Below are 131,122 nucleotides of genomic sequence, written 5' to 3'. Positions count from 1 at the left end.
CTGTTTTTCATTAACAAAGTACCTGGTTAAAAGCAGGTACCTATGACAAATTTCAAACGGAAAGTGTGCATCTGCGTTCCCCTTGAGAACTGGTGCAAAGCCCATGATAATAAGCAGTGAAGGATTTAGGGGTTTGGCACCCCTAGGCACTGTTGGTGCTGTCGCTCTCTGTCATCCCCCTTCTTCCCTCCCTTCTCCCCAAGGTTGGACAACAGAGGGCAGAAGGTCTAAGGCACAGTCGTCCGTCCCCCCCCCCCCCCCGTCCCCCCCTAGTTTCCTGTGGTAGCTCAGGGGTAAATCCTGTGGCAAAAATGTAAAAATTCTGAAGCAAATTGGCAAACTTTTCCATTTTTATATTATGTTATGAAACTAAAGTAGTTTGACACTGTGTTTATTATTATAACTTCTATTATTTTTATTGGAAGGCAGCAAGTCTTCTGCTAACCTGCTGCCCCCTCCCCAGATTTCTGCTGCCCTAGGCACAGGCCTAGTGTGCCTATTGGCAAATCCAGGCCTGGTAATAAGCACCCAATGCCGGCAGTTTGAAAATCACCATGGGGAGGTTGGATGGAGTGAAGGGGCTGATAGGAAATGTGTGCATATGTTTTGGTTTATGTCACCCTTGCTATGGGTGTATAAGTGTTTGAACTTGTTTTCCAGTAACAATTTAAATTAAAAAAAATAAAAAGTTTACCCATGGTAGGGCAATGTTCAAAAGCCATTTATCTGAATAGAGGGGACTTATGCAACAATTGCCTACACTCCATGTGGCTAAAAGCACAATATGCATTGTTCCACAATGGGTGAGATGGCGAAATCATGTTAACTGGATCTCATTCTTAATTAACATACCTAAAGGACAAAGGTGGGTGGGATACTGTGAAGCTAACCTAAGGAAGCAAAACAAATCACCATATGTGCTCAAAGGTGATAGCAAAAAAACCCAAAACTTTCTCAAGCATGACACACACAGTAACCAAGGTATGCATCTAGCAATTACAAACAGAGCTTAGTGTAATAAATGGGTATCACCTACAACTTTTTCTTTCTAAGTGCAGTAAATGTAAACTATTACCTTTTATTCAATGCATTTTTAGAAAAGTTTCATCAACAATGTGCAGTTTGGTACGTCTTAATAAAATTTGGCCATTAGAGGGCACCATGGTCAAGGACACAGTCTCCAGTTCTGTCTCAAGCTTTTATTTGTAGCATCTTTACCTTGACTAGCAAATCAGAAATTGATTTTTTTTTTTTTTTTTTTGCAAACATTACTTTAAAACACTGATTGCAGCTAATGGCTTGGCTTAAAAAATGCACATGAGAGCTGAGAATTAGATTTTGAATTTGAATTGATTGCTGTGGCTGTGAATGATTTGATATGTATGGTGGGTTCATTTCTTTAGTCCAGGTATTATTGTTACTTAAAATGTACACGGCAACATGTGTTCACTGCATTATGGAAAAGAGACAAGGTAAACGTAGACCGAGCATATGAACCATGCAGAAACATAGGAGAATAAGGTAGCCAGTCTCTGCCCACCAGTGCTTTTAATTTAGGAAAAGAGTAATAGTTGCAAGCAAGATATGTTATACTGATAAAATACAAAAGTATGGTTTTACTAAGCATTTTCCAAAAATAAACAGAAACATAAAAGATGTCAGAAGATAAGGACCATTTAGTTCACCCACTCTATCCATTTCTGCCCACTTACAGGCCCTTACAGTAGAGTGCGCTCCAATGGATATGCTCCAACGGAGCGCACTGTTAGCCGGCATTTGGATGCGTGTTTTCGTCGCGCTAGCTTTACCCCTTATTCAGTAAGGGGTAATAGTGCATTCAAAATGCGTGTCCAACCCCCCCCCCCCCCCCCGAACCTAATAGCGCCCGCAACATGCAGATGCATGTTGATGGCCCTTTTAGGTATTCCCATGCGATTCAGTAAGTAAATTGTGCAGCCAAGCCGCACATTTTACTTTCAGAAATTAGCGCCTACCCAAAGGTAGGCGCTAATTTTTCCGGGCACTGGGAAAGTGCACAGAAAAGCAGTAAAAACTGCTTTTCTGTGCACCCTCCGACTTAATATCATGGCGATATTAAGTCGGAGGTCCCGAAAGTTTAAAAAAGTAAAAAAAAAAAAATTTGAAATAGGCCCGCGGCTCGCAGGTTGAAAACCGGACGCTCAATTTTGCCGGCGTCCGGTTTCCGAACCCGTGGCTGTCAGTGGGCTCGAGAACTGACGCCGGACGAGCTTACACCACTCCTTCCTCAGGTCTTGGAGGAGCTGGGACTCCAGTCTCCGCCTGACGAATCTCGCAAGGACGGTGCAGATCCAGTGTTGCGGAGCACGAGGCGTCCCTCTGCCGGGTTTCCGTACCATGAGTCCGTTCAGACAGTGGTGGAGCAGGAATGGAATACTCCAGACGCGGGTTTGAGAGTCGGTAGGGCTATGGCTAAGCTTTATACTTTGCCGGAACAGACCTTGGAGTTGTTTGCCCTGCTCAAGGTGGACGCCGCGGTCTCCGCCGTTACGAAGAAGACAACTATCCCAGTTGCGGGGGCTACGGCTCTGAAAGACGTTCAGGATCGCAAGCTTGAGATTCAACTCAAAAGAATTTTTGAGGTCTTGGCTCTGAGTCTTCACGCGGTTATTTGTTCCAGCCTCATGCAGAGGGGCCTGCTTACGCTGGGTGCAGCGTGCCCGGGAGGAGCAGACTCTCACGGATGCGCAAGTAGCTCAGTCGGAACGGCTGGAATCAGCAATTGCGTTTGTAGCAGATGCTTTGTACGATGTGGTCCGGACGTCCTCCCGTATTATGGGGTCTGCGGTGTCGGCACGCCGCCTACTCTGGCTCCGTAACTGGTCCGCGGATGTTTCCTCTAAGTCCCAGTTAGCGTCCTTATCCTCTAAGGGTCGTCTCCTTTTTGGTGAGGAATTGGATCAGATTGTGAAGCAGTTGGCAGACACTAAGGTGCCTCGCTTGCCAGAGGATAGGCCTAGGGGTCGGCACAGTTTTCCCAAGCAGCAGCGTTTTCGGGATTCGCGCAGGTTTCGTCAGCCGTGCCCCGCGGGGGTGACAGCACAGAGGTCCTTCTCCCCTAGAGGTCAGTCCTGGGGTCAGCCTTTTCGAGGGGGCCGTAGACCCTTCAGAACCTCCAGCAATGCCGTTGTCTCCGGTCCCAAATCTGCTCAATGAAAGGAGGCCAGCCCACTCCGCCGTTCCTTTTGTAGGTCGGCTAGCGTGGTTTTACGGGGAGTGGGCCAAGATCACAAAGGATCAGTGGGTACTCGGTGTGATAAAAGATGGTTACACCTTAGAATTTGCTCGGCCTGTCCGCGACCTGTTCCTAATCTCCCCCTGAGGCTCACTGCAGAAGTGCAGGGCAGTGCGGGAGACTCTGAGCAGGTTGCAGCAGTGGGGGGCAGTGGTTCCGGTACCTCTGGAGGAACTCCGAACGGGGTGATATTTGATTTACTTTGTAGTCCTGAAGAAGGAGGGAACTTTTCGCCCCATTCTCGATTTGAAACGTGTGAAGGTGGCGTTGCGGGTTCCCCGTTTTCGGATGGAGACGCTACGCTCGGTAATAGCGGCGGTGCACTCTCAGGAGTTTCTCTTTCTATCAGAGATACTCTTTTTTACGCACTCAGGTATAGTGTTAGCTTTCCAAATTGCTTTGTGACACTGACTGCTTTACCTTGAGATCATCAAAGCTGATGATGTGCAAGTCTCTTTCCTGTTTGGCAACTCATCATTCTTTCCTTCCAAAATGTTGTGTGACCCTATATTCCTCTACCCCAAATGCATGATTTTGCATTTTTTTTGGATTAAAGTGCAGTCATGAAACCCCTAACCATTCTCCCAGTTCTTATTGTCATCTTATATATCTTCCCCACTCACTACTCTAAAGCAGGTTTTCATGTCCTCTGCACACAGGGACCCCTTCCCTCCAGCCTTTACCCAATGCCACCTATAAAAGTATTGAAGAGCACTGGGCTTCCCACTGATCCTTGCGGCGCCCTGTTGCTCTCTTTCCTTTCACCACAGTAGACTTCGTTAACCTGTTCTTATTCTTGAGCGCTGTCGTTTGAAAACTAGCTGGCTTCTTACCCAGTTTCTAATGATTTTTCCCAGCTCCCAGGCTGGCTAGCTCACTCCCCTGTCTTCTGTGTGGGAACAGTTTCAAAGGTCTGAAATTCAGATATGCCATTTCTACTACAGCCTCGCCCCCATACCACATCCCCCATCCCCCCCTCCACCCCCAATCCACTGCTGTATTCAACTCACCAAAGAATTGAATCAGATCTGGCAAGATGTTTCCATTGTGAAAGCACGTTGCCTCAGATCCTGACGTGCACTGGCTTCAAAAGTATTGCACTATTCTATCCTTTGATAGTGCTACCATTATGTCGCCCACCTGTGATGTCAGATTAACAGATCCAGTAGCTTTCCTCTTCCTCTTTGTTCCCACCCTTGTGGAATGTATAAGTCTGCTTTGAAAATTATCCTACCAGATCTACAAACGCATTTTATTCCTGACATAGCATCCGCATACTTTTTAAAGTACCCCACCGTATCACCTACAAAATTCTGACAATCATCCATAATTTACTATACAATTCAAATTCAGTCTGATTCTGTTCCCTACTGAGAATTTACAAACCTGATAAGCTTCGATCTATAGACAAATGCACACTAGAAATACCTTCAGTAAAAACTGCAAGCTTAGCACTAACTCGAAAACGGGCTTTCTCTGTTGCAGGCCCGATCCTGTGGAACTCCCTACCTGAACAAATCCGCCTTACCACAAACACCAAAGAATTTAAGAAAGTTTTGAAAAACCTTTTTACCACTGCCTACAACATTCAATAACTATTCCCTCCTATTTCATAACAGAAATCGTATCCAGATAAAATGATGATGAATGTGATGTATTTTTAAGTGATTGGTTTGTTTATTAACTATGAATGTTTTATTGTAAACCGCTTAGACGGTCAGGCTACTGTACATTTTGCAGTATATAAAAAAACTTTTCAATAAAATAAAAAATAAATAAAATCCAAGACGCTTCCACTCAATCTGGGTAAACTTGCGCGGGCATAGGACATAACAGCGTGTAAGTTTACATGCATATCGGGCGGGCAGTTTTGTAAACAGGCTATTTCTGTGAGTAGAAACACTGTTATACCTATGGAAATGCCTTTGAAAATTATCCCCTACCCTCCCTGGGGCAATTTTCAAAACCATTTCTACAAATAAAACAGCGCTCCGCCTGCCAAAATGGGAGGTCTTTGGACATTGCCCGCTCTACATACGGGTAAAATTAGGAGCATGGTGCCACTGCATGCACAGGTCTACTCGCAGCAAAAAGAAGGACATTCCCTAGGGTGGAGGTTGGAAGGGACTTGCAAGTACATTTTTAAAAGTATGTGCATAACTGTACCCAGAAGAAGGTGGAGCAAAGCCGTGCAGGGATTTTTTCATGGGCAATTCTGAAAGGCAAATTTTTCCCTTTGAAAATTGGTGCAAAGTCCACAGGTAAAAAGTCCCCCTGAACTGTACACTTCTGCAGACGGTTTAACATGTGCCCTCTATATATACTCAATATGCTCGAAGAGAAATGTAGAGGAAAAACAGCTTGCTTTGTCTTTGGTTTTTCATTTACTCCTTCAGCCATCCCCTAGTCTGGGACAGGTTGGAAGAATATTTTGTATTTGTTGTTTTTTTTTTTTTTTTTTATTAACAATAAATAATATATCAAATACAAGCTTGAAACATGAAATACACTCAAAGCAAATAATTCATAAACTAAGTTCAGTAGTCTTAATAAATCGTAGCCCACGATAAGGAGGGGCGATGAGGATGGAATACCCTGGATCAGGTAACAAACAGGAAAATATAAAAAAAGGAACTAGAGAGGGGAAATCACAATCCTATTTAGAAACATCATCAGCAGCTTGTGCTGCCAACCCGTACATCATCCAGGACCAGATTTCTGGCCTTCTCTTTTCTTAGGAGTGAATTTTCAAAGGAGTTACACATGTAAAAGTAGCATTTATGGTAGCAATTTTCAAAACCGAAACTACGCACATAAAGTCTGTTAAAAATGTAGCCCTGTGGAGTGAATTTTCAAAGAAGTTGCGCGTGTAAAAGTAGCAATTTTCAAAAGGTCATTTTCGCACATAAAACCTTTTTGAAAATTAAATCCTTTATGTCTAAAAAGAAAAAAGCAGCACATATTTCAAATAATGCAAAATGAGCAGTAATCTATTTTAGCAAACATTTACAGGGAGTCAATCAAAAAGGAAGCACCATGGCCTTTTAGCGCACAGAAATAAATGTTTTTCATATGATCCTGTGTAGTTCTACACAGATCAGGAAATATACAGATTTTTTGTCCCAGAAATAATACATGTTCATTGCAAAAAAAAGGGCATGACACTGATGCAGTGTTAAGGGAAAACGAAAGTCACCAAGAGTGTAACCTGGTTAACTTTGTCTACAGCTGATTCCTTTAAAAGCCTGGTAAAAGCCCAGGCTATCTGTAGATAAATTCTCTACTGCCTACAGCATCTGCTTGATCCTCACTTCTTTTCCCAGGAAGTAAGACATAAATCCTACTCGCAGCTTCTCCTGGGATTTTAAGGATCTCCTTTAGATATTCCTTAAAGACGTCTATTGGCCTACACAGTGCCGCGTACACTTCACCCTCCAGGGCCAGCAATACATCAGAACTCATCACCACCTCCACAACACAACATGGGGGGGATGGTCTGCTTACCTGGGCTCAATGAGGTATTCCATATCCAGTCAGACAGCCGCAAGCGGACCACCGGCAACAGACCCATCAAGGGAGGAGATAGGACAGGAGCTCAGGTGCTCCATGGCTGAAGTCTGCCGGAGCAACACAGGCTGGGAGGGAGCAGAGAACCTCTTTCGTCTTGCCCTTACTTTTCACCAAGGCGGGGAAGGAAGGTTAGAAAATAGGCAAAACTCTAAATCCCAGCAGAGACAGCATCCGATGCAGTCACTCTCTAAGCCATCATCTTGCCCCCCCCCCCCCCCCCCCCCAAATTGGAAGGTTTTTACACTTCGGTGCATGCTCCTGTATTGGCTTTGGCAGGCAAACAGGGAGCATCAAATAAAAAAATACAGGTGTTTTGTTGGGGAGGGAATGGTTGTCACCTTTGAAGTGTGTATGATGCTGCATAGAAGCATCACACAGGAGCTGCAATACAGACCAAAATGTCTACTAATATGGATCGGTACTGTAAAACACAGCATCACACCGAATGTGAAAAGCGTGACCGAGCATTCCTCACCTGGGTGCCTTTGCGCTCTTTCCTGTCTCTTACTGACTTGGCATGTTTTGAAATGCTAATCCTTGAACCTTTTTTTTTTTGCCCTCCTCTTGCTCCCTACAGTTTGACATTGGCATCCCCTCCATGACCAAGTGCTGTAATCAGCACGATCGGTGTTATGAAGTGTGCGGTAACAAGAAAAATGAGTGTGATGAAGAGTTCCAGAGCTGCCTCTCCAAGATCTGCAGAGACGTGCAGAAAACCTTAGGAATATCGGAGAGCGTGCAAGGTAAGGCTGAAAGAAAAGCTACAGACTTGCCATGCGAGGACGTGCACTGCTCGCTGTCTGCTGTTTCCTGACCATATGCACATCTGGCATTAGGATATGTTTTTCTACATCGCTGCGATCTGAAATTGCAGCCACACGGGGCTTGGTGCACTGATAAACTGGCGCTGGGGGCACAGTCTGTCCATTGGCTGCAGGGTATCTGAGCCCCATCCCACCTCATTTTATTCTGGGCTGTGAGGCCAGCAGTCCCACAGTAGGATGTAATGGCTGTTGTTTAATTTTTGTATTTGCTTTTTTAATTTGAAATGCCTTATTGTGATTCTGAGATGTATTGTACATAGCTCAGAGCACTACATTGGCATTTCATAAGTTTAAATAAAGGTTGTTGATGTGTCATTAGAAGCTCTGATGAGGAGACATGAGTTGGAAAATGAAAGCGAATGGGGCATCAAGACAGATTTTTTTCTAGTTATTTTAGGCATGACTTATGAAGGGGAAGATATTTTCATATTGAAGTGAATTTTTTTCTTGTTTGTGGATTTTGTCACAGAGCCCTACCAACCCCCATGTAGAAATAAATTTGAGTGTGACGTGGGCGTTTCAAAATACTTTGGGGCTAATGCAATACAGTGCACTCAGCGGAGCGCACTGTATAACCCGCAGTTGGATGCAGGTGTATAGGCGCTAATTACTCCCCTTATGCAATAAGGGGATTAGCGCCTCTACAACGCATGTCCAACACGGAGTGAGTCTAACAGCGCTAATCACATGCAAATGCATCTAGGATGCACATTTAGCGATCAGAAATGACCCCTAGACAAACTGGTACCCGAACTGGTATGCCAGTTGCCAAAGACCAGGCTACACCACCACCTCCGCTGCCCGCCGTAATCACCAAGCAAAGGGGGGGGGGGGCTCCCCGCCTAGTCCCCAAGCAGGGGGGGCCCCCGTCCTGCGGCGTACATAATGCCTCACCCTGCACCACCCAAGGCGCCAGTCCACTGCTGACCTGGACTGTGATGCTCACCTGCACCACATCCGAAATGCCCCTGCTGGCTCGGATAACTGCCTCCCCCCTTCTGCTGCGACATTGAGCGTACAGCTGCACATTTCACTGTCGTGTGACTACCTAACGTGATGCTAGCTGCCTTGTTTGCATATTAATTACAACAGTAAACATGCCACACTAGGTGCTATCTATCACATATACCAACAGTCAAATACAGATTAACCCAATAATCTTAAAGCTATTCAATTAATATAAAACTTCTAACATTAATCAACATGAAATTTCCTATTTAGCAAGGTAAACGGGGTGCATGGGTGGGACGCTGGCCGGGAGCAAATTGGCCGGATATGCCTCTGTCGTGGCCCTTTAAACAGGCCGTGACATCATCAGCCCATGACTGCTCCTCCCCTCCCCCCCCCCCCCCCCCCCCCCCCCCCCACTCGCCAGGCAGAGGAAGGAGGAAAAAGGGAAGTCGCACCACAGCTCTGCTCCCCGCAACACTGGGGTGCCCCTGGCCGGGCGCAACTGAGCCGCCATGCGTGGCACACGATTACAGGTGGGCTCCGAACACGGGGGCATAGGCCCACTTATTTCCCTACAATGTATGGTTTCATCAATGTATTTTAACATAGTTTATACCTAAAACATGATTAGGAAATAATAAAAGGGAACAAGTTAAATTATTTTTTAAATAATGAGAGGCTGTCTCTGAAGCCTTTTCTTCCTTTTCTAAGGGAAAAGGCTTCCTAACCCTGGTAGTGTGAGCCACACTTTTAAAATTAAATAAATAAATAAATAAATAGATCGTTGGAACTTAGCGTGTTTATGGTTTTGGCCTTTTGCTGTTCATTGAGAGCCAAGGATTCCACAGCAAACACACTTTTTGAGATCATGTCAACCGTTTTTGTTCAATTTACACTTAAATCATTTGTACAGTATCAAAGGATGAAATTGGTTTCTTTCATGGAAGATGAACAGTTCCCAGTGCAAGAGGTCACACAGCTCACAAGCATTATGAAGTCAGCTGCCACTGACTTGATCCCCACCCCCCACGGTCAGCTAACTGGCTGGCTATCTTGGCAGAGAAGCTTGGAAAACAGACTGTCCAACCCTCCAGAACAGGATGGTGTGGAGAGGCTTGTACCCAGCGCTTGGGCCTGCGTTATTCTGTATGCCTCCTTTGGCTAATACTGAAGCCTTCAGTTACCAGCATTTTCAGTCTGGCACCTTATCTGGGACACAGGGAGTGTAATTTTCAAACACCCCGCATAGGAATTTCAGCAAGAGTGCCTAAAGTTATATTCACAAGTCTACTTTGAAAATAATCCCACCCAAACTATCACACACAAATTACACATGTTATGTGGGGGAGCACAGATTTTTCCTGATAACGTTACAGACTTCCTGCTGGATTTTATAAAGTGTGTCTTCAAGTCCAAACCCCTCAGCAACTCCGCCCCCAGGAATGCCTCCACTTAATTGGGTGAACATGACACAAGTTAAGTTCTCCCGCACATTGAGCGGGCAGTTTTGTAAAAAGCCACTTCTGCGCACAAAATAATGTTTTACATACAGAAGTCCCTTTGAAAAATTACCCTCTAAAAATGAGCACTAAAAATGTAGACAAAAAAAAGTGGGCACTACACCAACTCTTACGAACCCGTGCAGCTCTCGAGGGACACTGCTATAGCAGAATGAGAGTGGCTCGCCTTATTGTTAGGGATTGGCTTTCAGCACGCCGCTCTATGATTAAGGATATACAGAAACCAGTAAAGAAGGGTGTTCTATACTTCCATTCAGCTTTGGTTTTGTACGCGCATATCTTATAAAATCCAGCGTACTTTTGTTCGCGTGCGCGTAAATTTATAAAATCTACCCCACTCTGTATACAATGCAACAATGGAAAAACAGAAAATCACCATTCCTCAATAAATAACGAACAATAAAATCAAGATATATAAACCATTAATCATAATAGTAAAACCATACTCATAAAAAGAATAAATATTTCAAAACAGCTGAACATCCAATGATTAAAAACTTATAACATTTTTTTTAATTTTCCAAATGGTAATACCGTAATTTTTGCTCCATAAGACACACCTGACCATAAGACGCACCTAGGATTCAGAGGGAGAAAAAAAAAAAATGGTGTGCTAAACTGGCTCTGTTCCCGGGTGTCTGTGCATCTTATGGAGCAAATTAGGGGAGTGCATAACTTTTTTTTGTCCCTATTTCGTTTTTGGGTCTGGGGAGGGCCATTTTGATCCACTCCCCAGATCAGAAAACTTTTATCGTTCTCTTTCTGTGGGGGGAAAAAAAACAAATCCCATCCCAACCCTTTAAATTTAATTAACTACAACCCCCACCCTCCTGAACCCCCCCCCCCCCCAAGACCTGCCAAAAGTCCCTGGTGGTCCAGCGGGGGTCCGGGAGCGATCTCCTGCACTTGGGCCGTCGGCTGCCAGTAATCAAAATGGCGCTGACGGCCCTTTGCCCTTACTATGTCACAGGATTTTTGGCAGGTCTTTGGGGGGGGGGGGTCAGGAGGGTGGGGGAGTTGTAGTTAGTTTTTGGGTTTTTTTTATATTTGCTCCATAAGACACACAGATATTTTCCCCCCACTTTTGGGGGAAAAAAAGTGTGTGTTATGGAGCGAAAAATACGGTACATATTTAAAAACCATACCTGGGAACTTCAGACTCCAGTCACCCTTAGATTGTAATGGATTAGTCAGGAATAGGAGGTATGCACAAACTTTCTCCTCCCTCTCCTATACTTTATGCAAACACTAACAAACACGTTCATTCTTGCACAAACTCCCTTATATTCTCTCTCACATGCATGCTGACTGGCTCACACATATATTCACTGACTCTGTCTTGCTCAAACATATGCTCACTGGCTCACTCACTCTCACCTACAACATATGCTCTGGAAAGCACAGCAAAGCTGACTGTATTATGCAGTGCAACAGTGGAAAAACAGAAGCATAGTCATTCCTCATAAAACATTAAGTAATAAAGTCAAAAGATATAAAACATCATTCATAATATTAAAACCATACTAATAAAAAAGAATAAATGTCAAGCGGGCAACAGCCAATGAACATCCAATAATTAAAATGACTCAATTTTTTTCTAATATTTCAAGCAGCAGATACAAGAAATAACACCCAAAAATTAAAAATAGGATTAAAAATCTCTAGCTTTTCATACCTGGGAAGATTTCCAGTCACCCAAAGAATGTTGTGGATTGGGGGAGGGAGGCCTCACAATCTTTAACGTCTCCCCCCCCCACACACACACACACACATGCTGTCACACACACACATACACACTGTCATATATACACAGTCTCTCTTGCTCTCATACCCACACACACATGCAGGCTCTGTAGTTCTGGCAAACACATGCAGGCTCTCATGCATACTTGCAAGCTGTATCATACATACGCGCAGGCTCTCTCTCTCACATACACACCAAGGTGCTCTCTCTTAACACATAAGTATGCACATATACACGTTTCAGCCCTCCCATTTTTTTCTGGGCCTTCTCTTTGCCGGTTTTTGAATCACAGCGCTGCTCCTCACTCCCTGAAGCGTGATGAAAGGAGGTCATGCTGCTTCTGAAATGTTGGGGGGGTGGCCACATGGCCCCGCAGACCCCTCTTCAGGCCGCGGCCCCACAGGCCCCTCTTCAGGCCACGGCAGGAAGGGCTCCACTGTGGCCTCGGAGGTCTCTGTTCTGGCCACAGCAGGATGGGCTCTGCTGTGGTCCCCCAGGTCTCTCTTCTGGCCGCGGCAGGATGGGCTCTGCCATTACCCGCAGGCCTCTCTTCATGTGGCTGCAGCATGTGCTCCGCCAGAGCATTTGAATGGCTTGATCAGCTCTGCCTTTCTTCGGGCCGCAGCAGCCCCTCTCCTTTTCTTTGGCTGGGATAATGGGAGCAACCGGCCCACCGGGGGAAGTCTGATCCCCAGTAGGCCAATCCGCCCATTTGGACTGGAGAAGGATTAAATTATTAAAGGAACTACCTTTATTTAATTGAAGATATCTACTGGAAGTAGAAGGTCACAAATTTATTTGGAATTCTGACTGTAAATCAGTTTGATTTTACCATTAAGGGAGTTGTAAAGTATTTTTCATTCATCTTATAATCTATAAGTAAAATTGAGATGGAAACCAGTTTCCAGTGTGTTATTGCTGCTGTCTATTGTTACTTGATCGTCAGTGCTATTTACAAGGGACAGAGATGGCAGTTTAAATGTTAAGCAATGCAAAAGCGCCTAGAAGTTAATATCTCCCCTTGCTTATGGAATTTTAGACACTCAAGTGAATTGATATCTTTTTCAGAACTGAGCTATTAAAATCTGATCAGAGGTGTATGCCCCTTGGCTCCCATCCGGGACTATCCACCTGGGGCTTACACGTACTTTTTACAGTATGCCCATTAAGTACCAACCCTCACTGCAGTTTGCACGCACACGTCTACATGCATGGAACCCTGGGCTCTTTAGTTGCAGCTGTTTAAGCACTTAAAACCGAATCTTGTGTGAGTAAATAGATGTGAAAATTGCCCCCTAAAAATTAGGATTGCGAGAACTTTCTTAGAACTATGGCTTTCTGGGCAGGTTCTGACTGGCTTCCTCGGCAGGCGCCTGCAGTGAAACAGTAATGAACAGTGCCTCACCGTCATGGGACCTGTGTGGCATGCCTCCTGGGGCTTTGCCCACCCTTGTTTTCCTGGGGTAGGCTGTTGGAACTGTTTATTCTGCCAGCTAATATGTTGGTGAAAGCGAAGTGAGCTATGACAACAGGCTGCCATCAATGTGGGTGGCATCTTGTGCCAAGCAAAATGTACACAAAGCCATTCTAGCCTCTCAGTGTCACAGTGAACATGCTGGGGTTTTTGTTTTTTTTTAAGATGGATATTATTTATTTAATTTAATTTAAAAACATTTATAACTCAAGCTTTCTTAAATTCAAGGCGAGGAACAATATATATTCATAAAATACACTGGCTGACTAAACACAGGGAGCAATTGTCTTGCCACTTGATGACGATTCTTAAGAGACACCCAGCCATTTAAGAAGCCATTAAAAATTAATGGGCAGAATTAACGATAGCCTGAAGGATGAGAACAAGAAGACATCAATCAAAATAAGAATGCCAAGTAAATTATGAAATATCACACATTAAACAGCACTAGAAAACCAGGGACAAATTAATGGTCTATATTATCTGCTATACGCGTTACAATATCTAAAAACTTGCACCAGGGAAAAGCCAGTCCCACACACCAGGCCAGTCAGATCTCAACCTGAAAAGATGCGTTTTCAGAGACGTCTTGAATGTTGGCGCACAGGTTGTCATGGACAGCTGCCCGGGTTGAGCATTCCAAAATAATGTTCCAGGGCAACAGAAAAAGCTCTGTCCCGGATCTCTGTCAAGTGGTCTAAATGAGGCAATGATACCTCTTAATAGATCGCGCTGCTTGATAAATCATATCGTGGTTCAGACCCAGAGTGAGGCGTTGCCGCTCAGGAGCTTATCATTTGAGCGTCGCAGGTTTATACCTTCTCCTCTGTTGGCACTGGGAGCCAAGGGCATGAATCACCGGACGGGGGGAGGATCATGTAAAAATAAAAACTACTGCCGAATGTCAAGAAGCGCATCTGCCATTGGCTGGTGATCAGGTCATGGCCTGGGAAGGCTGGTAATGTATCCTGTGTCCTTTCCTGATTCCTTTGGTCACTGATATGCGGTGATGCTTTGGGAGCAGGTACTCTGATTCCTCGAGACAATTGATAGCAGAGGCCACGGCCAGTCATGTGGTCAAAACTAACATTAACCCAGCCGCCCATGCAAAACACTGAAATATAATACCCACTGCCTTCTGTATCTTGAAAAATTGAATGCCAAATGGAATTCTGTTTCTTTCTTGATATTCACAAATCCATCTACAAATCCTCCCCTCTTGACCTCAGGTTCCCTTTACAATTATATTCATCTTCCCGCCCGTTGAGAGCTGCCCAAAAAGGCTCTCTAAAAACACCTCCATTCAAATCATTTTCAAATAAAAGAGCCTTCTCCACAGTCGGCCCGAATCATTGGAACTCTCTCCCTTCAGAACTTAGACTTGAACATTGTCCAATTACTTTCAAAAAAAGATTCAAGACTTGGCTCTTCACCCTAGCTTACGCCTAATTCGGAATGAATCCTTCCTACACACCTGATGCAAATTATCATGTTTTTTCACTACCAAACAACCATAGATTTATTCTCATAGTACTCTAGTCGCATTTAATCGCTTGTTACATGTTTGACTACCAATCTTTACTAACTCTGTTACTTAAGGATTCTATGTCATTATGAGTTTAATTGTTTTATATCCCAGTTCTTATTTCCTGTTCTCTGTAAGACTCATGTCAATCATTTCAATAGTTGTCTGTAAACAGAAGTGCTTAGGGATTTTGTCTCTAGAACCTCGGTATATAAAAAATGTTAAATAAATAAATAAATTCAGTTTGAACAGTGTGACAATTTAATTTTAAGTAACAAATGAGCAACAACACTTGAGATGTAACCAACAAAAGGGATGCAGAATATAACAAAACAATTTTTCTTTCTGCACCTTGTATTTATTTTATGCATTTTAACATGTTTTATTTTTCTGCCAAAATAAACACAAAATTTTCCTTTTTAGTTCCTGTACTTAGCAGCATATAATTATGTAGAAGGGTGGTGATAGAAAAATTGAAACACAATTTAAGGATTTTGTTTTAACTTTTCAAGAATAATATAACCATTGCCAGAAAAACCAGATCCTAAAATATTATGCATGCAATACAATAAATTGCTGGGCTGTTCCGGGGTTTGTTTGTTTTTTGTAGGGGGTGTTTTGTTGCTAGGATATTTATTTGCAGTTTATTTTTACTCCCAAAAACTTTTGAGAACAAACTGTGTCTAGTACAGGGCTTCCAAAATCTGTCCTGAGGACCTCCATGGCCGGTCAGGTTTTTAGGATATCCATAATGAATATACATAAGATATATTTGCATATATTGGTAACATGGTATATGTAAATGTATGTACCTCATGCATATTTATTATGGATATCATAAAAATGTGACTAGCTGTGGGGACCCAGGACAAGTTTGGGAAGCCCTGGTCTAGATGTATTGGGGAATCAAGGGTAATGTGGTTCATTCTGTTGTTTGTGAACTAAATGTGTTTCTGTTTTGTTTCTATGTAGCATGTGAATCAACAGTGGCAGTACTGTTCGACACAGTCATACATTTAGGATGTAAGCCTTACCTGGAGAGCCAGAGAGCATCATGCATGTGCAGATATGAGGAGAAAATTGACCTTTGAAGGAGAGACACTGAGATCTTGCTACTGCAAGTGAACTGTGATGGCAGTGTGCGTGCTGCCATGGCCAGGACACAGAGTTGTGCAACCCAGAGGGCTCCAGGCTTGATTCCATCTCCCACCACTCATGGTGTGGCCTGAGCAAATCACTTCACTTCTCCTCAGCTCAGCCTGGGTCTGAGGGTCTCTGACTCAAACTGGCATTTTAATCTTCCACAGCCTTGTGTGCACAAACTGTGCTCTACAATTAAAGGGTATTTTTAAGGAAAGAAGTCTTACTTTATAGAATGAAGAATTGTTCATTATAAGATGTTTTTCTTTTGTAATTTAAGTGCTTGAATTGTAAAAAAAAAACAACCAAAAACAAATTGAGAACGTTTGTATTGTTTTGGCACTATGTACAGTTTTCATGTGTTTTGTATCTGAGAACTTCGGCTGTAATTTTGTTTGAAATAGAAAACTATATTTTGTGAGTTCAGTAGAAAAATGTGTAACCTTTTGTATGAAGTATTTTTCATACTGAATTGCTGCTATCCTGTGGTATCTCAGGCCTGCTCTGAGTTGCCCCGGCAATTCACGTTCTATGCCGTTCATCTCGGGGGATCTGTGGTGCATTGACCTAGAAACTCGCAGCTTTTGCACTAAATTGCTGCCAGTTTCCATCTTTGAGGCATCAGCCAAGCAGCAAATAGGTGAATGAGGCAGAAGAAGAAGGGGGCAGACACTCGCTGGAGGAAAGAAAGAGGGTAACCTATGGCTATTTGATATGCTTCAGTAGAGTACAGGAAGATGAAGTTTTCTACAGAAAAAGAAAATCAAGGACAAGGGGGTCCTGATATGATGTTAGAAGACAGGGCTCAGAGGCAATGCCTCTTTACATAGAGGTCAGTGGGTGCCTGGAATAACTTAGCAGCAGAATTAGGGGAAAGTGAAGCTGACAGAATTTAAGCTTGCTTGAGACAGATACAGAGAGCAATAGTAAGAACACTGTTGAAAAGTTGGGTAAAAGACATAGAGAGGGGTGGGGGAGCCCGGGTATTGGGCTGCGAATAAAACCTTTGAATATTCATCTACCCAGAATGGTAGTGGTAGATGTATGGAATGGCCTCCTAGTAGAGGTGGTGAAGACAGAAATAATGAAATTCAAGAAAGCCTGGTATAAGCATAGAGTATCCCTAGTTGTGAAGAAGTGAGATCAACCAGAGACCAACAGGTATCTAAAGCACTGCATCAGGAATTTGGCAGAAGGGATGGTCCTAGTAGTCCTTAAAATGCTGTCATATTCAGTGCCATTAGAACCAAAGAAGAAGGACAAGAAAACTGACATGTAATATCCTGTCGGTGATCAAGCTTGTACAGTTAACAGTTGGGCTCTTTAACTAGATCGGTGTAGATGGGAACAGGTCTAGATTACCATGCAGGCCTATTCCTAGAGCATGAAAATTCTGTGGGTTGCAAATTTCCAAGGGCTGCAAATATTTTGGTGGATTCAGGCTGCGGTACCCTGTCGCCTGCCCTTCTGCTCAACATAGTTATGCATCCCAATCAAGGAAGCAGAATTTTGCAACTCCAGCGGTCCCTGTGAAGCCAGGATTTATTCTTGGTGGGAACAGCCATCTCTCCACCTCCTGCAGTTTTCACTGGACCGCAGAGGCTGCACTAGAAGGACCTGGCTGCTGAGATGCTACTTTGGGCTTCTGCCCCAAGCCATGTTCATATCTAAGTAACAAGAAAGGGAGACTGGCAGCAAAGATGGTTAGAGGTAGCAAAAAACCGAATCTGTCAATAAATGGGAACAGCCAAGCATCCTAGGTGGGCTTCATCTGCCATCATCTACTTTGTTACTGTTCTCAGACATACTGCCAGCTATTTTTTATTGCATTCAAGTTTATTTCTGATTTTTTTCATATGCTGGAGCCACTTTAATTGCAACCTATAATGAATTTACTGTGCATACGAGACGTCTCTGCTTTCACGTATTTCGTCGTCTGGGTTTCTCCTGTGTAGCATTCAGAAGCAAGGAAGATCAAATTGCACGTGGATGGTAATCAAAAGCCTGTGCGCCTCTCTGGACAGCTGTCCAGTTACCTTTGAAATGTTGGAAATCATTAAATAATTTATTGCATCCATACATGGGTATAATAATTTTTGGTTTTGGAAGTCAAAAGTAAAAAAAAAATAATAATAATTCTGAGGGCGGGGCAAGAAATAAAAAGCTTTCCATTCACATCAAAGCACATTCACCAACTGAAGGCCTGCCTACGGGCCAGCTTAGATGGGCAGGTATTCTTGATTCAGAAGTGAAAAACCAATGGTGAGGATGTGGGCCAGTCTGACATAGCTTTTAAAAAGCCTCTTGCCTGACTGGAAAGACCAGAGACACGACCAAGCGCTAATCCTTATGAAAAACTGCCAGTCAAAGGGATGTGTCTGTAAATAAAGGGCTGTACATACTTTTTTTGCATAGAACTTTATCCCCCACCCCCCTGCAATTTAGCAAGACGTTGTGCACACAAAAAAATGTGCACGCAACCATGTGCGAGCGTATACATACAAAAGTAGCGCTTCTGCATGCAAATCCCACGTTAATGACAGCATTGGCTATTACCGATTTCCCACCCCCTCTCCCACGCAGAGAAGTGTGCGCTGGCTTAACTCCTGTTTTCTTAATGCTGGAAACCCAACTCCTTTTCAGAAGTGGAGTAAAGTTTCCAGGGCTGGTGTAAATCTATGGACAGAAGCTGGAGTTCTGGTTCCAGGGCCTGTTCTTGGGATTTATGCATAGAAAGCATGCTTTGTGCACATAATCCATATCTTCTACAGACAGAATAGGACTTATGTGGCCAAAAAATGTGTCCTGCACTCAAAACGGGGTTTATTTGTATAAATCATGTTTTTTGCACACTATGAGGTAGATCTTCAAACGATACGCAAGCGCGTACTTTTGTTCACGCAGCAGGCACGAACAAAAGTACGCTGGATTTTATAAGATACGCACGTAGCTGTGCGTATCTTATAAAATCCGGGGTCGGCGCGCGCAAGGCTGCGCAAAATCGGCAGCCTGTGCGTGCCGAGCCGCGCAGCCTGCCTCCTTTCCCTTCCCCTACCTAACCCCCCTCCCCCCGGCCTTATCTAAACCCCCCCCCCCCCTTACCTTTGTCGGCAAAGTTACGTCTGCTGAAAGCAGGCGTAACTTTGCGCGCGCCGGCCGGCAGCCCCGCTCCGTCCTCTGGTCCCGGGGGCTGGTCTGGAGGCCATCTTAAAAAATGGCGCGGGCCATCCATTGCTCCTACCATGTGATAGGGGCCAGCCAATGGCACCAATAGCCCCTGTCACAAGGTAAGGGCAAAGGGCCATCGGTGCCATTTTGATTAGTGGCAGCCAACGGCCCGAGAATGGGAGATCGTCCCGGGACCCCCGCTGGCCCACCAGGTACTTTAAGAAAGTTTGGGGTGGGTTTGGTGGGTTCTTTTTCTGTGTGCCCTTTCTTCCCCCCTCCCCCCCCAAAAAAAAACGATAAGAAAACCACACGAAACTTGATGGATTAGAAAATATTGTACGATATTTTCATCCATCTGAAAAATGATTCACATCCCTACTGCTTATTATGTCAGCTACAAAGGATTTGCAAACACACGGAGGTCGATTTTAGAATGAGCATGCATGCACCCATACAGGCAAGTGAGGATATGCTGGAATTTTTAATTGTGCGTGCACTTGCACCCCCGCGTATAACTATGCTCTTAATTTTAAGAGGTTACTCGAGCTCAGCTAGGACCTTGTCAGCGAAATTCATGCTCACGCGAGGCATATTCCCAGTTTTGCAATTAGACCACCATTTGACCAGTTAATAGCGAGGTCTTTCAGACCTCTCTAGTTCTTCATCCTATAGGCCACCGATTTGGCCTGGACTCCTCACCCTGTTCTGTAGGCCCTAAAACTCGAGACCTACAGGCTTGCTCCTCATCAGGGGCAGCATTAAAGTTATACGGATATCTAGCATATACAAGCTGTGGTTTTTTTATTTCAAATTTAGGAACTGCACATGTAAGTCATGGCCTTGCCCCAATGCCCCGCACATTCCCTGCCCTTTTCCTTTATTCCTTACGTGTGCACAGGTACATTATATGCGTATTTTGCAGCTTTTTAAAATCTACATTCAGAAAGTCTATTCCGAGCATATGGCATAGTAGGGTGGATAGCACAGAACTGGGAGAGGACAGTGATGGAGAGAGGTACAGATAAGAGCAACTTTCTGGATGGACACTTTTGACGAGGAAGGGTGTAGGGAGAGAGAAGAGTAGACAGGCAATGAGGAGCTGTAGAGTGAATACAATTATATGTGACTAAGAGAAGCTTGAACTGTATGCAGAAGCAAGCAGGTAGCCAATGCTGCAACTTGGGAAGAGGAGGAATTACATGGTCATAGCAATGCTGAATAGATAAATCATGCTGCTGAATTTTGAATAGATTGCAGGGAGAAAGATGCTTTATCAGGAGGCCTGCAAAGAACAAGTTGTAGTAATCTAAACGGAAGGTGATAAGAGAATGGATGAGCACTTTGGTAGCAAGCTCATAAAGGTCGCCGCATCTCAAAAAAGATATAGTTGCGATGGAGAAGGTACAGAGAAGGGCAACCAAAATGATAAAGGGGATGGAACAGCTCCCCTATGAGGAAAGGCTGAAGAGGTTAGGGCTGTTCAGCTTGGAGAAGAGACGGCTGAGGGGGGATATGATAGAGGTCTTTAAGATCATGAGAGGTCTTGAACGAGTAGATGTGACTCGGTTATTTACACTTTTGAATAATAGAAGGACTAGGGGGCATTCCATGAAGTTAGCAAGTAACACATTTAAGACTAATCGGAGAAAATTCTTTTTCCCTCAACGCACAATAAAGCTCTGGAATTTGTTGCCAGAGAAGGTAGTTAGTGCAGTTAGTGTAGCTGGGTTCAAAAAAGGTTTGGATAAGTTCTTGGAGGAGAAGTCCATTAATGGCTATTAATCAATTATACTTAGGGAATAGCCACTGCTATTAATTGCATCAGTAGCATGGGTTCTTCTTAGTGTTTGGGTAATTGCCAGGTTCTTGTGGCCTGGTTTTTGGCCTCTGTTGGAAACAGGATGCTTGGCTTGATGGACCCTTGGTCTGTCCCAGCATGGCAATTTCTTATGTTCTTATGAAGGTACGGATTTTAACGATGTTATAGAGGTAGAACAGACTCACTCTAGCAGTGTTTAGAATTTGCATAGAGAAGGAGAGGCATCAAAGATGACTCCCAAGTACATGGGCTGAGAGAACCAGGAGCATGAGAGTACCATCCACAAAGGCAAAAAAAAGAAGGAAGAGGTAAAATGGATTGTGGGGGCAGAAGTTCTATCTTGGCCATAGGTCAATTGGCATCTATATCTTTGTCATAGAATTATTTTATGTTTGGGACACAGTTTATTCAACAAATTAAGGGGTAGATTTTAAAACGTGCATCGCGTCACGGGCGGCATGTATTTTACAATGTTCGGGCATATGCGCACAAACTATGCAAAATACACGTATGTTTCACCCACAAGTTGTGTGTGACCCTTGTGCGCAGCGCACGGATTTGCTCTTCCTGCGCACACAACTATTTGCACGAGCCTATGTTTACGCGTGCGCACAGAAACGCGAGGGCAGGACTTCCTGCTCCTTTTCAGTGTGTGTAAAATGGCCAGGAGAGGAAGACAACCCAAATTTACCACTAGGGACGTTGCTCTGAGGTATCCCTGATGGTGGAAAAGGAGAGGCACCTCTTCCCGGTGCAAGGTCACTACACCAATTTTCACCTGCGCAGGAGGGCCTGGAGACAGCTACAGGCAGAATTTAACCAGCGTGCCTCCCACCGCCCATGGTGTAAGTTGACAGTCTTTACAGTTATGTAAGCTACTGCAGATGAGGGCACTGTGGGAGCGTGAAGGTCAGGTTAGGCCTGGGGGGGGGGATGCTAGTGGGCAGCATAGAGTGTTATAGTATACGGAGTATACAGATGGAGACTGTAATGTTAAGACCAAAGATTATTTGCACGTATGATCATAGTTATAATGAGGTCATACTAGGTAACAAAGGCATTAGGCCTAATTTACATGGGATGGTTCAAGCCTTACTGCTATAAGTATTGTAAATGCTGTAAGGAACAGGTAGTACTTACTTTCCCATGGATTTTAAAATAGTGTCCATCAAAAGGTTTTACCCTCAGGTCCTGACCATCCTCCCTTGTCCCTGCCTGCTAACTCCCTAGGGGGGGGGTGGGATTGTGTACATTTTTTTTATCCCTAGTGCTCCCCTCACCAATCTTTTGTTTATATTTGTACATATTTTAATATTTTATAGATAATTAAAAGTTTAACATTTCAAATGGTGTGTTTATTGTAGATGTAGTCACAGCGGTGTGTGTGAAGGAAGGGGATGTGTGAAGGAAGGGGATGTGTGAAGGAAGGGTGTGTGTGAAGGGGTGTGTGTGAAGGAAATGGGTATATGAAGGGGTGTGTGTGAAGGAAGGGATGTGTGATGGGGGGAATACTTAGGAAAATTATCCTGCAAAAACAAAATGAGACAGGAAAATTGGTTCTTACCTGCTAATTTTCGTTCCTGTAATACCACAGATTAGTCAAGACCAGTGGGTTGTGCATTCTTACCAGCAGATGGAGTCAGAGAACAAAAACCTTGGGCACTGCTACATAACCGAGAGTGCCACCTGCAGTCCCTCAGTACTGGCCTGTACCCAAGCCCAAACAACTAACCTTACTAAAAGGGTGAAGGGGGTTGGAACCCAAAACATAACAGTCAACCCCTCGCCCATAACGGAGAAAACAAAATACCACTAGACCACCTCAGAATCTGCTCCTTCAAGAGCATCTGCAATAGAACAAATTTCTTTCTTCAGGAAAACATCACCTCTCAAGGCAGTCTTTCAGAATCTGAAATGGGGGTGGGCCTCTAGACTGATTTGTGGTATTACAGGAACGAAAATTAACAGGTAAGAACCAATTTTCCTTTCCTGAACATACCCAGATCAGTCCAGACCAGTGGGATGTACCCAAGCCACCCTACACTGGGCAGGAACCCGAAAGACCTGCACGCAGAACACTCTCAACAAAGGATGATTCATCTTGCGTCCTAACATCCAAACGATAATGCTTGGTGAAAGTGTGAAGGGAGGACCAAACCGCTGCTCTGCAGATTTCCTGAAGCGACAGAAGCTGTCACTCAGCCCAGGAGGTAGCTTGGGCCCTAGTGGAATGAGCTTTCAGACCCAAGGGGACCTGATGCCCTCAAGCAACGTAGGCTGAGCAGATAGCCTCCTTAATGCAGTGTGAAATCATCGCCTTAGAAGCTTTGTCACCTTTCTTAGGTCCACCGAACAAGACAAACAGATAGTCTGACCGCTGGAAGTCATTGGTAACCTCCAAATAGCGCAAAAGAGCGCGATGCACATCCAAAAGATGAAGCTCCTTCTCGGGTGGACAGGAGGGCGTAAATGTTTGACTCCCTTGAGGAACAGTGAAATATCTGGGTGAACCTCCAGCGACCGACCGTGAAACCTACCCCTTAAGGCACCTAAGGCCGCTACCTGGACCCAAAGGGAATTGAAAGCCAAACCCTTAGCCAACTGCTGTTGAAGGAAATCCAACACCTGGGGAACCTCCGTTGACAATGGATCCAAGGAGCACTGGAGGCACCATGCCTCAAACAGCTTCCAGACCCTAACCTAGGCCATAGAAGTAGCCGGTCGACGAGCCTGAAGAAGAGTGGAAATCCTGCTCTGAATATCCCTTCAATCGCAATTGTCGCCTCTCAAAAGCCAAGCCGCGGGAGAGAAGTGATCCTCCTGATCCGAAAATATGGGCCCCTGACAGAGCAGGCACAGGAGATGAGCCAGCTGCAGGGGACCTTTCAGCGCTATTCGAACCAGGTCCGCAAACCATGGACAACGCGGCCACTCCGGAGCCACCAGCACTACGCTGCCTGGATGTCTCTCTATATGTCAGAGAAGCCGACCGATGAGAGGCCAGGGGGGAAGGCATAGAGAAGAATTCCCATGGGCCAAGGACACACTAGGGCATCTAATCCTACCGAGCCCACCTCTCGACGATGACTGAAAAAGCGTTCTGTCTTCGCATTGGCCCAAGTTGCCATCAGATCCAACTGAGGCACGCCCCACCAGGCGCAAATGAGGTTCCAAGCTTCGGGAGCTAGCTCCCACTCCCTTGGATCGAACTGTTGCCTGCTGAAGAAGTCCGCCTGAACATTTTCCACTCCTGCGACATGGCGATTCCTTTGAGATGGCGCTCCACCCTAGCGAACAAAAGCCTTCCTTCCAGTGCCAGCGTGAGACTCCTTGTCACGCCTTGCCGGTTGATGTAAGCTATCATCATCGCGTTGTCTGAGACCACTCGAACCATTCTGTTCTCGACTAGGGGCAGAAATGCTCGCAGGGCCAATCAGATAGCCCTCATCTCGAGGTGGTTGATGGACCAGGATCTTTCCAAATTGGTAGTGCAGTAATAACCAAATTGGTAGTGCAGTAATAATGGGAGACTTCAAATACCCCAATATAGACTGGGTAAATGTAAATGTATCATCGGGTCACGCTAGAGAGATAACGTTCCTGGATGGAATAAATGATAGCTTTATGGAGCAATTGGTTCAGGAACCAACGAGAGAGGGAACAATTTTAGATCTAATTCTCAGTGGAGCACAGGACTTGGTGAGAGAGGTAACGGTGGTGGGGCCGCTTGGCAATAGTGATCATAATATGATCAAATTTGATTTAATGACTGGAAAAGGAACAGTGTGCAAATCAAAGGCTCTCGTGCTAAACTTTCAAAAGGAAACTTTGATAAAATGAGAAAAATTGTTAGAAAAAAACTGAAAGGAGCAGTAAAAAATGTTCAAGAGGCGTGGTCATTGTTAAAAAATACCATTCTAGAAGCACAGTCCAGATGTATTCCACACATTAAGAAAGGTGGAAAGAAGGCAAAACAATTACCGGCATGGTTAAAAGGGGAGGTGAAAGAAGCTATTTTAGCCAAAAGATCTTCATTCAAAAATTGGAAGAAGGATCCAACAGAAGAAAATAGGATAAAGCATAAACATTGGCAAGTTAAATGTAAGACATTGATAAGACAGGCTAAGAGAGAATTTGAAAAGAAGTTGGCTGTAGAGGCAAAAACTCACAGTAAAAACATTTTTAAACATATCCAAAGCAGAAAGCCTGTGAGGGAGTCAGTTGGACCGTTAGATGATCGAGGGGTTAAAGGGGCACTTAGAGAAGATAAAGCCATCGCGGAAAGATTAAATGATTTCTTTGCTTCTGTGTTTACTGAAGAGGATGTTGGGCAGGTACCCGTAATGGAGAAGGTTTTCATGGGTAATGATTCAGATGGACTGAATCAAATCACGGTGAACCTAGAAGATGTGGTAGGCCTGATTGACAAACTGAAGAGTAGTAAATCACCTGGACCGGATGGTATACACCCCAGAGTTCTGAAGGAACTAAAAAATGAAATTTCAGACCTATTAGTAAAAATTTGTAACTTATCATTAAAATCATCCATTGACCTGAAGACTGGAGGATAGCAAATGTAACCCCAATATTTAAAAAGGGCTCCAGGGGCGATCCGGGAAACTACAGACCGGTTAGCCTGACCTCAGTGCCAGGAAAAATAGAGGAAAGTGTTCTACACATCAAAATCACAGAACATATAGAAAGACATGGTTTAATGGAACAAAGTCAGCATGGCTTTACCCAGGGGAAGTCTTGCCTCACAAATCTGCTTCACTTTTTTGAAGGAGTTAATAAACATGTGGATAAAGGTGAACCGGTAGATATAGTATACTTGGATTTTCAGAAGGCGTTTGACAAAGTTCCTCATGAGAGGCTTCTAGGAAAAGTAAAAAGTCATGGGATAGGTGGCGATGTCCTTTTGTGGATTGCAAACTGGCTAAAAAACAGGAAACGGAGAGTAGGATTAAATGGGCAATTCTCTCAGTGGAAGGGAGTGGACAGTGGAGTGCCTCAGGGATCTGTATTGGGACCCTTACTTTTCAATATATTTATAAATGATCTGGAAAGTAATACGACGAGTGAGATAATCAAATTTGCAGATGACACAAAATTGTTCAGAGTAGTTAAATCACAAGCAGATTGTGATAAATTGCAGGAAGACCTTGTGAGACTGGAAAATTGGGCATCCAAATGGCAGATGAAATTTAATGTGGATAAGTGCAAGGTGATGCATATAGGGAAAAATAACCCATGCTATAATTACACAATGTTGGGTTCCATATTAGGTGCTACAACCCAAGAAAGAGATCTAGGTGTCATAGTGGATAACACATTGAAATCATCGGTACAGTCAAAAAAGCAAACAGAATGTTGGGAATTATTAGAAAGGGAATGGTGAATAAAACAGAAAATGTCATAATGCCTCTGTATCGCTCCATGGTGAGACCGCACCTTGAATACTGTGTACAATTCTGGTCGCTGCATCTCAAAAAGGATATAATTGCGATGGAGAAGGTACAGAGAAGGGCTACCAAAATGATAAGGGGAATGGAACAACTCCCCTATGAGGAAAGACTAAAGAGGTTAGGACTTTTCAGCTTGGAGAAGAGACGACTGAGGGGGGATATGATAGAGATGTTTAAAATCATGAGAGGTCTAGAACAGGTAGATGTGAATCGGTTATTTACTCTTTCGGATAGTAGAAAGACTAGGGGGCACTCCATGAAGTTAGCATGGGGCACATTTAAAACTAATCGGAGAAAGTTCTTTTTTACTCAACGCACAATTAAACTCTGGAATTTGTTGCCAGAGGATGTGGTTAGTGCAGTTAGTATAGCTGTGTTTAAAAAAGGATTGGATAAGTTCTTGGAAGAGAAGTCCATTACCTGCTATTAAGTTCACTTAGAGAATAGCCACTGCCATTAGCAATGGTAACATGGAATAGACTTAGTTTTTGGGTACTTGCCAGGTTCTTATGGCCTGGATTGGCCACTGTTGGAGACAGGCTGCTGGGCTTGATGAACCCTTGGGTCTGACCCAGTATGGCATTTTCTTATGTTCTTATGTCCGTTGGGGACCAAAGACCTTGAGCGGATTTGTTTAGGCAAACTGCTCCCCAACCTGACAGACTAGCATCTGTGGAGATAACCACCCAATTCAGCGGATCCATATCCACTCCCTGTTCTAGGTTGCTGCATAAAAGCCACCACGACAGACTGACTCTGGAAGCAGAGGCAACGGTACATGGAACTGTTCCAACACTGGGCTCCACCTCGACAACAGCGCACGCTGCAACAGCCACAAATGAGCGAGCGCCAACGGTACCAAATCCAAGGTGGAGGCCATGGATCCCAGGACTTGCCAAACCGTCGGATCCTTCCTCTGAAGGAGGGCCTTGACCTGATCTTGCAACTTCGTCACACGTTCCGATGTTAGAAAAACCTTGCCTTGGGAGATATCAAAAAGCACTCCCAAGTAAACCAGCGACTGAGTGGGCTCCAAGTGACTCTTCTGGACATTTATGACCCAGCTGAGCGACTGCAAGGTGAGCATCACCCTCTGAACTGATCTTTCGCAGTCCTCCCATGACTTCACTTGAATCAACCAGTCGTCTAGATACGGGTGAACTAGGACTCCCTCTGTGCGCAGGAACGCCACCACGACCACCATAACCTTGGTGAAGGTACGTGGAACCGTCGCCAGGCCGAAAGGAAGAGCTTGAAACTGGAAATGTTGACCCAGCACCTTGAATCAGAGATACCACTGGTGATTCTGGCAGATCGGGATGTGGAGATATGCCTTGGTGAGGTCTAAGGATGCGAGAAACTCCCCTTTGCGCACAGCGGCCACCACTGTCCTCAAGGTCTCCATGCGAAAATGGGGGACTCACAAACAGCGGTTCACCTTCTGCAAATCCAGAATGGGACAAAAGGTGCCCCCTTTCTTGAGAACCACAAAGTACACCGAATACCGACCCTTGCCCTGTTCCGCTAGGGGAACTGGAACAATGGCCCTGAGGTCGAGAAGCCATTGTAGGTTCCCCGGCACTGCCTCGAGTTTGACCCGCGAAGCTACGTGAGACTCCACAAAGGCCTCCCGCACCGGGCGCAAAAACTCGAGAGCATAACCATCCCGGACCACTTCCAAGACCCAGCAGTCTGAGGTAATCCTTGCCCACTCCGCGTTAAAGCTTGACAATCTGCCTCCAACAGCTTCTACGACGGAATGGGTGCCCCTGGCTTCATTGGGAGGGTTTTCCACATCCAGCACCCTGGCCCATGGACTCTCTGCCTGGGCATTGACCTCCAAGAAAGGACTGCTGATGCCCCAGGGCTGGCCTGGACCCCAAAGGAGCTGAAGATCTACCAGTGCGAAATCTGCGAGAGTCCCGAAAATGAGCTCGAGGGGGGGAATACCTTCCCTGAAGGTTTCCTATCTTCTGGAAACCAGTTGCCCTTGGATTCCCCAAGTAATTTTACCAATTGGTCCAGGTCCTCCCTGAAGAGAAGCTTGCCCTTAAAGGGGAGGTTACAGAGTTGTGACTTGGAAGACAAATCTGCTGACTAATTCTGCAACCAGAGAAATCTACGAGCCGTGACAGCGGATATCATATTACGCGCCGGGGTCCGAACCAAGTCATACAAAGCGTCTGCGACATAGGCAACACCTGCCTCCAATCACATGGCCTGCAAGGGCCCACCACCGTCAGCACTCGGAGCCACGGACGCCTCCTGGACCCAACAATGGTAGGCTCTCTGCATGAGGCTAGCACAAATAGCCACCTGGAGACACAGCGCGGAGACCTCGAAGATTCGCTTAAGCTGAATCTCCAGCTTGCGGTCCTGTATGTCCTTCAGCACAGCAGCCCTGGCCACAGGAATGGTGGTCTTCTTAGTCAGGGCAGAAACTGCCGTGTCCACCTTCGGTACCTTCAGAAGATCCAAAACATCTTGCGATAGGGAGTAAAGTTTCGCCATCGCTCTACCCACTTTCAAACCCGCATCTGGCAAGTCCCACTCCCAGGTCACCAGCTTGTGGACCTTCTTTGGCAACGGGAAGGAAGTCGTCGATCCCCGAATCCCATCCAGGACCGGGTTAACTCCTTTGCTATCAGACTCTTCCTGCGATACCTTGATCCCCAGGACTTCCAAGATCTGGGGGATGAGAGGCCGGAGTTCCTCACGCTTAAACAAGCACACCACGCTGGGATCATCGCCCTCCAAGGGTGGAAGCTCAACTGGGTCCAGGTCGTCCTGGTTCCCATCGCACATATCATGGGTGAGTCCCGGATCCTGATCTACTCTAGAGACCATGGTATCTCTCAGTGGGGTCGGCGGTTTATCCTCGACTCAGGCCCCCTGCCAAACCCCTGAAGGTTGCTGAAGGTCTGGGAACCCCGTGGATACCTGCTTGGGTGGAGGCTCCAACAGAACGTCCGGCCGTGCTGCTCTCTTCAGTATTGCCTGTTTCCTAGCCAGGATCACCTGGTGCAGCAGTAGCACAAACTCTGGACAGAACTCCCCCGAGTCATCACCCCCCTCAACTGGGGGATCCAGTAGCACAGAGTCATCCCCAAAGGAGCAAACCTGCTCTACAGGGGATAGAATGGGAGGGTGTCCTCCTTCCGCAACCTCCGCTTTGAGCCCTCCTCCTCTGCTGAGGGAGGCATCAGCCCTGAGGAACGAAGTCCTTGCCTACCAGCCTCTCCCCCAACGACGTTCCCTCCTGCCCCGAAGTACAGGCTGCACAGAGTGAAAAAGAATCCAGGGCATGTGTTGCCACGCCACATGCGCGGCATGTCAGCATTTTTACTTGGGGCGCCGTGAGCTGGCCCGCACAGCCAGGCAGTCGTCAGCAAAGGGGAAAATTTCCGGTCAAGGAGCCTCCATGCATCAGCTGGAGCCAAAAATAAACAAGTCCTTGCAGGTGCGAAAATGCCCTCACAACGGCCCGCCGGTGAGAGCCGAGAGCAGAAATATGCGGCCTACCTCGCATGTGAAAGCCTGCCCCCCCCCCCCCGCTGAGCTACCCGGAGCTCTGGGACGTCGACAAGATCAGAGGGGGGTCCAACTCCCTCCTTTCCAACTGGAGTGCCGGGAAAAAAGGCCCGGTCCGTCCCCAAATCAGACTCCTCTTACCTTGAGAAGATCTTGCTTCCTTTATATTTTTTTTTAAACCTTTTTTTTTTTAAACTTTACTCAGCTATCCAAGGAGTCTGAGGAGGACCAGAGGAAAGGGAGCCTTTTCAGTGGTCGAGGGAACCAGGAACTCCTGGATATCGAATCCACTGGACCGTTGTGGGCGAAGCTCAGACAGGAGTGTCCAACCCCCCCCCCCCCCCCCCCCCGGATGCCCAGCTTCTACTGAGGGATGGCCCACGAAGGTGCCTAACACTTCAGGAAGCAAATTCACTAACTACTAACCAGCTGTCTCTCTCTCTTTTTTTTTTTTTACTAACTAACAGACTGCAGGAGTGCATCTCTACCATCTGCTGGAGTCAGAGAAATACTGAGGGGCTGCAGGTGGCATTCTCGGTTATGTAGCAGTGCCCAAAGTTTTTGTTCTCTGACTCCATCTGCTGGTAGGAATGCACAACCCACTTGTCTGGACATGTTCAGGAATGGCTATGTAACAATTGTACACATTTATTATGAGATCAGGTTTTTATTTTTTTTTCACCTTCACCACATCTTCCAGTGGTCAAGGAGGAACAACCATCTGGCAAACCAAGGAGGTGTGGCACCATCAGCAGCATCAGTGTTGGAATGAAGATCGGCAGCACCATCACCAGCTCCACATACAGCACATGGACATCCAACCCATATAGAAAAATAAATTACTTACGTTTCCATTGCAATCTTCTCTTCGTTATTTCTGCATAGCTCTGGGACCCAGGGAGCCACTCAGGGTTGTGTAGCAAACTTTTTATTTTGTGATACATGTTAACTCTAATATGGCTGAGAGAGGAATGATTAAAAACTCACGGGGGGGGGGGGGGGGGGGAGGGGGATTGCACATAGGGATCATTAATAACACAGGGTGAAGGAGGAACTGCTGAGGGGCAGAACACCATTGTACTTACCAGCCCTATACCTTTTTCCACTATTAGACAGAATGCCTAGTCTGCAGTACTATACAGACTATGAAGAAATCTATAGGGGGCAGGCATAGGCCAAAATATATCTGGAAATCACAGACTCTTCAAATGTCACAGCGCATACAGAGTACTCATTGTTACCTATCAATTTACTGTTATTTCACATCCGCAATGTTCACCTTGTACATTCATCCACATGCTCATATTGTTTAGGACATGAAAAGCAAAATAGTGTTTGTTATCTCACCTCTTTTATGGAGTTTCAGGTAGCCCCCAGCCTTGAAAATAGGCTCTGTTGTACCTGGTATGTAATACAGGTCCCCTCAACCTCTCAAAAGGCTTCAACATGCAAAGCTGTAGATCAGTGGTTCTCAACCTTTTTCCCATCGTGACACACCTGACAGACCACGCTCACATGTGTGACACACTGCTCATTACAATTCACGGCGGAAATAAAAAATAAAGGCCCGCTATTATTTTTATTGTTAAGAATGACACAAGGGAAAGATACTTATACTGTCTGAACAGAAATTGTATAAATAGTAAACATCCCACACCAAAACAGCACCAATTTCCAGCACTTAAACAGTAACCACCTTACCTAAGAAAAGGCAACACTGAAAATATTACACTGTTACGCATCCCGTCCCCGCACAGGCCCACGCACAGGCTTGTTCACCATCATGGTTCCACAGCAGGTCCAGGGTCGGCCTCTGTAGCTGCTGCTGCTAGCACTTCCAGGCCCCGGCATCGCGCAGTGGCGGTCGCCGGGCCTTCCACTGCGCACCAGGCCTCACGCCGGAGCTCGGCATCCTCGACTGTGTCGGCCATGCCCCTATGCGTGAGCATGCGGACCACCCGACCTTTTGGAGGGCCAAGGGCGGGTCCTAGCTCCGCGGCAAGCCCTGATTGATTCCCCGTTATAAGGAAATCATTGCTTGAACTTCCTTGCCTTGGCAATCGGGACGGCGTTTGTGCTAGTTTGTCACTGCGTTCTTGCTTGTTCCAGTATTGTTCCTAGTCTCGTTCCAGGATCCTTCTGTTCCAGTTCTGTTCCTGCCTTGTTCCTCCTTCCTAGTACTCCAGTGTCCTTCTATTCCTGTTCGTCTACCCAAGTAGCACCCCGGACTGTCTTACTGGTACTGACCTCGGCTTGTTCCTCGACCTGCCTGCTGCCTGCCTCTCGACTCCAGTCTGTTCCTTGACCTGCCTGCTGCCTGCCCTCTGACTCCAGTCTGCATCTTGACCTACCTGCTTGCCTGCTGCCTGCCTCCTGACTCCAGACTGTCCCTCGACACCTGCCTGCTGCCTGCCTCTTGACTCCAGTCTGTTCCTCGACCTGCCTGTCTGCTGCCTGCCTTCTGACCTCGACCTGTCTGTGATCTCGTCTGACCTCCGGAAGCTGACCTCTGCTCGCTGACTACTCCTCGGACTGTCTCCTGGACTTTGACCTCTGCCTGCTTGACCACGTCTCTAGATTTTGGCTCTTTTCCTCGCCTTGTCATCACCTACGCTCTTCTGGTCCTCCTTGTTACATCGGACCTCCTGCTTCGAACCTGACCACGCTCTCCTTCTGCCCGTGGGCACACCGGACTTCCACCTTCCCAGGAGACCCTGCGAGGCCCACCTAAGTCCAAGCAGCCCGGGTCCCTATGGGCTCCTCCCGGGGGGACCTCGAGCTTCCAGTGGTGAAGCTCTACCTAGCCTCTGTCTCCTCCAGTGCTCCGCCCCCTGGGGGCAGTTGCTTCCTGGTCCCAACCAGGAGGCAGTTCTCCACTGCCTCAGGACAAGGGTCCACTCCTGAGCGCACCTCCTATTAGGAAAACAGACCGAAGCCAAACTGCTAGAGAGCCCTACACAGAAACTACACGTCAGCAGAAAACCTCAACTGAATCACAAGTGCTGACCCTCACCTAACAAACAATAAAGAGACCAAAACGCATAACTAGAAGCATGCAGACAAAAACTGAATTGGAAACTGCAACAAGCCAGAGTCTCTGTATGCAGTGTAATAAAGGAAAAAAGAAACATCACCCATCCTTATAAAACAAATCAAGAAATATAAAATCAATAGCAGCAAAACCATACTAACAATAGAACAGATGATTTCAAAACAGCTGATGGGGGGGGGGGGGGGGTGAAAGACTAATAAATTATGCACACACACTGCCAGAGGGACCTTGGGGTTGCAGTGTCTGCTGATCTGAAGGCAGCGAGGCAATGTAACAAGGCAATAGCTAAAGCCAGAAGAAAGCTGGGATGCTTAGAGAGAGGAATAACTAGTAAAAAGGAGGTAGTAAATAATGCCCTTGTACAGGCCCTTGGTGAAGCCTCACCTGGAGTACTGTTTTTAATATTGGAGCTCGTATCTCGTATCAGGATGGAGGTGGTCCAAAGAGGGGTGATCAAAATGGTGTAGGATCTGTATCAGAAGACTTATGAGGAAAGGCTGAAAGATCTGAATATGTATACCCTGGAGGAGAGGAGGCGCAGAGGGATATGATACAGAACTTCAGATTCCAGAAACTCTGATCATAGATTCTGTTACTTGTGATCCCCCCCTCTTCAATTTCAGAACCTCCCCCTCCTTCTTCCCCATCCCAGATTCCTTATCCCCCTCCTCTTCCTACCTTCCACCCTAGCTCCTCTCTTCCTCTCCATCTCTACTTCTCACCTTCTCCTCTTTCCTTTCCTCACCATCCCTCCTCCTCATCCTCGAGATCGGCTCCCTGACCCAACACTTGAGATCCTTTTTCTTTATTCAGTACTCACAAAATAAATTATACAGACACACGCATGCTTGTAAAACGACTTTATTTTTATAATTATAATATAAAAGATGGAAATGTTTACCAATATGCTTCAGAATTTTCTAATTGTCACAAACTCTACCCCTGAGCTGTTGCAAGAAACTGGGGGGGGCTATGGCCTCGATTTTTTCCCCGTTTTACAACCTTGGGGGGGGGGGGGGGGGTAGCCAGTGACAGTACCAACAGTGCCTGGGGAGAGAGGGCTAGAATCAGCACAGATGGAAGACCACATACACACAAGTGCAACAAAGAAAAACCCTGCCGCCCCTCACAAACAAAATTATGTACCGAACAGCAATGTACAGGCACACACCCACAAAGTATTAAGAGTGAACATTAGTTTAGAAAACTGATGACAAGGAGGGAAATACAGAGGGAAAGCAACATAAGCGGCCCTTCTAAACTCTCCTAGTCGGTGTCAAAGTCGCTGCCCCATCTCCTCCCAGCGCAGGAATGTTCTCACTCCCAGGCTGGGGGATATTTATAAAGCAGCAGGTTTTCTTCGGTGGCCAAACTACGGCAGTTTGAATCTGCTGTACCACAACGACGTTCATTTCTTTCTAAATGCAGAAAAAAGAGTCACATTTTATTCAATCTCTTACTACAAAGTGATCTGCAACATTTCATTGCTTGAAATGACTAAAAGATAGCCAAGCAGTGAGTGAACCCATAAACACAAAACTGCTTCCAATCTCTTACTACAAAGTGATCTGCAACATTTCATTGCATGAAATGACTAAAAGATAGCCAAGCAGTGAGTGAACCCATAAACACAAAACTGCTTCCATAATCGGAACTTCCAGCTGCACATTTATACCTGCTGACCGGCTTCAAAGCTCCCACCGACAAAGATGCAGGATTGGAAGGCCGGACCGACCAGGAATTGCATGTATTAGAAAAAAGTTAGCAGAGATTCTGATCTCCGAGTGTCCTTTTCTTGAATCATACAAGAGCAAACCAAAACCAAACAGTAAATTGCCAACCCAAGCGCCCGAGAGGAGCGCGCCACAAAGCCCTTACTATCCACCCTCGAAGAGAGGGAGGGAGGGAAGAGGTTAGGGGCGGGCTTTCTGGCATACTATCACCAGGAAGTAGCGAAGAGCAATCGTAACAGTACAAAGCTTAGTATCGGGAAAGAGAAGGTGCAGGAAACAAAAGGAAGGAAAACCAGCGGCGAGAGTGACAGCCTGCTATGGCGGGTAAGAGACCGTCGCGTGGTAGCGAGCGGCCTGCGGGAACCCCGAAACAGCTGCGGCACGAGGCAGCGAGAGAAGCCTCGCGCTGAAGGGAAGGACGGCGGGGGGGGGGGTTCCACAACGGCAGCGGCGCGAGCCAATGTGGGCTCTTTAAAGGCCCCTCCCCCAAGATGTTTTTGACCAAGGCTTACGGCTCGGCAGGAGAGCTGAGAGCTCAGAGAGAGGTTTTTCCTCTGTGATGTGGCTGTGGGTGAAACGCTCGGTGGTGGCTGATTCCACATTTGCGATTTTGTTTCACTTTGTTTTCCAGAGAAGAGAAAGCAAGACTCGACAGGGATTTTTCTTTCCTTCTCTATTATTTCTTCTTCCCTGCCTCCTCCATCCCTCCCTTGCATCTGTTGCAGTTTCTGGAGCCGCAGGGCTGGAGGTTTCTGCATGTGCTGGGGCTTGCCTGTGAGTTTCTTTCATTGTTGTTAATAAATAAGGGAAAGGGCAAGGGTGACTCAGCCTTCTCCACCGTAGCCTGCAATTAATAATAATAATAATAATAATTATTATTATTATTATTATTGGATTTTTAGGCCTCCTTTATAAATAGTGCTCAAGGTGGCTTATAGCATTATTTGTAATTCAAATACAATAAGTCCTTTCCCCAAAGAGCTTGCAATCTAAAAGGTAAAATCTCAAAATGTTATGAGCATTAGTAGCCTCTACACAGTATTCCATATTTCATAAAAGTCCAAAATATATGTGGTTTTTTTCACATTCGCTCACACATATAGGAGTGTAAAAAAGAGACAGTCTAAGGGGGTTCCTGGGTAGGGCCAGTATTCATGCATATAAATTGCTATTTTAAAAGGCATGTGTACATTTTCCAACTTACTCATGTATTTTTACACCTGCTAATTATCTGGCGTAAGTTATATTCTGTAGTACTGACAGGGTGGGAGGTTTGGGTAAACTGGGGTAGTTCAAGCTGAAGAACTAGGAAGGTCTTGAGCTGCAGAAGGACTGGGTGAACTGGTGGACCAAGTGGTAAAACTGGTAATTTCATCGACACGCACACATTGTAAAATACACCAACTTACGCACATAAATCAGGACTTACGCGGATAAGTCCTACTTTACTTTCACGTGTAAAATATATACACGTATATTTTTAAAACTGGTGGGTAAAGTCCACACATTCGATGCATTGATGTGCATGATTTCTATGCATTGGGGCGGATTTTAAGAGCCCTGCTCGCCGGTGCGCCTATGTTCAATAGGCCTACCGGCGCGCGCAGAGCCCCGGGACTCGCGTAAGTCCCGGGGTTTTCCGAGGGGGGCGGGGCCGAGCGGCGCGCCGGTTTCGGGGTGGGACGCGGCATTTCGGGGGCGGGCCCGGGGGCGTGGCCGCAACTTCCGGAACCACCCCCGGGTTGCGTCTAGGCGCACCAGCGGCCCGCTGGCGCGCGGGGATTTACTTCTCCCTCTGGGAGGCGTAAATCCCCCAACAAAGGTAGGGGGGGTTTAGACAGGGCCGGGGGGGTGGGTTAGGTAGATGAAGGGAGGGGAAGGTGAGGGGAGGGCGTTAGCGAATTCCCTCCGAGGTCGCTCCGATTTCAGAGCGGCCTCGGAGGGAATGGAGGTAGGCTGCGCGGCTCAGCATGCGCCGGCTACACGGAATCGGTAGCCTTGCGCGCGCCGATCCAGGATTTTAGCGGATACGCGCATATCTACTAAAATCCCGCGTACTTTTGTTGGCGCCTGGAGTGCCAACAAAAGTATGCCAACGCGCCGTTTTTGAAAATCTACCCCATTGTATGCATTCGTGCATAAGCCTACATATCCGGATACGTTGCAGGGTAGATGCAAACATATTTTATAAGCCACACACACATATCATACTACATATAAAATACTGTAGTAAATCTACACGTGACTGCATGCATGCTTTTGTGCTGCCACATGTAGTTGTTTGAAAGTTATCCTCTCTGTGTACACAGGTATATTCTTCTTCAAGGCCTTTCTGTGGCAATTATGTGATATATTTGTATGCATTGACTTATGCTGAATTGCTTCAACCAAAACTCCCAAATTTATTGAAATTGTTTCCAATGTAGTTTGAAAAGAAATTTAGTTTTTAATCTTTGCGGCATCTGAATATTCTTTTCTTTTTAAATGTTTCATTTTCCTGTTCCAACTCTATCTACAACTTGTTTACGTTTTATTTACTTTTTGTGCTTCTTCCACTTCATATTTGCATTTAGATTTCATTACATGCCTTTCCAAATCCAAGCTCAAGGCAAGTTACATTCAGGCACAGTAGATATTTCCCTGCCCAGAAGGGCATTTACTGAGTGATAAATGCCTTAACGCATGGCATTTCAAACACTACACGTTATCTTCACCCCAGTAACATAGGCATGCTAATGAGATGATTTGCATACAGTTGTATGCAAAGCAGTTCATTACTACCTAATCTAATGCAAATAAAATAACACAGTTTGCCTGAAAGTTTGCAAGCCGCTTTATTTTCAGGAAAGTTAGCTACAACTCTGGAGTTGTAGCTAATTTTTCCTGGGAGCATAGGGTCTGCCCCTTAAAAGACTCAAGCAGCCTGAAGAACCTCCCCCCGGCATCAGCAAAACCCTGGGGGTCTCAAGAGGCTCCCTGCTGCCCCGTGAGGTGACTGAAGTAACCAAAAAAAATAAGGGCCCTGCTCCCTCCTCTTTTAGTAAACCGTTCCTCTTGGTGCTCACCCGACTCCCCAGGTCCTTACCTATGAGGCCTTGGTGGTCCAGGGGGGCCGGAACACCTCTTAGGGCTCTGGCCCCTGGTGATGCTATTTTTCAAAATGATGTTGGTCAAATCTGCCTCGATAGGGTCATCAGGGGAGGGAGGGTAGGGACAGGGAATCTCTCAAGACCCCCAGGGTTTTGCCAATACTTGTGTGTGGGGGGCGGGGGAGAGATTCCATGAGCCGCTTGGGCCCTTTAAGAAGAAGGCAGTCCTGGGCAGCGGGGCTGGCATCGAATGGATCTGTACTGAGGGCACCTAAACCCTGGTAATTTTCAGTAATCTGCAGTTTTGTAAAGTTTGCACCTTAGAAATTAAAATGAGAATATTTTTTCTCTAATCTGACAAATTAAATTTTGGGTGACTTTATGATTTTAAAAAAATCGATCTATAGTGAAGCTTACATATTGGATCTGTTCTAGTCTGCTTGTGCACTTCCTCTCTCTCTCTCCTAAGTTTAATCAAACCATATCCACATACAAAGTATGCAGCAGAGGAGACTAATGTATGAAAAGTGTTTTATTTTGTGAATGGCTGTCTGCTTTCCAAAGTAATTAAGTGCCTCTTCTAATGAGTGAATGTGTTATGCAGCCATAGAAGGGTATCGCTGATAAGTGACCTCAAGAGGTCAACTGGTGCCTACCCCCAAGGCAGGATCAACAGAACTTTGCCCAATCCAATCTTAAAAAACAAAAACCTCCAATGATGGAGAATCCTTCTCCCAGATAATTTGTTCTCCTTACTTTTTAAAAGTCATTTTAATGTCTAATATAAATAACCTCAGTTGCAAGTCAAGCCAATTACTTCTTGTCCTATCCCCATTGTAGATGGAGATCAGATGCTCACAACCTCTTTATAACTTTTCTTTAAATAATTGATACCACTGTCACCCTTCAGTCTTCTCTTCTTTATGCGAATTAAAGCTTCCTCATTCAGCCTTTCCTTATAACTCATTATAAATAACCCTTATTTTTGTTGCTTTTCTCTGGCCTTTCTTCAATCCTTCCTTCTCCTGCTTTGAAGTGTTGGGCCCAGAACTGAACACAGCATTGTGTGAAGTGTGAGAATTACTTAATGTAGATTTTTTTGTAACAATGCTACAGTGCCAGCTCATACCTAGCTTGTCTACTGTAATCTCCAGATCCTTGTATGTAGCACTACTGCCTAACCAATTATTCCTCACATTGTACCTGTGCGTATCATTTTCCTCTTTACTTCTTGTTCCTTTAATTGGAATTCAACCCTATTTATTTCTCTGAGTTGCTCAGATAAAGCTGATTCTAATCAGGTCCTCCAATATTTTTAAGGCCCTCAACTTGGTATCATCCAAAGACTTTACAAATACATCCCCTTGGCCATCATTCAAATCATGAATGAAAATATTTAATAGAACGGAACACAGAGATGTCCCCCATGAAACTCCACCTGATCCATTCTCCCACGTTGGCACTGAGCCATTGTCAATTACTCTTACAGTAAATGTCTCCAGCCAGTTATGTATGCAGCCTAGTTATGGCCTAGTTGAGATCATATTTCCAGGTCTGGTTATGACTTTGTACACTTTGTAACTCTGACTCAGCACAAGGAGTGGTCAGAGCCTCAGCAAGAGAGTTCAGTTCAAACTTTCAAGGAAATTTTTTTTATCTCAAGCTGGTTTCCAGTTATTGGCTAAAGAAGCGTGTTAAAAGGTGGCACTTAAATTCCATGTGTACTCTGCACGTACATTATCGGGCCGATTCAGTAAAGTCCGAGGGAGAGCGGGCGAACAGGCCACTCTCCTGTGCGCGAGATTCTGTATTTACATGAGGCCCAGCAGTAAAAACGGGCAAAAGGAGGCGCTAGGGACACGCTAGTGTCCCTAGCGCCTCCTTTTGGACCGGAGCGGCGGCTGTCAGCGGGTTTGACAGCCGACGCTCAATTTTGCCGGTTTCCGAGCCCGCTGACAACCACAGGCTCGGAAACCAGACGCCAGCAAAATTGAGCATCCGGTTTTTGACCCGACAGCCGCCGGCCGACTTCAAATTTTTTTTTTTAATTTTTTTTTTACTTTTGGAAAGTTTTGGAACCTCCGACTTAATATCGCCATGATATTAAGTCGGAGGGTGCACAGAAAAGCAGTTTTTACTGCACTTTCCCGGTGCCCAAAGAAATTAGCGCCTACCTTTGGGTAGGCACTAATTTCTGAAAGTAAAATGTGTGGCTTGGCTGCATATTTTACTTTATGTATCCCATGGGAATACCTAATAGGGCCATCAACATGCATTTGCATATTGCAGACGCTATTAGGTTCAGCGGATTGGACGCGCGTTTTCGGCCCCTTACTGAATAAGGGGTAAGGGAAAACGCGCGTCCAGTGATGGGTTAACAGTGCACTCCATTGGAGCGCACTGTACTGTATCGGCCTGATTGTGCATGAGTTGCCAACTGGCTCCAGACTTTCAGGACAGGTTGATCCAGTCCTGGTTTTACCCCATTGTACCTGAAGACTGGAGGATAGCTAATGTAACCCCAATATTTAAAAAAGCTCCAGGGGCGATCCTGGAAACTACAGACCGGTTAGCCTGACTTCAGTGCCAGGAAAAATAGTGGAAAGTTTTCTAAGCATCAAAATCGCAGAACATATAGAAAGACATGGTTTAATGGAACAAAGTCAGCATGGCTTTACCCAAGGTAAGTCTTGCCTCACAAATCTGCTTCACTTTTTTGAAGGAGTTAATAAACATGTGGATAAAGGTGAACCGGTAGATGTAGTGTACTTGGATTTTCAGAAGGCGTTTGATAAAGTTCCTCATGAAAGGCTTCTAGGAAAAGTAAAAAGTCATGGTATAGGTGGCGATGTCCTTTCGTGAATTACAAACTGGCTAAAAGACAGGAAACAGAGAATAGGATTAAATGGAGAATTTTCTCAGTGGAAGGGAGTGGGCAGTGGAGTGCCTCAGAGATCTGTATTGGGACCCTTACTTTTCAATATATTTATAAATTATTTGGCAAGAAATACGACGAGTGAGGTAATCAGATTTGCAGATGATACAAAATTGTTCAGAGTAGTTAAATCACAAGCAGATTGTGATAAATTGCAAGAAGACCTTGTGAGACTGGAAAATTGGGCATCGAAATGGCAGATGAAATTTAATGTGGATAAGTGCAAGGTGATGCATATAGGGAAAAATAACCCATGCTATAGTTACACAATGTTAGGTTCCATATTAGGTGCTACCACCCAAGAAAGAGATCTAGGCATCATAGTGGATAACACCTTGAAATCATTGGTTCAGTGTGCTGCGGCAGTCAAAAAAGCAAACAGAATGTTGGGAATTATTAGAAATGAAATGGTGAATAAAATGGAAAATGTCATAATACCTCTGTATCTCTCCATGGTGAGACTCCACTTTGAATACTGTATACAATTCTGGTCGCTGCATTTCAAAAAATATAGAATTGCGATGGAGAAAGTACAGAGAAGGGCGACCAAAATGATAAGGGGAATGGAACAGCTCCCCTATGAGGAAAGACTAAAGAGGTTAGGACTTTTCAGCCTGGAGAAGAGACGGCTGAGGGGGGATATTATAAAGGTGTTTAAAGTCATGAGAGGACTAGAACATGTTAATGTGAATCAGTTATGTACTCTTTCGGATAATAGAAAGACTAGGGGGCACTCCATGAAGTTAGCATGTGGCACATTTAAAACTAATCAGAGAAAGTTCTTCTTCACTCAATGCACAATTAAACTCTGAAATTTGTTGCCAGAGGATGTGGTTAGTTCAGTTAGTATAGCTGTGTTTAAAAAAGGATTGGATAAGTCCATTACCTGCTATTAATCAAGTTGACTTATAAAATAGCCACTGCTATTACTAGTAACAGTAACATGGAATAGTTTTTGGGAACTTGTCAGGTTCTTATGGCCTGGCTTGGTCACTGTTGGAAACAGGATGCTGGGCTTGATGGACCCTTGGTCTGACCCTGTATGACATGTTCTTATGTTCTTATCTGTTGCATTCCTTAAGAATATCAAGAATATAAGTATCTGCGTGTAAGGGAGCAAAACCAGGACTGGATCAACCTATCTGAAACTCAGCAGCCAGTTGGCAACCTTATGTGTATGCTGTGCTGTAGATATAATGAATCAAAGATCAGCCAATCATAGTGAGATATGCGTTGCGTCTTCTTTGAAAACATGTTTCTTATACATGAAACATTCTTGCAGCCTCCACATTTTCTGCAGCTGAACATTTGACTTACTCCAATGCTCTTCTTGTAAATGGAGAGAAGGATAAAACATTACCATTGTAGTTAAATCACTTAAGTTTTAACTTATTCTGAATTGATTTTGGTTTGTAAGTAATTAGTAGTTAATAGAGCAGGGTAAGCCACTGTAAGACAGGTTTGACTGTGACTGAGGATCAACGTTAGGCCTTGAAGAACAATCCAGACAAGAGCTGAGTTAACAGAAATTTCCCCAACTAAACAGGAAGTAAATGTGCTCTGACCAACAGAGATGAATCTGTTCTAAGAGCCTGTGACCATAGGTCTGTGTTGCCGGAGAAAGGAATGGCTTTATCTTGTGACTGGGAAATAAAAAAGAAGAGCCAGCAGTGGTAGGTAGTGTAAGCCTGAAAGAGCTGGTAGTCATCATAGTGTGTTCTCCAGCCCACAGGAGGCCCAGTTCCTTCAGGTGTACCCCCTTTTTTTTTTTTTAAAACAGCTGATGTAGTTAGTGGCTTGAACTTATTGCTTAGTCAAGTGCTATCCAGTGGGATTATACCAAATAGTTTCCAGCTATCTGTCAGCAGTCTGCACCATCTCAGAGAGAATATCCCAACCATAGAGAGATCTGATAAATCTTAGAGCAGTAAACTATTCACCTACCTGGTCCACTACAGCACCTGATTGACCACTGACCATTAAGAACCATATAACAGGACAGGATTTATCCCTGACCACCCCGTTACATAAAGCTGATCCATCAGTTTAATCTTAGAACTAGAACTGGGAGCACCCAAGCTGCAGTAAATTGTCCCCACTCTCTCCCAACAATCTAGACTAGGCAATTCCGATCCTGGAGTGCCATGAAACAGATCTGATTTTCAGGTCATCCACAACAAATCAGCATGAGATATATTTGTATACAGTAGAGGTAGTGCCTACTGGTAGATATACCTCATGCGTATTTATTATGGATATCCTGAAACCAGACCTCTTTGTGGCACTCTAGTACTGGAGTTGCCTCTCTCTGATCTAGACATATCTTTGCAGCGTGGCCCTGATGGGACTGAATACCCATACCAATCTGTTTCCAGTAGTGTATAGCACTGCCACCATCCAAAGGGATCAACTCATTCACTCTTAGCTAGCTGTATCATTCATTGATAAATTAAAGTTTATTGCGAACAATCTATTTATTACACAGAAATATTATAGCACCAACATGGTTATCGAGTCTCAGCAGCTCATAGAGGAAAACTGTTTCTTCTGATGGCCCATGTGATTTTACATGAATTGAAAGTTTGTTTCCCACACCGTATACCCATCCCATATATAACCCTATCACTTGTCTATGGCAGCATGGCCTTGGACTTAGTGCTCCCTCGTGACATATAAATAATTTGACACCTATGTAAATAATGTCTCAGCTATGTCAGGACATGTTCCTTTGATGAAACAGGGTGTAGTAGTTTTTCAAATATCCAGTTGAGATCATACTGGGCTTTAGTAGATTTAAATGTTCAGTGCCTTTTCTGTTGTACGTGGTGCAGTATTTCAGCACAGGAGTCCAATACCAATATATTGTAAGGTATATGTGAACTGAGGACTTGAGTCAAGGGAAGGGATCTTTCAAAGCTATTTGTGCACGTAAATACAGATTTACCTAGGTAAATTGGCTTTCTGAAAATAGCCCTCAATCCTGCTAAAGGCATGTGTGGGGCTCACAATGCATGAACCTTTAGCTGCAGAAAAAAGGGGCCTTCATTAGCGCAGAGCTTCCCAAACATTTATCCAATGTGACCTCATTTTAGCACTTGAAAATTCATCTGATTCCTAGAGATGACCAAAACAAATTAGTAGGAGGGCAGCCCCCCTCCAACTATCACTCCAGGGTTGCCAACCGGCTCCAGATTTTCAGGACAGGTTGATCTGGTCCTGGTTTTATTCCCCTGCACACAGGTACTTATAGCCTTGATTTTCTGAGGGAATGGAATAGGTAAATCAGAACAAGTCCCAGCATGCAATGGGGTAAAACCAGGACCGGATCAACCTGTCCTGAAAATCCGGAGACGGCTGGCAACCCTATATCACTCCTTACCCTCCCCACATTCCAGCTGATCCCTTTCTCACAACCTCCAAGGTCCCTTCAGAAGACCTTCTCTCAACCTCCTTTCTCATCCTCTGCTTCTCTCACCCCCTAGCTCTTTTTGCATCCCCCAGTTGATCCTCTGTCAGCTCCCAAGTCCTTCTTATAAGCCTCAACTGATCTTCTTCTGTCATTCCCTCCCTCTCATCCCTCCCTCTCATCCCACCCAAATTCCCTCATTCTCATTTCCCATTCACTCTCTCACCTTCTGGCTTCAACTCTTCCCCTCCAACTCTTTTCTCACATTCCCCCCAGCGGATCCCTTCTCACCTCCAGCTCCTCAGTTGATCTTCTGTCATTCCCTCACCCTTACCCTCCACAGCCAATCCCTCTCCTCCATATCCAACCCTCTCACCCCTCCTGCCTCTCATCTCTTTCTTCAAATAGCCCCTCCTCCAAACATCCCCTGTCTAGGGTCAGTACTTTTGGCTCTGGGCCAAAAGTGGATGGCAATTGATGGAAAGAGAGGGCAGACTGATGACAGGGGCAACATTTTTCTCTTGGGTAGGTTCAATGGAGGGTGGGAAAAGAGGATTAGAGGCAATATTCACTGGCCCGTGCACACTCCATTCTCTCCTCCCCTTATGGTTAGTCCCAAGCCCGAAAGTGTCCTGCAGGTGGCAGCAGCATTACTAATGAAAGTCAGCACCTGGCCTATGAGCCTAGTGCAAGCTCACAGGCCCTGCAACATCCATGATCCCTCCTCATGCAGGGATTCCTGTTCCCACAGAAACTCATGCAAGGGTGTGGCCACTGCAGGGCCTGTGAGCGTGTGCTGGCTCACAGGTCCCATGCTGACTTCCACCACCAATGCTGCTGCTGGTGCCTGCAGAGCGCAGCCGTAACCCCAGCTAAAGATCTTGTGATCCCATCTGGGCCCTGACAAAAAGTTTGGGAAGTTCTGCCTTAGAGCGTGTTTAGGTGAGGGAAGGTAAATTGTGCATGCACATAGGGAACTGGATGACTCGGGACTGGTGACAGCAGTATAGATCCTTTTACTTGGAGGCGACAGGTTCAAAGCTCAACTAAAGATGGCCTATGTGAAATGAGATGGTGGTCCAGGGTCCACATGAGAAGTGTTCGTGTCACGGCTGCTGTGAATCTGTGAATTCTGTTGCACACCCCATCGCTGACTAGTGATAAGAGCATGCTGAGGGATGACAGTTTCAAAAGTGCATGTGCTATTTTCACCCTCTCAGCCGTGGGTAAACTAAGTGGGTGGTTTCAGTACGTTTGCTTTAACTGACTCTTCAAAGGGAAAATGACCACGTGGTTTCTTTTTAAAAGAATCAGTTAAAGTTTGTGTGTTAAAAATTTCCGTATAGTTTGCAATATGTAGAGCTGTTTGCAAATTGCCCTTTATGTTCTTAAATGGGCAGGTTAGTATTGCATCCTGTGGCTAATAATTGCTATCAATGGTTTTGCTTTTATGAAAGTTGGGGGAAATATTTTTAAGTATACTGGCACTAACATCTAACCAGATCTTCAGACCTTGCTTCATTACTTAATTTTTTAAATCTTTATTATTTTCTGAGTGCCATCTAATTCAAACCAATAAACTTGCGTCTGATAGCATATAAATAATATAATGTCATGGTCAGTTGCATGGAACCCGTTGGTGAAATCTGTGCATGGTTATGGTTAAATTTATTTCTGACCCACCTATGCATAGCCCTAGGCGTATTACAACATTATCATAGCACTGACAGGAATTGTACATAAAATAATAAAATACAATAGCAGGAGTTTAAAATACAATCAAATTACTAATCTCTAAATTTAAGACAGATTTATTATCATGTACATTAGGACAAAATGTGTACAGAATCATCTCAAAGATGATTCTTATTATTATCAAGCTGTTTATAGGTTGTTAAAACAGGTTGTTAAAAATGGTGGGCAAACTCTCTTGCCTTATTCTCTTACTAGATCAATTTCAATGATCAGCTGTTAATACAAAAACAAAAGTCTTTAAAAGCTTCTTAAAACTTTTAACGCAGTTTATTTGTCACAGTTCTAATGGAAGATTATTCCAAATTTTCAGAGCTACCACTGAAAATGCACACTGGCGCAATTCAGCCAGATGGGCTTCATGAATGGATGGTATCTCTAAAAGGGCTGCCTGAGCGTGGAACTCTTTCTGGACTATAAGGCTTCAATAATGTTAGTCCATGAACATGAAGGTAGAGCAAGTAGTTTATGCACCAATAAAATGGCTTTGAATCTAATTCTCGATTGAATCAGTAGCTAATGGAGGTCAAGCATTGCTGGCATAATGTGTTCTCTAGCCGACAGGCCTGCAGTCTGGCCAGCTGCAGCATTCTACAGGAGCTGCAAAGATTTCAAAATAGCCCTGGGCAAACCGAGTTACAATACATTACAATAAACCAGAATGGGAGTTAGCATAGCCTAGACAACCAAATGAAAGTCATAAGATTGCAACAGATTCTTTGAACAGGAGTAAGAAACGTATTTTATAGAAGCATGACCTAAACACAGCTTTTATTTAAGGAACAAAAGAGAGTTTTGATCAAGAATCACTCCTAGGCTTTTGGCTTGAGAGACAACCTTTACATTTGTCCCATTAAAGGACAGATGACTTGGAATTAAGATTCTCTTTTCTCCTGATGTATAGAATTTCAGTTTTGGACAAATTCTAGGCTAAACGATTTTCAGATAGGCAAGTAGTGATTGCAGACATACAACATAAGATGATAGTTTCTCATTTGTTTCAGGCCATGACTTCTCCAATGAGAGATAAAATTAGATGTCATCTGCGTACACCTGGAAGTCCTCACAGAGGCCAGACGGTAACTCACAGATGGCATACTCTTGAGCAAAAACATTTTAAAAGTGCCGAATTTTTTACTTCCTCTGCCAAATTCCCCAGTGAGGAAGCTTGGCTTCTCCCTCTAGGCTTGACTCCCTGTCCTGGCTCCCTTCCCCAACTCAAACCCATCCTCAGTCTCAGTCCTCAGCTCATTCTCTCCCTCCTCCCCACCAGGTTTGACCCTCCCTAGTTCTCTTACTGAAACTTCTCTCTGCCCCCCAGCTCAGTCTCTTCCTCCTCCTAGGATCAGTCCCACCCTCCAACTGAAAGTCAACTATCCTATTTTGTCTCCTCCCCCAGCTCTCACTCTTACTGCTCCTTCCCCCATCCCTCTACCCTCAGGCTCTTGCTCCTCCTTCCTCCAGCTTGAAGCCCCTGCTCTCTCTTTTCACCAGCCTCAGGCTCGAGCCCTCCCATCAGCTTTCTCTCCCTCTGCTCCCCCTATCTCGCCCCAGAATCAAACCCTTCAGCTTGCTCTCTCATCCCCTACAAGCTTGATTCCCCACGGCTTTCTCTCAGCTCTCCCCAAATTTGAAACATTGCCTCCACCCAATTCTCTCCCACCACCAGCAAGACCCTCAATCCCCAGCTCTTCACCTTTTCCTCACTGTCCCCAGCAAGACCCTCAGCTCTTTCTCTCTCACCCCCCAACCAGCTGTCTAGCTCTCCTCCTCAACCAGTTCTTTAGATTTTTCTCTCTCTCTTTCTCCCTCCCCCATCTTCCATCCCAATGCTGCTGCCTCCTCCATCTTGTGGCCAGGGCTGGCGCTTCCACTAGGCGAACTAGGCAGTTGTATAGAGCGCCGACCCTTAGCGGGTGCCAAACCCACCAACGTGACCCCTCTGCTGGTCAAATATAGAGAGAAGCCATGGTAGAAGACAAGAAAAAGAGTTCCGGGTGGTGCCCATACCACCTGCTGCTAAAGACAGGAAGAAGAGAGGCCCTGGAAGGCTCCAGGTGGAGCCCATCCTACCCACAGCTGAAGATAACTAGGAGAGAGGCCTGGGAAGGCTGTGACTGGAGCCCATCCCACCCATGGGATGAAAACAGGAAGGAGAGAGGCTCAGGAGGACTGCAGGTGGAGCCCATCCCAGCTGTGGCTGAAGACAGGAAGAAGAGAGGGCCATGGCAGAGTGAGAGAACAAAGGATGGAGGCTGAAGGAAGAGGCTACTGTCATATGGCATGTGCTTGGGGGAGGGATGTGTGTAATTGAAAGCATGTACATATGTGATTGAGAGCTGGCACATTTGTGATTCAAAACAAGCATGGACAGAACATGTGTGAGAGCATGGGGGGAGTGAGTAAAATAGCTTGTGTTTGATTGAGAGCATTGAGGAGATAGCGTGTGCAATTGAGAGCATGGGGGGGGGGGGAGTGAGTGAAATAGTATGTTTGTGTGGTTGAGAAAATGTGTGGAGAGAGCACAAATGGGATGGAACATCTCCCCTATGAGGAAAGGTTAAAGAGGTTAGGGCTGTTCAGCTTGGAGAAGAGATAGCTGAGGGGAAATATGATATAGGGCTATAAAATCATGAGAGTACTAGAACAGGTAAATATAGATCGGTTATTTACTCCTTCAGATACTAGAAGGACTCGGGGGACTTTCCATGAATTTAGCAAGTAGTACATTTAGATCAAATTGGAGATAATGGGCCGGATTTTTAAACATACATGTACGGGGTACATTTGCGCGCGCATGTTATAAAATCCAGGGTCGGCAAGCACAAGGGGGAGCACACTAGTGCACCTTGTGCGCGCCGAGCCCTAGGGGAGCCCTGATGGCTTTCCCCATTCCCTCCGAGGCCGCTCCGAAATTGGAGCGGCCTCGGAGGGAACTTTCCTTCGGCCCCCCACACCTTCTCCTCGTTTCCCCTATCTAACCCACCCCCCCCCCCCCAGCCCTACCTAAATCCTCCCCCCACCTTTATTTGTAAGTTACGCCAGCAGATGGCTGGCGCGCGATCCCGCAGCACGGCTGCTGTACCGGAGGTCTCGGTCCCACCCCCACCCTTTTCACAAAGCCCTGGGACATACGTGCGACCTGGGGCTTTGCGCACATCGCCGGGCCTATGCAAAACAGGCTCGGCGCACGTAACCCTTTTAAAATATGCCCCAATGCCTTTTCATTCAATGCACATTTAAGCTAGAATTCATTGCCGGAGAATGTGGTTAGGGCAGTTAGTGTAGATCGGTTTTAAAAAATTTTGGATAAGTTCCTGGAGGAGAAGTTCATAAACTGCTATTAATCAAGTTGATTTAAGTAATAGCCACTGCTATTACTGGCATTAATAGCATGGGATCTATTTAATGTTTGGGTGCTTGCTCATAGTCTGGGCAATAAAATACCAGACCTGCTGCCTTAATGGTGGAAGTGGGCTTGGACATAGTTGCTGTTACAGAGACCCAGTTCACTGAATCTCATATTTGATATATGGCCATCCCTAGCTATGACTTGATAAGGAAGGGCAGAGAGGACAGAAAAGGGGGAGGAGTAGCTCTTTATATCAAAAACAATATCCAAGCAACTGAATTGCAAGGGTCTTGGGAGAGAAGTAGCATTATGGACAATCCTAAAAAAAGAAGATGGTGCTTCCATTTTTATTGGTATGATCTACAGGCCTCTGACTCGAACTAGACAGAGATCTGGTGAAGATATCCAAAAGAAGGGATACGTGTTGTTTGTTGAAGATTTAAATCTGCTGGATGTAGACTAGAGAATCCCTTCTGCGGAATCTACCAGAAGTAGAGAGATAGTGGATGCCCTAAAAGGGGCTCTGCTCAAACAAATGGTAATGGAACCCATGAGGGAGGGAGCTATACACGATCTAGTGCTCACTAACTGGGATAATGTCTCTAATGTCTGGGTGGGTGCCCTCCTGAGCACCAGTAATCAAACGGTATGGTTTGATATTGTAATAGGATACAGAGAGGTCACACAAAGACCCAAATTTTGAATTTCAGTAACATAGACTTTGTCGAAATGGGAATGTACCTGGAGGAAGAATTAGAATATTGGGAAAAATGGGAGAGGTGGAACAACAGTGGGCCAAACTAAAAGCAGCAATTGCAAAAGCAACTAATCTATATCAGGCCGATTCAGTAAAAACGCGGGAGAGCGGACGAATGCCCGCTCTCCCGGCGCGCGCACCGGCCACTCGTCGGTGCGCGCGATACAATATGCAAATGAGGCAGTGCAGTAGAATCGGGCAAAAGGAGGCGCTAGGGACACTGGCGCGTCCCTAGCGCCTCCTTTTAGCCCGGAGCAGCGGCTGTCAGCGGGTTTCACAACCGACGCTCAATTTTGCTGGCGTCAGTTCTCGAGCCCGCTGACAGCCACGGGCTCGGAAACCGGACGCCGGCAAAATTGAGCATCCAGTTTTCGGCCCGACAGCCACAGGCCGAATTCAAAAATTTTTTTTTTAAACTTTTTTTTACTTTCAGGACCTCCGACTTAATATCGCCATGATATTAAGTCGGAGGGTGCACAGAAAAGCAGTTTTTATTGCTTTTCTGTGCACTTTCCCGGTGCCGGAAGAAATTAGCGCCGACCTTTGGGTCGGCGCTAATTTCTGAAAGTAAAATGTGTGGCTTGGCTGCACATTTTACTTACTGTATCCCGCGTGCATACCTAATAGCGCCCTCAACATGCATTTGCATGTTGAGGGCGCTATTAGGTGCTGTGGGTTGGACGCGCGTTTTCCTCCCCTTACTGAATAAGGGGTAAGGGAAAACGCGCGTCCAAGAGCAGGCGAACAATGCGCTCCGCACTGTACTGTATCAGCCTGTATTAGAAAAGTAAACAAAAGTAAGAGAAATAAGAAACCAATCTGGTTCTCAAAGAAGGTGGCTGAAAAGATAAAGGCAAAAAGAACAGTATTCAAGAAGTATAAAAAATCCCAAAAAGAGTAACACAGGGAATAATATCTGGTGAAACTGAGGGAGACAAAGGAAGAAATAAAGAAAGCAAAAGGTCAGGAGGAAGAAAGGATTGCCAAAGAGGTAAAGCAAGGTGACAAAATATTTTTCAGATATATTAGAGGAAAGAGATAGGTCCAAAGTAAGATAGTGAAATTGAAAGGGGACAAAGATCAATGTGTGGAGAGAACATAAGAACATGCCATACTGGGTCAGACCAAGGGTCCTTCAAGCCCAGCATCCTGTTTCCAACAGTAGCCAATCCAGACCATAAGAACCTGGCAAGTACCCAAAAATTAAGTCTATTCCATGTTACTGTTGCTAGTAATAGCAGTGGCTATTTTCTAAGTCAACTTAATTAATAGCAGGTAATGGACTTCTCCTCCAAGAACTTATCCAATCCTTTTTTAAACACAGCTACACTAACTGCACTAACCACATCCTCTGGCAATAATAACCACATCCTCTGGCAACAAATTCCAGAGTTTAATTGTGTGTTCAGTGAAAAAGAACTTTCTCCAATTAGTTTTAAATGTGCCACATGCTAATTTCATGGAGTTCCCTCTAGTCTTTCTATTATCTGAAAGAGTAAATAACCGATTCATATCTACCTGTTCTAGACCTCTCATGATTTTAAACACCTCTATCATATCCCCCCTCAGCCGTCTCTTCTCCAAGCTAAAAAGTCCTAACCTCTTTAGTCTTTCCTCATAGGGGAGCTGTTCCTTTCCCCTTATCATTTTGGTTGCCCTTCTCTGTACCTTCTCCATCGCAACTATATTTTTTTTGAGATGCGGCGACCAGAATTGTACACAGTATTCAAGGTGCGGTCTCACCATGGAGCGATACAGAGTCATTATGACATTTTCCGTTTTATTCACTAAAGAAGACCCTAGAGAAGGACTATCGCTGGTTGACAAGAGCATGGATGGGGGGTGGAGTTAGATGAAACTCCGTTTACAGAAGAGAATGTTTGGGAAGAGCTAGGAAAACTGAAAGTGGACAAGGCCATGGGGCCAGATGAGGTGCATCCCAGGATACTGAGAGAGCTCAGCGATATGCTGGCAGGTCCGCTGAAAGACCTATTCAATAGATCCCTGGAAATGGGAGTGTTGCCATGAGAATGGAGAAGAGCAATGGTGGGTCCAATTCATAAGAGTGGGAGCAGAGAGGAGAATGGAAACTACAGGCCAGTTAGCCTCACACGGTATTGGGAAACATAATGGAGACTCTACTGAAGGAAAGGATAGTGACCTATCTACAATCCAATGGATTGCTGGACCCGAGACAAAATGGATTCACTAGGGGAGGGCATTGTCAGACTAATCTGATTCATTTTATTTTTTTGATTGGGTGACTAGAGAATTGGATCAAGGAAGAGCACTCGATGCGATTTACTTGGATTTCAAAGCTTTTGATGCGGTCCCATATAGAAGGCTTGTGAATAAAATCAGAAGCTTGGGAGTCGGCACCAAGGTGGTGGAGTGGATTACAAACTAATTGACTGACAGGAGATGGGTAATGGCAAATGGAATCTAATCTGAAGAGAGGACCGTTTTAAGTGGAGTGCCACAGGGATAGGTTTTCGGACCAGTTCTGTTGAATAGCTTTGTGAGCAACATTGCAGAAGGGATAGAAAGTAAAGTTTGTCTATTTGCAGATGATAATAAAATCTGCAATAGATTGGACATGCTTGAATGAATAGAGAAAATGAAAAGTGATTTAAGAAAGCTTGAAGACTAGTCAAGGATTTGGCAACTGGGATTCAATGCCAAGAAGTGCAGTCATGCACCTGGGGTACGATAATCCAAAAGAGTTGCATGTGATGAGCAGTGAAAGACTATTGTGCACGGACTGGGAAAGGGACCTTGGGGTGATAGTGTCTGGCGATCTGAAGGCGGCGAAGTAGTATGACAAGGTGATAGCTAAAGCTAGAAGAATGCTGGACTGCATAGAGAGAGGAATAACTAGTAAGAAAAAAGAGGTGGTGTGATGACCTTGTACAGGTCCTTGGTGAGACCTCACCTGGAGTACTGTGTTCAGTACTGGACCCCATATCTCAAAATCAATAGAGGCAGGATGGGGTAAGCCAAAAGAAGAGCGACCAAAATGGTATGGGGTCTGTATCGGAAATCTTTTGAGGAGAGACTGAATGATCTGAATATGTATACCCTGGAAGAGAGGAGGTACAAGGGAGATGTGATACAGACCTTCAGATACCTGAAAGGTTTTAATGATGCATGTACTTTGAACCTTTTACATTGGAAAGGAAACAAACTAGGGGTCATGAAATGAAAATCCAGGAGGGGATGACTCAGAACAAATGTCAGGAAATATTTCTTCATGGAAAGGATGGTAGAATCCTAGAGTGCCTTTTTGAAGGAGATGGTGAACACAAAAACAGTCAAAGAATTCAAAGGAGCATGGGATAAACGTTGTGGATCCCTAAATGCTGAAGGATGGAAATGAAGAAAAGGCTGCATGAGTTAACCTGCTTATTGGCAGTAACTACCCTTAATAATATGCATTGGGATTACTACCCTTAACCAATAATCCTTGATGCTTTTGACGCAACTGCTCTCCACTTTGACGGTGTAGGGCAAAAGGGGAACTGGATTCAGAGAATAACCGACTCGGGCCCTGACTTTTACGGTCTGAGATACTGATATGCAACATAAGGGAAAAAGAACAGGACTGCTTCTACAGCTAAGTTCAAAAGCAAAGCATGTCAAGCAGCATTGTCTGAATTTTCAAGACAGCTCCTCACTCAATAAAAATGTTACTTTTGTTATGGGAGTCTCAGTTTAGTGGACCCTTGGGCCGACCTGCTGGAGACTGGGAATAGATGGTCAATGTCTCTAATGAACAGCAGGCCGGGAGGCAGATGTTCAGGCAGGACGTAGATGCTCTATACCCTGGAAGCTGGTACTCCCCCGGGAGGAGCCCGTAGGAGCCCAACCGCTGGGACTTAGGTGGCTTCACCCTTGGAAGCCGAAGCCCCCCCCCCCCCCCCCCGGGAGGAGCCCGTAGGGACCCGGCCGCTGGGACTTAGGCGGGTTGTGGATCAGGACGGGTAACTGGAATCAGACTAAGACAGTAGCAATACTGTAACTGGGCTCGGGTTCTGGAACCAGGCAGGAACTGTAGCAAGACTCGGGTACTGGAACCAGACAGGAACTGTAGCAGGACTCAGGTACTGGAACCAGGCAGGAACTGTAGCAGGCAAACAGGGACCAACCAGGTCTAGTAGCAGGCAGGTGGGAAGCAGGCAGGAACCAAGCAGGTACTGTAGCAGGCAAACAGGGACCAACCAGGTCTAGTAGCAGGCAGGTGGGAAGCAGGCAGGAACCAAGCAGGTACTGTAGCAGGAACGGAGCGACGAAGCAAGGCGAGTCACTCCGGGGCACAGTGCAACAGGAAACTGGGAGGCTAACCCATTGCAAGGCAAAGACTGGGTGGCCGCGGCCGGCTTATCAAGCCCGCGGCGTCTGACGTCAGGAGTTGGGCGAAGTCACCACTGGCGGGAAACGGCCTAGAAAAGTGCCCAAGTGGCGCGCGCATGCGCACCTAGGAGCCAGGTGTCCATGGGAGCCCTTGCAGTGGCGCAGTCCCAGTGGGGACGCTGCCAAACAGGCCGCAAACCAGGCCTCTGGAAGTGGGAGCAGGTCCGGGAGCCCGGAGGTAAGGGCCTGGCCGCGGCCAGAACTGGTACTCTCAGCCAGAACCGCAACAGCTTTGTTAATATATAAGGCTTGGAGGTAAACTGCAGATTCTATCCTTAACAGAAACTTGGGGGTAACCTTCACGGAGTGGCAATTACTACCATAAGAAATTTGCTGGGTAGACTAGATGGATCATTTGGTCTTTTTCTACCACCAGTACTTGTAACCTATTAGCCACTGCTGGAAACAGGATGCTGGGCTTGAGGGACCCTCTCTCTGACCCAGTAATGCAACTTCTTATGTTGTTATCTGTGAGTGTGATTGAGATCAGGTATGTTTGTGATTCAAAGTGTGTGTGGAGAAAGCATGTATGTATATGACAGTGTGAGTGTGATTGAGAGCATGTCTCTGTTTGTGATTGAAAATGCATTTGTCTGTAGTTAAGAGAGGAGAAAGTTTTTGTGTGCAGCAACACCGCCCCAGCCACAACTAATCCATGACAATCTCAGGGCTTCTGGAAATCAAAAGTTTCCAGGTATGAAGAAAGGATAATTAGTTTTATCCTTTTTAGTTTTAATTATTGTTTTGGCTGCTATTTGATGTATCTGCTGTATTGAAAGATTTTATTGGTATTTGTAAACAACTTAAATGTTGTAATATACAAGTTCTAATTTTCCTTTTGTTCTGATCTATGTATAACCGAGTGCATGGACATTTAATTGCAAAAATTACCTGCGCTGTTTGACAATCATTATCTGGCAGGTATATAGTAAGTTCATTGTAAGAAATTTACAAAGATCTGATTTGTTACATCGACAAACAGACATACCGAACAATTACCACATTGAAACTGAGCCCTCATTCTTAATGGGTCAACATCCACACTAGCTAATTCTGAGGAAACCAGTTGATCACGAAGGGAAAAATTTCTTTTACAAAGATTGGTGGATCCTTAAACATTGGAGGATGTTGTTACTGTTTGGTTGCAATATGCATATAAATATGTTGTAATATCTTGACTTCAAAAGTTTGTCCTTTTTAATGTAAAATCTATTATTATAAATGCAAAATTGTGTGTGTGGGTATGAAGAGTGCAAGCTACACCCCAGGAAGGGGCACCAAGCTGTATGGTTCACTTAGAGCACCTAACACCCTTGCACCAGCCCTGTGTCTGGCCCATATGGGATGATTCTTCCTCTCCCTCTTTTTGGCCTGCCTGCACTAATACTGTGTTCTCTGGTGCAAATATAACATTGTGTGGGGGAGGAGAATTCTGTGCAAATTCTGCACAGAATTCCCTCAGGAGTAATGGTAAGTTTATATCAGTACACAGGTACCATGGACTGGAGAAATAAAACATTGAACAAGGAGGGTTGGATTTCCTCCTGTCTCATGTAAAATACATCAGTAGGAAAATGAAAGTGCATTGTTCATCTTTACCGAATGTCACCCTTTGCAGACTCTTGTTTTAATGCTTGACCTTTTTGGATGCTGATAATTGCTTAATTGATTATGTTGAGGTCCATATTCAGAAGCATTTAGCCGGCTAACAGACGTTAGCTGGCTAAATAAATATTTGGGAACTTCTCTGGCTATATTCTAGTCGGTTAAGTTTGGGGCATTCTGGGAGCATAACTGGTAGGCGTTGAGTTAGCTGGCTAAGTTAACCAGCTAACTCCAATACTCAGAGTTAGCCGGTTATTGTAGCTTGCTAAGTTTGATCAGGCCAAAGAGCTGACCTAAAGTTAGCCAGCCACGTTTAACTGGCTAACTTTGCCAGCTATATTCAATAGTGTGGCTGCACTATTGAATAGATCTCTAAAGTTAGCTAGATAAGTTCATCTGGCTAACTTTGCTATCTGGACTGCGTCTAAATATGGACCTTTAATCAGTATAATGAGGTATAAAAATATAAAAACAGGGACATGCAGAACCATCTAAAGAGAGGTGTTTTGCATGTTTCATAGTGTGATTAAGCATATTAATTGTTTTTCTTACACTCCAGAAGATATAATTAACAATATCGTGGTCATACTTTTACTTTTTTTTTTAAATTATGAACCCAGAATCCAAGTCATGGAACATTGGATGTCAGATCAACTTCTGACTGGCTGCTGTAGTAAATAGCAGCCCTAGGAATACCTCTTTAGAAAAATGTTATATGTAGAAAAGACCATGTTCAACATTGCTGGGAGTGGGTAATTACATAGCTAACTTTACAGGAATATTTAACAGGATTTACCAGATAAGTCTGCCACTGAATATACTTGCAAAAAAATTTGGCAAGGAAACAGGGAAAATACATGCAATGGCGGTCCCCTTCAACCCTGGGCTGCGATTGTTTTAAAGGGTCTGCCATGGCCCTAAAGCAACCACCCAATGTGAAAAAGATCTCTTTCCAGGGGTCTGGATAGTAGACCCCCCATTGCCTCTAGAGGCAGCCCAGCAGTGGCAAAAATCAAAAAAGAAAAAAGAAAGAGAGAGAAAAAGTCATGCAACAATATCCCACCTCTTCCCAAACCCTTCCCCTTTTAAAAACAGTTACCCCATGGGTTCCGACCTCCCCTACCTTGGAATAATTCTCTGATAATAGTGGCTTCCCGCTCTCCGAACACCCTCAACATCTTATAATAGGTCCATGGTTGTCTAGTGGGACCCGGAGCACAACCTAGCCTCCAGGCTAGTTGCCACAATTTTCCATAATGGTGCCAACCAGCCTTTGCTTCATCATGTGAAATCAAGATTTTACGTGAGCAAGTTATATTTTTTCCTGCATAAAATATACGCATGTATATTTATAAAATAAATAGAAAAAGTACACACTTTCAATTCATTGCTGATAATCGCGTTTAATGAAACATATGCTTGTATGTTGGTGGTGGTCATATGCATATTTTATAATCTGCATAGACCAGATACATACAGGTCATAAAATTCTATAATAAATCTCCTCACGTGCATATATGGGTCTGTGTAGAGTTCTTTGAATGTTAGCTTCTATGCATTTCCCCCAATTCCACTGTTAACCAAAGTACTTCAGAAGTTGAGAGGGATCATATGATTTTAATAGTCCTGTTTTTGCCTCATCAAGTTTGGTTTCCATGGCTGCAATGCCCAACAGCCGTTGAAATTATGCATTTCTTTTTAGTCCTGCAGACCAGTCCACACTTGCGGGATTCCCCTGCTGCCAGTAGGTGGAGACAGAACTTATTCCACTTTTTTTTTTGCTTACCTCACTCACACTATATATCCTGGGATAACTGGGAGATTCCTCAGTAGTTCTCTGCCTGTGGTTAGGTGAGTGTATACTAGGATAGCTAGGAACTATAAAAAAAAAAAAAAAAAAAAAAAAAAGAGAGAGAGAGAAGAATTAATAGGACAAGGTAGACTCTGAGAGGAACCCCTCCTCAACTTTAAAAAAAAAAAAAAAAAGAAGCCCCAGAGTAGTCCTAAACAAGCCCTGGTCTTCAGAGGGCAGTTCTAGGAGGGGGAGGCACACGCTCATAGGAAGTGGTTTGATGTCCTTAGCCACAGCGGCAGGAACACAGGCTTCTCCCCCTCCAGCGGCAAGGCGCATGGCTGAGAGGGGCCAGAAATCTGCACATTGTGGGACAAGAAGGAGGAGCTCCATCGCGGGCTCCATTTGCCCCCACTGTAATGGCTGTGAATCGCCAGAAAACAGAGGAGGACAGATGAGGAGGGAGGGAGTGGGCTGCAAGCAAATGTGCTACCAACACCGCCACAAGAACAGCTTGATCGGGCAGAGGGCCCATCATGAGGGGATGCAACCGAGGTGCAGGCAGGCCCTGAGAGAGAGAGAGAGAGAGAGAGAGAAGCAGTAGAGGGAAGGGGGCAAGCCATAGCACAGGAAACTGAGTTTTCCACAGAATTTATCTTGCTAATTTACAAGGCCTCTAAAGAAATGAAAGCAAAAGTGGCTACATTAGAAGGTCCCCCCAGAAGAAGTTCCCATTGGGCTCCCAACACTTGCCAGGGTTAAACAAACCTAGGACAGAGGGAACTCTCTTGCCACCACCCCCCGCCCTTCCGTGGTGGTTCAGTAAGTGATGAAGGGGATTTGGAGCTCCCAGAAGAAGCTCCCGTGGATGAGGAGAGGAGTGAAGGAGGAGATGTAGCAGTGAGGTTGTTTAGGAAGGAAGAACTGAGCCACCTCATAGTAAAGGTTATGCAAGCCTTAAGCCTGCAGGGCACAGGCAAATAAAATGAGAAGGAAAGGAAACTTGCAAGGGGACCCAATCCTGAGAGGTATAAGGAGACCAGTGAAAATCTTTCCCCTCCACCCTGCTATAGAGGAGATGATTGAGGGAGAAAAGGTCATGCCTGATTCAACCCCGAAAGCAAGATCCTTAATGATCTCCCTCTACCCACCTACAACAGGGGAGGTAGACAGGTTATTAAAAGTCCCAAATGTGGATGCCCCAATGACAGTAGTGTCAAAGAGGGCGACTATACTGGTAGAAGGGGGCGCCTCCTTAAGGGACACACAGGATAGAAAGGTAGAAGCCTTTTTGAAGAAAGCATTTGAGACACCTAGTTTGTCTTTACAAGTAGAGGCACTTGGGGGCTATGTAGCCAGTGCATTGGTCAAATGGCTTTGGCAGCTACAGGAAGAAATGTTAGGGATAGGAGAAAGCCCAGGAGATAAGATGGCCAGAATAGAGTCAGGGACAGCCTTTCTGGCAGACACACTGTATGATCTCATTAAAACCTCAGCCAAATAGTTGGCATTGATGGTGGTGGCAAGGAGGTTTTTGTGGCTCAGACATTGGGTGGTGGATGCACCCTTGAAAGATAGGTTAAGCATCCTGCCCTTCAAAGGGCATCTTCTCTTTGGGGAAGACTTAGATGCCCTAATGAAGAGTCTGGTAGATTCAAAGCCAAAGAGACTCCCAGAAGATAGGCCCAAGGGTCACTTAAGACCCTTTTAAACAAAAGATTAATGAGTTTAGAGGGTTTAGGTAAGTGAGAGACCCAGGGAGTTAGGCCCCAGCTGAGACAGCCCTTTCGAACAGCACAAGGCTGGGTTAGAGATAAAGCCTCCAGAGCTCCAGGGGGGTTTAAAGGGGCTAATTGATGGTCAGGGCGTACACCCCAAACCTCCTCCAGTGGGCAGTTGCCTAACATAGTTTTTCAAGTAGTGGGCCCGAGTCACTGGATGTAATCCACCTAGGGTACTCCCTGGAATTGGCTACCACAGTTCCAGAATTCTTTTTGGAGACCCCCCTGCAGATTGCAGGAGAAAAGTAAGGTAATCAGAACGACCCTAGACAAACTGATGGCACTGGAAGTGATAGTACCAGTTCCAGTCCCAGAGAGGGACACAGGTTGTTACTCCCTATACCGCCCGGTATTAGACTTGAAAAGGGTGAACAGAGCCCTCAAGGTAAGAAGGTTCAGAATGGAAACATTGAGGTCAGTCATTGGGACAGTCATAAAGGGGGAATTTCTGACTGCGCTGGACCTAGCAGAAGCATATTTGCATATCTCCATCAGAGAATCACATTGCAGATACCTGAGGTTTGCAGTACTAGGGAACCATTACCAGTTCAAGGCACTGCCATTTGGACTAGCCACAGCACCAAGAAGCTTTATGAAGGTGATGGTAGTAGTGGCAGCAACACTAAGGAAGGAAGGTATTCCAGTGCACCCATATCTGGACGATTGGCTGATCAGAGCCAGGTCAGAGGAGGAGAGCAGCAGCTTCACAAGGAGAGTTAGGGTGCCCCTCGAGGAGTTGGGTAGTAAACGAGGCTAAAAGCAGTTTACAGCCTGCCCAAAGTTTAGTGTATCTGGGGACCCAGTTCACCACCAAGCAAACAAAGGATTGGCCACTGTTGGAAACAGGATGCTGGACTTGATGGACCCTTGGTCTAACCCAGTATGGCTTGTTCTTATGCTCTTAAAGGTGTTTTGATGCAGAAAAGGGCAGACAAGCTGAGTTACCAGGTGAGGAAGCTTACAGGAGCCAGGAAACCGGCAGCAAGAGATTACCTGCAGGTGTTGGGGTCGATGGCAGTGACCATAGAGGTAGTCCCATGGGCAAAGGCTTATATGTGCCCACTACAGAGAGCATTGCTCTCAAGATGGAACCCCAGCATGTGAAGATATGAAGAGAGGTTCAGGCTCACCTCTAAGGCGAGAGCTAGCCTACACCGGTAGCTAGTAGAAAGCAACATATTAGCAGGGGTTAGTCTAGTTCCGCCAGAGTAGGTGATGGTAGTGACAGATGCCAGGAGGTTAGGCTAGGGGGCACATTGCAAAGAACAGTTGGTGCAGGGCAGATGGTCAGTCAGAGAGTGGGAGTCCTCAATGAACCTGTTAGAGCTGAGAGCAGTAAGGCTGGCACTCAAATACCTAAACCTCAGGGTCAGAGTGAAGCCGGTAAGAGTCCTTTCTGACAGCACCACAGCAGTGTCATATATAAACAGGCAAGGAGGGACATGAATTAGGCAGTTAGAGGAAGAAGCGGAACAGCCAAAGAGCTGGTCAGAAAAGAAACTGGCAGGGTTAAGAGCCAATTACATAGCAGGAAAGGAGAACACACATACAGACTACTTCAGTAGGCATGCGCTAGACCATGGAGGATGGGAATTAGTGGAGGAAGTGGTTTCAAGAGAGGTAGGGAGGTGGGGAAGGCCAGAATGGGACTTAATGGCAACAAAAAGGAATGCCAAGGCAGAAACATTTTTCTCCCAGGACAAGCAGGATAGTAGACCTCACATATGGGTGACATCATCAGGATAGAGCCCATCATGGAACACTTTTGTCAAAGTTTCTAGAACTTTGACTTGACACACTGAGCGTGCCCAACATGCCACCAACTCTGCATCCAGCAGGGGTCCCCCCCTCAGTCTCTTTATTTCCGTGCGGCAGTAGCCACACGGGTTGAGGAGCTCTTACAAATATTCCTGACAGGAATTTCCTCATGGAATTTTTTCTAAAAAATTTGACAAATTTCACCCCATCCAGGGTCCCCCTATCGACTATTAGTATCCACTAAGGTTAGGTAAGGCTTTACCTCATTTTCGCGGTCAGTTACTGACGGTTCCCCTTCAAGGCTTGACAGTCACCGACCGCACCGCTGTTAATTTTTCTTTACAAGTATGGCAATGGGTTTTCGAAGGTGCCCAGATTGTCCAAGGACAATGTCCATCACGGACCCGCATCAGGTATGTGTCCTATGCTTGGGGTATGTGTCCTATGCATGACGTCGCGATGTGTACCAGCTGTGCCCAAATGACCCCTAAGGGCCGCCGGGTCCACTTAGAGAAAATGGTGCCACGACCCAATCCAACAGGAATAGGCCTTTTCTCACAGGACAAGCAGGATGGTAGTCCTCACATATGGGTGACTTCACAGGATGGAGCCCAATCATGGAACACTTTTGTCAAAGTTTCTAGAACTAAATAAGTGATTCTCCTAGAATCTGATATGCGACTTATGATTTATTTCTCGGATTACGTTGTATGCCTATCGATTTTGTACTTTGACTCGGCTATTTATGTACTTATCTATTGTATATAGTTTTGATGATATGTATATAGTGATTTTGCTGTTCTCAATTTTATGTAAGGGCCCTGCCCAAAAGTTAACCTGTTTGCAATGTTATATGTAAGGGTTCTGCCCAATGGTTCCTGTTTAACTGTAAACCGATACGATGTGTGAACGGCTATCGGTATAAAAAAGACATTAAATAAATAAATAAATAAATAAATAAATAAACTTTGACTGGCACCTACTGGGCATGCCCAGCATGGTACTAAACCTGCAGCCAGCAGGGGTCCCTCTTCAGTCTTCTTTTTTCCACACAGCAGTAGTCACGCGAGTTAAGGAGCTCCACGGAGATTCCTGACAGGAATTTTCCTCACAGAATTACTAAAAACTTTCATACCCCACAGGGGTCCCTCCTTTGAATTTTTGACTCCGCGGTACTCCGGTAAATTTTTTACCCGGTTTCGATCGATTCCCATCGAGTTTGGCCTTGCGACCTACTGGCCGTCGACCGTACCACGGCTAACTTTTTCAAAGGCCATGGCGTCGGGGTTCCGTCAGTGCCCGGACTGTACTCGCACCATGTCCATTACAGACCCGCATAAAGTCTGTGTAATGTGTCTCAGGTGCGAGCATGATGTCCTGACTTGCACCAAATGTGCCTTAATGACATCAAAAGGTCGCAAGGCCAGAATGGAGAAAATGGAACTTCTCTTCCATTCTCAAACTCGACGCAGTCTATTGCATCGACGTCATCTGAACCAGCACCGTCCACTTCGCGCCAGTATCTGCCACCGGCCGGTGACTGTCCGGCATCTACGACTTCTCGGCCTTCTTCTACCTCTACTCCCCCTCAGGACTGAGGGGATTGTAGAGAGAAACATCGGCATCGACACCGCAAGTCTCGGACCATCGAGGAAGGAAAATCTTCGACCTCGCCATCGTCCGAGCTGCCATCGAAAACGCCCCTTCCAGAAAAGGCACGACACTTTCTGCGACCGGGTCACCGAGGAAGCCCTCACTTAGACGGGTATTGGGAGCTGCGACTCCGCCTATGCCATTGCCTCTGCCTCCTTCTTCCTTTCCGGAGCCGGGGCCGCTTGCTCCAGGTCTCAGTGAAGAACTGGACTGGATGGTTCAGGAGGCCATCGATAAGGCGATGCACAGACTCCAAGTTCCTCCGACACCGGTGCCGATTGTGGAACCGACCACCGATCCGATTCCGGCAGCACTGGCACCGCTGCTCTTGAAGATGGAAGCTCTTATAGCCGCTTTTCCACCGATGGATCCTGGGTCACCGATTGCTCCGGTGCCCTCCCCGCTTACTCTGTCATCAGGAGGGAAACATCATTCCGCATTCCTCCATCGGGAGTTCTTCCAATGCCTCAACCATCGATGCTGATGCGCCCATCAGCACCACCGATCCATCCATCGATGCCCTCGATGCCTGCACCGGTGCCATCGATGCCTTTATCGGTGCCTCCAGCACTTCCCTCGATGCCTTTGAAACTGAGACCGGAGCCTCCAGGAATACCTTTGTTCCGTCCTTCTCAGGCTCCTAGAGGGGCAGGTCCTGATCCCTATGACACCTGGACCGAATATTCTTCTCAAGACACCGATGACTTGCCATCGCCACCTTCTCCTACTGAAAGCAGGAAGTGTTCTCCTCCAGAGGACCTATCCTTCATAAATTTTGTGAAGGAAATGTCTGAATTGGTTCCCTTCCAATTGCAGACTGAACAAGATGACAGACATCAAATGATGGAGTTGTTACAATTTCTGGATGCTCCCAAGGAAATAACTTACATCCCTATTCACCAGGTTCTTTTGGATCTGCTCAAAAAGAACTGGGAACACCCTGGTTCTGTTGCTCCAGTCCAGAAAAGCTGATACCACTTATTTGGTCCAGTCAGCCCCAGGTTTCCAGAAACCTCAATTGGATCACCAATCCATTGTTGTAGAATCTGCCCAAAAGAGGGCAAAAAGATCAAAACCCCACTCTTCCTTTCCCCCAGGTAAGGAACTGAAATTCCTGGATGCAATTGGCCGCATGTCTTCCAGGGATCAATGCTTATCTCTCGGATCGCCTCCTACCAGCTGTATATGACCCAGTACAACAGGGTCTTATTCAAGCAGATACAGGACTTTGCAGAATCCCTGCCTCAGCAATTCCAGGAACAACTTCTAACCCTAGTACACAAGGGTTTTGAGGCAGGGAAGCATGAAATAAGATCTTATTATTATATCTTTGACACCGCCTTCCAGAGTATATGCAACTGCTATTTCGGCAAAAAGATGGATCTCTCCATTCGCAGGCACATTCCCTTGGGAAAGGACCCGCTTCTGATCACTCAGAACGGCGGGTGCCTACGCCACCCCAATCTTCAAGCTTTGTCCCTGACGGCCTGGATGTTGAAAGGTTAATTCTTCAGCCACAACCTTTCAGAGCCAGTTTCCCATGTCCTGATTGCTTCATGGAAGCCTTCCACAAGAAAGTCTTACCTATACAAATGGAACAGGTTTAAATCATGGTGTTCTTCTCAATCCCTTGATCCCTTTACCTGTTCTACCACGAAGTTTCTAGACTATCTCTGGCACTTGTCAGAATCAGGTCTAAAAACTTCCTCCATCAGAATGCATGTCAGTGCGGTGGCCGCCTTCCATAAAGGTGTCGGGGATGTTCCTATTTCAGTACAACCCCTCGTAACATGTTTTCTGAAAGGCTTGTTTCACCTCAAGCCTCCACTATGCCCTCCGGCCCCTTCTTGGGACCTCAATCTCGTTTTAGGAAGGCTCATGAAACCACCATTCGAGTCTCTCCAATCCTGTGATCTTTGCTATCTCACATAGAAAGTGATTTTTCTTCTGGCAATCACATCTGCTCGCAGAGTTAGTGAGTTACAGGCCCTAGTTACCTATCCGCCTTACACTAAACTTCTGCAGGACCGGGCAGTACTCCGCACTCACCCTAAGTTCTTACGTAAGGTAGTATTGGAGTTTCATCTGAATCAATCCATTATACTACCTACCTTCTTTCCCAGGCCCCACTCCAATCCAGGAAAACAGGCTCTGCACACCCTTGACTGCAAACGGGCTCTAGCCTTCTATCTAGACCGTACAGCTGCCCATAGGAAAAGCACTCAATTGTTTGTCTCTTTCCATTCCATCAAATTGGGGCAGCCTGTGGGTAAGCAGACTCTCTCCTCCTGGTTAGCAGACTGCATATCCTTTTGCTATCAGCAAGCAGGCATTCCACTTCAAGACCGTGTCAAAGCACACTCTGTGAGGGCCATGGTGACTTCAGTAGCACACCTACGCTCGGTGCCGCTTCCTGACATTTGCAGGGCTGCTACCTGGAGTTCTCTCCATACCTTTATAGCCCATTATTGCTTAGACAAGGCTGGAAGACAAGATTCCATTTTCAGCCAGTCTGTCTTGCGCAACCTTTTTACAACTTGATGTACCAACACCCTTCCATCTGCCCGTTAGGGTTCAGGATGCCCTCTACCAAATTCCACCCCAGTCCTTGTGCCTCTTGCACATCTTGGGTACATTTGGTGCATTTCTCGGACATCCTCAGCTCGGTACTCACCCACATATGAGGACTACCATCCTGCTTGTACTGTGAGAAAGCAAATGTTGCTTTCCTGTAACAGGTGTTCTCAGAGGACAGCAGGATGTTAGTCCTCACGAAACCCACCCGCCGCCCCACGGTGATGGGTTCGTTACATTTTCTTATTTTAATTTTTCGGCACTTCCTGTAGCTTTAAACAAGACTGAAGAGGGACCCCTGCTGGCTGTAGGTTTAGTGCCATGCTGGGCATGCCCAGTAGGTGCCAGTCAAAGTTCTAGAAACTTTGACAAAAGTTTTCCGTGATTGGGCTCCATCCTGTGATGTCACCCATATGTGAGGACTAACATCCTGCTGTCCTGTGAGAACACCTGTTACAGGTAAGCAACATTTGCTTTACTTCCATCAGGAGGCCCACCAGATGCTGGTGATCAACCATACCAACCCTGGACTGATGATACCTCTGACACGCAGAACACTGATGACATCCCCTCGGAGCCATCTCCTCCTGATGAGCGAAGACCCTCCCCTCCAGAGGATCTGTCTTTCATCAGCTTTATAAAGGAACTGTCAGAAACCATTCCTTTTAAGCTACAAACAGAAGAAGACTCCAGGCACAAGATGATTGAAGTCCTCCAATTTGTGGATGCTCCCAAAGAGGGTATGTCTATACCAGTTCACGAAGTCCTCCTTGAACCTCTACAACATACCTGGGAGCATCCAGGCACCGTTCCACTTGTGAACCAGAAAACAGATGCCACCTAGTTGGTTCAATCAGCTCCTGGGTTCCAAAAGACCCAGCTGTCTCACCATTCCATAGTAGTGAAGTCTGCTCAGAAGAAGGCAAGAAGGCCTCGGCCCCATTCTTTTTCACCTCCTGGGAAAGAACAGAGATTTCTTGAAGCCTTGGGATGTAGGGTATTCCATGACTCCAAGCTGATTTCGTGTATAGCGGCCTACCAGCTATACCTGACACAGTACACAAGAAACCTCTTCAGGCAGCTGCAAGACTTTACAGAGTCCCTTCCAGAAGAATTTCAGGAACAGCTAAACTCCATCCTCAAGAAAGGCCTCGATGCAGGGAAGCACGAGGTCCGAGCTGCATATGACATCTTTGACACTGCTTCTAGAGTGTCTGCAGCGGGAATAAGTGCCAGAAGATGGGCATGGCTAAAGTCATCAGATTCATGGCCAGAAGTTCAGGAGAGGTTGGCGGACCCGATAATTTATTCGGGGATAAGATACAGGAGACTGTCGCACAACTCAAGGACCACCATGAGACATTGTGCCAGTTCTCTGCTGTACCCTCCAATTTTCCCTCTACTTCTAAACGGCTGTTCAGAACAGAGGCCAAGAGGACAACCTATAAAGCTCATAGGTATTATCCTCCCCCATCTCGTACTCGCCCAACCAGGTCATACCAGAAGGGTCAAGCCCGTCAATCCAGACCTAAAAAAACCCAGCCAGCTCCGGAGCCTGGCCCTGCTTTGGGGTTTTGACTCCCTGCTAGAGAGCAAGTGTCAACTTCCACCTCTACCATCTCTGCCAGTGGGTGGCCGCTTGTGCCATTTCACCAGTACATGTTGCACAATCACTACAGATCAATGGGTCCTCTCTGTAGTGGCTCAAGGTTACCATCTCAACTTCCATTCAATACCATTGGACTCCCCGCCTCGTCCGGGTGGGGAGTTAACCGACCACTCACCACTTTTGGAGGAGGAACTAACAACCCTCCTCCGATCCAATGCCATAGAACCAGTATCCACTCTACAGCAGGGAAAAGGGTTCTAGTCTCAATATTTCCTAATATCAAAAAAATCAGGAGGCATTCGACCAATCTTTGATCTTCGCGCCTTAAACAAACATCTGCAAAAGGAAAAGTTCAGAATGGTAACCTTAGGTAACCGCTTAGAGAAAATGGAGCTTCTGTTCCAAACATAAGATACGCCATACTAGGTCAGACCAAGGGTCCATCAAGCCCAGCATCCTGTGTCCAACAGTGGCCAATCCAAGACACAAGTTCCCGGCAAGTACCCAAACATTAGATAGATTGCAAGCTTATTCCTTATTGATTAATAACAGTTTATGGACTTCTCCTTTTTATAAAATCCAGTTACACTAACTGCCATAACCACATCCTCTGACAATGAATTCCAGAGCTTAACTATGCATTGAGTGAAAAAGAATTGCTAACTTCATGGAGTGCCCCCTAGTCCTATTACCTGAGACAGTAAATAACTGATTTACATTAATCTGGTCAAGTCTTTTCATGATTTTGTAGGCCTCTATCATATCCCCCCTCAGCCATCTGTTCTCCAAGCTGAACAGCCCTAACTTCTTTAGTCTTACCTCAAAAGACAGATGTTCCATGCCCCTTATTTTGGTCACCCTTTTCTGCACTTTCTCCAGTGCAACTATATCTTTTTTGAGATGAGGTGACCAGAATTGCACACAGTATTCAAGGTGTGGTCCCACCATGGAGCGATACAGAGGCATTATGACATTCTCTGTTTTATTTTGTTATTCCCTTTTTAATAATTCCTAACATTCTGTTTGCTCTTTTGACTGCCACAGCACACTGAATTATCCACTGGGTGGTAAATCCTAAGATGGAACTATAACGAGGTTTATTTTTCCCTATATGATCATGCATCACCTTGCACTTGTCCATATTAAATTGCATCTGCCATTTGGAAGCCCAGTCTTCCAGTCTAACAAGGTCCTCCTGCAATTTACACAATCCACTTGAGATTTAACTGCTCTGCATAATTTAGTATCATCAGCAAATTTGATCATACTCCTTTCCAGATCATTTATAAATATAAATATATTATAAATATATAAATATATTTATAAATATATAAATAAATATTAAAAAGCACTCTTCCAAAGCAGAGTTTTCAACTTGAACAGCATTCCACCTATCCTTCAATGCAGAGACCTTTGAAGAAAAGGCTTGAACCTTTTCTAGAGAGTCTAACCTTAACAATAGAGAGTTCAATTTGGTGGAATTTTTGATGAAAGTAGACTCAAGCATGTGAATCATTTCCCAGAGTGAATCCAGGGTTACGAAATCCAGCTTGGTAATCGCGATGAAAGCAGTGCTAGCAGGGGAACTTGAAGAAAAAAACCTCACTTCCCGGATCTTCATGTGGAGCCAAAACCACTGTAGGTGCTACTGGATCCAAATGTCGCGCCAACTCAATACCGGGACTCCCTTCAATGTGGTTTCGACAATTGTCTCAATGGTCTGTGTCCCCACAGTACCTGGGTGGAGAAGGACGCCCTCAGCCAGCGGCAAACGCACATCGAGTGGCTCCAGCAGCGAAAGACGCTCCCCCGCATCAGGGTTCTGCAACCCACCCCCCAGGAAGCAGGAACAATGGACACAAATTCCAAGATGGAATGCTGAGCAGGAGTGAGTTGAGCCTCGAAGGGAAATACCCTCACTCTCCCTTTCCTTTTACAAGGCGTGTTAATAGGGGAAACTTGAATAGTCAGAAATAATCCGGAGCTCAGTGGACCAGTGCTCATATCATGCTGCCATCTTGATTTCCCAAGTGAACTTTGGCCAATTTTAAAACATGCACTGTCAAGGAAATTTCCAATTACTAATTATTCCACCAGTTCACCAAGTCCTTTTTTAGGTCATTGAGATCCTCCTGGTTCTTTAGCCTGAAATCCCCCTCAGTTTATCTAGATCTCCCACCTGGCCAATAGTACATAAACACATTTAATATCACTTCCGCATGATGTAAAAATATGTAAGTAGGCAAATGTTTGTACATAAGCGTCTTTTAAGATAGCAACTTACCCGCATATATGTGCCCGTGAAAGTGAATATACATGTGTATTTTCTATGCAGAATATGTACTTATATGCTACTTATGTGCATATATGCTAATTTTTGCCTGTGTAAATTTTTTAAAATTCACCGGCAAGTCAGCAATTTCATACAGGCAGTTCTAAAGAGCTTATTTAATTGATTCCTTCAACTCTTCCCTCTGATTCTTTGGCTTAATATGGACTGCATATTCCCCTGTTAAGTAAAAGCATAAAAATTAATTTCATGCCACCTTGCAGCTTGGGAGGCCCCCACTTGTATGGCTGATTACCATCCTGCTTGTCCACAGAGAAAGCAAAGTTGCTTAACTGCAACGGGTGTTATCTGTAGACAGCAGGTCAGATCAACCTCACAGTCCCATTCTCCTTCCCTTAGTGCGAAGGTCAGCTTGCTAAAATTACTGAGGAGACTTTCACAGTGGTGGAAACACGGGAAGGTCCACCTATGCTCAGGAAGTCTCTCTCTGTCTTTCTGAACTCTAAGAAAGGTATCCATCTGGGCCCAGTCAGATGATGTCACCCGCTCATGTGGATGATGTGCCCTGCTGTCTACCAACATATGTTACAAGTAAGCAACTTTGCTTTCCTTTCTCCCTTCTATGTATTCTTTTCTCACCTCCCTCCAAAACAGTATCTTCTCACCTGTCTTCCACCCACTATCCTTCCTCCTCCTAATCATGGGCACCCCATAGCTCAACTGTGTGAGCTGCACAGGTTGGCAGAATAATAGTTAGGATCCAAATGATTAACTCATTTGCCAGGGAATCATGGTATGCTGGGTGACCTTGTAGTCTATCAGTGTATTGACATGTTTCTATTTGGATCTTAATTCTCTTTATGCAAGCTTATCTAGGATAATCAACTATATGTGGTTTTAATTGCAGGGAAAATTGAAACTGACAGTAAACTGATTTTGAAGACTAAAGGTACAGTATATGTGTTTCATCAGATGGCTAATTAAAATGTAAATTGAAAACAAGAGCTACTCCCTCGTGTTAATGTGCAGAATCCAAAACTATATTCCGCTGTACACTGTAAGCTTGTTAAGTGAGAACATATAAACACTGCAGAGCAACCTGTGGCTTGGGAAAACAGTTGGCTAATGAAGATTATATGTTGTGTTGCCACCTGAGCCTTGCGATGTCATATACCATATTTAGAGTCAGGGGTGTAGCTGCATAGGTCCTGAGAGAGCCACTCAAAAGACAAAGCTTGTAATTTAGACTCTTCCTTCCACAAGACTAATTTTGAATTTAACATGATTTACTGGAGGTTCCAATAGTTAACAAATCATGAAACATTTGTATTAAAATACCTTTAAATGCCACTCCTGCATATAAGTCATTTCTGCTTTTAAAAGGAAAGGCAAAAATGGACCACTGGCATGTGGAAAATATGCAACAAATGAATTTTTGGCTAATTCAAAACATCCCAAACAATATGTCTAATACATACTACAAAAGAGACTTCTAATACTCAAAAATTCTTTAATCATGATTATAGAAAAATACAAAACCATAAACAATAGATATCACAGGCTTATAATTTAAAATACTTTACAGGTAAAGTCATAAACCAACAAACAGACAAATATAGCATCAATCTAAGATGTCATGCCACACTTGACACAATCACCTATATATTTAAAATATAAATGTAATCCCCCACATTTAAATAACTCATGCTCAAACACAAATCTCCCAAACAAACATCCAACCCACATACTCACTCAATCCCAATACACATGCTGAAAAAATAACAATGCCATCTAATCCTAATCACTGCAACAAAAATTAAATCTCTTGTATTTCCACCACCTTCAGGACAAAAATTCAATCCTGCAGTTCAAGAAGATTTTTTTCTCTTTCAAGATGGTGTGTATGTAACTCTTCAAAATTCAAACTTCTAATAAAGAATTCAAGGTCTCATCTGCTTTTATCATATCACCCAAGGTTCAGATTTCCAATATAGAGCTCCAGGTCTTATCCACCTTCCAGTCTTATCACAACAAGGGCCTACGTTTTGCCTCACAAACAAGGCTGCTTCAGGGGTACATCCAATTTTAAGAGGAACCGTTACACTATCCACGGGCACATTGAATCAACACAAAGAATAACTGTCCATTCATTAAACCTCACACATTCATTCAACAAAGACCATACTGTTCAAAGCGACCCTGATACCATTTCATCCATCACGGAATGCCCTTATACAAAATATACCTTTTTAGGTAACTTCTGTGTGTATAAAAAGCATGAAAAAAATGACTGCAGGTAAAATTGTCTTGCAAACAAGTGTGTACAGTGATTGTAGAGTTTTATTCTCTGGCTCTGTGTTCTGAATGGTGGAACTATAAAGTTTCACTATTGGGAAGCACAAACCAGTTGGTGAGTTAAGGCATGATGGAAATTATAGGAAGAAGAAAAGGGAGAATGAGAGTTCACAAAAATGTGAGACAGCTTAAGATAAATAATAGACCCAAATTTAACTCTTCCATTTGTCGACTCAAAGAACAATGGGTAGTGCATTCACAATCACTATCCCGATGCTTCCAAGTGCAAATTGCCAGATGAAATATGCCAGCGTAATATGCCAGATGAAATATGCCAGCGTAATTTTCTGGCATCTCAATCAGGTGAAAGATAATCAGCCTTTCACCATGCCACGAAGCTTGTCCTGAGTGGGCACAGAATCAACTAGCAAAGTGCATACCCTGCTTGGAGAAGGTCCACAGAGTTTCACTGGACTACTTTTCCTAGATAGAAAGCATTTCTGGCTGGGACTGACGATGCATAGGCAGCTATTTATCAAAAGTTGAGTCCTAAAATTTAGGCACCTGAGTTAGGTTCCTAATATCAGCAAACTAGGAATCACTGGGCCTGATTTTCAAAAGCATTTACTTGTTTAAAATTGGATTTTACACATGTAAATGCACTTAACGCAGGGAAATGGATTTTGAAAACTGCTACGATAATGTTACATTTATCTGTGTAACTCCTTTCACATTTCAGCTGTAAATTTTCAAATTTAGGCCCCTAAGTTCAGCTGAAACAGGTCCCTAAAGCTGAGGCCTACTGTTTAGCTGCCAAACTTTAGATCCCTAAATTAGATACCTACCCCTGGAAATCAATGCAGACCACCTGACTTTATTCTACTGACCTGATGCTTCCCTCTGGCCCTGTCCACATTTTAGGGATCTAAATTTAGGTGCTCAAATAGGGAATACTTTCAATTTACCAGAAGTTTTTAGATCTTTTTAATATCAGTCTCACAACATCCAACATCCCAGCATACATTTTCATTCTATCCAATTGTGGCACATTTTAATTTTATTTTAGGAGGCAGTACTGCTTCAAGCCCTGTTTTGATTACCTTTAGTCCAGTAGCAAATATTAATAACATTTAAAAAAAAATATATATATATTTGAATGTTGTTAAGGTCTATGACTTGGTAGCGTTATTGTGTGCAGTATATGTCAGATCATGTTTCTTGCCATTGTTGCCAGCAGAGGTAATGCATCATTGCCATAGAGATAATGGAGTATATTTAGTGGTGCAACTGCACCTCTGAATACCCTGCCAAAGTTAGCCGGATAGGTGTATCTGGCTAATTTTGCTGGTCATTTATGCACATGAAAACAGGATTTATGCACATAAATGTACTTGAAAATTATTCCTAAAATTACTAAAGGGTTCACTTTTCTAAGAGTCAAAGCATTTAGGTTCCTACCTAGCAAGACAGGAAAGAGGGATTAGGAAAGGGGAAAGGAAACAAGATAGAATGAGAGGACAGGCAGAATCAAAAGGAAAATTTAGACTCCAGTGGTGGTGATCTTATCAAATGTGAGTATACATTAGAATACATTAGATGTATTCTAATGTATACTCACATGTGAGTATACATTAGAATACATGTATACTAATGTATACTCACAATGTGAGTATACATTAGAATTTATGCTGACGATGTACAAATCATCTTCCCTTTCTCTGACACCATCCAAACTGCATTACACAGCTGGGAATCCTGTCTTTCCTCTATCAACCAACTCCTAAAGGACATGCACCTAGCTCTTAATTCCAACAAGACTGAGCTATTAATCATTTCCCTGTACGTACCAGGATCAGTCCAGGACACCTGGGTTGTGACTCCGCACCAGTAGATGGAGACAGACTAAAACTTGTGGGCGGAGCATATATGCCCCTGTGCCAGTCACAGCCCCTCAGTCTTACTCTGTCTCCAGTAGGTGGTGCAGGTCCGGTCACAGCCCTGTCGGGCCTGATTCTGGTTCTTAGTCAGGTTCGCTTTTTGGTGTTTTGTTTTTGTTTTTTCTATTAGACCTTGGTTTTACTGTAAATTGGGGTTTTTTGTTTAATTTGGTTACTTTAGTCCCGGTTGCCCTACCTCCCTGGGGAGTTGTGAGGTCCTGAGGGGACTACCCTCCCCAGGTTGAGGCCGCTGCTAGGGTTGAGGACCCGGCTGGGCTAGTAGCAGCGTCAGGGGTGACACCGGGGAGCCCGGTTCACTCACCCCTGCAGGACATAGGGCTTTTCAGCACCTGGGACAGCGTTTTTTTCTTATTAAAAAAAAAAAAAAAAAAGTGTTTTTACTTTTGTTTTCAGTCGGCTCTCCGTTCCTTGGCGTTGCGCTCCGTTCCGCTCGAGGGGGGGCGTCTTCGGCAGGGGGGAGGTCGCCGATTTTCGCCGCGTTGAATTTTTGTTTTTATTCAGCGTCCCTCAGTGCTTTTCGGCGCGTCTTTGGTTTCCCGCGGTTTTTGCAATGCCGCGCGGCTCGCAGTGCAGGGCCTGCGACTCGGCGCGCGCGTCTCTCCCGGGACGGCCTTTGCTCGGCCTGCGTCCCGGGAGACGAGGGATCGTCGGCGGCTCCTCGGGGGGCCCGTTCCCGGGTCGCGCGATCGCCGTCGCAAGGGGGGGTCCCCCTGATAGGCCTCCTGACCCGTTCCCGGTCAGCGCGGGAGTGGCGGCCATTTTGTCTGAGCCGGGTAGTTTCGCGGGAAACGGTGGGGGCCTCGGTTTTACCTCCTACGCTTTCCCCGCAGCGGGGTGCGGCGGTGGAGGTCCCTTCAGAGGGGCCCCAGTCCCGGGGGCATTCGGAAAGCGACGCAACGGATTCGGGCGAGTTTTCTGAAGATTTGGCGCTTTTGCTGCGCAAAGTTCTCCGTGATAAGCGCAGCAAGCGCAGACGGGGGGACGCCTCGGGTTCAAGGGTCCACCGGTCCCCGCCGCAGAAGAAGATGGCAAGGAGGGTGGCGAAGACCACCCAGAGCGCGGCCCGGGGCAAACTGCTTCCCCGAGGGGTGCCGCAGGACTCGGATTCCGAAGATACCTCCGGGGCGGACACAGAGGCCTCCGAGGAGCCCCTGCCGGGGGCCGGGACGGCAGCAGCAGATGGCTCGGCGCAGCCCAGTACAGGTAAAGGAGCGCAGGCCGTCGACGGGGATGACCCCAAGGTGGTGCGTCTGTTCCGCAGAGAGGAACTGTCGCCACTCATTCCGGCCATTCTCCAGGAGCTGGGGATTGAGGCTCCTCCGGTGGTGGTCCGCCAGGAGGCAAATATGGATCCTGTTCTGCTTGGGCTCACAGGGCCGGCGGTCGTTTTTCATTTTTTCATCCACGGATATCCTCTTCAAGGAATGGGATACTCCGGAGTTAGGTCTGAAGGTCAGCAAGGCCATGGACAAACTTTACCCTTTGCCGGAGGACGCGCTAGAGCTCCTCCGACTCCCAAGGGTGGATTCGGCAGTGTCAGCTGTCACGAAGAGGTCTACCATCCCGATCACGGAAGCGACAGCCCTCCGGGATATTCAAGACCGTAAGTTGGAGGTTCAACTCAAAAGAATTTTGAGGTTTTTGCCCTAGGGGTGCGTGCCGCCAGTTGCACAAATTTTGCTATGCGTGCTAGTCTGCGCTGGGCTCAAGTCCTGCAGGCGAATGCGGGTCTCTCTTCAGAGGAGGCTTCCCAAGCAGACAGATTGGAGGCGGCCATTGCCTATGGCGCTGATGCACTCCATGATCTTTTGCGCACCTCAGCTAGGTCCATGGTGGCAGCGGTGTCGGCACGTCGTCTCCTTTGGCTGCGTAATTGGGCAGTGGATGGCTCTTCCAGGGCTCACCTCGGGGCTTTGCCTTTTTAGGGGACATTGCTGTTCGGCAAGGAGTTGGACGATTTGATGGTTTCCCTGGGGGAGAACCGAGCGTTTAAGCTGCCAGAGGATAGGACCCGGTCGAGATCTTCCTTTTCAGGCAGAGCCCGGTTCAGGGCACCCAGGAAGTCTAGGCCGCAAAGATCCTCTGGACCCTCGTATAGGCCGTCTTCCTCTCGGAACACCCAGTGGCAGCAGTCCTTTCGGGGCAAACGTTTTGGCCGGCAAGGAGGGGCCCCGTCGGGTGCGGGGTCCAAGCCTTCGCAATGAAGTTCGGCCGGCCCATCCCTCGTCGCGTCCTCGGCACGCTGTTCCAAACGTGGGGGCGCGTCTATCCTTATTCCTCGAGGAATGGGCCAGCGTGACGTCGGATCAATGGGTCCTCGACGTGATAAAACATGGCTACGAGTTAGATTTTGCTCGCATCCCAACGGACAAATTCCTGGTCTCACCCTGCAAGGATCCCAAGAAGAAGGCGGCGGTGCTAGATACCATCCAAAGACTAGAAAGACTGGGAGCCATCTCGCTGGTTCCGGCCACTCAGTACGGCAAGGGCCGGTACTCCATTTACTTCATAGTCCCCAAGAAAGACGGCACTTTCCGCCCAATTCTGGATCTGAAAGGAGTCAACAGATGCCTTCGAGTCCCTCACTTCAAAATGGAGACCATTCGGTCAGTGATCGCGTCAGTGCGTCCCGGCGAATTCCTGGCGTCCCTAGATCTCACAGAAGCATACCTTCATGTGGGAATTCAACCAGCGTTTCAGCGGTTTCTGAGGTTTGGCATTCTGGGCAGGCACTTCCAGTTCCGGGCGCTTCCGTTCAGCCTGGCGACAGCGCCTCGGACATTCACGAAAGTGATGGTGGTCGTGGCGGCGCAGTTGCGGCGGGAAGGCCTGCTAGTTCATCCTTACCTCGACGAGTGGCTGATCCGGGCGAAGTCTCAAAGTCTGTGTCGGCAGGCGGTGGCCAGGGTGTTACAGCTCTTGCAGTCCCTGGGCTGGGTGGTCAACTTCAACAAGAGTCATCTCGAACCCTCTCAGTCCTTGGAATATCTTGGAGCCCTGTTCGACACGAAGCGAGGCAGTGTGATTCTCTCGCAGGAACGGATATGCAAACTGCAGTCTCAGGTGCTACGTCTTTTGTCGCTACACAGGCCACAAGTCTGCGATTACCTGACGGTTCTGGGGTCTATGGCATCCACGCTGGCGTTAGTCCCTTGGGCGTTCGCTCATCTATGGCCGCTGCAGTCCTCATTGCTTTCCCGCTGGAAACCGGTTTCCGAGGATTTCTATCTACCTCTACCTCTCGAGGGGCAGGCGCGATCCAGCCTGAGCTGGAAGTCGGTTCAGGGTCTGTGGTCAGAGTCGCAGACCCGGTGGTCTATCAACCGGCTGGAGACCAGAGCGGTCCGTCTGGCGCTGCAAGCTTTTCTACCCCTCGTGCGCGGACAGGCGGTCCGGGTATTGTCGGACAACACTACCACCGTGGCTTACATCAATCGCCAGGGAGGGACAAAAAGTCCTCTAGTGGCGGAGGAGGCGCGGCTCTTGATGGTCTGGGCAGAACGGCATCTCAGCCATCTCGCGGCTTCCCACATAGTGGGAGTCGACAACGTCCAGGTGGATTTTCTCAGTCGTCACCGCTTGGATCCCAGAGAGTGGGAGTTGGAGGACGAGGCGTTTCTCTTCATTCGCCGGACTTGGGGAACGCCCCACATGGATCTGATGGCCACCTGGCACGACGCGAAGGCTCCGCAATTTTACAGTCGACGTCGCGAAAGGGGAGCAGAAGGAGTCGACGCGTTGGTGCTTCCCTGGCCGGTGGATGTGCTTCTGTATGTGTTCCCACCGTGGCCCATGATCGGAAAGATCCTACGGCGCATAGAATTGCATCCATCCAATGTGATCATGGTGGCGCCGGAGTGGCCACGCCGTCCGTGGTTTGCGGACCTGGTCCAGCTGTCGGTGGCCGCACCCCTTCGTCTACAGGGATTCCCGGGGCTCCTTCGTCAGGGCCCCGTCTGTTTGGAGGATGCTGCTCACTTTTGTCTCGCGGCATGGCTTTTGAGAGGTATCGGTTGAAGAGAAAAGGCTACTCGGATGCGGTCGTTGCTACGTTGCTGAGATCCAGAAAACAGTCTACGTCCCTAGCTTATGTTCGGGTCTGGGTAGTTTTTGAGGAATGGTGCATGGAGCGGGGCCTAGACCCCACTTCCGCTTCTATTCCCGATATTCTGGCTTTTCTCCAGGCGGGGCTCGCCAAAGGTTTAGCGTGTAATTCCCTTCGGGTTCAAGTGGCGGCGCTTGGCTGTTTGCGTGGTAAGGTCCGGGGGGTCTCTCTGGCTCTCCACCCGGATATCTCCCGTTTTCTTAGGGGGGCTAAGCACCTCCATCCTCCGTTGCGGCCCCCTTGCCCATCTTGGAACCTCAACTGGGTACTCTCAGTCTTATGCTCAGTGCCGTTGAGCCCCTGAAACGTTCTACACTCAAGGATCTCACCTTGAAGACCGTATTCCTAGTGGCGATGGCATCGGCCCGTCGTGTCTCAGAATTACAGGCGTTGTCCTGTAGGGAGACCTTCTTGCGCATCTCCGATTCGGGGGTCTCCTTGCGGACGGTTCCCTCCTTCCTTCCTAAGGTCGTGTCGTCGTTCCTTTTGAATCAGTCAATTGAACTTCCCGCTTTCTCGGTTGCGGAGTCTTCAGACCCGAAAACAAAAGACTTGAGAAAACTAGATGTGCGGAGGTCCCTGCTTCGCTATCTGGAGGTTACTAATCCGTTTCGGGTGACGGATCATCTGTTTGTGTTAACTTCGGGTCCAAAGAAAGGTGCTGCGGCGTCCCGCACGACAATTGCCCGTTGGCTCGAAGGAAGCCATTGGTTCTGCGTACATTCTGCGCGGAAAATCACCGCCGGTGGGTCTTCGGGCTCATTCGACACGGTCTCACGCTGCGTCTTGGGCGGAATCTTCTCAGGTGTCGCCTCAAGAGATTTGCAGGGCGGCTACCTGGAAGTCGTTGCATACCTTTTTTAAACATTACCGGTTGGATGTTCAGGCTACTGAAGCTAGGGGTTTTGGAGAGAGGGTACTCCGAGCGGGACTCTCTGCTTCCCACCCTCGGTAAGTTAGCTCTGGTACATCCCAGGTGTCCTGGACTGATCCTGGTACGTACAGGGAAAGGAAAATTAGTTTCTTACCTGATAATTTTCGTTCCTGTAGTACCAAGGATCAGTCCAGGATCCCGCCCGCAGTGTTGCGCTATAGTAACGAAGAGTCCGCTCATTATTGTGTTTTTTTCAGTACGCTGATCCTTGTTTATTCGCTCTCCCGGTTGGGGAGTCTGGTTCCTGTAGGGGTGTTGGTTTTCTTTTCCCTACCAAGTTGTATGGTTAGCTATGGTTGCCTTTTGGCTTTTGTCTACTTTGACATTACGTATGACTGAGGGGCTGTGACTGGCACAGGGGCATATATGCTCCGCCCACAAGTTTTAGTCTGTCTCCATCTACTGGTGCGGAGTCACAACCCAGGTGTCCTGGACTGATCCTTGGTACTACAGGAACGAAAATTATCAGGTAAGAAACTAATTTTCCTATCTAATAGGCAACCGATCCCAGACATCCCTCCTGCTTACTCAGCTACCAACTTCCCATCGCACACTCGCAACTTGGGAGTTATTATTGATAATCACCTCTCATTTAAACCATTCATCAAATCCATCATAAAAGACTGCTATTTTAAACTCCAAACAATAAAGAAACTCAGACCCCTACTACACTTCAATGATTTCCGTACAGTCCTCCAAGCTATTATTTTATCGAAGATTGACTATTGTAATGCGCTCTTACTTGGCATTCCTGCAACACACACTAAGCCACTTCAACTCCTACAAAATGCCGCCGCTCGGATATTGTCAAACACAAAGAAAAGAGATCACATCACCCCCACACTTATTGAACTACACTGGCTCCCTATACAGTCACGAATTCTTTATAAAACACTCTCGATCATACATAAGAGTCTAGTAAATTCCAACCTCAACTGGCTTAACCCCCCCCTCTTACCTCCAAGAGACCTACACGCCCAGTTCTTCAAGGAACACTCCGTGCCCAATCTATTAAATCTTTTAAACTCTCCTCCACTATTAACAGAGCCTTTTCTCTTGCCGGCCCCACCATATGGAACTCACTGCCCCATGATATCCGCATAGAGACCTATACCCCCACTTTCAAAAAGAAACTTAAAACATGGCTCTTTCAGCAAGCCATCTCACCCCCTATTACATAAAACCCCCCTATGAATGTTATACTGATATCTTGGTATGAACGCCTTTACGTCTGATGATTTTGTACTTTGCACTTTCATGTATATAGTTATAGTTATATTCCATAGCATCTACCCAATGATGCCTGTTATATGTAAGGGCTCCTCCCAAAAATTTATTTATATGTTGCCTAGTTCATTATATTATATTATGTTATCTGTTATATGTTAAATATACGGGCACTGCCCAATGGTTTTTTGTTCACTGTGAACCGATACGATGTGCGAACGGATATCGGTATAAAAGAAATGTTAAATAAATAAATAAATTAAATAAATTCAATGCTGCTTTTATGTTTTTGTTTTTTTTTTTATTATAGGTGGAGATAAAAACCTCACAGAGACAGATTCCCGTAGTATCAGGTAAAAGTAATTGCTTGTTAAGACGAGGCCTGATAAAAACATCATTTAAGTACAATAATGCACATAGGAAAATTCTTTTTCACCCAGAGTTTGGGCAATTTAGTGTCCGTTGATTACCCGGGGAGCCTAACTTTCAAACCTATTTATGGTACTGCATTTGCACACGTAAGTGGATATGTGGAGATTTATCCACGTATCCACTTTATCATGTAGTTTTCTTCTGAAAGTACATGTGTATGTTTTAGTATATGTGTATATTTCCAATGCAAAGAAAGCGCTTACTTTCTCTACATCTTTTATGAACATACTTGTGTATATTTTAGGTGCAAAAAAAATATAACATGTACCCGTAATAACTACAATTTATACATGAAGGTACTTGCAACCTGGGTTGGTCATTGTTGGAGACAGGAAGCTTTGCTCGATTAACCTTCGTCTCAACCAGCATGGCAATTCTTATGTTCTTATAAAGTATGCGCGGCTACCATTTTGAAAACCCTTACTTGTGCGTGCATATTTGAATTCACCAGTTCACTGATACCTCCGCCAGTTCACCTATACTCTCTAGCACTTCACCCTGAACCGCCAACTGTTCACCCAGACCTCCCAGCCAAAAACTGCAGACAACCTTCAAGTCTGATTTCACTTGAACTAGTCGGTTAGCAGTTGCAAAATTTGTATGAGAAAATTTGATAATTTATACATGTATATCTCTTGTAAAATAACATATTTCTGAACCCCGCCCAGGAATGCCCCAGAACATCCCTTTTTTGCACCGGTAAAATGTGCACCCAAAACCGAAAATATGTGCGTGTTTCCGATATTTCTAAAATAGCATAAAGACAAATACAGGCTACTTACGCATGCATATACTATTTTTCTGCATGGAACCCCTTTGAAAATTGACTCATTAAAGTTTTATGTCCTTGAGTTGGCCTAGTAGCTCAGGTGGCAAGTGTTGTCTACTCTATGAAGAAGATTCCCCTGATCAGCTAGGGATGCTGTGGAGTCAGGTGTTCACAGCCCCTGATGGGGGAGGAGGGGGAGAAGAGGAGCCATGGTCACTGCTTAAGGGTGACAACTGATGGCCAGATTTAGGGCCCATTACTGCAGGGTTCTGGAAGGAGCCCTGGTGCATGGCCCCTGGGCCCAGGATCATCACTGCAATGATCAGACTAGGTATGTGGAAGGTGGGAGGAGGGGTGAAATCCCTGGGTAGTTTTAAATAAAGGCACATGGCACAGATCCTAGCCCTAGTTCCAGTGGAGCTAGAAGTACAAAACAGTGTCTGAAACCAAAAAAATAATGGGCCAGCTATTGGAAAATGGCTAAATGCTGACCTTTTCATAGATACAAAGCAAATATAAGTCAAAACATAGACTTCTTTGCATATTTACAAGTTATACGCCTCATAGGGAAAAAAGGAAATGAAAGACAACATTAACAAACACAGAACTTTGTGTCTGAACAGTTTTTCCACTTAAGGGTCAAATGAGTTACATGGGTAAAAATCAGCATATACACTAAGGGGTAGATTTTCAAAGGGGTACACGCGTAAGATACGCACGTACCCCCCGAAAACCTACCCCAAACCCCCCCCTGCGCGCGCCGAGCCTATTTTGCATAGGCTCAGTGGCGCATGCAAGCCCCGGGACACGCGTAAGTCCCGGGGCTTGCATGGAGGGGTGTGTCGGGGGGGGGAGCGTTTCAGGGGAGTGACGCGGCGTTTTGGGGGCATGTCGCGAGTGACGCGGCGTTTCGGGGGCGCTGCCGCAGGCGTGGTTTCGGCCTGGGGGCGTTCCGGGGGCATGGCCGCGGCCTCTGGACCAGCACCCGGACCGGAACATGGAGCGCGGCAGCCGGCCCGGCAGGCATAACTTTGCCGACAAAGGTAGGGGGGGTTTAGATAGGGCCAGTGGGGTGGAGGGAACGGAAGCAGGCTGCGCGGCTCGGCGCGCACAGGCTGCCGATTTTGGGCAGCCTTGCGCATGCCGACCCCGGATTTTAATGGATACGCGCGGCTACGTGCGTATCTATTAAAATCCCGCATACTCTTGCTCGCACCTGGTGCGCGAACAAAAGTACGCGTGTGCGCAGATTTATAAAATCTGCCCCTAAGTAGATTTACTCGCACACATGGTATTTCATAAAAATAAAAAATATGCAGATATTTGGGGTTTTGCAAGCACATTTATATGCAAAAAGGGGGCGGACTTGGGACGTTTTGGGCCGGGGCTAAGAGTCCCATGCATAAATTGCTATTTTATAAGAGACTTACATGAGTACATTAGATAACTTATATGATAAATTTTACACCTGCTATTTATCTCATGCAGTTGATATCAGACTGCAGTTGGTTGGGTAGGAGGTCTGGGTGAATTGGGGGGAAGATCAGGGTGAAGAACTAGAAGGGTCTTGATGACCTAGATAAGGAGTGGATGAACTGGTGGAAGCATTGCCAAAATGGTGATTTCAGTCAAGCACGCATGTTTTAAATATACTGACTTCTTTATATGAATCAGGGTTTTATGCAACCAAGTTGTATTTTTTCAGGCACAAAATATACATGCGTATGTTTCTAAATGGGTAGGAAAAGAATGCGCTTTCAATCCATTGCAGGTATTTATGTGTAACCAAACATATGTGCATATAGGGGAAGATTTTAAGATGTGCGCGCGCGCATGTTATAAAATCGGGGGTCGGGGCGCGCAAGGGTGTGCACAATTGTGCATCTTGTGCGCACCAAGCCCGCGCCGAGCTGCGCTGCCTTCTCCCGTTCCCTACCCCGCCACCCCACCTTCCCTTCTTCCTCCTCCCCCGCCCTTTCCCCCCTACCTTTTTCTTTTTTTAACTTCTGTTTTAAAACTTACTTCAAGCCTGGGGCTGAAGTAAGTTGCGCGCGCCGGCCAACTGCCGTCACACGATCCCCGGAACAGCGACAAATGGCTGCTGTGTCGGAGGTCTCCGACTCCGCCCCCAGACCGCCCCTTTAGTAAAGCCCCGGGACTTAGACGCGTCCCAGGGCTTTACGCACTTTTGAAAATAGGCCCGGCACGCATTAGCCACTCTATGCGCGTAAAGCTTTTAAAATCCAGCCCATAATGAGGGGGTAGCCATATGTGTATTTTATAATCTGTACATACTTAATACTCGCTAGTTATAAAATACAGTAGTAAAACTCCATGCGGCCATATACGCATGAATATGGGACCTCATGGAGTTGCTTAAAAGTTATCCTCTAAGGTTATTTCCCATACACATATAGGGAGGACAATTTCCAAAGGGATCTAGCTTGGTAACTACAGTATTACTCAACTAGATCAAAAGGGTTTGGTTGTGCCCTGCAGAAAGGATAACCATATACATCAGCTTTCACATCACATGTATCTTTAGCCAGATTTAAGAGGAGTTCCCGAGTGGGAGACGGGATGTTTAGGTCACATGAAAACTATGCATTTACAATTGAATTTTCAGTTGTATATGTGTAGTTTTGCTCCATCTTCATCCCGCAAAAATAGCAGGCACCAAGTACAAGGGGCTTTCATTGAACTACTCAGGTAATTTCCCCTGATTTATATGTGGAGGTAGATATATTTTGATTTGATTTTTTTTTTTTTTTATATTCCACCTATCAGCACTTCAAAGCAATTACGTTCAGGCACAGTAGTATTTCCCTGTCCCCAAAGGGCTCACAATCTAAGAGGGTCATTCATCAAATCGCGTTAGGGCGTTATCATGCACATTAGGGCCTTAACAGTAGTATTTCCCTGTCCCCAAAGGGCTCACAATCTAAGAGGGTCATTCATCAAATCGCGTTAGGGCGTTATCATGCACATTAGGGCCTTAACGCACGAGATAACGTCATAAAGCATGTGATAAATACCGCATCGTGAAATACGTATGCAAATTTAAAATTAGTACTCGAGCGGGAGGAGTTCATGTGGAGCAAATAGAAATGAGGGCCGGTTAACACTGCATGCGATAAAGTAATATGTACAGCAACACAGGTTTTAACACCGGAAATAACTCTACCGCTTTTCTGTGCATTAGGCCTGTAGTAGCTGTGCGTTATGCCCAAAACGGGATTTATCACAAATCGCGGTGTGGGAGAGAGAGAGAGAGCACCTCTGTGAGGCTCGTTTATAATTGTGCTTTTTTATACCACTGTAAGAGGGGGCATTTTGAACTTGGGGTGAGGTTTGTGGAGTGGGGTGGGTTTTGGGGGGGAAGTTTTACATGCACAGTCATACGTATGAACAGCACAGTTACCATCGGTGAAGATTTAATGTGGTTTGGAGGGATGAAAGGTGAAAGAAGAGCAGATTATAACACGTTACGTAGTGCAATCAAGACAGGTAGAAAGTAGAGAAAGCATCAATATAGGTAGAGAGAACATGGTACATATCTGCTCTTCTTCTGTGCATGTAAAACTGCACCCCCAAAACCCACCCCACTCCACAAATCTCACCCCGAGTTATTAGTGGTATGAATAGTTCAATTATAAGTGAGCCTCTACAGAGGTGCTCTCTCTCTCTCTCACTCTCTCCTTTTTGGCTGCTAATGTGACTGTGATAAATCACTCAGTGTGTGATGTGACCATACCCGGTTTTTTTTTTGGGGGTTTTTTTTTTTTTTATCACTGGCGCTATTTTTGCTATATTTATAGCAAAATGATGAATCTACCTCTACGTTGGTACCTAAGGGTGAAGCGACTTGCCCATGTCAAAAGGAATGGCAGTAGGATTTGAACCCTGGTTTCTCTGGGTCATAGCCCACTGCTCCAACCTCCAGACTACTGCACAACCTCTCTACTAGGATGCCAATTATCAAACTAGGGATTTATGCACTAAAGATTTTTTCCCATTATGTGTCTATGGGAAAAATGCTTAATACATAGGGCTCTAAGAATACTATAAATACTGTACAAGATACACCTATTTATATACTGAAAAATTTATAAAGATTTCATTTATAAAAGTCCTGTATTCACTCATGCTTAAAACAGGAGATTAGGTTGCAAAAGAGAACTGCATCCATTCTTCCTATATTGACTCACTTGTTCCTTGTGACCTAATGTGGAGGCACAATACCCTAAATAACTGCTTTACTGTAATAAGATGAGCTGGCCCTCGTTTAGACTAAATTAGCAAGTGCATCTGTGCTTGTAACTGTATAAGATGTGTTCCTCCAGAGGCGAATGGCACAGAAAACAAGAATAGGGAAAATGGATATGTTCAAAGATCTGAACTGGCAGTCTAAGTGATAAAATCTTGAGCGCAAGGAACCCATTGTGCCTGAATAACTTACCAATAAATATCTCACCCCTCTATTGACAGTGCTGTGTACACACCTTTCTCTTTATTATATTACTTTTAAATAGAACTAATTCTGGTTAGTGCCAGTGCTTCGGGAAAATCTATCGTAGAACGTTAGAACTTCCCATCTGTCTCATACTGGGAAACGCACAAACTCTCCTGCTTCTTACTGGAATGTTTGCCATACTTTTCATTGTTACACACAGAAGTCACTTTGAAAATTACCCTGTCTATGTTTAACACAATGTTTTACGTGCCAAAATGGCCTCTTTACAAAATTGCCCATCTAATATGCGGGTAAACTTATGCGCGTATGTCATATTACCTGCACCGAGCAAAGGCGTTCTCGGGGGAGGGGTTGGAGGGCGGTTGCACTTATCCATTTAATTCTTCATTTTCAAACGTTATGCATGGAAAATTTCCCAAAAACTTTCTGTGCACGGTTTAGCAGGTGTAATTATGTGTGGGTAGTTTCAGTGGGATTCTTTTCAAAAGAAAAAGTACATGCATACTTTCCCTTTGAAAATTGGTAGCACTTTATGCATGTATTTTCCTCCTAATTTAGGAAAGCTGTTACAAAATTGCCTCCTTTAACATCTAAGAGAAGTGGTTCATGCTGAAAATTGTATCTCTTGACCAATTGCTCTAATTATCTCTTCAATTTACCCTAATATTCCTGCACTTTTACACATAACCAAAACATAAGCCCTAACATACTTCCTTCTTGCAGTCCTGGATTTGTCACTAGGCATTCTAGGCCCATGCCTAGGGCAGCAGATATCAGGGGAGTGACAGGCAGAGAGAAAAAGAAATTCTACCTCCAGTAGTGAAAAAGCCTCTGCCACCCCTCTGATATGTGAGGTCCTTTACTTGCAGATTGTTTCCTGTGGCAGCAGCGGCATCTTCTCTCACATTGGCCCATTTCAGCTGCAGCACCTTCTTTCACATCAGTACGTTTCAGCAGCCCTCTTGTACAGCCCCCTTTTCAGCACAAGCAGCAGATCTTGCTCAGGCCCCGCCCCTGCCTTCAGCGACAGCGGAATACACATGGCCCACTTCCATTCACCAGCTCTGCTGCTTTTCCTGCCACTGCTGCAATGCTTCCTGCATTACTGCTTTGCTATTGTCTCCCTCATTGTTGAACCCTGACAAAAACAAATTTGTAGAAAACAAAAAACAGCTTCGGAGCCTTGCAGCCCGCCCCTTCTTCCAGGCCAAGGAAAATCTCCAACTCTCCCAGAGCATCAGCAGGCCTCCCACCCAGACTCTGTTCTCCTGGGGCCTTGGCCCCTGCCTGGATCCCCCCTGGATCCCTCCCTAACATCAATTTAATTTTGTCACCATGCATGAGAGTGCGTGTATGTGATTCAGTGAGTATGACTATGACCATCTGTATATCAGTGAGCATGTGTGAGAGTCAGCATGTGAGAGTATGTTAGCTTGTGTGTGCATGAGAGTGTGTGACTCAGTATGAGCATGTGTGTGAGATAGGGACATAATAAATATTGGTTGAAAAAGACCCAAGTAGTCCATCTAGTCTGTCTAGAAATTTTTTTTTAAGGGTAGTAATGAAGGCGTGTGAGTCTCAGCATGAGCCTGCGTATGTCTGTATCAGTGAGCCTGCCTGTGAGAGTTTCTGTATTTGGATGCATATTGTCTGTGTGATTGAGTCAGCATGTGTTTGTGTGAGAGTAAGTATGTGTGTGAGTCAGGATTTGTTTGTGTGAGACTGAGTGTATGTGTGAATTAGCAAGAGAGTATGTGTGTGTGTGTGTGTGTGTGTGTGTGTGTCAGTGTTAGCATATGTGAATCATTGAACCATCCTCTTCTTGTGAGAACTCGGGCATTTAGCTCTCGCGCACACCAGTTGCAGGCAGGGGAGAGGTGAAGCAAGGTGACCCATGCAGACTGCAGGAAATGGTGAGGTTTGACTGTCCCTACAGGTAGGCAGATACCTTGAGTGTTTGCCTAGCATGCTCTTGAGTGTGTGAACATATGAATGAGAATGAACATGAGTATGCTAGAGAGTGTGTGAGTATATGAGAGAGTCAGAGAATAAAGTCTGTGCATACTTTCCACCCCTGACTAATCCATGATAATCTCAGCATGACTGGAATCTAAATTCCCAGGTATGAAGAGTGGGGGATTTTTTTAATCCTTATTCATTTCAATTGTTGGATGTTACTTGATATGTTTGCTGTTTTGAAATATGTTATTGGTGTTTGTGAAATTTGTAAACATTTTTATGACTTTTTAATTATTGGTTCAGTTTGTCAGTTGTTTTGAAATATTTTTATCAGTATAGTTTTACTATTATAATTGTTGCCAGAGGATGTGGTTAGTGCAGTTAGTGTAGCTGGGTTTAAAAAAAGGTTTGGATTAGTTCTTGGAGGAGAAGTCCATTAACTGCTATTAATCAAGTTGCCTTAGGGAATGGCCTCTGCTATTAATTGCATCAGGAGCATGGGATCTTCTTGGTATTTGGGTACTTGCCAGATTCTTGTGGCCCGGTTTGGCCTCTGTTGGAAACAGGATGTTGGGCTTGATGGACCCTTGGTCTGACCCAGCATGGCAAGTTCTTATGTTCTTATTGACGTTTTATATTTCTTGATTTCCTTATTGTTGTAATAGGATTGGTAATGTTTGTTTTTCCATGCAGAGTCTGGTTTCTTGTAGTTTCCAGTTCAGTTTTTGTCTGCACATTTCCATTTATACCTTATGGTATCTTTATTCAGTATTTGGTGAGGGCTGTCTGTGTTCTGCATGTGTGACCATGGTGAGGTATTCTGTTAGTGTGTAGTTTCTGTATAGGAGTCTATAGCAGCAGTATAAACAATATCAAAGTAGAATTAAAATGGTAACAGGAATCCAAAAATTTAAATGGTTAAACCAAATTCAGGAGACTCAACTATGTACAAAATGTGAAATCTTCATCCTGCTATAGTATGACAGGGAAAAAAACCTGATAATCTGTCGAGCAGAATCAAAAAAACTGGGCAGGCGTCTGGGCTAATCCATGGTATTACAGGAATGAAAATTAGCAAGTAAGAACCAATTTTCCTTTCCCTGTATGTATCCGGATCAGCCCACCATTAAGACCATCCAAGACTATCTTTTGACAGCATGAAGATAAGTTGGAAGTATTCCTGAAGTAACATATAAGATGAATTGAATTGTTCCATATAGGAGAGTTGACTTGGGATAGAAAATCTCAGTTACTTTTAAACTTAACACATAATTCTGCAAATGTAATAATGTGTGTTTTTGAAGGAAAGAAAAAACTGAAAGTTTAAGTACCACGTCATGGGCACATATCTATAAATTTAAAGTAAAAACGGTATCTGCCACTATATGGGTGAGACTCCCCGCAGCGATACTGGACACCAGAGTTTATTTACCAATACACTAAATCCCTGAGTTTTGTATTTTCTATAGTTTATAAACATGCAATTCTAGCCCTTTAAAAAAAATGTGTGTGTGTGTATATATATTAATTGTTTCTAGACTTTTCTTGATTTTGATCATTTTGGGGGCTTGCTTTTATATTTTGATCATTTCTTATATTTTAATCTCCCGTATATTTTTCACAATCATTTCTCTGATAACTTCTCAAGTGAAAAGCAATGTAAAGAGCTTGAGCGTCTTTGCAATGAGCAAAGGTTTAAGAATAAAGGTATAGTCATACTTAAAGATTCCCTATCTTTTATTCTAAAAAGAAATTTATTTATTTATTTATTTATTTAAGGTCTCTTTTATACCGACATCCGTTCACACATCGCATCGGTTTACAAAAAACAAAAACTTTTGGGCGGAGCCCTTACATATAACCAATAAAGTACATTAAACGGGGGGGGGGGGTGGTGAAAACTAGATATATAAATATAAATATAAATAAATATGAATAAACCAACTATATACACAGATAAGAGAGTTCAAAGTACAAAATCAGCAGGCAAATTCTTAGTCAGTATAAGTATAAGATCTAAAATATCTATGGACAGCATGGAGAGGAGACCGATTATGCATAGAACATGATCTGGAAATAGGCAGAATATAAATTACTGTAAATAAATATTAATAAGACCAACTTCAAGTGGAATAAAGCATATCAACTTCAAGTGCATGTAGATGATTTGAGGATTATAAGCAATGTTACTACCCTATGGTACAAATATGGTCATTCCTAACTGATCTTTCTATATTGATTGTTAAAGCAGCGATGCTGATTTTGATCCAGCAGAAGAATATAATATGAACCATAAGAGAAGAGGAGTTGCTTTAATCTTTAACCATGAGTGGTTCCACTGGTTCTTAACCATGCCAGAGAGACGTGGCACTAATGCAGACAGAGAAAATCTCATACGGAGGTAAGAGCTGGTCAGTGTACAGTGGTCTACAAGGGGATTCTTTCACAGATAAACCAGAACCTTTCTATGTTGCTTTGAAAGTGGCTTCCTGTTCAAGTGTCTTTATAGCCAGTCAGAATTGTTATACTCTCTCTTTAAGTGCTTGTCCAAGATGCAAATCTGTACCCTCAGTACTTGCTCCTTTAAACATAACATCCCCCCCCCCACCCCCACACACACACACACAAACCTACTCACTGTTGAATGAGAACATAAGAAAATGCCCTACTGGGTCAGACCAAGGGTCCATCAAGCCCAGCATCCTGTTTCCAACAGTGGCCAATCCAGGCCATAAGAACCTGGCAAGTACCCAAAAACTAAGTCTATTCCATGCTACCGTTGCTAATGGCAGTGGCTATTCTCTAAGGGCCGGATTTTAAAAGGGGTACGCACGTAACCCTTCTAAAACGGCCCTGCGCACGCCGAGCCTATATTGCATAGGCTTCCAGCGCGCGCAAGTCCCGGGGCTTTCTTGGGGTGGACTTGTTGGGGGGCGTGACGCGGTCGGCACGTCATCCGGGGGCGTGCTGGGGGGCGTGACGCGGTCAGCTAGTCATCCGGGGGGCGTGCTGGGGGGCGTGACGCAGTCAGCGCGTCATCCGGGAGCGGTGCCACGGGCGTGATTTCGGCCCCGGGGGCATTCTGGAGGCGTGGCTGCGGCCTCCGGACCAGCCTCTGGACCGGAACATGGCATGCGGCAGCCGGCCCGGCGCGCGCAAAGTCGCGCCTGCCTCTAGCAGGCGTAACTTGTGCGATATAGGTGGGGGGGGGTTTAGATAGGGCCGGGGGGGTGGGGGGAGGCGGAAGGAAAGTTCCCTCCGAGGCCGCTCCGATTTCGGAGCAGCCTTGGAGGGAATGGGCAGCACGCGCAGGGCTCGGCACCCGCAAGTTGCACAAATGTGCACCCCTTGCGTGCACCGACCCCGGATTTTATAAGATACGCGCGTATCTTATAAAATCCAGCATACTTTTGTTTGCGCCTGGTGCCCCTAAGTGAACTTAATAGCAGGTAATGGACTTCTCCTCCAAGAACTTATCCAATCCTTTTTTAAACACAGCTATACTAACTGCACTAACCACATCCTCTGGCAACAAATTCCAGAGTTTAATTGTGCGTTGAGTAAAAAAGAACTTTCTCCGATTAGTTTTAAATGTGCCCCATGCTAACTTCATGGAGTGCCCCCTAGTCTTTCTATTATCTGAAAGAGTAAAAAACCGATTCACATCTACCCGTTCTAGACCTCTCATGATTTTAAACATGCTGTTAGTCTTTAAAGGGGCAATATTCAAACTTTCCTCATTGATACACTCTGGACTTTGCACCAATTTTCAAAGGGAAAGGAAAATGGGATTTTGAAATTTTCTGAGAGTATTAAGTATTCATGGACACTTGCACCTACTGTTTGTGTGGGCAGAATTTTGCTGGAAAAGTTTGTGTGAAGACTTGAAGATGCCATCTGCACATGCTTCTGCTCCGACCTATGTACGCCCCCTGCAATAACTTCTCTCGAGGCGGGTGAAAGTGTGTCTACTGTGGAACACCCTGCCTCTTTTTTAGCTGCACTTAGGGTGGGCAGTTTTCAGATGGCCGATTTACTCGGGTGAAATTTTAACCCACAGAAATCACTTTGACAATTGCCCTTCCCAGTTTAAGGATTCAATTTGCATAAATTGTTTCTGGCCTTTGAAGGGCAGATGCCAAGAAATAAGTGAATGAATACCAACCGTCCTAAAAGGAAATATTCAGCTGAAATAATATGTTCAGATAGGGTGGAACATAAGTACTAAATACACATCCACCATATATTCACACCTTGAACTCCTTGACCTGACTATATTTACTCCAGTCTGAAGTAAGGGTAATGCTGGACCCAAATACTGCCACCAGCATGCAACCCTCATCCATATTAATGGACACTGTTTCACAATGTAAAAAAATGGTTCCAGCTTGTGGAAAAGTAAGAAAATATGTTCTGTTCAACCTTCCAAACTTTTTCCAAACATCAAAAAAGCATTTTCTCACACCATCTCTCGTTTTTAAACACTTCCTAAAATTTATTTAGCAAAAGACAATTTTAAAGGGCCTCTGCCACTTTTCCTTGCTGGTTTAACAGCACACTTCTTTTAAGAAGTGCATTTTCTTCTTTAGAAAGGATCGTTTATAGAACATACATAGCATTTCTCTTCTCTTATTCAAAAGAATATCATTCACCACTTTACTCCTTGTCTATGTCATGCTTAATCACAGATCATACATTCATACTCGAATTAAACACTTTTTCAACAAGGATGAAACCCTCATAATTAAACACGCACACACATACATCACATCTGTTCAAGTGTAGTGTATAAGCTGATGGGTCTGTGTATCCCCTGTACTGGTACTGTTATATATCACAGCTATCAGGACCTGTATGACTCACCCAAACATATTATTCATACCACTAGGTACAATTAAGGATGAATTTTAAATCAGCCACGTGTATAAAAAAATGGGGGTTATGCGGGTGGCTGGGCCTTGCACGCATCGCACGAATTTTAAAGTGGACCTGCCACATGCGTAACCCCATTACGCGCAGAAGTGCCTGGCCCAGAAAAAGGGGCAGTTTGCGGGGCGGGGATGGACGGGGCTGGAGGCGGCCGGTACAGCACCCATTTGACGCTGTGCCAGGGAAGCGCGCGCTGGCAGGCTCCTGAAGAGAGCAAAAAGTAAAATAAAAAATTGGGTTTTAGCTTGAATAGGGATAGGTCAGTCAGGTGGGTTGGAAAGTTCCCTCCCAGTCCGCTCCTTAATTGGAGCGGGCCTCTCCCATTTCCCTCCCAGTCCAATCTTGTCGCCACATGTACGTTTATAAAATTAGGGACCCTGCACGCGCTGCTCACACATGCGCGTGTGGATTATAAAATCCAGCGCACATGTGTGCACGGCCCATGGATTTTTTTTAACATGTGCGCACCGGTGCACACGTTATAAAATCGGCATGTCCGTGTGCACATGGTCGGGCACGCACGTGGTTGCGCATGCGCACTTTTAAAATTTACCCCTTACTGTTCATAGATACACTGGGGGTAATTTAAAAAAAACGTATGCCCAAAAAATGCATTTTTGCACATGTAAATGGGCTTTATGAAAATTTCCCTGGAGATAGTGTGCAGGGAAGAGATTTCGAATGTGCTTTTCCACATAGCGCAAAGAGGTTTTCCCAGGGCAATGGAGCTGACATGAGAAAATCATTTATGTGTGTACTGTCAATTTTCAAACGTATGTTCATGTAACACTTACACCTGATACCTGGCAGCTATGAATGCGTATGCCATCGCCAGACAAAGGTACATGGCAGTTCTACTAATTTTCAAAGCGCACAGTCATAAAATTGGGCTCAAGATGAGGGCAATTTTAAATTGAAATAGTTACCCAGCTAGATTGCGTTGGATGAAAATTTATCCCTCTCAGAGTGGCTAAAAGTCTACATTAGTATTAGTAAAAGTTGGTGTACTTTTAGTCAGATTAGAAAGAGGCATTCCTCGGAGCTGTTTAGGTCGGGGAAGTAAACAACCTGCATGCAATTTCATTTTCAAATGTGCATATAGGGTTTTGCTCACATTTGGCCATCGCAGATAAAGCAGGTGTAAATTATGCGGGGGCTTTTGTGTTCACATACCTTGTAGGCAGTTTTGAAAAGGAAACTGCCCATATTGTTTCATTTTGAAAATTGCCTGCAAGATCCATGGGTCTGAAGATAATTATGTGCTTTTGCAACAATGCAGGCTACTGAAAATCACACCATTAATGTCATGCAACCTACTAATGCATTCCACTCTCATACCTCATTCATACTGACAAATTACCAGACAGTAACCAGTAAGCCAGATAGACAGCAATATAAAACTTCCTCCCAGACACTAGACTGGAGCACAACAGAAAAGAAAGAGGGAGAAGAAGCCTCACAACTGAGGCATGTAGGATCCCCGCTGTGGAGCTCTGTGTCCTGAGATATAATGTCCCAGCTTATGGCTAAGAGGAGGAGGAGTGACCTGCAGGTGGTCAGCTAATGGGTCTAATCCCAGAAAGTGGTGATCAGGTCAATGTAGGATGATGGCTAAAGCTAGAGAAGTGTAGGCAGGAGCAACCATGCAAAATAAGTTTTGCATCCAGTGTGATTTTGTAAGCTAAGGATATTATTTACAAAAACATCATACTCTTAAGAAGTTTAAGACTGATGGGTAAAGTGTGATGTGCACTCTGCACAGGTATGGAGGTCAGTATTCAAAACTAAATATTTAAATGGGTAATTTGAAATGAGATGGATAACTTGTGCGTTATCCATCCAAATGGCTTTGAATGCTGACCTCTGCATTATCATGTCTCCCTTCTCAGCGTGTTACCTTTCTATCATGACTAATTATTTCTTCTTTTATTGATATGCAACCCACTCAAACATATCGCTGTGAGTGACCCACATCAGTTACCTCACTTCATTCTCCCCAGCCTCTCTTCGTCTCCCATGAGAACAAGCCCGTTAGCTCAAGCCAACTCTTGCTAGTAATAATTTAGGTCCATAAACGTACGACTGACAATTCTAACTTTGGATTAGTAAATATTTTGCATTCTGTTATTTGGCTTCTGTCCTAACCCCCTTCATGTAATTTATTTTTTTTGAACTGCCAAGAAGCTCTAGTTATTCTGTGAGATTTCCATTGATCCCATGCAGTGCTATGTTTCTGTAGAGATAACAGTAGATATATTGTAGTTTAATATTTATGTTTGTTTCTGTGTTCCATAGGCTGAGAGAGTTAGGTTTTGAAGTGTCTTGGTTTGATAATCTCAGAGCAGAAGAGGTGCTTCAAAAAATTCACACAGGTATGTGTCTCTCTTCTGACCTGAATACATATTTCAGTTCATTTCTTGTAGGAATAGTGCATTTGCCAACTTGGGAGTAAACCATGAAGAGAAGATCCTTGCCTGACCATTACATCATGCTTCAGGGAGACTGAGTGATTACACAGAGCCCGATATTCAAAAATATCTAAACGCCCAACTTTAAGAGTTACATATCTAAATCTGGGCAATTAAAAATGTTCCCACTCAGACCCCCTACACCTAGGGACCTGAATTCAGAAGATGCCTAAATTTAGGTGCCTCAAAAGTGTGGGTATGGCCAGGGGTGAGAACAGATTGGGGGAGGAAGCTAGGCACTTAGTGCTGATTTTCAATGCTAGGGACCTAACTTGGATGGTAAAATCTAAGCACTGTCTGAGCACCACTAGCCACCTGTCATCCCCTTCTCTCTTGCTGCTGAAATTCAAATTATGCCAGTCCCCCAGCATCCTCCCATTCCCTCCCAGCTGTAAAATTGGGAGGGGGGGCACAGATTTTCAGCATCACCCCCTCTCCACCCCTTCCCCCTGTCAAAAGCCCCCTCTATCCTACTCGAGCTGAGCTGGAAGGAGGGACAGAGTCTTACCTCCTCCTGCCTCGGCTGAATCCTCCTAAAAGACTGTGTGAGCCTACCAGCACTTAGTATTCATTTATTCACTGGGCTGTCGGAGGATACCTTTAAAACATGTGCCCACACGCCCATATATGTGTCTATACGAATGCACATTTACTTTTGTATTTTAGAACCTGCGCACCTATGAGATGTCGAGGATATAAAATATGAGCGCATATGCGCACATAATACTTGCATATGTAAAAACCAGGAGCTGTGCAAGTTTGGACATATCCGGAAAAGTAACGGTACTTATTCGGATAAGTTCCACTTTATGTGGCTGAGTACTGGCATTTAGCTGGATAAGTCTGAAAAGTGCTACCTGTCCTAATTAGCACTTTTCCAACATTACTGGGTATGTAAGATAGCCAGATAAGCGCTATTTATCCAAATAAGTTCAAATATGTCCAAGTAGCAGCCAAGGCACTACTTAGCCAGATAAGTCGGAATTTACCTAGATAAGTTTGCACAAATGATATACCCTCGTATCTGTACTTCGAATTTTAAAGGGATTTGCAAATAGATTGTACTCTGTCTTTTAGACACATTTACCCTCTGTAATTCAGCTTTTACCCGCACAAGTCAGGGAATTTTCTAACATGCGAGAGGCAATGAAATAAACAGTTTTACCAGTTAGTCTAGCAGTTCGCCTAGTCCACATGCAACTCATAAAGACCCTCCGGGCTCTTCAGCCTGAAGTCCTCTCGTTTCACCCAGACTCCACCCACTCATTTTTTCGCTTTTAAGATGTTTATGATCACTTACACTAGGTATAGAGCAGGAGTAAATATACAGAACTAAAAGACTTACATGTGTCACTTGGGCAGGCTGTAAAATAATTTATGTGCTTTGTTGACCCCTCCCCAGAACGCCCCTGGTCCACCCCTTTTTTTTTTTACATGTGCAAGTTTACTCACTGTCTTTGATATACTCAGGTATGTGCTGTTTTATGCCCCCACATGCTATTCCCCGTCCGTGCGATCTGAATGGGGATTGGTCTATTCCCTGAGCATGCAGTGAATAAATGATGATAGGGTTTTGCCAGCTGGCTCTAGATTTTCAGGGGAGGCTGATCCAGTCCTGGTTTTACCCCACTGCTTACATGGACTTGTAGTCTTGCTTTTCTTAGGAAAATCAGTAGGGGAACCATAACTACAAATCCATACAAGCAGATGGGTAAAATCAGGACTGGATCAACTTGTCCTGAAAATGGGAACGCTGGCATGCTGTCAACAACCTGGCTTGATTATTCAGTTGAAGCAGGAAGAAATAAGACATGTCCTTCTTCTGGCTTGGCTTGAGAAGGCTACAAGGGCTTTTGATCAGTGAAAGGGCAGGGTTGGGAGTGAGGATGATGCATGGTCTGTCCCCCCGCCTTCTCCCTCTGGTTCCTATTTTCACAGGAGGGATGGGGAGATGACAGGAGGAGCTAGAGGTATTAGGTAGCCATTCTCAGCCAAAGTTGAGCACCTACTGTAAATATAGGATGTCCAGATTCTAATTTTCAGTGGGAAATCAAGGGTCCTAGATTCAGCTGAAAATTTGGTTAAACCTAGATGGCCAAAAATTTGTGAAAATCAGCCTACCAATGTCCATATAAAACATGACCTGCTCAATAGCAGGTCTACCTTATTCAGCTAATTTAGCCAGATCAGTCTGAATATTGGCACTTATCTGTCTAACAGGGTCATTAATCATTTCGTATTAGGGCCTTAACGCTAGCGTGCGGTAAATAACGCAACGCGCTTACAAACACAGAAATTAGAAACATAGTACATAAACCATGATATATCTAACAGAGCTAACAATATATGCAAATGTGACATGTGGTACGCAAGTGGGAGGAGTTTGGGCAGAGTTAATGGCAATGAGCAGCTCCTAATGTCAACACATAGCAATGCAGGTTTTAACGCCAGAAATAACTACACCTTTTTTCTGTGCATTATGCCCACGTTAGCTGTGTTTTTCTGACCAAAAAGGATTTATTGCAAATAGTGTTCATCCCGCCCAACACTTAGCTGGATAACTACTTAGCTGGATAACTATTTTTCTCACAGGACAAGCAGGATGGTAGTCCTCACAAATGGGTGACATCGAGGATGGAGCCCACCACGGAAAACTTCTGTCAAAGTTTAAACAGAACTTTGACTGGCCCCTACTGGGCATGCCCAGCAAGGCACTGACCCTGCAGCCAGCAGGGGTCTCCCTTCAGTCTTCTTTTTTCCGCGCAGCAGTTGCCACGCGGTGAAAGGAGCTCTCTAACCACGTTCCTGACAGGAATTTGGAAGTTAATTTCCTAAGAAAATTTGCCCCTCAGGGGTCTCCCTTCGACAAATTTTTAGTCATCTTACGGAACCCGGTAAGTTTTTTGCCTTTTTCCATCGACTACCGTCGATTTTGGCCCTTGAGGCCTGTTGGCACTTACCGATCCCCAGCCTAAATTTTGGCTTCAGGCCATGGCAACGGGGTTCCGCCGTTGTCCGGATTGTACCCGGACTATGTCCATCACAGACCCCCACAGGGTTTGTGTAATGTGTTTGGGTAGTGAGCATGATGTCCTGACTTGCACCAAATGTGCCTTAATGACACCCAAGGGTCGCAAAGCCAGGATGGAGAAGATGGGGCTCCTCTTCCATGCACCTACCCTAACGCCATCGATAGCATCGACGTCCTCGGAACCGTCGAAGTTGTACCATCATCGTCAACCCTCCGGTGACCGTCCGCCATCGATCGCTTCTCGGCCGTCGACTCCCGTCCCTTCCCCGGATGGGCGAGGGGATCGGAAGGAAAAGCACCGCCATCGACGGCATAAGTCTCGGCCTGTCAAGGATCCACAGCCATCGACCTCTGCTCAAGCCGAGCCACCGACAAAGAAGCCGCGAACAGACCGGACACCCTCCACGTCTCGTTCGCCGGCATCGAGGAAACCCTCACCCTCCCGGGGTGCGGGGGCCGTGATCCCACCGGTTACGGTGGTCCCTCCGGCCATGCCTCAGCCTCCCTCTCCCGTCGAGCCGGGTATGGTTACCCCTGGTCTCCGGGCAGAACTGGACCGGCTGGTCCAGGAGGCCATCGAGAAAGCGATGAAGAAATTGCAACCTCCATCGGCACCGTCTCCGGCACCGGTTCCAGTGCCACCCCCGACACCGACACCGGCACCGGCTTCGCCACCGAGGAGGGAACCGACCACCGAGCCGTTGATACAAGCGCTAGCACCGCTACTGAGCCGCATGGAGGCGCTCATGACGGCCCTTCCATCGGTGATTCCAGTACCATCGACAACACCACCGTCTCCGACTGGATTTTCATCGGCAGGAGAAACACCGTTCCGGATTCCCCCTTCCGGGGTGGTTCCATCGGTGCCTTCTGGTATATCTCCACCGATATATCCTTCGGTTCCATCCATTCCACGCCAGGCACCGATTCCATCGGCAGCACCGAAGCCATCGATGCCATTTCTGGTTCCACCTACGGCACCGATTCCACCTCGGTTTCCATCGATGCCTTCAGAGCCTCAGCCAGGTCCATCAGGGCTACAAGCCCCACTTGATCCCTACGATACCTGGGGTGATGATGATGATACATCTTCTGACACAGATTTGCCTTCGCCACCATCTCCTACAGAGAGTAGAAAAAGATCTCCTCCTGAGGATCTATCTTTCATTAATTTTGTGAAAGAGATGTCAGAAGTTGTACCTTTTCAACTACAATCTGAAGCTGATGACAGACACCAGATGATGGAACTCCTTCAATTTCTGGATGCTCCAAAAATCATTGCTTCCATCCCTATACACCAGGTGTTTTTGGATCTGCTCAAGAAAAACTGGGAATCTCCTTCATCAGTGTCACCAGTTAACAAAAAAGCTGACTCCACCTACCTTGTACAGTCAGCACCAGGTTTCCAAAAACCTCAACTGGATCATCGCTCTGTTGTGGTTGAGTCCGCACAGAAGAAGGCCAAGCGTCTTAAGCCACACTCTTCTACCCCACCTACCAGGGACAACAAGTTCCTAGATAGTGTTGGACGGAAAGTCTATCATGGAGCTATGTTGATTTCACGCATAGCTTCATATCAACTTTACATGACTCAGTACAACAGAGCCATCCTTAAGCAGATGCAAGACTATGCTGACACGTTGCCAGACCAATACCAACCGCAGCTTCAAGCCCTTCTTCACAAGGGATTTGAGGCAGGGAAGCACGAGATTAGGACTGCCTACGACATATTCGATGCTTCCACAAAAGTTTCAGCCACAGCCATCTCAGCCAGACGTTGGGCTTGGTTAAAATCATCCAACCTTCGCCCAGAGGTTCAAGATCGTCTTGCTGATTTACCCTGCTTAGGCGATAATTTGTTTGGAGAGCAAATTCAGCAGATTGTGGCGGAGTTAAAAGACCACCATGAGATGTTGAAACAACTCTCATCTGTCCCACCTGAGCTGACCTCCAAGCAACCGCAAAAGAAAGACTCTAAGAAGTCATTCTTTCGACCACGCCGTTATTACCCTCCATCGGCCAGGCCTCGTCCAGCTCGATCCTCTACTAGGCCTCAGCCGCGTCAGCCTAGGAAGCAAAGGCCTACTGTAGCCCCTCCTCCTGGGCCTGCAGCTGGCCTTTGACTCCCCTGTAGGGAACACATGCCGAACCCCTCTTCCGGACATCCCTGTAGGAGGTCGACTGTACCATTTTCTACAACCTTGGTTGCAGATCACCTCAGATCAGTGGGTGCTAACAATTATCGCACAGGGTTACCACCTCAACTTCATAACTCTTCCGGCAGACTACCCGCCTCTTCAAGCGTGGAGTCTATCCACCCATTTGGCTCAATTACAACAGGAAGTATCCCTTCTTCTGCAATCAAATGCTATAGAACCCGTTCCTCCCTCTCAACGAGGCAAGGGATTCTATTCCAGATACTTCCTAATACCAAAGAAATCAGGGGGACTACGTCCCATTTTGGACCTTCGAGCCCTCAACAAATACCTTCAAAAAGAGAAGTTCAAAATGGTAACCCTAGGCGCGCTGCTCCCTCTGCTACAAAGAGGGGATTGGCTGTGCTCTCTCGACCTCAAGGACGCTTATACCCACATTGCGATCACACAATCCCATCGCAAATATCTGCGGTTTCTAGTAGGCCACGACCATTATCAACGGTCTAGCTTCTGCCCCACGAGTCTTTACCAAATGTCTCGTAGTGGTAGCAGCATTCCTAAGGAAGGAAGGTGTCCACGTCTACCCATACCTGGACGATTGGCTAATCAGGGCCTCCACCCAACAGATAGCTCAATCCTCCCTAAAATTGACTATTCAAACACTCCTTTCCTTAGGGTTTCTCGTCAATTACGAGAAATCTTGCTTAGTCCCGTCTCAAACCTTATCCTTCATTGGGGCAGACTTGGACACCTTACAGGCAAAGGCTTAACTTCCTCTTCAGAGGGTCCACACCCTAATGTCCCTGGCTCACCAGCTCCAGTCTCAGAACACTGCCACGGCTCGCCAGTTCCTCATTCTCCTAGGGCACATGGCATCCTCGGTTCAAGTCACTCCCATGACCCGACTAGCCATGAGAGTAACACAATGGACTCTACGACACCAATGGATTCAAGCTTTTCAGCCTCTGTCCTCCATAGTCACAGTCACACAAGCGCTGCGCCTATCCTTAACCTGGTGGACGACTCAGGTCAACCTCCTTCAGGGTTTACCCTTTCTTCCACCGGATCCGCAAGTAATCCTAACCACCGACGCTTCTCACATCGGTTGGGGAGCCCATGTGGACGACTTTCAAACCCAAGGGTTATGGTCCAAAGAGGAAGCCGAACACCAGATCAATTTCCTGGAACTTCGAGCAATCCGCTATGCGCTCCGCACTTTCAAAGATCATCTCTTTCATCAGATAATCTTAATCCAGACGGACAACCAAGTGGCCATGTGGTACATAAACAAGCAGGGAGGCACAGGCTCCTTCCTTCTGTGTCAGGAAGCTGCGCACATCTGGGCGGAAGCCCTCTCCCACTCCATGTACCTCAGGGCCACTTACCTGCCGGGAGTAGACAATGTATTGGCAGACCAGCTGAGCCGTGTCTTCCAACCACACGAGTGGTCACTCGATCCTCTGGTAGCGACCTCTCTGTTTCACAATTGGGGTTCTCCCCGCATAGACCTCTTTGCGTCCCCTCAGAACCACAAAGTGGACGATTACTGCTCTCTCATTCGGAGCCAGCACTCTCGGCCGAGGGATGCATTCTCCCTCAAGTGGACAACCGGTCTGCTCTATGCATTCCCTCCACTCCTTCTTGTGTCAAAGACTCTCGTGAAGCTACGCCAGGACGGAGGAACCATGATCCTGATAGCACCTTACTGGCCACGCCAAGTATGGTTTCCAATACTCCAGGATCTCTCCATCTGCAGGCACATTCCTCTGGGAAAGGACCCGCATCTGCTCACTCAAAACGACGGATGCCTCCTCCATCCCAACCTCCAAGCCTTGTCCCTGACGGCATGGATGTTGAAAGGTTAGTCCTTCAGCCTTTCAACCTTTCAGATTCCGTTTCTCGGGTCCTGATAGCTTCACGAAAGCCTTCCACAAGAAAGTCTTACTCATACAAATGGAAAAGGTACACATCATGGTGCACTTCTCAGTCCCTTGATCCCCTTTCCTGTCCAATCTCAAAATTCTTGGACTATTTATGGCATCTCTCTGAATCAGGTCTTAAAACCTCTTCTATCAGAATGCATGTCAGTGCGGTAGCCGCTTTCCATAAGGGTATTGGGGGTAATCCTATTTCAGTACAACCCCTAGTAACACGCTTTCTTAAGGGCTTGCTCCATCTAAAGCCGCCCTTGCGTCCTCCGGCCCCATCCTGGGACCTTAACCTGGTTCTTGGTCGTCTTATGAAACCTCCTTTCGAACCTCTGCACTCCTGTGACTTTAAATATCTCACTTGGAAAGTGTTATTCCTTTTGGCTATTACTTCAGCTCGCAGGGTTAGTGAATTACAGGCCCTAGTTACCTATCCGCCTTACACTAAGCTCCTGCAGGACCGGGCGGTACTCCGCACTCACCCTAAATTTTTACCTAAGGTAGTTTCTGAGTTTCATATCAATCAATCCATCATACTACCTATCTTTTTTCCCAGGCCCCACTCCAACTCTGGAGAGCAGACCCTGCATACCCTAGACTGTAAACGAGCTCTAGCTTTTTACCTAGACCGTACAGTTTCCCACAGAAAGAGCACTCAATTATTCGTCTCTTTCCATCCTAATAAGTTGGGACAACCTGTGGGTAAGCAGGCTCTTTCTTCCTGGTTGGCGGACTGCATTTCTTTTTGCTATGAGCAAGCTGGCATTCCTTTTCAAGACCGTGTTAAAGCACACTCTGTGAGGGCCATGGCGACGTCAGTGGCACACCTTCGATCGGTGCCGCTTCCTGACAACTGCAAAGCTGCAACCTGGAGTTCTCTCCATACCTTTGCAGCCCATTATTGTTTGGACAAGGCTGGAAGACAGGACTCCATCTTCGGCCAGTCTGTCTTGCGTAACCTTTTTCCAACCTGATGTACCAACACCCTTCCACCTACCCGGTTGGGTGCGGATGCCCTTTCCCAAATTTCTCCTCACTTATTGTGCCTGCTGCACACCATTGGGTACATTTGGTGCAAGTCGGGACATCCTCAGCTTGGTACTCACCCATTTGTGAGGACTACCATCCTGCTTGTCCTGTGAGAAAGCAAATGTTGCTTACCTGATGTAACAGGTGTTCTCACAGGACAGCAGGATGTTAGTCCTCACGAAACCCGCCCGCCTCCCCGCGGTGTTGGGTTCGTTTTATTTTTACTTTCTAGGCCAGAGCTTTCCAAACTGTGTGTCGGGACACGTTAGTGTGTCGCCTGCAGTGTGCAGGTGTGTCGCGCAAGCCCGGTCAACTCTGATGCGAGTTTGGGCTTTTTTTTCCCTAGAGATTCACTTTTTTTTTTCAATTTATGGGTTGCTTATTATTGGGTGATTTTTGCTGTCAATCGCGTTTTTTTGGGGGGCTTGGTGGGTGGAACGAGCCCAGCCATCCTTGCATTGGCTGCTGCTGCCGATGAGGCCTGGCCATGAGGAGTACTGACTGCAAGCAGCAGTGTCTGGTGATCATGGAAGGGAGTGAAGCACTTAACAGGGAACAATCAAAAAGACGAGGTACATGAGTGTGGGGGCCAGACATGTGCTGGGGGGAGGAGAGAGATGAGTGTGTGGGGGACAGACAGTTTGTTTTATTATTGTTTCTCATAAATTATAACAATAACATGAATCTTGGAATATATATTTTTAATATAAATTTAAGGTTTTCATGAGATAGGTTGTGTCATGAAACATTTTATTTATGTATATATTTAAGGAAACATACATAAATTGTCGAAATATGTTTCGTTCGTTTAACCTTTAACCTCTGGTTTACTAGTAGATTGAATTACCGTGTCGTGAAATTATGTTTGTCTAAAAAGTGTGTCACCAACATGAAAAGTTTGGAAAGCTCTGTTCTAGGCACTGCCTGTAGCTTTGAAAATCAGACTGAAGGGAGACCCCTGCTGGCTGCAGGGTCAGTGCCTTGCTGGGCATGCCCAGTAGGGGCCAGTCAAAGTTCTGTTTAAACTTTGACAGAAGTTTTCCGTGGTGGGCTCCATCCTTGATGTCACCCATTTGTGAGGACTAACATCCTGCTGTCCTGTGAGAACACCTGTTACATCAGGTAAGCAACATTTGCTATAACTAAGTGGCAGCCGCTGAATGTGACTGAATACTTGAATGCTGCCACCTTTCTAAGTGGTGCTGAATATCGGCCCCTGTATGCCCAGTTCACTGATGCTAATGTATTCATGCTTAAATTGTGTTAAATTATATTTGCATCCATATTATTTAAATACCCAAACTACAAAGGTACGTGTACACATTTTGTAAACTCCAAATTCTACTGTAACATGTTTTGAACTCTTCAAACTGGAAAAGAAGGATACAAATAAATGATGATAATTGTACTGTATTATGATTATCTTAAATGTGGGGTTGTTTTGTTTTTTCTCACAGGACAAGCAGGATGGTAGTCCTCACATATGGGTGACATCACAGGATGGAGCCCAATCACAGAACACTTTTACCAAAGTTTCTAGAACTTTGACTGGCCCCTACTGGGGATGCCTAGCATGGCACTAACCCTGCAGCCAGCAGGGGTCCCCCTTCAGTCTTCTTTTTTCCGTGCAGCAGTAGCCATGCGGTTAAGGAGCTCCACAGAGATTCCTGACAGGAATTTCCCTCACGGAATTACTACAACTTTTCTTACCCCACAGGGGTCCCTCCTTCAATTTTTTCAAGCCGGGGTACCCCGGTAAGTTTTCTACCCATTTTCGGTCGATTCCCATAGAGTTTGGCCCTCGCAGCCTACTGGCTGTTGACCGTACCGCGGCTCAAATTTTTCATGGCCATGACGTCAGGGTTCCGTCGGTGTCCGGACTGCAATCGCACCATGTCCATAACAGACCCTCATAAGGTCTGTGTAATGTGTCTCAGATGTGAGCAAGATGTCCTGACCTGCACCAAATGTACCCTAATGACACCAAAAGATCGCAAGGCCAGAATGGAGAAGATGGAACTTCTCTTCCGTGCTCAAACCCCGACGCCATCAGAACCGGCACCGTCAACTTCACGCCAGTATCGACCACCGACTGGTGACCGTCTGGCCTCGATGACATCTCGGCCTTCAACCACCTCTACTCCCCCTCAGGACAGAGGTGATCGTAGAGAGAAACATCACCACTGACATCTGAAGTCTCGGACCATCGAGGGAGCTAAATCATTGACCTCGCCATCGTCCGAGCCGCCATCGAAGAAACCCCGTCCAGAAAAGGCACTGATCTTTTTGGCGACCAGGTCACCGAGGCAACCCTCACCCAAAAGGGGATTGGGAGCCGCAACTCCGCCTTTAATGGTGGTCCCTCCGGCTATGCCAGTGCCTCCTTCTTCTGCTCCGGAGCCGGGGCTGGTTGCTCCAGGTCTCCGAGAAGAACTGGACCGGCTGGTTCAGGAGGCCATCAACAAGGCGATGCATCGACTCCAAGTTCCTCTGGCACAGACACCCGTGCTGATCGTGGAACCGACCACTGACCGGATTCTGACAGCGTTGGCACCTCTACTCTTGAGGATGGAAGCGCTCATTGCCACCTTTCCACGATGGATCCCGGGTCACCGATGGCTCCGGTGCCCTCTCCGCTTACCTTGTCATCGGGCGGAGAAACACCATTCCGCATCCCTCCATTGGGAGTCCTACCGATGCCTCAGCCATTGATGCCTATACGTCCATCAATGCCGATGCGTCTGTCGGCGCCACCAATCCATTCCTCAATGCCCTCGATGCCTGCATCGGTGCCTCCAATTATTCCTTCGGAGCCTATACCAGGACCTTCAGGGATTCCACCATCCCGTCCCCCTCGGGCTCCTAAAGGGGTAAGGGCTGATCCCTACGATACCTGGACAGATGATTCTTCACCAGACACCGATGACCTGCCTTCACCTCCTTCTCCTACTGAAAGCAGAAAGCGTTCTCCTCCAGAGGACCTTTCCTTCATAAATTTTGTAAAGGAGATGTCTGAATTGGTCCCCTTCCAATTACAGACCGAACAAGATGACAGGAATCAAAATGATGCAGCTCTTGCAATTCCTGGATGCTCCCAAGGAAATAACCTCCATCCCTATTCACCAAGTTCTTCTGGATCTCCTCAAAAAGAACTGGGAACACCCTGGCTCTGTTGCTCCAGTCAACAGGAAGGCTGACACCACTTATTTGGTACAGTTAGCCCCAGGTTTTCAAAAACCTCAATTGGATCACCAATCCATTGTTGTAGAATCTGCCCAAAAGAGGGCAAAAAGATCAAAATCCCACACTTCCTTTCCCCCAGGCAAGGAGCAAAAATTTCTAGATTCCATTGGTTGCCGGGTCTTCCAGGGCTCAATGCTCATCTCCCGAATCACCTTTTATCAGCTCTATATGACTCAATACAACAGGGTCTTATTTAAGCAGATACAAGACTTGACAGACTCCCTGCCTCAGCAATTTCAAGATCAGCTCCAAACCCTAGTAAGCAAGGGTTTTGAGGTGGGCAAGCATGAGATAAGATCATCCTACGATATCTTTGACACTGCTACCAGGGTATGTGCAGCTGCTATCTCGGCAAGAAGATGGGCCTGGCTCAAGTCTTCGGACCTTCGCCCTGAAGTGCAGGACAGATTATCCGACCTGCCCAGTGTAGGAGACAATCTGTTCGGTGAACAGATTCAACGAACGGTGGCGGAACTCAAGGACCATCATGAGACCCTGAGACAGCTTTCTCTGATGCCTTCTGAGTACTCTTCAAAACAGCCTTTTCTGAAAGACACTAAGAAGTCCTTCTTCCGTCTGAAGAAGTCCTACCCGCCACCGGCTAGAACTCGCTCTACGAGACCATTTCAAAAAACCCAGTTTCGTCAGATACGAAAACAAAAACCGCAAGCAGCTCCTCAGCCAGGCCCTGCTTCCGGTTTTTGACTCCTGCATAGAGAGCAGCAGCCAGCTTCCACTGCCTCACATACCAGTGAGAGGTCAATTGTGCCATTTCAACAACAGGTGGCACTCAATCACCTCAGACCCGTGGGGCCTAGCTATAATCGCTCAAGGTTATCATCTCAACTTTCTCTCCATCCCACTGGACTCCCCACCTCTATAGACATGGAGAACATCCGATCACTCCATCCTTCTGGAACAGGAGGTCTCCCTCCTTCTCCAGTCCAAGGCAATAGAACCAGTACCCTACTCTTAGCACGGCCTAGGGTTCTATTCCCGGTACTTCCTAATCCCCAAAACATTGGGAGGCGTTCTTCCAATTCTGGATTTACGTGCCCTCAACAAGTACCTCCATCAAGAAAAGTTCAAAATGGTAACCTTGGCTTCTCTTCTTCCTCTTCTACAAAGAGGAGACTGGCTCTGCTCTCTAGATCTCCAGGACGCATACACTCATATTGCGATAACTCCAACTCATCACAAATACCTGAGATTTCTGGTTGTCCCCAAGCACTATCAGTACCGAGTGCTTCTATTTGGCCTCACGTCTGCACCACGAGTCTTCACCAAGTGCCTTGTAGTAGTTGCAGCCTTCCTCAGGACTCAAGGTGTTCATGTCTACACCTATCTAGATGATTGGTTGATCAGGGCTCCCACTCAGCATGCTGCCCTGTCGTCCCTACGTCTTACTTTACACACTTTGACTTCGCTAGGATTTCTTGTCAATTATGACAAATCCTACTTAGTCCCATCTCAAACCTTATAATTCATAGGGGCAGACTTGGACACCTTGCAGGCAAAAGCTTTTCTACCTTGACAACAAGCTCTCACTCTTGTCTCTCTCGCACACCAGTTACAGTCTCAGCGCTACACGACTGCACTCCGCTTTCTCATTCTACTGGGACACATGGTGTCCTCAGTTCAGTTCACCCCAATGGCCCGCCTAGCCATGAGAGTCATGCAGTGGACTCTAAGGTAACAATGGACTCAATCCATTTAGCCCCTGTCGACTATTGTCCACGTCACCAACTCACTCAATTAGTCTCTCGCCTGGTGGAAAAATCAGATCAATCTCCTCCAAGGCTTGCCCTTCCAGGCTCCAGATCCTCAATTAACTCTTACCACCGATGCTTCCAACCTCAGATGGGGAGCCCATGTGGCCAATCTGCAGACACAAGGAACTTGGTCTCCAGAGGAAGCCAAACACAAAATCAATTTCCTGGAGCTTTGAGCAATCAGATATGCTCTCAGAGTATTTCAGGATCGCCTCTCCAACCAAGTCATCCTGATTCAGACGGACAACTAGGTGGCCATGTGGTACATCAACAAACAGGGAGGGACGGGCTCCTACCTTCTGTGTCAGGAAACTGCGCAGATATGGGAGGAAGCCCTCTCCACTCGATGTACCTCAGGGCCACCTACTTGCAGGGAGTGGACAATGTGTTGGCAGATGAGCTAAGTTGCGCCTTTCAATCACATGAGTGGTCTCTCAACCCCTCAATAGCGAACTCAATCTTCCAACAATGGGGTTACCCTCAAATAGATCTTTTTGCGTCACCTCAAAACCGCAAAGTAGAGAACTTCTGCTCTCTCACTCGCAGCCAACACTATCAACCACAAAATGCGTTCTCCCTCTCATGGGCAACCGGTCTCCTATATGCATTCCCTCCACTTCCACTTCTCTCAAAGACTCTCGTGAAGTTACATCAGGACTAGGGAACCATGATCCTGATAGCACCTCACTGGCCACGCCAAGTGTGGTTTCCAATACTTCAGGATCTCTCCATTCGCAGCCCCCTTGGGAAAGGACCTGCTTCTGATTACGCAAAACGATGGGTGCCTATGTCACCCCAATCTTCAAGCCTTAGCCCTGACGGTATGGATGATGAAAGGTTAATCCTTCAGCCACTTAACCTTTCTGAATCAGTTTCCCGTGTCCTGATTGCTTCACGGAAGCCTTCCACGAGAAAATCTTATTCTTACAAATGGAACAGGTTTCAGTCATGGTGCTCTTCTCAATCCCTTGACCCCTTTACCTGTCCAATCACAAAGTTTTTGGACTATCTCTGGCACTTGGAGTCAGGTCTAAAAACGTCCTCCATCAAAATGCATGTCAGTGCTGAAGCCGCCTTCCATAAAGATGTCGGGGATGTTCCTATATCAGTACAACCCCTTGTAGCACGTTTTCTGAAGGGCTTGCTTCAAGCCTCCCCTGCATCCTCCAGCCCCTTCTTGGGACCTCAACCTGGTTTTGGGTCGGCTCATGAAACCACCATTCGAGCCTCTCCAATCCTGTGAACTTCGCTATCTCACATGGAAAGTGATTTTCCTCTTGGCAATCACTTCGGCTCGCAGAGTTAGTGAGTTACAGGCCCTAGTTACCTATCCGCCTTACACTAAGCTTCTGCAGGACTGGGCAGTACTCCCCACTCACCCTAAGTTCTTACCTAAGGTAGTATCAGAGTTTCATCTTAATCAATCCATTATACTACCTACCTTCTTTCCCAGGCCCCATTCCAATCCAGGAGAGCAGGCTCTGCATATCCTTGACTGCAAACGGGCTCTAGCCTTCTATCTAGACCGTACAGCTGCCCATAGGAAAAGCACTCAATTGTTTGTCTCTTTCCATTCCATCAAATTGGGGCAGCCTGTGGGTAAGCAGACTCTCTCCTCCTGGTTAGCAGACTGCATATCCTTTTGCTATCAGCAAGCAGGCATTCCACTTCAAGACCGTGTCAAAGCACACTCTGTGAGGGCCATGGTGACTTCAGTAGCACACCTACGCTCGGTGCCGCTTCCTGACATTTGCAGGGCTGCCACCTGGAGTTCCCTCCATACCTTTACAGCCCACTATTGCTTGGACAAAGCCAGAAGACAGGATTCCATCTTCGGCCAATCTGTCCTGCGTAACCTATTCACAACTTGATGTACCAACACCCTTCCGCCTACCTGGTAGGGTTCAGGATGCCCTTGCCCAAATTTCACCCCAGTCCTAGTACCTTGCATACCTGGGTACATTTGGTGTATACTTGGACATCCTTAGCTCTGTACTCACCCATATGTGAGGACTACCATCCTGCTTGTCCTGTGAGAAAGCAAATGTTGCTTACCTGTAACAGGTGTTCTCACAGGATAGCAGGATGTTAGTCCTCACGAAACCCGCCCACCGCCCAGCGGTGTTGGGTTCGTTACGTTTTTTATTTTATTTTTTGGCACTTCCTGTAGCTTTTAAACAAGACTGAAGGGGGACCCCTGCTGGCTGCAGGGTTAGTGCCATGCTGGGCATGCCCAGTAGGGGCCAGTCAAAGTTCTAGAAACTTTGACAAAAGTGTTCCATGCTTGGGCTCCATCCTGTGATGTCACCCATATGTGAGGACTAACATCCTGCTGTCCTGTGAGAACACCTGTTACAGGTAAGCAACATTTGCTTTATTGATTCTATATGTAGCCTCCATCCCGGTCAGCTCTTGGGCATAGTGGCAGGACATGGACCCATAACCTCCTGGGTTATTTTCTGAAGAATCCTTTTTCTTGCGTGGGTCTCTTTAGACTTTGATCTTTTCTCAGGATCTCCTCTTCTCTGAAATCCCAGGGCATCCCCTTCCTGGAACCCTTCCTTCTCAGTCCGCTTGGCTGATCTCTTCCCAGCTCCCATCCACCCTCTCTAAGCAGGGACGTCCAGACCTTCCCTGTGGAGTTAAAAAGCACAAAACGCACCTGTATGCAAGGAGAAGGCACGCCTTAGAATTCCAACTTCTGAAATCCTCTCCATTCATTTTTCTTCTACTTCATCACCTAGGGTACAGCAGATTTATGGTAGCTCAGAACTCCTCCCAGTGAGGAGTGGTACATCTCACTAACACACTTACACTGTCCTGACATCACACCAAGGGGCAGGCTCTGTTGAGACCTTTGACACATCCCGCTGGCAAGCAAACCTGTTGATGCTATGAGTGCTATAAAGATAAAGGACAACATTGCTTGTAAGGGGCAGGTTTTGGCACCCCTTTACAGATACTGTATGTGAAAATATATATTTATATATATATATATTTTTTTTTTTTAAATTATATATATTGAATACTATATATATATATATATATATATATATCACTTAAGGCAGATATAAAGATTTAAGTGTTCATACAGTAATGTGAAATATATAAATAAAGTGAGCACTAATGTGTGAGAATATTCAGGTGATATAACGCCAATCATTTTTTCTGTTTCTAATGATCATTTATTCAAACATTTTATATAGAAAATGCTATAGTAGAAAACCATAACCTGTACAACATACACTCATAATTTATTAAGATATACACATTCCATACACTCAAATGGATTCCCTCAATTCAGGATATACATGCTAACTGATCTGTATCACGCGCTAACATTCATTTTAATAACTTATACGTGTGTGTTGTATAAGTTACAGTTTTCTACTATAGTGTTTTCTATAAAAATTGTTTGATTAAATGATCATTAAAAAAAAAACCTGAAAAATTGATTGGTGTTATCACCTAAATATTCTCTCATTAGTGTTCACTATATATATATATACAAGCCGTTAAGCCCGTTAAAACGGGCTACATCCCTCTGTCTCTCACCTCCCCCTCATTCTCTCTCCCCTCACTCTTCACCACCCCCTCCCTCACCCACTCCTCCCTCTCCTCTCACTCAGTCCCTCCCTCCCACTCAGTCTCACTCACTCCCTCCCCCCTCTCTCCCTCCCTCTCACTCACTGTCCCACTCCCTCCCTCTCTTTCCCCCTCAGTCCCACTCCCTCCCTCAGTCCCACTCACTCCCTCTCACTCAGTTCCCCCCTCCCTCTCACTCAGTCCCTCCCACTCAGTCCCTCCCTCTCACTCAGTCCCTCCCCCTCACTCAATCCCTCCCTCCCACTCAGTCCCTCCCTCTCACTCAGTCACTCCCTCTCCCTCTCACTCACTCAGTCCCACTCACTCTCCCTCAGTCCCACTCCCTCCCTCTCTCTCCCAGTCCCACTCCCTCCCTCAGTCCCACTCACTCCCTCTCACTCAGTCCCCCCTCTCCCTCTCACTCAGTCTCTCCCCCTCCCAGTCCCACTCCCTCCCCCTCACTCAATCCCTCCCTTCCACTCAGTCCCTCCCTCCCTCTCACTCTCTCTCTCCGAACCTCCCTCCCACTCAGTCCGTCCCTCCCTCTCTCTCTCTTCTCCCTCCCTCGGTACTGGCCGCTACCGCCGCCGCCGCTCGCTACCGCCGTCGCCGCCCGCTGCCGGTACCGCCGCCGCCGCCCGCTGCTGCCACTGGACGCCGCCATTTTTTTTCTTAGCGTCAGACCGACGTGCTCGCCCGCACATGCGCGGTAGAGCTGGTCTCTACTGCGCATTTGCGGCACGTCGGTCAAGCTTCGTTTATAGGTATACAAGCCGTTAAGCCCGTTAAAACGGGCTACATTACATTTTTTTTTCAGTCCATTTTCTAACACAGCACCCTTCTACACTTTTTCTCCCTCTCTCCCCCTTCCCCTCGTTCACTCCTCCCCTTTCCTCCACTCAGTCTTACTCACCCTGTCTCCCACTGCCTCCTTCCCCTCACTCTCACCTCTCTCCCCTTCCCTCAGTCACTCCCACCTCTCTCCCCTTCCCTCAGTCACTCCCCACCCTCTCTCAATCCCATCCCCTCCCCCTCAGCCCTCCTCCACTCCCTTTTTCTCTGCTCCACAACTTCTTACCCTTCCACTTACTCACATCCCTGTCTCTCACCTCTCCCTCATTCTCCCTCTCCCCTCACTCTTCCCCACCCCCTACCTCCCTCCCTCCCACACACTCACCCACTCCTCCCTCCCTCTCACTCAGTCCCTCCCCCTCCCTCCCTCTCACTCAGTCCCTCCCTCAGTCTCTCTCTCTCAGTCCCTCCCTCCCACTCAGTCCTCCCCCTCACTCAATCCCTCCCTCCCTCTCACTCAGTCCCTCCCTCCCCCCTCACTCAGTCCCTCCCTCTCACTCAGTCACTCCCTCCCACTCCGTCCCTCCCTCTCTCTCTCCTCCCTCCCTCGATACTGGCCGCCACCCGCTGCCGCCGCTGCCACCCGCCGCCGCTGCCACTTGACGCCGCCATGTTTTTTTTTTTCTGATGCTGGCTGAGACCGATGTGCTCGCCCGCACATGCGCGGTAGAGCTGGTCTCTACTGCGCATTTGCGGCACGTCGGTCAACCTTCAATTATTAGGTTGATTCCCTCTTATCTTCCCTTTCCTTTTCACCTTATCCACATCTACTTCCGTCTCCCTCAGTCCTACTCCTCTTCCTTTTTTTTTCTTCAGCAAAACTTCTGAGTCATTCCACTTCCATTCACCGTCATCTTCTGTTTCTTTCCTCTGAGACCTAATCCACAACCCCTTCCTGCTTTCTCAACCCTTCTAAACTGTTTTTGTTTTGACTATCACCCAGGGGCATGCGCGGGGGGGGGGGGGGGGGGGAGGGGACTAAAGCAGTGCATAAACTTAATTACTTGCAGGGATCCCGGTTCTCGCTGTGGCTGTCATTTTTTTTCCAGCCTTCTGATGCGTGTGCTGGCGGCGGCGGCGTCATTTAGGGCCACAGAATGCAGAAACAGATCGCGCGAGGCAGCCCGGTAACTCATGCAGTCAAAGCAGGGAGAAAGCGATGCGGCAGGGTACGTCAGCCAGAGGTCTCTCATCGCGCGAGGCGGCAGCATAACTCAGGAAGAGTCAGAGCAGGGAGAAATTGAACGCGCGACGCGGGCACAGAGTCAGAGCAGGAATTTCTCCCTGCGAGAACCAGGATCCCTGCAAGTAAGTAAGTTTATGCACTGCTTTAGTCCCCTCCCCCCCCCCCCCCCCGCGCATGCCCCTGGGTGATAGTCAAAACAAAAACAGTTTAGAAGGGTTGAGAAAGCGGGAAGGGGTTGTGGATTAGGTCTCAGAAGAATTTCTCCCTGCTCTGACTCTGTGCCCGCGTCGCGCGTTCGATTTCTCCCTCCTCTGACTCTTCCTGAGTTATTCTGCTGCCTCGCGCGATGAGAGATTTTGTCTGATGAGCCCTGCCTGAGCTCTCTGTGCCGCACATGCGCAGTAGAGCTGCTCTCTACTGCGCATTTGCGGCACGTCGGTCAAGCTTCGTTTATCTAGTTAGATATATATATATATATATAGATATATATATATTTTTTTTTTTTTTTTTTTTTAATATGATTTTTACAACTCACTTAAAGTGCCCTGGTAGTTGGGTGAGTAACGAATTAAATAAAATTAATAAATAAGCATGCTTTCTTTCATACACCAACTCTCAAGATTTCTTTTAAGATCTCATTTCAGAAGTAATTCTATTTTAAGGTCTTGACTGCTCTTGCCAAGGAGCCTCACTCTTCTCTGATATCTTTTGCAGTCTTTTCTCCATCTTCATTTCTCTCTCAACTACAGAGATCATCTTGCTTCCCTCTTCCTTTCCAGTACATGGATAATATCTGCGAAGACAGTCCAAACCGGAAAGATCCATTTCTTGCTAAATCCCAGTCTCTTTATGCTTATATTATCTGGAGGCTAAGAACAGACAGCTGTAGGAATATTCCCACTTGCCTTTTTCTATTAATTCTGGAAGCTTTAAGTATGTTTTTGAATTACTTTCCACAGAATACTACCCCTGCCTGTAATAGTGTTCTCTGTCTATGCTCAGATCTGGGACATCTCCATTTCTCCCCTCCTTTAGGGTAATTTTCTGCTTGCACTCATTCTGTGGAGCATTATCAGTCCTAATTCCCAGGAAGAACAAAGCAGCTCCAGTGACTTTTGCCAATTAAGCCCTCAGCACCTATAGTATAGAACCATCTAGACATCAGCATGGAGGTGCTAGTACTATTGCTGTCCAACTAGGGAAGGGAAATAGTTTATGAGTTGTACTAATTCAGCTTTAATTAGAATTGCAGTACAAAATAGTTATTCACTGTTTCACTATTTTGTCTTCATTATTTAGACATTTTCAATTATTTCTATCATCTCAACTTTGATTTAGTACCAGGAACAAGGTCATTAATAGTGTAACAATGAACAAACTTCTTTGACCATGTGAACAGGTGGGAAGTGACTCAGCGATATAGACATTGCAGGATATTTATTTTTTTGTCACTTACCCATATCAGATTTTTTTTAACCCTGTTTTACTCAGTCACTTGTCACTACCATTAAATAACATTTGTAAATACCTCCATCAAAAGTGGTTTCTGCAATATATTTCTCTAACAATCTGGCAATTTTCATGAGCACCTGAAAGCAGCTCCTAATGACTGTGGATGAAGGGTTGAAGGTATCACTTCCAAAGCGACACGATGGCTGTCTGAAATACCTTTTTTGACTCGTGCAAAGATGTTGGTGGGCATGAGCTTTCCAGATCACATAGGTCACTCTTTCAGCTTGAAGAGGAGGGGGTTTGTGTGATTTGAGAAGCTCATGCACAGCCTTATGTCTGCACAATTCTCACATTATTCTAGTCAAAGTATCCAGTTTTCTCTGAGAACAAGCAGAAAGGTAGTCCTCACATGTGGGTGACATCATCAGATGGAGCCTGGCACAGAAAACTTCTGTCAACGTTTCTAGAAACTTTGGCACACTGAGCATGCTAAGCATGCCAGTATCATCGCGGGGTCTCTCTTCAGTCTTTTCTTTTCCCGCGGAGCCTCCGTCTCGCAGTTCTGGAGCTCGTGCTCTTTTTTTTTTTGCTGCGGGAAACATTTCAAAGTGTGTTTTTTCACTTTTCTTCCTGCGCTGGGTCTCTCTCTGGTTCCCCGTTAGCTTTTCCATCGTTTATGAGTTTTTTTCTCTTTTCCTCTCCTTCAGTGTCGTCTGGTCGTTGTGTCCTTGCGGTCTTCTGCGCACCTCATGGCAGCCTCGGGCTTCCGTTGGTGCCCCCAGTGCCCCCAGACTTTGTCCTTAACAGATCCACATGAAGTGTGGATCTTGTGCCTGGGGGCATCACCCGATGTTCGGGGTTGTGAGTTGTGTGCTCAGATGACCCCAAAGGGCTGCCGTGCCCGGCTGGACAAGATGGAGAAGGTTTTTGGATCAGGGAAGTCTAATCCTCCCACTCTGGCATCGATGCCATAGACTCCCAGGGACCGGGGAGAACTACTCATCCTCGTTCCTTCGGTGTCTCCTCCAAGGCTTTCGGGTGAGGAGGGTACCGGAGATCGGCCAATGTCGGTTTCCTCTTAAGTCAGGACCTCTCGCTCATCATCCTTATCGTCAGTGCCAGGGAAAGATCGGGCCGAGTACCGTGGGAGATCTAAGAAGTACCACTATTGGTCTCTGTCCTCGCATGGTGCAGGTCTTGGGTTGGCCTCAGCATTTGCCGCCTTGCCACTGAAGTGGCCATGGCAAGAGGAGTGGCCATGGCGAGAGGAGTCTGGTGGCCTGAGGCTGCCCACACCGATTCCAGTGTTGGGCACAGACCTTCCTCAGCGTCCCGAGGAGGAGGAGCTGGCCTCGCCCCTCCCCTCTCAGCCTGCCCTTTCATCAAAGGCTTTTAGGAGGAGCTTGAACATCGGGTGTGCCTGGCGGTGGAACATGCTTTGCATGACAAGTATGCCGGGGCTTCTGCCACCGGCGCCAGTACCTCCCTCGGTTCCAGTGCAGTGTCTTCACTAATGCCTGTGCCTTCACAGATGCAAGGATCTGCACCAATGCCAGTGGTGCCTGGGTTGGAACTGTTATTGGATCAGCTCGATGCCCTCCTCTGTGTCCTCCCGACCCAGTTGTTGCCAGCGCCCCGCCATCCCTTGGTGACCCGTTGGGCACTGAAGTGTAGGGCATCCGAGCCAATCCCCATTGGGGACTCCTCCGGGAATGAGAGCCCATCTGTGCCTTCTGCGCCATTGGTACCCTGCGTGCCCTGATCCATACTGCCTGGACTAGTACCTGGACCCTCTGGGCCCCCCATTGTCCGCAGGTCCCTTGGTGCCTCAGTCCCAGAATGTGCCTAGCGCTCCTAGGCCTTCCACCCCGGACAGTCTTGGTGAGCCTGAGAGCCCTTATAACTCTTGGGGAGACTATATCTCCAGTGGCTCATCGGTGGATTCTGATGGTCTTCCTTCAGATCATCTCCCTCAGATGAGCAGCATTGATCTCCACTGGAGGACCTAAACCTTGTGGGGTTTGTCTGCACTATGGCAGAGGCCATACCCTTCCAAATTATGACGGAAGAGGATGCCCACCATAAAATGCTGGAGAACCTCCAGTTTGTGGACACCCCAAAGGAGGTAGTGGCAGTCCCTGTTCATGCAATCTTTCATGAGCACCTTCTTGGGCTATGGGAAAACCTCCTCTTTGTTGTCCTGGTGAACCAGAAGACCGATGGGGTGTATCTGGTGCAACAGACTATGGGTTTTGAGAAGTGTCAGCTTCTCCCCACCAGTCGGTGGTGGTGGAGTCTGCACTAAAGAAGGCGAAGAGGTTGAAAACGCATGTCTCTGCTCTCCTGGCAAGGAGCATAGGATGTGGGATGCTATGAGTAGGAGGGTATTTCAGGGCTCCATGTTAGTAGCCCGTATCGCCTCCTACCTTTTGTACATGACCCAATATACCCGTAATCTCTGGAAGCAGGTCCAGGAAGTTGCGGATGGCCTAGCCCAACAGCTGCAAGAGGCCCTTATGTCCATTGTTCAGAAGGGCTTGGAATGCAGAAAGCATGAAGTGCGGGCTATCTATGACATCTTTGAAACTGCAGGCTGTGTTTCAGCTGCCGGTATTTCTGTGAGTCATCTCGCTTGGCTCCGTACCTCAGACCTTCATCCTGAGGATCAGGAAAGGCTGGCTGATTTACCTTGCACCAGGGATAACCTTTTCAGTAACAAGGTGAAGGATGCAATCGCACAGCTGATGGATCACCATGAGTCCCTTCAGCATCTGTCAGCTGGCATCTCTGCTTCCCTGTCCTCTTCCAAGAGGTCCTCAAGACTGAGACCTTTCAACAGGCTGAGAAAGTACTATCCTCCTGCCTCTTGCTCCCACCACAGCAGGTCAGTTCTAGGGGCAGGTCTCATCAGCAGCAGGGCCCCAAGCCTCAGCCACCACCTCGGGCTAGCCCCACTATAGGGTTTAGACTGACCACGAGGGAGCACAAGCCAGGGGTTTCAGTCAAGACCAGAGGGCCCACCTGTTGGGGGCAGACTCAGTTTTATTGCGGCTTGATGGCCGTCCGTGACTTCAGACCAGTGGGTCCTGGCTAACATCCATCATGGGTACAGGCTGAACCTTGTGGATGTTCCGCTGGTCTCACCCCCATGTCTACTTTGGGATCCCATCTTGCATCCAGGACTGCTCCTAGCAGAACTCTCAGCCCTTTTAATGGCCAAGGTTGTGAAGCCCATCCCTCGGGATCAGCAGGGTTGGTGGTTTTACTCCCGTTATTTCTTGATTCCAAAGAGAACAAGAGGCCTCCATCCCATCCTCGATATGTGAACCTTAAACAGATTTCTCAAAAGAGAAAAGTTCAAGATGGTATCCCTGGGCACCCTGATTCCCCTCCTACAAAGAGGGGACTGGCTTTGCTCCCTCGACCTACAAGACGCTTACGCCCACATCGGAATCTCCCAGGTCACTGGAAGTATCTCCGTTTTGTGATGGAGCCTTGGCGTTTTCAATACTGAGTTCTCCTGTTCGGTCTACCCTCCATGCCTCGGTTCTTCACAAAGTGTCTGGCCATGATTTTGCGCCCATTTGCACCAGCGGGGGATCCAGGTTTTTCCATACCTGGATGACTGGCTGGTCAAGAGCAGCACCTACGCAGTAGCTTTGCAGTCACTTCACCGGACCATTCGGGTTCTAGAGTCCCTTGGGTTCCTGATAAATTACCCAAAGTCCTATCTCCATCCGTCGTCATGGCTGGATTTCATAGGAGCCGTGTTAGATACGATGCAGGCAAAGGCTTTTTTGCCCCGCGACAGGGCAGGCACATTGATGTCCCTGGCGGAGGAAGTCCAGCAGTGCCGGATGGTGTTGGCGCGATGTATGCTGCAGCTTCTGGGGCATATGGCTGCAATCATCCATGTCACCCCTTTTTCCTGTCTCCATTTGCGTCGGGCCCAGTGATCCCTGCGAACCTAGTGGCCCCAGGCCACCCAAGGCCTTCGAGTTTGCATCCAAGTCTCCCCCTCTCTCAAGGCCTCCCTGTCTTGATGGAGAACACCTTCCAATCTGGAGCAGGGCATTCCCTTTCAGACTCCTTCCACCCAGATTGTGCTTACCTTGAATGTATCCTACCTGGGTTGGGGGGGGGCCCATGTGAAAGGCCTCCATACCCAGGGCCTCTGGACCACCCAAGAAGCTCTGTGCCAGATGAACTTCTTGAAGCTGTGGGTGATCTGGTATGCTCTGTCAGCCTTCTGGGATCGGCTAGCCAACAGGATGGTCCTCATTAGGACTGACAGTCAGGTGGCTATGTGGTATATCAACAAGCAGGGGGGCACCAGATCCTTCCTCCTCTGTCAGGAGGCTGTGCAGATCTGGACCTGGGCGCTGGCTCAGGGAATGCTGCCCCAGGCCATGTACTTGGCAAACAGACTGAGCCAAACTTTTAGACTCACGAGTGGGTCCTCAAGCAGGTGGTGGCAGATCAGGTCTTCCATCTCTGGGGGACCCTGGATGTAGATCTATTTTTGCCTCTACCTGCAACAGGAAAGTTCCCCGGTACTGCTCCCTGACCAGATCGGATGGCCAATCAGCCACAGACGCCTTTGCCCTTCATTGGAGGACAGGCTTCCTGTACGTGTATTCTCCGCTCCCATTGATATCAAAGACTTTCTTTGAAGCTTCGCCAGGATAAGGGAACTATGATTCTCATAGCCCCCCATTGGCTGAGACAGGTTTGGTTCCCGCTCCTGCGGAATCTCTTTCGGCGGGACCCAGTCCATCTGGAGACTGCCCCAAACCTCATGCAGGATCAGTTCAGGCTGCGCCACCCCAACCTCCAAGCCCTGTCACTCACAGCCTGGATATTGAGCGGTTGATCTTGCAGTCTCTTGCCCTTTCAGAGGAGGTGTCCCGAGTCCTGGTGGCTTCGAGAAAGCTTTCCACCAGGAGGTCTTATGCTTCGAAATGGAGGAGATTTACTGTCAAGTGTGAGCAGAGAGGTCTCAACCCCCTTCTCATGCCCTGTCCGGCAACTCCTGGTTTACCTACTGCAGCTCTCTGAGCCTGGGCTTAAAACCAACTCCATTCAGATACACCTGAATGCCATAGATGCTTACCAACAGGAGGTGGATGGTTCACTGATCTCAGTGCAGCCCATGGTAAGACACTTCATGCGTGGGTTGCTTCAGCTGTAGCCTACCCTGAGGCTCCTGCGGTTTCTTGGGACCTCAGCGTGGTGTTGGCCCAGCTAATGAAACCACCATTTGAACCACTGCACTCCTCTACCCTCAAGTATTTGACCTGGAAGGTCAAATACTTGAGGGTAGAGTCACCGAGGTATGCCTCGGTGACTTATCCACCCTACACAAGATTCTTCCCTGACAGGTGGTTCTGTGCACGCACCCTAAATTCCTGCCGAAGGTGGTAACAGATTTCCATCTTAACTAATCCCTCGTCCTGCCTACTTTCTTCCCTAAGCCTCATTCTAACCAAGGGGAAAGAGTGCTGTACAAACTCAATTATAAGAGGGCCCTAGCCTTCTACGTGGATCGGACAGCAGGCCACAGATGGTCCACCCAGCTCTTAGTCTCTTTTGACTCTAATAGGCTGGGAGTGGCTGTTGCTAAGTAGACTCTTTCCACCTGCCTAGCAGACTGCATTTCATAAGAACATAAGAAATTGCCATGCTGGGTCAGACCAAGGGTCCATCAAGCCCAGCATCCTGTTTCCAACAGAGGCCAAAACCAGGCCACAAGAACCTGGCAATTACCCAAACACTAAGAAGATCCCATGCTACTGATGCAATTAATAGCAGTGGCTATTCCCTAAATAAATTGATTAATAGCCATTAATGGACTTCTCCTCCAAGAACTTATCCAAACCTTTTTTGAACCCAGCTACACTAACTACACTAACCACATCCTCTGGCAACAAATTCCAGAGCTTTATTGTGCATTGAGTGAAAAAGAATTTTCTCTGATTAGTCTTAAATGTGCTACTTGCTAACTTCATGGAATGCCCCCTAGTCCTTCTATTATTCAAAAGTGAAAATAACCGAGTCACATCTATTCGTTCAAGACCTCTCATGATCTTAAGGACCTCTATCATATCCCCCTCAGCCGTCTCTTCTCCAAGCTGAACAGCCCTAATCTCTTCAGTCTATCCTAATAGGGAAGCTGTTCCATCCCCTTTATCATTTTGGTTGCCCTTCTCTGTACCTTCTCCATCGCAACTATATCTTTTTTGAGATGCGGCGACCAGAATTGTACACAGTATTCAAGGTGTGGTCTCACCATGGAGCGATATAGAGGCATTATGACATTTTCCGTTCTATTAACCATTCCCTTCCTAATAATTCCTAACATTCTGTTTGCTTTTTTGACTGCTGCAGCACACTGAGCTGACAATTTTAAAGTATTATCCACTATGATGCCTAGATCTTTTTCCTGGGTGGTAGCTCCTAATATGGAACCTAACCGTGTAACTACAGCAATGGTTATTTTTCCCTATATGCAACACCTTGCACTTGTCCACATTAAATTTCATCTGCCATTTGGATGCCCAATCTTCAAGTCTTGCAAGGTCCTCCTGCAATGTATCACAGTCTGCTTGTGATTTAACTACTCTGAATAATTTTGTATCATCTGCAAATTTGATAACCTCACTCGTCGTATTCCTTTCCAGATCATTTATATATATATTGAAAAGCACCGGTCCAAGTACAGATCCCTGAGGCACTCTACTGTTTGAGTGAGTTGGATTTCCTTCTACTATATCCAGGCAGGACTGCAACTGGGGGGCCACATCATGCTCATTCTGTTAGAGCCATGGAGGCTTCGGTGGCTCACCTGCATGCAGTTCCAATGGGAAAGATCTGCAAAGCTGGGACATGGAGTTCTCTCCACACTTTCGCAGCTCATTATTGTCTGGACAGGGACGGCCAGTCTACCCTCAAGAATGTCTTTCAGCTGTGAACCCAACGCCTCCTCCTAAGGCCCCTGGTTTGAGTTCAGACTGTCCCCGCTTTTACCAACAGCACCTCTGTTTTTGTTGTGCCCGTTGGCCCCTGTTTGGTGTCTGTTGGTCCCATTATTTTTTGGGGCCAGCCTGTAGCTCTGGATTCACCCACATGTGAGGACTACCATCCTGCTTGTCCTAGGAGAAAGCAAAGTTGCTTACCTGTAACAGGTGTTCTCCTAGAACAGCAGGACATTAGTCCTCAGGAAACCCATATGCCACCCCATGGAGTTGGATTCCTGTAGTTTGTTATTATATTTTTTCATAATCTACTTACGAGACTGAAGAGGGAGACCGCATGTATATGCATAGATATTGGCATGCTGGGCATGCTCAGTGGGCCAGTTAAAGTTTTCTGTGCCGGGCTACACCTGATGATGTCACCCACATGTAAGGACCAACATCCTGCTGTCCTAGGTGAACACCTGTTACAGGTAAGCAACTTCAGTTTTTCCAGTGCAGTGAGAGTTTGATGCTACAAGCAAATTGCACGGAGAACAATTTTCAAAGCCATTTACTGGCGGTAAAACAGATTTCACCTGCATAAATTGGGCACCTGAAAATTTACCTCCCACGTCACATGCTAAGAGTACAGACAGCGTGCCACACATTTGGAGGAGGCTTGTTCCAGGGGGCTGGTTTACGATTAGGGGAAGGAAAATAACGCAGGCAGATTGAATTTTCAAATCCATGCATTTCATTTTCCATGGAAAAAAGTACCTGCAGCAAGTTTCATAGAGAAAGTACAACATCTTTTTGAGAATCAGTGCAAACCCGCAGATTTTGTGCCAGTGCGTTAAGTTTGAAGATTACCCTCAATAAGTGTGCGTAGCATAGCTCGTTAAACACATGACTTTCATGCTTCCCAGCATCTACAGCTGACCACTCCGATGCCGACTGCTTTCTTTGTGTATTCCTGAGTCATGGGGAAGATGATCACATCTATGCCTTTGATGCAAAAATTGAAATTCAGATACTGACCAACATGTTCAAAGGAGACAAGTGCCAGAGTTTAGTAGGGAAACCCAAAATATTTGTTATTCAGGTAAGACGCATTTGTTCCTTGCACGATCCAGAGGTAAGAGCACTGCAGTTGTGTTTCAATGCCATTCAGAAACCAAATTCTCACTGGTATAGCGCACTTTGTTTACTTTCTAAGAAAGGATAATTGTAACCTTGTACAAGGGGCTGCCCAAGCTGACACATCCCAGTTCTGGCCCCTTTTATTAATGTTGCTTCTAATTTTTAAAGGGCTCCATGCACAAAAATGTTCTTTGGTGCAACTTTTCATAAGCTCAGTTCAAATTTGTGCATTACAAGCCAGTGTAATGCAAATATTGAGATTCCCTGTTCACCACATGCGTACATCTTAGTGGGAACAGTGCCTTCTACTGCGTTTGATAAGGTTTATTGTACAAGCTGCAGCTTTCCTTGCTTTGCCTGTATGTCGCTATCAGCTGTCCTCTAAACTAAATAATGGACAAAAGTTTGGTCTCGCCCAGATCTTGGGTTGCAAAGATGTCCAAGTGGCTGACTGGATTCCTCTACAGGGTGTGATTCTGTTGCTGTCATGGTCCTTCCCTACAGTGACCTCCAGTCTTGGTTTCTCATTCTCCTGTTATGATCAGATCTGAACCGTTATGGTATGTATATTTCAAAGTTTCAAAAGAAGATTGCCCCAATTTGGTTTGGGGGGGGGGGGGGGGGGGTGCCAGGCACTGTTAATTGGCGAACCAGGCCTTGATTGGTCAGCGTGTCACTGTTGGGCCTTGACTGGTTGGCTGACTCATAGGGAACACTATGCTGTCTAGCAGAGTCACTATGACCTGTTCAGAAAGGGGGTCGTCAACCATGTGCTCCTTTGTTCTTCTTTGTGTGATTTTCAAGATGCTTTCGCTGGGACCATTGCTGCCCCTGGCATCCTGCAGCTCAAAATTTATAACTGCACCCTCTATGCTTGCTCATTTCTGCTCCCTTCCACTAGATTTCTGGATTATCTGCAAAATTTGGAATAACATTTTGTTTATATGAAAAGTGCAAGGACACTTATATGACATATATTTTTATTACTTTGTTTTTAAGTAATTAATTTGATTTATTTTTTAAGCTAATTTCTTAGCTATTGACTAATTTTTGTATATTTTAACTTATTTTTAATTTGACTTTTTTTGATTAATTTTATTTCCATTATGTAAACCGTTTTGACAAAAATCTCTTTTATAAAACGGTATATAAAATTTTTTAAATAAATAAATAAATATATGAAAAGTGTAAGGACAATTCAAACAGTTGTATCCTGTTCTGAAGAAAAAGGAAAACTTAAAAGAACAAAGGAGAAGCTAATTGTATGCTTTTATATATCTGTCTCTGTGAGATGGCTCAGCATCTGTTTCAAACAGAAAATTATAAGAAAATATAGTCTACACTGACCATAAAAAAAATGTATTCAGCACTGACCACTATACACAGCCTTAATGGTTCTGGGGAGAAATTGAATTTGTTTGAGTTCATTGCATATTTCTGGTGAGACCAGTGTACATTTTGTACAAGACTGTCATTTTATCAGACCGGGGGGGAGGGGGGGGCTCTTTCATCAGGGGTCCCTCAAGCAGGGCTGTTCATATGGGGGAGAAAAATCGGGGTGACTGGCCCCAGGGCCTCGCACTTCGATCCTCTCTCCACTCTCCACTTCCTCCTCTGCTGGCTTCAGTCTAAAACACACAGTGCTAGCAGGTCCAAAGAGACAATGGGGCCCTATGCAATTCATACTTTAGACTGAAGTCAGCAGAGGAGCACATGCAGGTAAGATGTATGGCTCTGCTATAGGTGGAAGAGAATTGTGTTGGGGGGGAGGGAGGAGATACTGGAAAGGATAGTCCAGGTTGATTTGCCCAGGGCCCTGCACCCTCCTTTGGTCAGCCCTGTTCCTTAAATACCTACATGTGAATCAGAAAGCTAGTCTGCATCAATTTTTTGCACATCCTTCTCCATACTATCACCTCTGGCATGCTACTCTCCCCCAATTGTTACTTGTTCCCAGTCGTTGCCTTTGTTCCCCCGTCAACTCTGCTTGTCTCCTTTGTTTCCCCCACAGCTGCTACTGCTGTGCATCTTCTTCGCCTTTCCATTCTCTCTCTACACCTTTAATCCAGCCACTTCTTACTGCCACCACTTCCATACCTCTCTTCCAGCCCTCCCAAACTCTATCATTACTCCTAGACCCTTTTGTTTTTTTCAGCCTGCATCTGCTCCCCCGCTTCTCCTTCATCCTTCTCCACGGCTGTGGTTTACTCTAGTCCACCAGTGCCAGATGTAACTGGGGTTGCCAACAAGTCTATGATATAGAAAATAGACTGAGCTGGTCCAGGTTTGTCCCTTTTGCATGCATAAAATGCTGCTTTAAGAAAATCAGAACCACAAATCCATGCATAAATTGGGGGTTGGGGGGTGGGGGGGGGGGGGGAATCCAGCACTGGATTAGCTGATCTTTCATGATAACCAACGTTTGGGAACCCCTGTCAGTAACTCAACTCTTGGAGAAAATAATTACCACAGTAGCCTGTGGCCTGTAGTAAACTAAGTCCAATAGCGATAAGTGGGGAGATATGGTACTCAGAAGCCAGAAATGGGGAATGGGTGCAGATAGAATGAGAAAGGGAAGCGATGAGTGACAGGGCTGGGATAGAAAGGAGAATAATGAGCAAGGTTAAGGAGAGCAAGCCTGCAGGTAGCAGCGACTAAGGTGAGAGGTGGATTTATTTTGAGGTGCAGTGAGATGCATAACTGTGCTGTAGGAATAGGAATGCCTGGAGACAAACCAGTGATAGGATGCAGCCGTTAGCAGATGGGAAATGACTGCCCTGTACCGTGCTCTTGCTGACTTGCAGGCATGCCGAGGAGACAAACACGACGAGCCCGTTGTTGCCAGCGACTCCACTGATAGCAGGTTGGACAAACCCACCACAAACGAAGTTGAAGTGGATGCAGCTGCAGTGCACACAGTACCTGCTGGGGCCGATTTTGTTATGTGTTACTCTGTAGCAGAAGGTACGCCACCCTTTATAGTTACTCACAGGACCATAAAACATGGCAGATCAGCTCGGGGTTATTCTTGCAATGCTGTTGACCCCAGTTGATCTTTGCCTCTTCCTTCCCTTCACTTCCACTGAATAATACTTCAGTAATTGCCGCCTGGCTTTTCTTCCCTTCAACAAAAGCACAGCTCACTTCATATATTGTGTCTGTCTCAGTATGCCATGAAAAGAAAATGAATCCTACACCCAAAACTGACAAAAGCAGGGAAAAGGTTAGACGCAGCCATAATCCTGGCAATTTGCCCATGGTCTGGATTACCACCAGTGGCTATAAGAATCCAGGGAATGCCACAGTGGCATTCAAACACTGCACGGAGCGGCAGTAGCCACAGCGGCATTCAAACACTGCACGGAGCGGCAGTAGCCACAGAGGCGTTCATGGAGCGGGATGCCAGTGGCCAGTAGTTGGTGTTCCACCTTCACGGAGCGGAAGGATGGAGGGCTGCTATATCCAAAAAAAAAAAAAAAAACAGGGGTGGGTAAGAGTATGGGGCAAGGGGGTGGCCTGCTTGTTGCAGCGGTTGCTACCCCCAATTGAGCTGGATGCCACTTGGATGCAGATTCAAAGCTGCTCTCTAAATTGGGTGGAGGGGAATTAGGGCTGGAGGGTACTGGAAGCCAATAGTAACAGGTGGGAGAGAAAAAAAGGGAAAAAAATGGATAAAGTGCGTAGCTTGCTGGGCAGACTCGATGGGCCATTTGGTCTTCTTCTGCCGTCATTTCTATGTTTCTATGTTTCTATGGAAGGAGGGCAAACATGTCCCTGATGCAGTTAGGGGCTTTGCCATTATCACTTTGATTTTTTTGGTTTATTACAATTTAAAACATGACAAAACCTAACCATGGGCGTTGCACTACTTAAAGCAAGCAAATGAGAGACATCTTTCCAGCAGCCTGCAATTCTGGAAATGAACTGCAACATGAGTTCAACGCTCGCCCCCCCCCCTGCCAGTGGCTCCTGCTGCAGGCTAGGACGCATCCCTTTCTCTCCCTCTGTCTATAGGACCCGGTTGGGAATAAGGCAATTATGTTTAATCTGGTTTTACTACTCAACAACTAAAGAGAGAGTGACAGAATAGAAAAACAAGCTGAAGCATATCTCTGTATATCTTCATTTATTATGATTGCTGTTATTATTGTGAATGGCTCAAGGCCTTTGAAACCCCACCATGATGTATGTTGGACCATTTTCAATTGGCCATTCTACCAACTCTCAATGCAGCCAACAGACTCAGTATTGAGTCAGCAATCTTCAGTAAGCCTTCTAACTGCACCATCTAGTTTCTCTTGAAAAATTCACCTAAACTTCCATAGGTACAAAAGTGTTTTGTTGATTTAATTAAACTTGAAATGCCATTTAAGCAATTGCTTATTAGGCGGTTTACAATCCAAAATAAAAACCCTTCATATTCCCTCCCCCACCCGTCCATCTTTATCTTGCTAAATCATCAGCTATAGATACTTTAGGAAAACTGTACACCTATTTTTGAAATTGCACCATCCGCATGTAGTTTTTATTCCTGACCTGGTCATGCCCCTGCAACAGCCTCTTTCTTATGGTTAAAAGCAGCCATGCTGTGAAAGTCTACATATATTTTTAGCCAAGACACTGGGGATACTACGGGTGTGCATTCGTTTTCGACGTATTGGCAATCCGCAACATATATGTTCCTATTCGTTGTATTCGTCGGGTCACGAAACGTATGGCGAACCCCCACGAATACAACGTATCTAACGAATAAACCCCCCACCCTCCTGACCCCCCCCCCCCAGACTTACCAAAAGTCCCTGGTGGTCCAGCGGGGGTCCTGGAGCGATCTCCTGCACTCGGGCTGTCGGTATTCAAAATGGCGCCGATAGCCTTTGCCCTCACTATGTCACAGGGGCTACCGGTGCCATTGGTCGGCCCCTGTCACATGGTGGCGCCGGCCATCCATTGCTCCTACCATGTGACGGGGCCGACCAATGGCACCGGTAGCCCCTGTGACATAGTAAGGGCAAAGGCTATCGGCGCCATTTTGAATACCGGCAGCCGACAGCCCGAGTGCAGGAGATCGCACCAGGACCCCCGCTGGACCACCAGGGACTTTTGGTAAGTCTTGGGGGGGGGTCAGGAGGGTGGGGGGTTGTAAATTAAATTTAAAGGGTTGGGATTTTTTGGGAAACGAATACATACGTAACTAATGAACGGATTGGGGTCCCCCGAGAACGGATGCAACGGATTTGACTCCCCACGAATATGAATACCAAATGGGACAAATCTGTCCCTGCTGCACATCCCTAGGGGATACATTTTCTTATGTCAGATATATCAACCTTGCCCCTGAAGTTAGGTTCCTGGAGCCTTTGGAAGAATGCCCTCCCTAGATGGTCTACCAGTTTTTTAGGAAAAGGTGCCATGGCCACACAATTGAATTGAAAAGAAATCTAAAATGAGTCCAGCAGCAGGGTTCATGCATTACATGGCATTTACTCTCGACACCAAGGAAACAGGTGTGCCATTGCAATAACAAGGAAGCAGTGCCCTCTGTTACTTACACCTAGTGTTTGAACCCCTTTCCAACCATAAACAAGGAACATTTAAATTGGCTGTGTAAAACACCTTTTGTTAAACCAGATTTTCAAGTCAGAAAATACATTGCACACAGAAGATAGCCCATAGAGGAACCATTTTTCCCAAAGGCACAAAACAGGAGATATCCTTTAGTACACAGGTACTTGTGTAAGAACTGCAGAAGGTATGACACATGTAAGAAAGTTCATAAAATTCCATATTCAAAAGATTTGTATGGCTAACTTTGGCCTGGATTTTCTAACGTAGCGCAGCTCTCTGAATTTGGCGGTAACGGGGGGCGGGCCTGCGAAAGCTGGCAGCGATCGCACCACCGCGGTGTTATCGCTGCCAGATTTCGCACCCAATAGCGCCATCGTAAAAGATGGCCATCGTAAAAGATGGCGCTATTAGGCACGCTACTGGCAGCAATAAGGAGGTCTTACCTTATCGCTGCCAGCGAATTTTCCGCAGCGTCCGCCCTGACGCCGCCCCAGCTCTTCCTCTTCCGGTGCCGTCTCCACCCCGATCTAGCTATCACACACGAAAAGTCCCTTTTCGCGTGCAATAGGGCTAGAAAATAACCTCCTTTGGGAGTTAAGCAGACACATCTTCAGGGTTTAAACTACCCCTTACTGAGCATGTAAATTTTGTCTGGGTAACATCACCTGCCCAAAATTTACATGTATAAGAACAAGGCGGAGCTAGAAGCATTCCCAGGGCACATTAGTTGGTATGTGCAAATATTTATCACTATCCAGCTTAAGTTAGGCAGGTAAGTCTAGATAGGGAAAAGGGCTTGTCCTAAAGTTATCTAGGTAAAGTTACATGTGTAATTTTATCCAAATTCATTATGTGGAAGACTTATCTGGATAAGTCCTGCTGAATATCCTGATAAAGTTATCCAGATAACTTTCCCATTGACCAGCTATCTGAATATCAAGCTGACAGTAACATGCTCCATAAGTCTTTTTTTTTCTTCCCTTTGAAAAGGCTATTACTCTCACCGTGAAACCCTGAACGGCTCCTGGTACATTCAGGACCTGTGTGAGCTGCTGCGAAAGTATGGATCTTCCTTGGAGTTCACAGAAATCCTCACACTGGTGAACAGAAAAGTGTCCCACCGCTCAGTGTATAACTGCAAAGACCAGTCCGCTATAGGGAAAAAGCAGGTCCCTTGCTTCAATTCCATGCTAACAAAAAAGCTCTACCTGCGCCCAAAATCAAACTGAAAGTGCTCACCGCTGAAGGCTAGCGTGCAATCACTTTCTTCCTCCTGTATTCTGAAAAAGGGAAAATATGCCTGTGATCCAGAGCAATAACTGATGTTTTATACTTTTTTGTCCTGTGGGAGTGTGAATCCTTGTTCCGGCTGTTGATTAACAAAAACCTCCTCACTCCCTCCCCCCCCCCCCCCCCCCCCCCGCCTTTTACACTTTTGGTGATATATTGAGAATGAAAAAGCAGCAGCAATAACTAGGAATTGTTTTGGATTATTGTTCAAAAGATGAAGCAGCCATATGTGGCCTTAGCCAGCCTGTGCATTCTGATAATTATAAAAACACTCAGGGACTGTTAGATATCAGGGAAACATTGTAGAAAGGTATTGTTACTAAAACCACTTGTGTAATGTGTCTTTTACATGTCACCTTAAAGTTTACTGCTCAGCACTGATATCCTGTCATCTGCATTCATTCATTATTTCATTAGCAACTTTGTATTTCCAAGTGGTACAGCTGGATTTGGTGTGAAAAGATGGTTTGGGCCTTTTTGGTGTGCTAATTTTAAAGAATGCTTAACTCTCTTTAAAAAAAAAAAAACAATTCTGAAATGCTTTAAATTTATTTATTTATTTATTTTTGCCTACGCTTCAGCTGACCTTGTTTTCTTAGGTTTGCTAAATTACAATGGAAGGCCTGCTGTGGAAGCACAAAACATTGATAGATCAAGCCCATGGAGTCCGTATGCCTTGTCTTTCAGACGATAAATCTAAGGACAGGAGCATGTCATCTTTCAGCATTTCTTTTTTCTCTCTGTTATTGAATAAGTATGTTGCTGAATACAAAGCCTGGTTATTTTTACTCTTCTTAATGGGATCATTAAAATCCATTCATGAGGGAAAAAAAA

At 46.1% G+C, this 131,122-nt stretch overlaps 2 protein-coding genes across 4 annotated transcripts in view; both read left to right on the top strand.

Annotated features, from left to right (window-relative positions):
* Nucleotides 1-18,099, top strand: part of PLA2G12A (phospholipase A2 group XIIA) — a 22,314-nt gene extending 4,215 nt beyond the window's left edge. For both annotated transcript variants that reach the window (XM_029596642.1, XM_029596650.1), the window contains 2 exons: nucleotides 7,422-7,587; nucleotides 15,855-18,099. In XM_029596642.1, the coding sequence (XP_029452502.1) occupies nucleotides 7,422-7,587; nucleotides 15,855-15,973 (285 nt within the window). In that variant the 3' untranslated portion in view covers nucleotides 15,974-18,099. The remainder of the gene's footprint in view (nucleotides 1-7,421; nucleotides 7,588-15,854) is intronic.
* A 16,893-nt stretch (nucleotides 18,100-34,992) lies between these two features.
* On the top strand, nucleotides 34,993-130,667 carry CASP6 (caspase 6). Of its 2 annotated transcripts, none has more exons than XM_029596629.1 (8): nucleotides 34,993-35,114; nucleotides 70,461-70,502; nucleotides 80,383-80,425; nucleotides 89,958-90,107; nucleotides 94,931-95,007; nucleotides 123,220-123,395; nucleotides 126,238-126,397; nucleotides 129,989-130,667. In XM_029596629.1, exons 1-8 carry the CDS (start codon nucleotides 35,108-35,110, stop codon nucleotides 130,225-130,227), a joined length of 894 nt encoding a protein of 297 aa, XP_029452489.1. In that variant the 5' UTR covers nucleotides 34,993-35,107; the 3' UTR covers nucleotides 130,228-130,667. The 2 variants fall into 2 exon arrangements, with proteins under 2 accessions (XP_029452489.1, XP_029452478.1); XM_029596618.1 differs by having other exon boundaries at nucleotides 89,955-90,107.
* Nucleotides 130,668-131,122: the final 455 nt, after the last annotated feature.

The sequence above is a fragment of the Rhinatrema bivittatum genome, chromosome 1 (genome assembly GCF_901001135.1).
Source record: "Rhinatrema bivittatum chromosome 1, aRhiBiv1.1, whole genome shotgun sequence".
NCBI lineage: Eukaryota > Metazoa > Chordata > Amphibia > Gymnophiona > Rhinatrematidae > Rhinatrema > Rhinatrema bivittatum.
Note: the sequence above shows the minus strand (reverse complement) of the source record. Positions and strands in the feature narration are given on the sequence as shown.

Excerpts from the sequence above, each read along its gene's own strand:
- CASP6 (XM_029596618.1), top strand. Across the intron at positions 90,108-94,930 it reads AGAGAAAATCTCATACGGAG|GCTGAGAGAGTTAGGTTTTG; the intron begins GTAAGAGCTGGT and ends TGTGTTCCATAG. Across the intron at positions 126,398-129,988 it reads GTGTTACTCTGTAGCAGAAG|GCTATTACTCTCACCGTGAA; the intron begins GTACGCCACCCT and ends CCCTTTGAAAAG.